The 144,179-nt window shown below is 43.7% G+C and overlaps 1 protein-coding gene across 1 annotated transcript; it reads left to right on the forward strand.

The window, feature by feature from the left end:
- The first annotated feature begins 33,728 nt into the window (after positions 1-33,728).
- LOC126241361 (proline-rich protein 2-like) lies at positions 33,729-119,619 on the forward strand. Its single transcript, XM_049948000.1, has 3 exons — positions 33,729-33,858; positions 36,920-37,440; positions 119,458-119,619. The coding sequence occupies exons 1-3, from the start codon at positions 33,729-33,731 to the stop codon at positions 119,617-119,619; spliced, it is 813 nt and encodes a 270-aa protein (XP_049803957.1).
- Positions 119,620-144,179: the final 24,560 nt, after the last annotated feature.

A 144,179-nucleotide genomic window follows, 5' to 3' on the forward strand; every position in this document is an offset into this window, starting at 1 on the left:
CCGACTGCTTCGCACGACGTCTCGGCGACGAAAGCGGCGGCGCTGCGCGCGTAAACGCGTCGCGGCGGAAAGGAATCCGGCCCTAACAGCCCCCGCTCCCTCGCCTCCGCAAACTTTAGGATGGCTTGCGACATTCCTCTTACCTCGCGGCGGAGCTTTAGCCTGCAAAAAGCGGCAACTGCTGCCGGGCTGGCAAGAGCAGCATAGTCTACATTCGAATGGCGATGCGTTAACTCACGCCGTAAGCGTTGCAACATGTAGTTCAGAGAGCTGCACGTCGACTCGATAAATCCTGTATCCGAGGTTCTCGGGTGTCCAGCCGGATCCGATCGTCGAAGTTCCATGATATTTCGGCGAATAACCGTTCCGCCATCATCAGGTGGTGCTGACGGAATGATCTGTCTGCTTTATAATAGGATGGGGCCTCTCCACGCCCACACCAACGTGGTGACCAAACCAAAAGTTCTACTGTCACCTCCGTATAACATGTTAGTTTTTGAATCAGGAGTCACAGGATGCGGGCTGTGATGTTATCCATGCGTCTGGGTAAGATTACTCATTAACATGGTCCATCAGGAGATAGAGAGTGGACGAAAGTGATCGAAGGGTAGCGGTTGTAAGGGCAGAGGAAAAAAAGTGCCAAGGCAAGAGCCAAGGGAAAAAAACCTCTGCGACAGTAGGACGGGCAGTAAGGGCAGTAGCGGCTTGCTATCTGCGACAGTGCATGCAAGGTGTGGTTGTGTTAGTTCGAGGTATCGTGCATCGTTACCTTTGTCGTTGTTGGAGCTTGTTGCGGCGCTTGCTGCAGTTGCTGCGTCCCTGCAACAGTTCAAGGTCGTTGTGGATTAGTGGGCGATCGGTCATAGATCGGCTCACAGACGGTGTAGGGGGTGTGTGTGGCTGGTTTGCGTGCTGTGTACTGTACGGTTTCCCTGCGGTTGCCTGTTTTTCGGCTGGTCGAACATCTGGGGTTTCCAGTAATAACTGTGTTGCAGGGGCTCGCCAGTACTGTCGTGTTGGCGTTCTATGGACCATAGATGTTTAGTTCCTAGCCAGTAATGTCTTTGGTCTGTTATGCTTCCATCTATGGTTGTGGTCGTAGTTACCCAGAGAAAGGATAAACGGGTTGCGCGAGTGTCTCGTGTTATTGTACAGACGTGTGGAGAGTTTTTGGAATACCTGCAAGATTGTATCTAGCCGGTATTCCCGGTGAAGGTCCGCGATGCGTGTGTAGCGCGGAGCGTTGCTTATGACTTTAAGTACTTTGTTCTGTATGAGCTGCAGACGGCGCAGGCGAGTTGGCGCAGCGTATCCCCAGACAGGGGCTGCGTACGTCATCAGGGGTCGAATAAGTGTCATGTACATGGACCTAGACACCCTCCTGTTCAGTGTGCTACGCCTGTTAAGCATAGGGTGGAGTTGTTTGAGCCTCGCGTTAGCTTTGTTGGTCACGTGTTGAATGTGGTCCCCCCAGAGTAGTTTCCTGTCCAGCCAGACACCGAGGCATTTGACCTGCTCGCGGAAACGTATTGGGCGTGTGTGTAGTGTTATTGGGTTGCAGTGCTGATGTTTGCGCAGTTGCTTCGGTCTGCTAGTGAACAGAACGGCCTCGCACTTGTCGACGTTTACTCTAACACGCCATTTCACCAGCCAAGGCTCCGCCGTTCTGAGTGCAGTCTGTAGTCGTGAGTTAATGTTAGACGGCTTCCAATCTTGCGCAAGGATGGCGGTGTCATCCGCGTAGATTGCTGCCGTCGTCTTGTGTGTAGCTGGGAGGTAATTAATGTAGAGGTTAAACAGTAAGGGCCCTAGGATATTTCCTTGGGGTACTCCTGCCTGTATACCATGTCGTGTCGACTGTTTGCCCTGCACGTCGGTGTTGAAACTCCTGTCCGTGAGATATGAGTGTATGAGACGTACGAGCCCGTCGGGGAACCCTGCGTCGCTAAGTTTGCGTATTAGGCCGTTGTGCCAAAAGCCTTTTCGATGTCCAGGAACACCGCCCCAGTTGCTTTCTTTGTGTTGTATCCGTGTGTTACGTATTCACCGACGCAGAGGAGTTCTTGTGTTGTTGAGTGGTGATTCCTGAAACCGAATTGCTCCGGTCTCAGGGTCTGCGCTGTGTCCGTGGTATTTATATCCGCGGGGTCCCGAGTCGTATCCCGACGCTGACGGCGGAGCGCCGCGTGGTGGGAGTGGTGCGGAGGTGCGGAAGGGGGGGGGGGTAGCTGCAGCCACGCCCCGTGGTAGGCACAGTTCATCTCCGTCCGCTGTGGCGGAAGGATCTCGCATCAGCTCGCGCCGTTGCTCTTTGATAGTGTTTAATAATGGTTTCCTGGCCTTGCTAAGTATAAACCCAGTGTCCCTGTTGATGAGGTTATCTGTTACCCGAATTTCTACGGCCTCCTTGTAGATACTGTCCCATTAGGCACTTGTGGCCGTCAGGATTTTTGTCTCTTCGAATTTCGCTGTGTGTCCAGTTTCAGTGCAGTGTTCTGCTAGGGCCGAATGGCTGGGTTGGCGTAAGCGGGTGTGACGTTCGTGTTCCTTGCATCGGTCCTCGACCGTGAGAACTGTTTGGCCGATGTAGGATTTGCCACAGCCGCACGGGATTTTGTATACGCCCGCTTTCATAAGGCCTACGTCATCTTTTGCCGTTCCTAGTAGGTCACGAATATTTGCTGGTCGTCGGAGGACTGTGTCAATCTTGTGTCGCCTTAACAGTCTCCCTATTTTTGATGACATGTTGCCAGCAAACGGCAGAAAGGCCAGAGTCTGCTACTCTTCTTCGCGTTGTCTTCATCTCGGTTCTTGCTGCACTTCTGTTGTCAGAAGGCCCTTTGGATTTGCCGGATGCCATACCCATTCTAGCGGAACACGATTTCCAGGTGTTTGAGTTTCGTTGGCAAGATCTGTTCATCAGAGATCGAGTGTGCTCTATGTACCAAGGTGTTGAGCATTCCATTAAGCTGCACCGGATGGTGGCAACTGGAGGGATGTAGGTACAGGTCAGTGTGTGTAGGCTTGCGGTACACACTGTGACCCAGTGACCCATCAGAACTACGTTCCACTAGGACATCAAGAAAGCGTAGTTTTCCATCTTTCTCGGCTGGACACCCGAGAACCTTGGATACAGCACATTCGCCGGTAAAGCCTCAGATCACATATGGATAAAACCTTCCTCTAGATTTGTAATTTTAATACAGTCTTCGGCTGTACATGACTATGACTTCTATTCTCACCAACCCACTATCTCACGCAGTCGCCTCACCCTTTCCTCGCCCCTTGGTGTACAGCAGAGAAATTTTGTTCGATCTGCCACCCATCACGTGGTTACATGTGCTGCCAATCTCCAGTTCAGCTTGAGTGCGGTCAAACAACCCCCACCCTCTGGCCTGTTTTCTGATCCACCTGTTTGTTCACACATCGCAATGGGCGTTCGCAAAGATTTGTCCAGAAGGCTGGGGCAATGCTCGAAAAGTTCCATTTTTGGAACAAGGGTAGTTCAAAAAGTAATGCCCCCATATATTTTTTCTCAGACATATTTATTGTTAAGAGTCAGAATTTGGTGACAATATACATCAACATGTCTTGTCCATGTCCTATTTTTCTACGTAGTCTCCATCACGTTCAACTACCACACGCCAACGTTGTGTTACCCTACTGGTAAAAGTTGGTTGGTTGGTTGGTTTGGGGAAGGAGACCAGACAGCGTGGTCATCGGTCTCATCGGATTAGGGAAGGATGGGGAAGGAAGTCGGCCGTGCCCTTTCAGAGGAACCATCCCGTCATTTACCTGGAGTGATTTAGGGAAATCACGGAAAACCTAAATCTGGATGGCCGGACGCGGGATTGAACCTACTGGTAAAAGCTCTTGTTCTGTAGGTGTAGCCAGGTTTTCACTGCATGACTTGTAATGTGACAACGTGCCATTTAGTGAAGGCCAGGCACAGTCAAGGCGCAACAGTAGAGAAAGTGGCCGCTTATGCCATCTGTGGGCCAGAATCGAAGGCAAAGTGGAAGTGCTTCAGCCTGGTGGCGGCTAAATTAAAGAACACTATGTGGGAGCCAGTGTATAGCTTGTGCTGCACTCTGACAGTGAAATAACAAAAGAATTAAACTAAATAATATTGTTATGTGTAGTAAAAATATAAATGTAATATTACTTTAATATATGAAAAAGACTGTAATTGAATATTGTAATGCTATGGTATGTTTAATTGTAAATAGAGAACTTGGCATAATGTAAAATAATGTTTAGGTGTGGGGGGAATCCCCGAGAATGAGAACAGTGTACAGGTTGGCGTGTAATATTGGCAGTAGAAGTAAGTTGGCGTAGCTCTGAGGCAGAACAAGTGTTAAGTGGCGTAAAAGTGACTGCCGGTGTGTGCTACAGTAACGCTACTAACAGACCATTTAGAAGTGATATGAAAACAGACATGGACTTCGTTTATCGTATGGCTACAAGCTGAATGCACACTATGGCTTGTAAGACGCGGTATTTCGACGGAGATGGACTGTGAGCAGGAAATTAGTACGGTTTCCCGCTCTGGGATACATGGCACTGCATGGTGCAATGCTGCATTAATTGCGACGAGTTGCTTGTGCCAACGGCGAGGTGTGAAGGGACCAGTAGCCGCATCCAACGGCGTATTGGGATCTCAACAACACATGAGCTCACTTCAGTAGCAACGAACTAGAAGTTATCTTACAAGAGTATTATTATGAACAGTGGCGGTTATACCGACGCCATTACCAGTACATTTATATTCTGTGAATCGGTTTGGGTAATAGTCAAACCAAGTTCTCTACAGTGTGTAAAGTTTGGATGCAATAATAATTTTGTGGTTGAAATTGCATTCCACGTGTGTAATCAATTATATAAAGGTAATAGCTCATTATTACCCCATATCCAGTGATTTGTTTGTGCTGCAACATCAGTGAAAAGTTATGGTGCCTGAGTATCGGCGTAGCTATATTGCAAGAGAAAATAGTCGGAATTAACGCCGAAATTGCCAGCAGACGCCGCTTCATGCAACGGATGGAAGATGCCAGGTACTGTGCCACCTTAATTACTGTCCAGCTCGATGTGGTGGCTCTTCAGTACATTGCCATGGTTAAAAACTACTCGGTTGCGTCCGAGCAATGTAATTCTCAATTAGTGTTTTCAGTAACTATATTGACAAGCAGATCTATATTTTTATTTAATTAAACGTTCAAGGAAATTGCTGACACCACATTTCACATTGCTCAATAACATTAATTTCAGTAAGTACAATTTGTGTAGTTTACATTAACCTAAAACAAGTTAAAGTGTTTATCATGTGTGTTTATGTATTGTGACGTGATTTCAAGCTGTGATATTGTTTTAAATGAATGATGTCCTCCTGCTAGGCGATATCAAACATACAGAATTACGTGCTCCCTGTTCAGTCACTTCAAAGAGATTATCAGTGCTACTAATAATCAAATATACACGTAAAAATAAGGTGGTTACGCGCCATTATTATTATTTATACCAAAAATTCTGTGTAGTAGATGGATCACCATAGGGTGTCTGTTCAAACCTATTACACGCGAGAGCCGCTTTCTGGAAGTCCGATGCCGCATGGTCTAATAATAATACGGTAAATTCGGGTAGTGGCATCGCAGACTGACACTCTCGTCATCTTCAAAATGTGTTTCCCATAGAGAATCTGTAAGCGGCCCAAAGAGATGGAAATCCGAGGGTGCCAGGTCTGGACTGTAGGGCGGATAAGCCAACCCAATTTGGCGATGTGTTCCCGGGTTCTCAGACGTGTGTGTGGGCGTGCATTATCGTGTTGGAGCAAGATTTCTACTGGATTCGTGTCCGATCGAACATGTCGGAAACCGTTCTTGAGTTTATTCAGAGTCTTCACGTATGCCTCTGAAATGATGGTTGACCCACTTGGCATCACATCTGCGAGAATGACGCCATCACATTCCCAGAAGACTGTCACCGTGACTTTTCCGGCAGAGGGGGTTGTCTTGAATTTCTTCTTTCGTGGTGAATGAGGATGATGCCATCCATGGTCTGCCTTTTTGTTTCTGGCGCAAATGGTGCACCCAGCTTTCGTCTCCCATAACGACCCATGACAGAAAGGCCTCTCCGTCAGTCACGAAACGCACCAAAAATTCAGATGAAGTAGCCTTTCTTTGAATCTTGTGGTCCACTGTGAGCATTCTTAGAACTCATCGTGAGCACCTATTTGAACGTCCGGGAGTCTCGATCAATGCTGGCGCACCTCCAATGCTGACCGACAAGTGCAGAGCCAATTGTCGAGTTGTGATGCTCCGGTCGGCACGAATAATGGCATCTGCATGTCTCAGCATGTCTGGAGTAGTGGCTGCGACAGGATGTCACGAGCGTGACTGATCTTGGAGCTCTGCTTCTGCATTTCCTCAGGCTGTAACTTTCTTTACCCATCGCCCAGCTTTACTCCTATCAACTGAACCATCGCCATACATTGCACACAAACTTTTGTGGATGTTCACCACGGTTTCTTTTTCTGCACACAATAATTCAATAACCGCACACTGCTTCTAACGTGAGTAGTATGTAGACGCCGCTTTGACGCTGTACTACGGCTCTGCCGTTTGCCAGAACGGTTCGAAACTTCACGGGGGCGCAGAATAAACTTCAAATGTGAATCACCAACAAGGACGTTAGCCTATGTATGTTAATACCTTTTTTTAAAAAATCTCGGACATTAATTATCGAACGACCCTCTTAGTTGAGAGCGTTTCATGCCCCAATAAATAAATTTGGCAAGAAGTATGAGGGCTATTCAGAAAGTAAGGTCCGATCGGGCGCGAACGGAAATCACAGTGAAAAACTGATGAAGCTTTGCGCCGATGTGTTGGACACTGTCTCTAATACTCCCACCGATCGCGTCACGTCGCTCCTTTCAGTTCTTAGCGCACAGTGAGCGCGTAAAGATGACTAGAAAATAGTGTCTACCGCCAAGTATCAGGGCTTGTTTCTATGCAGCCCACATAACACGACTGTCATGCGTTTCCTTCTTCGTGACAATTCTCGCCATGCTTTTCAGCGGCAATAGAGATGCTCCTGCAGCGTTTTCGATAGCAAGTGTTTGGTCAGCCGCAACAGAGTCTGCAACTGGCTCCCCCTGATTTTTATCTCAATCCAGATGAACCTCCGGCTTCGAAGACAACATTTTGACACAGACAACAAGCTGTACACCAGCGTAGAGAATTGGTGGAAAGCACAGGCAGCTGCCTTGTATGGCGAAGGTATTGAAAAGTTGGTATAACGCCACAACAAATGTCTTAGTCGGCGTGGTGATTATGTAGAGAAGTAGCTACAAATAATACTCTGTTGATTTTTACAGTTGTTTCTATTTTCCCACCGATCGGACCATATTTTCCGAATCTCCTTCGTACACAAGTTTGTTGTATCTTAAACGTTTGATAGTTATTCAGTAAATATCTTTTTACAGTAGATTAGTGCTATATCTTAAGGGTAAGCATATTTCATTAGTCTGTTTAACGGAAATAATAAAATATTACAGCGCCATCTATCACAAAGCGAAAAAAGTGGTCCAACTAAAACATTCATATTTCTTTTCGTACTACACGAATGTGTAATAAAAAATGGGGGTTCCTATTTTTAAAAATCGCAGTTGATATCTGTTCGACCTATGGCAGCGCCATCTAGCGGGCCATCCATCTTGTTTCCCCCTTCAAGCTAGACAAGCTTCGTTCTATGTAGTTTTTTCGTTTGACGATTATTTCGTGAGATATTTGGCCTGGTCACGATCAATGCACCAACCTGTATAGCTTCCGATCAGCCTTAAGGCCATAGGGGGGATTGTCTTATATTAGTCATTCACTCAGAGGCATCTGGCGACCCTTGTATTGATTCAAGCAATGGCATACATAATCCCCACATAGTAACAGACCACTTTCAACATTATGTCAATCTCACAGTGACTCATTTTCAAACTTAATTTGAAATTCGCTCTATTGTGTGGTTATATTTACTGTTCAGTTCTATCTGATCTAGAAGCAGTCAGTACAGAGATATTAGCAAAAAGAAGCCGTTTCATTTATTTTCCATTAATAGCCATTCCTTTGTTTCTCCTGATTGAAGATCTGAAAACAGCCTGCGGTTCAACTGAGAACAGTGGTGGTGATATGGAATTTCATTGTTTGACGCCTCTTTCACGCCTGAATTTACCACTATCCTGATGAAGTGTAATGGAAGCTGTAGCATTTACCTACATTTTCTTCAGGCCGCTAACATGATTAAAACAGTATCGTGTTCCCTAAGTGGTGCCAACATCCATTTCGTTCCATATTATTTTGTATTTTGAAACTGAATCAAAACCTTACTCTAATTCTTTGAACCGTCGATTAAGTTGTAATTCACGCAGATTGTACCATTGTATAATTTCGCTCACGAATTCCAAATGGTCGCCGAGCTATACCACCCTCCAAAGCCAACTCGTTCCTAAGCGGTTGGTAATAACTTTAGTATCTTGAGACTGATTGCTCATTGGGTTCTTGCTTTTCAAAGAGAATAATTATAGCGATGTTCCACATTGTAGGAATTTATTCTATTATCTAAAAATTCCGTTAAATGGTATAAAATTCACTTTTATAAGACTTTTTCCAGCTTTGATCATTTTTGCTGAAACTATGCCATCTTTAGGCACCCTCCTTTCTTTTGTACCTCCTCTAGCATTAGTTTTACATTCTTTTTGTCTCTGATTCGTCTGTACAAAGATCTGAAGAAATCTCGGAAGGCTTGAACAGTTTCCTCTCTCTTTTTAGCTGCTGTGCAAGGCTGTAGCCAAAGGGGGACCCCGTTGTCACATAAATTACTCACTACCTAGCTGTCATAGTGAAACCGAAAGATATAGGGAGCGGTCAAAAGTTTCCATTTGAGGACGTTGTTGCAGCGTGCATGCAACGCACCATGAATCCGATGCACGTATGGAAGTACAGATATGAAGGTAAGGGATCAGTGTTGCGGGCATACGGTGAATGTGTGCGACGTTATTTCCAAATGTTTCCAAACAGAATCAACGTGCTGTTCTTCGTTTCGTGGCTGCCTCTAGGCGTCAGCAAAGGAATGATTCCTGTCGCACGAGAATGTGCAACAGACAATTATAGACCTCTTCACGCAGCAGGACACATTGTTTTCCCAAACTGGTATCTTCAGTCTTTGCGTCGGTGAGGTAATTGCTTCAATGGCCATGGCGATTTTGATGGTATACCAGTTCTGTACAGTACGAACTTCGAAAGGAGACTTTTCTGATCGCCCCTTACATTCGGTTTTCAGTCATAGGACGAAACAGTGATACGGACTATTGATATACCAGGCTGTCGATAGACTATACTATAGGTATATAGATAGCACTACGGACTATCGCCTATGCCTAATATCTACTGAAGCCAAGACCAACTATAGTACACTGTTGGCCTTACTTGTTTTGCTAATCATTTCAGTTCTTACTTGCAGTAGAATTTAACGTAAGAGCTGCCGGTTATTGTTGTTGTTGTGTGTGTTGTTCTGATAGTTTCTGATTTTGGATACATTTGTAACAATAAAGAATTAGGAAAACTATTTTGATTCATCCATTAGCGTTATGATAGATTAAAAATATGCACCCACTATTGTAACATCCTAATTATCTATCTATAGCTGTTTAATGTTAGCACTGGAGTCGTTATTTGGAGACTGGTAGAACTTTGATGTTACAATATTTCAGTATTTCACAAGGCAGGGGTACGGCAAAGATCATTTTAAACAACAAAACTATCGCCCACTGACGATGGTTCCATTTCTTTAAAAAAATTTCTCAAAATTCTTTGATTATTTGCTCAAACGGCAAAATTTCGCCCAATCTGGTCACATCGGCACCTCCGGCTGCTTGAATTTTCCCCTCAACTTCTCCGCCACCACCCGCCCACTTCCCATCTTCGTACAAGATCTATTTACGCTCTTGTAATACTATATTCGGGTTCAAATCCCACCGCTGCTTAAATTTTGATTAATAAGCAGCATTGGCGGGTGAAGACTTCAGGCACAAGAAGTCACCCTCATTCTGCCAACGGCCTTGTCAAAGAGGGCGGAGGAGCGGACAGAGGTTCAGGGCACTCTCTTTTCCTAGGGGTGGGAAACTGCCCCTAAAGGCGGAATATCAGCAATGATCAACGGCATGAGGATGCAGAAGGGAATGGAAACCACTGCATTAAAGATACGTAACGTGTATCCACAGGATATGTGACCTGTTACTGAATAAGTGTCATGCTGATCTCTCCATTGGCAAAAGATTACGGAATAGTCCCCCATTCGGGTCTCCAGGAGGGGACTGCCTTGGGAGAGGCTACCATGATAAATAGATTGAATAATCAACTGAAGCATAAAGTTCTACGAGTCGGGGCATAGAATGTCAGAAGCTTTAACGTGGTAGGGAAACTAGAAAATCTGAAAAGGGAAATGCAAAGGCTCAATCTACATAAAGTAGGGGTCAGTGAAATGAAGTGGAAAGAAGACAAGGATTGCTGGCCAGATGAGTATAGGGTAATATCAACAGCAGCAGATAATAGTGTAACTGGAATAGGATTCGTTATTAATAGGAAGGTAGGGCAGAGAGTGTGTTTTTGTGAACAGTTTAGTGACAGGGTCGGTTTTATCAGAATCAACAACAAATCAACACCGACAACAATAGTTCAGGTATACATGCGACGTAGCAAGCTGAAGAGGAAGAGATAGAGAAAGTGTAGGAGAATATTGAAAGGTTAATACAGTATGTAAAGGGGGATGAAAATCTAATAGTTGTAAGGGAAGGAGTAGAAGGACAGGTTACAGGAGAATATGTGCTTGGGACAAGGAATGAGAGAGGAGAAAGACTAATTGAGTTCTGTAACAAGTTTCAACTATTAATAGCGAATACCCTGTTCAAGAATCACAAGATGAGGAGGTATACTTGAAGAAGGCCGGGTGATTCCGGAAGATTTCAGTTAGATTACATCATGGTCAGACGGAGATTCCGAAATCAGATACTGGATTGTAAGGCATACCCAGGAGCAGATACAGACTCAGATGATAATATAGTAGTGATGAAGTGCAGGCAGAAGACATTAGTCAGGAATAATCAATACACAAAGAAGTGGGATACGGAAGTACTAAGGAACGAAAGGCCACGCTTGAAGTTCGCTAAGGCTACAGATACAGCAATAAGGAACAGCTCAGTAGGCGGTACAGTTGAAGAGGAATGGACATCTCTAAAAAGGACACTCACACAAGTTGGGAAGGAAAGCATAGGTAGAAGAAGGTAACTGCGAAGAAACCATGGTTAATACAGTAGAAGAAATACTTCAGTTGATTGATGAAAGGAGGAAGTACAAAACCGTTCCAGGAAACTCAGGAATACAAGTCGCTGAGGAATGAAATAAATAGGAAGCACAGGAAGCTAAAACGAAATGGCTCCAAGAAACTGTGAAGTAGTTCAAAAAAGAAATGACTGTCGGAAGGACGGACTCAGCATACAGGAAAGTCAAAACGACCTTCGCTGACATTAAAATGCCGGCCGCGGTGGTCTAGCGGTTCTAGGCGCGCAGTCCGGAACCGCGCGACTGCTACGGTCGCAGGTTCGAATCCTGCCTCGGGCATGGATGTGTGTGATGTCCTTAGGTTAGTTAGGTTTAAGTAGTTCTAAGTTCTAGGGGACTAATGACCACAGATGTTAAGTTCCATAGTGCTCAGAGCCATTGTTTGACATTAAAAGTAAGGGTGTTAACATTAAGTGTGCAACGGGAATTCCACTGTTAAACGCAGAGGAGAGAGCGGATAGGTGGAAAGAGTGCATTGAAAGCCTCTATGATGGGGAAGATTTGTCTAATATGATAGAAGAAGAAACATAAGTAGATTTAGAAGACAGGGGATCCAGTATTAGAATCAGAATTTAAAAGAGTTTTGAAGGTCTGAAGGTCAAATAAGGAAGAAGTGATAGACAATATTCCATCAGAATTTCTAAAATCCTTCGTGGATGTGGCAACAAAACGATTATTCACGTTGCTGTGTAGAATCTATGAGTGTGGAAATATACGATTTGATTTTTGGAAAAGCATCATCCACACAATTCCGAAGACAGCAAGAGGTGACAAGTGCGAGAATTATCGCACAATCAGCTTAACAGCTCATGCATCGAAGCTGCTTACAAGAATAATATACAGAAGAATGGAAAAGAAAATTGAGGTTGCCCTAGGTGACGATCAGTTTGGCTTTATGTAAAGTAAAGGCAAGAAAGAGGCAAGTCTGACGTTGCTATTAATAATAGAAGCAAGACTAAAGAAAAATCAAGACACGTTCATAGGATTTGTCGAACTGGAAAAAGCGTTGCAAAGTGTAAAATGGTGTAAGATGTTCGAGATTCTGAAAAAAGTAGGGGTAAGCTGTAGGGAGAGACGGGTCATATACTACATGTGCAACAGCCAAGAGGGACCAATAACAGTGGATGACTAAGAACGAAGTGCTCGCATTAAAAAGAGTGTAAGACAAGGATGTAGCCTTTCACCCCTGCTGTTCAATTTGTACACCGAGGAAGCAATGATGGAAATAAAAGATAGGTTAAAGAGTGGAATTAAAATACAATGTATTCAAGGATATCAATGAAACGATTCTCTGATGACATTGCTATCCTGAGTGAAAGTGAAGAAGAATTACATGACCTGCTGAACGGAATGAACAATCTAATTAGTGCACAATATGGATTCAGAGTAAATCGAAGAAAGACGAAGGTAATGAGAAGTAGTAGAAATGGGAGCAGTGAGAGACGTAACATCAAGATTGGTGGTTACGAAGTAGATGAAGTTAAGGAATTCTGCTACCTAGTCAGCAAAATAACCAATGGCGGACGTAGCAAGGTGGACATGAAAAGCAGACGAGCAATGGCATAAAGGGCATTCCTAGCCGAGAGAAGTCTACTAATATCAAATACCGGCCTTAATTTGAGGAAGAAATCTCTGAGGATGTACGTCTGGAGTACAGCATTGTATGGTAGTGAAACATGGACTGTGGGAAAACCGGAACAGAAGAGAATCGAAGCATTTGAGATGTGGTGCTATAGACGAATGTTGAAAATTATCTGGACTGATGACGTAAGGAATGAGGAGGTTCTATGCAGAATCGGAGAGGAAAGGAATATGTGGAAAACACTGATAAGGAGAAGGAACAAGATGATAGGACATCTGTTAAGACTTCATGGAATGTCTTCCATGGTACTGGAGGGAGCTGTAGAGGGCAAAATCTGTAGAGGAAGACAGTGACTGGAATATCTCCAGTAAATAATTGAGGACGTAAGTTCCAAGTGCTACTCTGAGAAGAAGAGGTTAGCACAGGGAAGGAATTCGTGGCGGGCCGCATCAAGCCAGTCAGACGACTGATGACCAAAAAAAGTTTCAAACGTATGTTCTACTCCCATTATGAAAAAGCAAGTAAGATTTATTGGGCTTTCAGTTAGGTATAACTGAAGGTCACCGGCGAATGTAAATGATATTTGGAATGGGAGATAATAGTCAATATATCATGAACATAAAATTAAAAAATTAATGGATCCAATACTGATCCTTGTGGGGTCCCTGACACTACATTCTTCCAGTGTGACCTCTTTGTTCCGATCATTACACACTGTTGGAGGTGTGTAACGTATGAGTGGAGCCATTGCACAGTACTTGAAGGAAAGTCCTGACCTTTAATTTTAGCAAGTAGAATAACAAAGTAAATAGTGTCGAAAGCTTTGCTGAAAATCAAAAAGCACATAATAATCGCCTCTTGTTTGTCCATAACGTTTTTCAGTTCATCAGTCACACCTACAAGAGCAGACGTCGTGATGTGGCTTTTCAGGAAGCCAGACTGGTATTCATCCATAAGGTTATTTGGGATGAAGTAATTGGGAAACTGATCGTGGACTATGTATGCTAAAACCTTGGATAATGGTGGTACAATGCAAATGAGTCTGTAGCCAGAAAATTCTTTGGCAGATTCCATTTTGGGTAGAAGTTCCATAATTGCCTTTCTCCAGGCCATTGGAAAGATACTGGAGGTCAGATGATGGTTAAAAATATACGTTATTATCAGCAGTAATGGACAAGGAATAAACCGATCATTTGTATCGTACTATTGTCGTGTTCTGCAACTGCAGAACGAATTCATGCAGTTGACTTCCTGGCTGTGTAAATGCATGCCAGCTGCAGACAAAATTTTTCGTTCGTCCCGGTCGCAGATACTTCAAGTGATTCGATGGTTTTTGTCCTTGTGCGTTGACGAAATACTCGTTTACATCCTCAACAGGGACGAGAGGTTTAGCTGCAGATTAGGCTTACCTATTCCTAGCCCTCGTCGATTTTTCCACTAGACGGAAATCCTGTGAAAATCTTCAGTTACCTACGTTTTTGCATTTCTCACTCACTGACTAACTCGGCTGCGTAGTCGCTTGTAGGGGAGATGATTCTCAGAGGTCTGGGGCCGTTTGTATTTCATTTATGCTGCGCCTCTGATTCTGAAAAGGTGTTTGAGTTGATCGGTAAGCCGTGGTGCTGATTTTCTCTTGACTCTTACAATTTTTAAATTAGATACTTCATAATTTATGTCCAATTTATATTCTGTCATTCCCTGCCAAGAGATATAATAGGGAGCAGCTGTAAGCTCAGATATATTCAAGCGCTTAGAATCTCTAAACGTGGCTCCTTGCAGTTTGTCCTCTGGTCGTGGCAATGGGCAACGAATAATTCATGATTATTATCTCATGATCAGGTAAGCCCTGTGCGAAAATTTGATCAGTGCTAATTACAGAATTGCTTGCGAAAATATCGGTAGGACTGTAGGATGATGAATTACCCCAAGTGAAAGCAGTGTAAGATTTGAGCAGAGAAGTATACGCTCGAATTTTGTAATAGTAGGACTGCTGCTTATGGAATTTAGGTACACATCTCCGGGTACAATTACATGTTCATATAATGATTCAAGACCTGAGAGTGTGGATTCAAAGTTAGAGAGCTATCCAGCTTTGGGTGGATTGCGTATTAAGATACTTCCTTTTGAGAGATTTGACTTCAATATATATTCAAGTTATCTGTCCTCGTTTTCATACTAGAGCACGACACATAGTTGTCGCTAACTACGGAGCAATAGCGACAGTTAATGACGAGTGTCTGCAAAGTACTTTCATTTCATACGACTACACAGAGCTATTCACAAAAACTTTAAAAGTTTGGAATGATATGGAAATTTATTGAGATGACTTAGGGTCAGTAGGTGTGTCATTTTGTAGCAATCAACCTGAAGTGTCACGTAAAAGTGTCAAGTGTCGTTTTGGTTCGACATGAATACCATTTGTGATGCGGTATACACCACCTGTTCGACATAATCAACACGCGGGTGACCTGCTGCTTTACCATGTCACAGTGAACAACCCGTCTCAACAAAGTTATCATGCCACGATAAATTGTAGGATACTTGGAGGTTCTTTTGCGTATTCGGTGCGAAATTTACGCCGAATTGTTGTTGCAGAGTTCGTTTCGTGCAACGAAAATAAACAGCGAGCACGGTCCACATCAATGAAAGCAGCCATTTTAACAGTGCACTATGCTGGCGTCCTGGTGGCGGAATGGGGTATTGGTGCCTCACGTGAATCAGACTTGAGGTTTTTTTGCTACGAAATTACACACAAGTCCTTTTTGATTCACGTGTATTATAAATGCCAAGAGACATCAAAGTTATTTAGATCCCACTGTATTAGGTGCATGATATCAGGTGTTAAGCATCAAGGCATGTCAGTGTTAAGTACGTTTATTGTAAATGAATGATATTTATCTTTTTAAGGTTCCATATCTCAAATGGGAAAAATGTTACCCTTATGGGAGCGCATTTTGTTCCTCCTTCCGTCCGTCTGTCTATCTGACTTTTTAACACCTCTTTTCCTAGGAACGTGTAGATGTACCAAGTTGCAGTTTATGTCAATTTATGTCTATGGTCCCTTGAAGGTGCAAATAATTTGAGATTCCGAATCGATGCAATGAACAGATACGCCCACAAATGTCACAATTTTGATATTCTCAGACTCACTTATCAAAACCTACAGAAGGCCTATCAGTATACATGTTGGCACTGACGGTCTACCTCGGCAGGGTAGATCAGCATGTTCGATCAGAGAGACCTCTGTAACAAAAAAAGACCTCAGTGAAGCACTCAATGATGCACTTGAAGGGATATCCTTTGATGTCCGTCCATATCAAATAACGACAGCAACGACGAACGAAATGGAAAAAAGAAGGTATAGTACGTGCACGGAAACCAAGAGGTCGCTAGATCAGGTGTAGGTCACTCTCCTGACTTTTCAGCCTTGAATTTAACCTGGTCTTCACCACTCAGCCATGTGAGGAATCGCAAGGAACGACACGTGGTTCAGTTTCCGCGTTAAACTGCGTGTAACTGTAGTAGGTTAGGGACACGCATGTCACTGAAGTGGCACCCAATAGAAACACATTCACCAGGCCATCGAGCAATACGAAATAATAATAATAATTATTATTGTTATTATTATTGTCTGATACATAGTTCAATTTCTGTGTAACCCTCCGAACGCGACTCCTATTGGCATTTGTCTCTTTTTTTTTTAATTCTGTTGTCATTTTTAAATTCTAATGCCGTCCTGTCACAGAAGTGTATGTTTAGATATGTCACCTTGTAGAGAACAATAATAGATATTTAATTCTCTTCTACTGTGAATGTTTGCACTGAATTGATAGTAATACTCAATTACATTATCCCAACAGAAACTAACTCTTGATCCTATGAACATTTCCTATGTTACGCCTTATAGGCAAAACAAATGCTATGAGCATACTGGGCTCCATCTGTACTTAAGAAAACTTTTCTGTAAGGGCACTGATAGCACTGAATTTCCGTAGGACACTGCATGGAACATGTCTTAACAAGTGCTAATCCTAAGTTCTCGACGCAAAATTACTCTCTGTGTACCTGAAAGAAATCTACTAGAATGTTGTAAGCATCGTCACACTGTCGAAAAGTTTGTATGACATAAAAAGTAGTTCTTATGGAAGTAATAACTGTGCTGAGGGCACAAGGTCACAGTCAGTGTTATCTACTAAACGATATATAAGTGAGCAGCCTCATCTTTCCTCAAAGATAATGTTTTTGTATATAATTTGATAAGGGGATTACGCGTAAGTAAATAAATAAAAAAGATTCTGTATCACTTTATAATTATTGAAATCAGATACAGTATATTTACATGATTATCATGATTGAAGTTACGAGAGCAACTTGGAGCGTACATCACGGTAGGACAAAGACTGCGTTTATAACGTATTGATGAAACCAACAAGAAAGACAGGAAATATTGGGTCAATAGAGAACGAATTAACTCACCTCTTTATCAGATATACCGTACAGAACACTGATTCCTAACCAAGTCATATGCTGAACACCAGTGGACCACAAGAGCTAAATTGTGGTATGGGCAAGATTTAAAATATCAGACTTTTATTCTTTCAAATTACTAGTCCCTTGTTACGCGGACAGTGCAGTTCGGAGCACCCCTTGATATCGGGAGCGCCGGTGGCTGGGAGAAGAGCAAGTGATTGACAATGAGAAAACAGTGCAGCATCGTTTTAGATATCTAAATTGATAGCGCAATAAAAAAAACACTTGTGAAAGCTTATTTTATCCAAGCTGTCGAAGAAATTTTAATCAGAAGACACAAAAATGGTAGAAAACACAAAGAAATCGTAGAGGGGCATCAGGCCTTCCCTGGTCTGCTTCTCCTCATTTTTTCTTCTTTCTGATACGAAAATCCAATTAATAATTCGCTAAATCACATTCAAATCTACCGAATGTTTCTCCGATTTAATAGCAGACTAATATCAGTGATGTTAGCGTCAGATTGTAACCTCCCCCTCTCTTATCGACCTTAATGACAGTGAAAAATGAAACCGCGTGTACCTAATGGAAATTTGGGAAAAGCAATCGTCACCGAAGTTAATCTCTCGGTAAAGAGGGAGGAAGGGTTACATCTAAATGAAAGGAAAAATTCAAATGAAATTGGTGAAAATTAAATTTTGAAAAAGGGTAAAGTTAATAAAGAAAGTAAATGTGAGGTCGCACCGTAACAATTAACTAGCGTCAATTAGATATTTGAGATTTGAGGAAAATTACGGTCGCCAGTCCTATGGACAACTACTATAATAACTTAAAAAGAAAGGTTAATGCACATATAATTAGCACTAGAAGCGTGGCAACTGAAGACTGACACGTGTTGTGTGAAAAGTGAATGTTTGTCAGAAGTAAAAAATTTCTCTACACTGTGACTTAATTTAGCAAAAGAATTACTAAAACCGGAAAATTGAAAGTTAATTTAGGGACTGAAATTAATAGTGAACTTTGTTTCTGAAGCACTACGAAATTCAATGAAATAAGATTAGTCTTGGGCTACCTCAACAATCATTTCAAAAGCTACTTCAATCTACGCAATTTAGAAATAACAAAACTCGCACTCTTAATTTGTGCTTGTGTAATCTAAATATAGTTCTGTTTGTTTATTGTAGCCAGCTATGGACTAAAAACTGAACTTTGAAATTAAAGCAGTGAAATGGAATGATATTACTTTAATGCTGGCGTTTGAATTTCAACGACACTCGGGTTCATTCCGTAAAAGGAAGGGACCCTGCTTGGTAATGCAATTGGGACAATGAGCAACAAAGATTCATGCTAAGTTGCTGTATTTTAGTGACGCAAATGGAACAGTTTGAAAAGTTGAGGTCTGTCATACAGTTCTAAAACTTTACGTGATTTCAGTCTTCCTTGTTGGTTGATTGAAGGTTTGAAGTCGTCGATGGAGGAGGTGGTGACAATCACTTATTGCCGACCGTCGCTGTTGCAGAAGCTGGATGTTGGCGCGCCTTCTTCTCGACACAGCCACCAGGCGAAACGGGGTCTTGACGTGCGCCAACTAATGCTTCCCGTCCGTGACACCGTACCAGAAACTACCATAGCCAGTCGAGCGCAATTACATGCTGCCAAACCCCGAAAGCGCGGCAAATTGCGGGAGCATCACACAACACACCTGCTCCATCGCCCTACTCCAGCCAGACTCTGCTCTGCCCGCGCTCCACGCCGGCAGAGTTAAAACTACCAAAGATCCTAAACACTTTGGTTCTCCACACGACCTATCGATGGAATCGTTCGATAGCATAGTTTTCCCTAGGCAAAACCCAGCGTAAAAATACAAATAATATTTACATAACAAACCAATTATACATCGACACACACACATTGTAAAACAATTACAATATATAAAGACACAGAAAATTGATAGTACAATAACAAACTGCCTATTGGCTCCTGTCTCGGGTTCTTCGGCCGACGTTCATCTAATGATTTTTCTGACGTTTCGCCAGCACGAGTGGCTGGCATTGTCAAAGCTTCACCCTCCATTGCCGGTGGTGAACTGGAGCCGAGCTCGCGGGCGCAGGCTATATGTACCTGGCGCGCCAACGTCCGAGGGCTTCTCCGCGGTCAACGTCAGAAAAATCATTAGATGAACGTCGGCCGAAGAACCCGAGACAGGAGCCAATAGGCAGTTTGTCAACAAGTGGCCACGAAAGCCTCAATAATTTTGTGATAGTACAATAGATGGAAATAGGAGGATATGCATTTCCGGCGTTAGAAGATCTTCCTCTTCTTCCCTAATTAACAATATGGCCTTACGCAGGTATTTGATTTTATTTTTAAAACAGTTCTTTTGGGACTGTGAGAGCAGAGCGCGGGTAGCTACCCGCCCGACCCCTGTTACGTGGAAGACGGAGGGCTGGCGCGCAGTTTAAGGCACAGCTGGTACGAACTGCAGCTACATTGAAGTGAAGCGTCACTGCGCGCCGAAGGCCAGTTATCGCCAGCTAAGGCACCGCAGCGATACTTCCCAGCAAAGGAGCCATCAACTTTTATTGCTTGGCTCTCGGCTCTTTGGCGAAAACACGGCCTGTTTTGTAAGTTCCGTTAGATACCCAGCGAAATTCGCATAACATGGGAGGGGGGAGGCCCATTTATACACATTTCCCATCTTCTCTTGCGTTTCGTTTTCTACCAGCAGTTGCCGTGGCGACAGGAGGACGTTACGACTGTAGGGTGGGAGGAATTTGCCACCCACGGGCAGAAGGAAGCCTCTGAAAACTTTTAGTACGTCTTTCGAGCATAATTACTTCAGATTCTTTACTACTCCACTGCAGACTTAATTTTGCACGTCGTTTTACGTCCAGGAAGTGCAAACACTCTTGTACATAGAGATGTGTATTGATGCTTCTTTTTGTAGTTCCTATGTAAACCCTGCCACAACTACACGGAATTTAATATGCCCCTGGGGTGGCTAGGGGGTGACGAGCATCTTTTGTTGATCTTAGACATTCACTAATTTTCTTAGTAGGTCTGAAAATAGTCTTCACCTGAAACTTGGCTAGTACTTTCCCAATGCGATCCGTGATGTTATGGATGAACGGAAGAAATACTTTTCCAGCTGATGGTTGTTGCTGTCTCCTATTTTTAGGCATTTTTCTACTTGGGTGAAGTGCTCGGTTAATCTCGTTTGACGGAGCACAAAAGAAACTGTCGCTTGGGACATATCGACAAATCGGCAGTAGCGGAACATGTTTTTAAGGATGGAGATCACGAAATAAAATTTGATGGGACAAGCGTGCTAGCGATGACGTCGCATTATTATACACGTATGTATAGAGAGGCAATTGAAATCCACAAACATCAATACAATTGTAATCGTAAAGAAGAAGGATTAAAACTGGGCAAGATATGGCGGTCGACGTTGCATCAATCACGTGACAATCGATTGCCTGCAATCGAGAGAACAGACGATAGCCAGAGATAGCTACACATCGACGCCACGTGACGTGCGGTGGCGCCCTCTACAATATCCATATAAGCGGCGGCCCCAGCTCCTAGCAGCCAGTCGTCGACTCACCTCGGAAGATGCTCTCCGTAGTTGAGAACGAAACGTCAGGGAGAAGAAGTTCTACAGATCGACCACGGCAATTTAGCGCGGAAGTGTTTACTGATGACGACGCCGGCCGTGAAAGCCTACATGGGACGAGTTCACTAGGTCTCTGTATCAGGACATCACAAGACTTTTTTTCGCCCAGCAGCTCTGGCAGCTCATCTCTTTGCAACAGTAAAGATAAAAAAATGTTTTTTCCCATGAATGCGACGCCACGATTCTGTTTCATAAAAGTCTGATACGCGCAGGTAATTTTTGCCCCTAATTTCCCACCGATTTCAATAAGCCTGAATCTCTAGCCCCAACAGAGTTGTTGGTGTTCAAATCATTCATTGCTATATCTAAAGCTGGCTGTATTACGCTTTCATTTAACATCTGTGCAATTCACATACTCACTAATGATTCACGTAATTCCATGTCCCGAAATGCAATTTCGAAGCTTTTCTTTGAAGTGCGTGTGAAGCAGATGTTTAAGAGATTAATTTTTTGTCATTACAATTCCTAGTAATCAATTTCTATCGGCCACTAAATAATGAAATATACCGAGTGCGTACGGATTAGTCGAAATCAGTGTTACATCAACGATTCGTCCAGGAGAGCTACAAAATATGTTGATAATGAACACGTGTGTGTTTGTGTGTGTGTGTGTGTGTATGTGTGGGTGGGTGGGTGGGTGGGTGACGGTTCCTTTTTATCGCAGCGAACGTTATTCTTTGGCACCTATGTAACTTCTTCGCAAGTGATCTTATTATGATTGCATGATCAGGAGACGAACCAAATTAGCTGCCTGCAAGGAACAGGAGCAGAGATAACATACGATGTTTCTACATTCAAACTGCGACTTTCGTGGCTAGATATACCCTCGTTTTAGTTTAAGAAACTTCCGTCCGAAAAATAACGTTTTGTCTTCCTAACTTGCTGGAGATTGCAACAGCCATTTTGTACGCAAACAAGCAGTACGTCTACACTTACTCCTAGCAGTAGCAGTAATAGCAGTAGTAGTAGCTTTAATCATCTGTAGATCTCCTTTTACAAGGATATAGGACATGTCAAAGTATTTACAAGTTTAGGCCAATTTAAAATAAGCTAATTCGTATACACATACATTTACAGACTTCTAGTTAGAGACAACCATTAGATTTACTTTGGTATACGATACGTTTTTTTTAGAAATATCTTATGAAATAATTTAATGCCACATTGTTCACTCATATCTCACTATCAGTCACTGCACACACTAGACACACCTTGTTTCATAACACTTCACTCACTACACACACACACACACACACACACACACACACACACACACACACACACACACACACACTGGTGATCTCTGGGCTATTTTCTGTACCGAACCTTCCCATTTTCTATCCTGAAAAACTGAGTCAGCATCCCTCTATAATGAGTGTGATGTTGAGTTCAGAAAGAGGAAGAGGTCTTAGTGTTCTGCTATGCATAGCTTAGGGGTAAGTTTTTCTAGAAAAGGAAAAAAGAAGGAAAGAACATAGTTTGAAGGTGTTATGTGGAATGTTCGATGTTTTATAATCATTATTATTATTTATTTGTATAACTTTTTTTTACCAAACCCCCATTCTGTTTTTATCTAAGTTATCCTTCAATATATTCTAAACGCTTCAGTCTGGAACCGCGTGACCGCTACGGTCGCAGGTTCGAATCCTGCCTCTGGCATGGATGTGTGTGATGTCCTTAGGTTAGTTAGGTTTAAGTAGTTGTAAGTTCTAGGGGACTGATGACCACAGATGTTAAGTTCCATAGTGCTCAGAGCCATCTATCCTATAATATATAAAATGTACTGCATAACAGGTACTTTTTAGCTGCCTTTTAAATAAGTGTATTTTTCCAATATCTTTAATTTCTTTTGGTAATTTTTTGTACAGCGGACGCCTTCTCCGAAAGCCTCTTCATGTTGTGAGGTGGTAGGTACTCCGGCTACACATCATTTACCACCTTTCTTGTGCCATTAGCTAAACGGAGCGTGTTGACTGCGACTGTCAGTGCAGCGCAACCTGAAACGTCTCTGATTTTTTCGTCTTGCTCTGTGGGAGGACAAAATAGTCTCACCTAGTATGATTGCTATACGAATACCCCGAGAGTTAAAAAAAACAAAGTAATAATCCCAGAAGCAAAACAGAAAGTTGCCTTACAGGTGTGAATATTACCGAACCATCACTTTAATAAGTCTTCCTCACGAAATTATTATACAAATTATTTATGGGAGAATGGAAATATTGTTAAAAGGCGATGTGGTTGAAGATCGGTTTGGGTTCAGGAAAAATTTAGGAACATGTAAGGCAACATTGGCCCTGTGACTTAGCAGAAAAACCTACATTTGTAACTTTTGTAGAATCATAAAAAGCTTTTGGCAATGTTGACTGGACTACACTCTTTGAAATTCTGAAGATAGCAGGGGAGCGAAGGGCTATACTCATACTGCCGTGGAGCCACAGACACAAGGCGCCGACGGCACAACGCACAGTTTAGTCGTAGTGCGGGTTGCAGCCAGCTCAGGCCGTACAGTTCAGACGACATGGGACTTCGCAACCCAAAAAATCAGCGACCAACCCAGCACAGGCTTCAACAGCCCTCCTACCAGACCACAAGACAGCGTACACGACGATGAAGGAGGTCGTTGACAAACTGCACCTCTTCAACATCCGTCGTCGCACTTGCCAAAAATAGGCCTACAAGTATCCATCCGCGAGGAGGACATTTACCCAGACTACGACCTCTAGACATCCGTTTTGTCGCAGCCAGCAACCTGAAGATCTCCACTGAACAGTGCCAAGGACTGGGCAATCGACCTCTAGACAGCACGCCGCCTTCTCAGGTGGGACTTGAAGTAACCAGCGACGTGCCAGTTGAAACTTAGTGTAATTGTTTTGTTGTTCTTCTAGCTGACAAGATAGTGTCAGACTGGATGTTTCTACATCTACATACGTACTCCGCAATCCACCATACGGTGCGTGGTGGAGGGTACCTCGTACCATAACTACCATCTTCTCTCCATGTTCCACTCCCAAACAGAACGAGGGAAAAATGACTGCCTATATGCCTCTATACGAGCCCTAATCTCTCTTGTCTTATCTTTGTGGTCTTTCCGCGAAATATAAGTTGGCGGCAGTAAAATTGTACTGCAGTCAGCCTCAAATGCTGGTTCTCTAAATTTCCTCAGTAACTATTCACGAAAAGAACGCCTCCTTTCCTCCAGAGACTCCCAACCGAGTTCCTGAAGCATTTCCGTACCTCTCGCGTGATGATCAAACCTACCAGTAACAAATCTAGCAGCCCGCCTCTGAATTGCTTCTATGTCCTCCCTCAATCCGACCTGATAGGTAGCCCAAACGCTCGAGCAGATGAACCACAGATGAACCACATCGTCCTAAAATTCTACCAATGAACCGAAGACGACTATCCGCCTTCCCCACAACTGCCATTACATGCTTGTCACACTTCATATGGCTCTGCAATGTTACGCCGAAATATTTAATCGACGTGACTGTCTCAAGCGCTACACTACTAATGGAGTATTCAGACATTACAGGATTCTTTTTCCTATTCATCTGCATTAATTTACATTTATCTATATTTAGAGTTAGCTGCCATTCTTTACACCATTCACAAATCCTGTCCAAGTCATCTTGTATCCTCCTACAGTCACTCAAAGACGACACCTTCCCGTACACCACAGCATCATCAGCAAACAGCCGCACATTGTTATCCACCCTATCCAAAAGATCATTTATATAGATGGAAAACAACAGCGGACCTAACACACTTCCCTGGGGCACTCCAGATGATATCCTCACCTCCGATGAACACTCACCATCGAGGACAACGTACTGGGTTCTATTACTAAAGAAGTCTTCGATTCACTCACATACTTGGGAACCAATGTTTCTATTCTTGGCGGAATTAAAAGGGAACGGTCCAATCCGACATATCGAAACCTACCCTGATATTTTTCACGCAGCTACAATACACAGAACGAAATACACTCAAGGTTTGGCTGATGAGGCGCTACGAGTACGTTTTTAAAAAATGTTATAGTTACTCATTTTTGCTGCAGGAAGTACCGCTTATGACAGTGTATTGTACAGCCTTCCTGCCTAGCGCCGAGTCGGCGAATAAGGAGACATAGCCATGACATAGGATGCAGTGTCGCATAGCGTGAAGTCCATAACGCACACATGTGAATTTAAAGCACTCAAAACGTACCAAAAAGTCTCACTTCATTAATTTTTTAGATAACTTGCAGTTCATATCGACAGCTAAACTGCTGGAGACGTAATTGTTACATACGTGACTAGCAGAGGAAAGAAAATCACGGCAGTGTATGATGCTATATTACACATAGCTTCCATCAATCAGAACTTTAATTTATTGACATTAAATGTTTTATAACAATTTCTGTAGCACAGTTCTTATGATGAGTTTTGAATAATGTATACAGTGTTTTACTTTTGCTAACAATGAAATAGATACTAGCTTATTCCCTGCATTCGTCGCAAAAATATGAAGTGTCTGTACTTCAGACACACATGATAAAAGAAAAATTAGTGCATTCTGGCACTTCACAGTAATTACAAGTGTTTCATTTAGATATAACTGTAATGAATTAAGAAATAAAAGAAAGTTTCAGGAGTGGAATTAAAATTCAAGGTGAAAAGATATCAGTGATACGATTCGCTGATGGCATTCCTATCCTGAGTGAAAGTGAAGAAGAATTACAGAATCTGCTGAATGGGATGAACATAATGAATATTGGATATCGACTGAGAATAAATCGAAGAAAGACGAAAGTAATGAGAAGTAGCAGAAATGAGAACTGCGAAAAACTTAACATCAGAACTATGGTCACAAAGTAGTTGACGTTAAAGAATTCCGCTACCTAGGCAGTAAAATAACCAATGATGGCAGGGTAAGTAGGACATCAAAAGCAGAACAGCAATGGCAAAAAAGGGCATTGCTGGCCAAGAGAAGTCTACTAAAAACAAATATATATTCCTTAATTTGAGGAAGAAGTTTCTGAGATTGTACGTCTGAAGTATAGCATTTTATGGTAGTGAAACAGGGATTGTCGTAAAACTGGAACAGAAGAGAATCGAAGCGTTTGAGATGTGGTATTGCAGACAAATGTTGAAAATTAGGTGGACTTATAACGTAAGGAATGAGGCTCTGGGCAGAGTCGGAGAGGAAAGGAATACGTGGAAAACGCTGGGGATGAAATGATGAGGATTAGGACAACACAACACCCAGTCCCCGAGCGGAGAAAATCTCGGACCCAGCCGAGAATCGAACCCGGGCCCTTAGGATTGACATTCCGACGCACTGACCACTCAGCTACCGGGGGCGTACTGTATAATGTGAAGATGCAAACTGACAAGGCAGAAATGACTGAAGTTTAACTATACTGTTCATTTGATGAAACTGAAATGACAAAGAGCTATCAGAAATTATATTGCCCGACAGTTATCTGAAAAATGATGCACACAGTTGAAAATTGTTTTAATCGGGATACTGAATCGCACTATTAGTTCCGGGTGGAATCTGAATTTTCGTCGTCCTCCTAAAGACAGAAATGTCGTCATGTCCAGGCCAAAGTCCAACAAAAGAAATGAATTATTCTCCACAAATGGTAGGAAGACCTTTCGGATGTAACAATGAAAATGACTCTTTCTCATTAGATTGCCTACATGACTCTTGCAAGACACAGTCCTTTTCTTAATTTGTGGTCATGATTTACCTTTTTGTTCCTGAAGACAGAACTAAAGCTTCGGAAACAGTAATCCTCTCATACCTATCATTGCTGTTGTTGTATAAGAATGTTCGACAACATTCTTCGACTGCAGAAACCGCCTCTGTCATTTTTCCGTTCGAAATAAAAAAGTGTGATTTTCATGAAACCTGAGTGATTGGCTTCATCTGAAGCTTTTAGGGGATAACAAGAATCTTCGCCTTCATGTCATCTCCGAATTTCTCTTTAGTATTACCCATTTATTATGTCTGCTAGACTCACTTACTTCAGGTAATATTCGTAATTTTTCGACCCTCTTTCTCCATACACTTCCTTTAAACTATTCAACCAGGTTTCAGAAGCCTGGATATATGTAACGTTCACCTCATTCACAATTCAGAGCAGCCAGCCTCGTAGATCTCTGTTGGCAATGGTGCACTGACTCTCACGAGCAGTTCTAAGCCTTTCGAATAGTTTTTCATTCACATTTGTGCGAGTTTCATTTTTGGCACATATTTCATATTTCGTCTAAATCTTTCTTCTATTTACACAATTCATGTTCAGATTTTACAAAACGAAACCGGCTTTGCACACTGCTTAGGTTTAAGTATTTTCTCCACGTTCATTTAACCAAAACATTTACAGCCTTTTCTTTGTCATTGAAAACTACACTCCTGGAAATGGAAAAAAGAACACATTGACACCGGTGTGTCAGGCCCACCATACTTGCTCCGGACACTGCGAGAGGGCTGTACAAGCAATGATCACACGCACGGCACAGCGGACACACCAGGAACCGCGGTGTTGGCCGTCGAATGGCGCTAGCTGCGCAGCATTTGTGCACCGCCGCCGTCAGTGTCAGCCAGTTTGCCGTGGCATACGGAGCTCCATCGCAGTCTTTAACACTGGTAGCATGCCGCGACAGCGTGGACGTGAACCGTATGTGCAGTTGACGGACTTTGAGCGAGGGCGTATAGTGGGCATGCGGGAGGCCGGGTGGACGTACCGCCGAATTGCTCAACACGTGGGGCGTGAGGTCTCCACAGTACATCGATGTTGTCGCCAGTGGTCGGCGGAAGGTGCACGTGCCCGTCGACCTGGGACCGGACCGCAGCGACGCACGGATGCACGCCAAGACCGTAGGATCCTACGCAGTGCCGTAGGGGACCGCACCGCCACTTCCCAGCAAATTAGGGACACTGTTGCTCCTGGGGTATCGGCGAGGACCATTCGCAACCGTCTCCATGAAGCTGGGCTACGGTCCCGCACACCGTTAGGCCGTCTTCCGCTCACGCCCCAACATCGTGCAGCCCGCCTCCAGTGGTGTCGCGACAGGCGTGAATGGAGGGACGAATGGAGACGTGTCGTCTTCAGCGATGAGAGTCGCTTCTGCCTTGGTGCCAATGATGGTCGTATGCGTGTTTGGCGCCGTGCAGGTGAGCGCCAAAATCAGGACTGCATACGACCGAGGCACACAGGGCCAACACCCGGCGTCATGGTGTGGGGAGCGATCTCCTACACTGGCCGTACACCACTGGTGATCGTCGAGGGGACACTGAATAGTGCACGGTACATCCAAACCGTCATCGAACCCATCGTTCTACCATTCCTAGACCGGCAAGGGAACTTGCTGTTCCAATAGGACAATGCACGTCCGCATGTATCCCGTGCCACCCAACGTGCTCTATAAGGTGTAAGTCAACTACCCTGGCCAGCAAGATCTCCGGATCTGTCCCCCATTGAGCATGTTTGGGACTGGATGAAGCGTCGTCTCACGCGGTCTGCACGTCCAGCACGAACGCTGGTCCAACTGAGGCGCCAGGTGGAAATGGCATGGCAAGCCGTTCCACAGGACTACATCCAGCATCTCTACGATCGTCTCCATGGGAGAATAGCAGCCTGCATTGCTGCGAAAGGTGGATATACACTGTACTAGTGCCGACGTTGTGCATGCTCTGTTGCCTGTGTCTATGTGCCTGTGGTTCTGTCAGTGTGATCATGTGATGTATCTGACCCCAGGAATGTGTCAATAAAGTTTCCTCTTCCTGGGACAATGAATTCACGGTGTTCTTATTTCAATTTCCAGGAGTGTATTATCGTAAGTGTTGTCTTTGGACTTGGAACGTATTCCAATCTTGTTGTTGACTTAAATTATCACAACACTCATCGTTCGAACCACAGTTTATGAAACGGGTTGAGTTATTGCCTGTTTCTTGTTATGTTTCCACAATTTGTAAAGAAATGTCGACATCATTGGAAATTAATGTTCAAGAAATAAAACAATTAACTAATAAACACCATAATTGTATGCAGTTTCTTAAAAGTAGGTGGTTTTGATCGCATACCACATTCTCGGAGGCCAAAAGCAATGAACATGATCTTGTCCACGTCTTCCAGTCCAACGTTGTGAGACGGTGTTGTTAACGTCGAACTTCAAGGTGAACGTGAGGCAGGGCGCCGTCATGTATAAAAATGATCTAACTGCGATCTTCGAGAAGTTGAGGAAACAACTAACTTTGCAGCATGTCCGGGTATGACATTCGTGTCATAGTTTCCTCGGTAAGAAAATAAAGGTATGTAATTTTTTTGAGCAGAAACAGCACGGGAGACATTCGGTTTCAGTGAGTCTCTGTCATGTTCGACGACGACTCCAAGATACTGTGGCCTTTAAATTCTCACAGCACGGCGGTTTACTTCACCTGACAGATGAAACGTCGATTCGTCTGAAAAGGTGAGAGGTTTGGAAAAAAAGTGTCCTCTGCCATATCCCGGAGAACTGAAATGCAAAATAATTATCTTCTGTTATTGCCCCGGGAAGTAATTTCTGAAGTACCTGCAACTTGTAAGGTTTCATATGCAGGTGTCATTTCAGAACAAGGTACGTCGTTGCTTAAGAAAGCTGATGTCTCTGACCTGCCCGTTTTGTGGACTTCCGAGGTCTCCGTGTGAACGTTTCTCGGATACGCTCGAACCGTAGAAAATTAATGTGAAAGTGATTCGATGAACTCTCTGCCAGGCACTTAAACGTGGATTGTGGAATAGTTATGTAGATGAAGATGTAGGCTTGACTACAATAAGCAAGTTCAGATGGATGAAGGTTGCAATACTTATGCAAAGACTAAAATGGTTCACTGGATGAATTTACATAGAGAGCTGTTTCAATAGCCTTCGGTCTAAAGACCAGGACAAGAACAACACGCTGAGAGCAACCTGCAAATAAAACCAAAGATAAACTAGGAAAATGAATTAAATTTCAGGAACAATACGTAAACGCATTAAATTTTGCCAGTGACACTGTACTTTTTTCAGAAACAGCAAAAGGCTCGGGGGATCAGCTGGACAGAAAGGGTAGAGTTTTGAAAAGAGGTTATAAAGTAAACTTCAACAAAATAAAAACAATGACAATAGAATGTAGTCCGATGAAATCAGGTGATGCCGAGGGTACTAAATTAGGAAATAAGACACCAGAAGTAGTAGAATTTTGCTGTTTATGCAACTAAATTACTGAATACTTACACTAGCAAGATTCTTTTTATTTAAAAGTGCAATATGTTAAGTGTCAGGAAGTGTTGTTGACAATATTTGCAATGTAGGCTCATACGAAACTGAAATGTGGACTATAAACAGTTCATAGAAGAGGGTATTATTATCTCTGGAAATGTGGTGCTTCAGAAGTGTGCTGAGTATTGAGTATGTAGATCGAATACATTATGAAGAGTTACTGGCGTGGAGAGCTGGATCAAACCAGTCTTCTGACTGAAATCCGCAACATTAACAATAACTACTGCTGTTGCTGCTATTACTACCGCTACTGCTACAGTGTAAGAGGAAGTAATATGCTGCCTGGCTCTTGTCAGAATGTCAGCAGTAAACCTCTCCGCAATGCACAACGCCTCTCTTGCTGTGTCTGCCATTGGAGTTTGATGAACATCTCTGCAGCACTGCAGATAACAACAGTATCTGTTGAGCCACGGTGAATGTGTGAAGTGGCGTCATTCGAATCACATGTTAGTGCGCTTAATCGACGGAACTGAATAATCGGTCACCAAGAAATGGGTCTGTCGTTCTGTGGCACTACGGCTCGTTCAAGCCTAGTGCTACTACTGTGATACAAGTATACGTGGTACCTCTTTAGTGATACAATTTTGTGCTGTGCTATTAAGGAATGACCGCCTCTGAAGGTGACTGGACGCTTCGTTCAAATCATTGGACTGACGTGAGACATATTCGGTGATTGTAGGGTGTTTAACCCTCAATGACCGAGAAGAAGAAATTTAAAAAAAGCGGCAAAGTGCGTGTCTGGAAGCCGAAAAGTATTGGTTAGCGTTGCTGCGTGAGGTGTGCAAGAATCAGGCTTCGGTTTTCGGTATATTCTCAGATATCTTCTGAGGTAGGTTGCTCTGCTACGGGGGCCACACGCCCGTTGTGAGGCGAAATGAGTAGATGCTTAGATAAAGAAACGGCGGCATCGTCGGAACCCATTGACTGGCTGGAGGGACTGAGGACATGCTGGAAACCGTAGGTAGAAAATGAAACACGCCTGAGGTCTAATCTGTAAGTTCTTTATTTGTTTACCGTTGAAGAATTGGACGTCTGCACCATAGGACGTAAAGTATGATAAATGTCATACTGATGTTAATGACTTTTTCGTGCTAATAATTGTCTTAAGTGAAACTGCAAAGTGTTTCTTCCTGTATTACTTTTTGCATGAACTTGTGGAGGTCGGGCGAGAGCACTTGCCAGCGAAAGGCAAAGGTCCCGAGTTCGAGTCTCGTTCCGGCACACAGTTTTAATGTGCCAGGAAGTTTCATTCACCTATACAGTCCACGGTTGTCATCGCAAGAGGATTTCGAAGTTGCGCAAAATCTCCTACGACGATTATTTGTACAATGAAAAAAGTTTTTGAAGTGCACTGATTGTTGTTAATGTTGTATCAGTTCTTGTGCCTGTTCTGGCCACGAAAAAGTTAACACTGACGTTATTACTTAAAGTCTTTAATACATGGCATTGGCAACATGACTTACAGCAGTCGTGTTGTACATATTTCTCTAACTGTAAATGAAGAAGTTTATTTTCAAAGTTTGTGTTTACGGAAATTGAATTAATTGAATATATAAATTGAAAAAAAATTAATTAATGAACTGTAGGGAAAGCAAGAAGTAACATCTCTCCTTGTGAAATATTTTGTCGACGTATATTTCAAAAACAGTAACTGGTGTTTTTTAAAGGCGGAGTGAGACTTTAATTGAATGTGAATGAAAGTTATTGACCGAAAATAATCACAAGGTACATATATCAAATGTAAAATACTTTATTTCATATTTGAGTGTTAACGCACGAATAAGAGATTTGATGTATATTATGTGTTATATCCTAGCCAGTAATGCCACCCGAGCCCGCTGCCAAAAGGTTGGCAGCATCAAAGTCCGGACGCCGTCCGCATAAGCAGCGCCAGCGAGACAGGAAATCGCCGCAAGTCTGCGCGCGCCACCGCTGGCTTCTGGCTTCTTAAGCGCTGGAGTCGCGAGCACTAGGACAGTTCTGGATTCGCCGCTCAGTTGTATACTCGCCACCGAATTGTGTACCTGCTAGTCACTTGTGTGTTCATCGCAGCAGAGTTGTTGTTTGTCGTCAGCCTACGCTGACCAAGCCGCTCCGACTCGAACTAAACAGATTTCTGTAGACCATGTTCACCACTGTGTTCTGTATCGTCGTTAATAAAGATAAGTACCGACTTTCATTTAATCCGAGTGTTTGGGTTTTCATCCTTCTGTTCACTGTTCCAGCGGACCGGTCGGCCCGCTATTAAAAGTGTGGCGGTGACTTCGTAGGCCGTTTCTACAGCAAAGTGTTGTCGCTACGAAGGCCGCCACAAAACTGGCGACGAGGACTTCCGAACTCGTGTGCAGGGCTGTTTCAACTTGTTTCTTGAGATAGAATTTTGGGGGCTGGTTTAATTTGTGTTCACTATGTCTGCCGAATTACAACAGTTGATCTTGTTACAGAGTCAGCAAATACAAAGTCTGGTGGACGCAATCGCCAAACAAGCGGCTAATCCACCACCACACAAGGAACAAGCACAGGCAGCACCGCCTTTTCGTGCTTTTGAGGCATCACGAGAAGAATGGCGAGAATATTTCGCGCAGTTGCAGGCGCACATGTCAGTCTACAAAATCACAGGTAATGAGCGGCAGCTTTATTTACTTTCCACTGCAGGCGTGGAAGTCTATAGACTACTTTGTAAGTTGTTCCCGGAATCCAAGCCAGAAGCTTTAGACTATGACGTTGTTGTTACCAAGCTTGCTGAGTATTTTGAGTCGCGAGTTCATGTGGCAGCGGCCAGATTCAAGTTCTTCAGATTAAAGAAACTGCCACATCAATCTAATAAACAGTGGTTAACAGATTTACGAGGCCTCACCCGTCAGTGCCGATTTAATTGTGTGTGTGGAGCTTCCTACAGTGATGTCATGTTACGCGACGCTATTACTCAAAACATTGCAGATTCTCGTATTCGTGCTGCTATCTTAAAGTTGCCTGACCCGTCCTTAGAGACTGTGATGAACATTATTGAAGCCCAAGATACTTTTGACTATGCTGAGTGTGAGTTAGATCAGCCATGTGTTTCTCAAATTGCCTGTGCTAAGCAAGTTATGTCACGCCCCCGGCCCCACCGGCAGTCAGACTGTAAACACTAGCCGGCCGCGTCATGTTAAACACATTCGTCAGCCGCGTGTGCAAAATGATAGACTTAAGTCTTGCCCTAAGTGTGTTCTTGCTCATCCTCGTGAACGTTGCCCGTTACGAAACGCGGTTTGTCACTTTTGTCAAAGGAAAGGACACATCCAGACTGTTTGTTTGCGTAAACGCAAGAACAATTCTAGTGCTGCCCAGCCCATGGATATTCATGTTCTTCAAAGCCAGCCCGCCCAGGAGGTCGGGTTTAAAGATTCTTCCACGGTTCGTGTGGGTAATAAACTTGTTCGCAATAAGCCACCCACCCAGCCCTCTGCTATGCGACCCAAGCGTAATTCAAACGCTGTAAAAAGTAATGTACAGACTGCAAGTGAAGCGGGAGTTGTTGTTCCACCCGCCAACCCACGAGTTATCGTAAGCAGCGAACACGCGCTAAACGCGCTGATTTTGTGTCTTCCGCCTCCGCTGCACCGATCCAGAGACAGTGTAATAAACTATTTGTGAAGCTACGCATCCAGGATAAGACCTTCAATTTTCAATTAGACACTGGTGCGTCTGTGACTCTCATAAATAGTGCTACGTATGCGGCTATCGGCCGCCCTAAACTTTCAGCGGCAAAACATTCTTTGGCTACTTATAGTGGAGAACAAATTCCTGTGTTAGGTGTATGTAGCGTGCCAGCCACATTCCATGGCAATACAAAAACAGTTTCATTCACAGTGCTCCGCGCTACAGACAGTGTAAACATTTTCGGATTAGACTGTTTTGACTTGTTTGGCCTGTCTATCCAAGACAATGTGTTGCAACTTACTTCTGTTGTTGTTCCTCAGGACAGCATAACCGATTTGTGTAACCGGTACAGTGACATATTTAAAGACGAACTCGGTTGTGCTGCGAACTTTGCCGCTCATATTACGTTAAAAGATAATGCTCAGCCTCGATTTTTTCGTGCTCGTCCAGTGCCTCACGCCCTCCGGGCACCTGTAGAAGATGAACTTCGTCGTTGGCAAAACAACGGTGTTATTCAACCCGTTTCAGCGAGCCAGTGGGCTTCTCCCTTGGTTATTATAAAGAAACCGTCTGGCAAGTTACGTTTGTGTGCTGATTTTAAGTCGACAGTTAATCCTCAGACTGTCATTGATTCTTTTCCTTTGCCTAGACCGGACGAGCTGATGGATAAGTTAGGGGAAGCTCGTTTCTTTTCCAAACTTGATCTCCGTGAAGCATATTTGCAATTGCCCCTCGACGAGCAATCACAACAGTATTTGTCATAAACACGTCGTTGGGGTTGTTCCGTTTTCTGCGTTTGCCTTTTGGTTGTGCGTCAGCTCCGGCTGTTTTTCAGCGTTTTTTGTCCCAACTTTTGGCTAATGTGCCATCGTGTTGCAACTATTTAGACGATATTGTTGTGTCCGGTCGGACGCCTGCTGAACATTTCCGTAATTTGGAGTGTTTGTTTACAGTGTTGTCTCAGGCAGGCCTACGTTGCAACATCGATAAATGTTCATTTTTCCTTACGGAGTTGGAGTATTTGGGACATGTTATTAATGCTCAAGGCATTCATCCCTCCCAGTCACATTTAGCAGCTATTCGTGATTTGCCCGCCCCTCGCAATCTGCATGAATTGCAAGCAGTTCTTGGCAAATTGACATATTATATTAGGTTTATGCCTAATGCATCACAGATTGCTGCACCGTTGCATCGTCTCCGCCGTAAGAATGTTCCGTATGTGTGGTCAGCTGATTGCCAATCAGCCTTTCAGCAGCTTAAAGAGGCTTTATTGAATGATCGTTGTCTGGTCCATTACGACCCTAACAAGCCTCTGGTGTTAGCTTGTGATTCCTCTTCTTTCGGCCTCGGTGCTGTGTTGTCTCACCGAGTCGGTAACACCGAACGTCCTATTGCGTTCGCATCTAAATTGCTAAACAAAGCTCAGTGTAATTATAGCCAATTGGACAAGGAAGCGTTGGCTATTGTGTTCGGTGTCACAAAATTCCATCACTACCTCTATGGTAGACCATTCTATTTAGTAACAGATCACAAGCCCCTGACATCACTGTTTCATCCGTCTAAACCAGTTCCTCAGCGGACAGCTCAGAGACTACAACGTTGGGCTCTTTTGTTATCACAATACCAGTATGAGATACTGTATCGCCCTACAGCTCAGCATGCAAACGCTGACGCGCTTTCTAGATTGCCGATTGCTGCGGATGATGTCTTCGATTCCTCTGACGACTCTTGCCATCAGATTGACGCCGATGAGCATCAATCCCTCCGGGATTTTCCGATTGATTATCGTCAGGTGGCACGTGAGACAGCTACGGATCCTCATCTGAGTTTACTATTACGTTTTGTTCAACGTGGTTGGCCGCCCAAGGCAAAGGACATATCGGATCCTGTGGTTCGTCGCTATTATCCGCAACGTCATCTGTTGTCTGTTTCGCACGGAGTTTTGCTGTTACGCACCGAGAATGACCAGCTTCGTGTAGTGGTTCCCCAAGTGCTCCAATCCAAGGTCCTCGACTTGTTGCATCAAGGTCATTGGGGAGTGGTCCGCACCAAGCAGCTTGCCCGCCGTCATTGTACATGGATCGGCATTGATAAGCAGATTACGCAGATGTCTACAGATTGTTCGACGTGTGCCGAACACCAAGCTGCTCCGCCTCAACGCCATTTTGAGTGGGCACGCCCTGCCGGTCCCTGGCAGCGAGTACATATTGATTTCGCTGGTCCATATTGGCATTCTCGTTGGCTCATCGTGATAGATGCATTTAGTAATTTTCCGTTTGTTGTGCCCATGCAGTCTACAACGTCTGCACAAACTATACAGGCGTTGACTTCAATTTTTTGTATTGAGGGTCTTCCAGAAGTTTTAGTGTCTGACAATGGTCCACAATTTACCTCTGCTGAATTTGAAAGTTTTTGTTCTGCCAATGGCATTCGCCATGTTCTTACTCCGCCGTTCCACCCTCAATCGAATGGTGCGGCGGAACGTTTTGTACGCACATTCAAGGATCATATGGACCGCCTTCGTGCTACGCACTCTCGTCAGCAGGCCCTCATCACGTTCCTGTCGTCGTACCGGACCACGCCACGCGACGGCCCTTCGCCTGCGGAGCTTCTCCACGGCCGTCGTCATCGCACCCTACTACGGTTGTTGCACCCCCCGGATCGACCCGCCGCTTCTGAGCATCGCACGCGTTTTCAGCGCAACGACGCCGTTTTTTTCAGAGTTTATCACGGTCGCCGTCGTTGGGAACGTGGTACCGTGATAAGTGTCCAGGGTCGCGGTTTTTATACTGTTCAAGGTGCTACTGGGGTGCACAGGAGGCATCAGAACCAGTTGCGCCGCGCTGGCCGCCCGGATTCTGCCGCTCGTTCTTTGTCCACAGATTTGGTCCGCGGCGGGTTCCAGCCGCGCCTTCCGACTTCGCTGCCGCCCCCAGGGCAGCAGCAGCAGCAGCCGTCGCCGCTACCACGCCGACAGCCCGTCCCGTTGATGCCTCCCGCGCAGCTTCATACGGGAGCGCCCCGGGTGGTCGCTCCGGCGCCTGCGGTCCCTCTTCAGTCGCCACCGCCTTCGGAGCTGATGGACGTCGACCCCTTAGCCGGGCCGCCTTCCCAAGCGGTGGCTGTGCAGCCTGTCCTGCAGCCGCTTTCCTTGGGCACCCCCAAGGAGTCTGACACCGCAGCGCCTTGTCCGGCGCCCACTCAGCAGCCGTCGACGCAGCGTCAGGAGACGCTGCCTCTCTTCGTGGGTCCCGAAGCCCCGTCGCGTCCAGTACCAGAAGCTGCGCCCGTGGTCACAGGCGTGCACCCTGACCTCGGTTTTCAGTCGGTGTTTTCCGAGGCCCCGCGCAGCCAATGCTGGGGTGCGGACCGGGGACTGCCACCGACAACAGTCTCCGCCCCGGTCTCTTCTGCTACGCCTGCGGCCAGACCCCTCCCCCGCCGTCGACGCTCGCCACGTCATTATTCAACGACGGTGCGGCGATTTGGGGGGGAGGAGTGTTATATCCTAGCCAGTAATGCCACCCGAGCCCGCTGCCAAAAGGTTGGCAGCATCAAAGTCCGGACGCCGTCCGCATAAGCAGCGCCAGCGAGACAGGAAATCGCCGCAAGTCTGCGCGCGCCACCGCTGGCTTCTGGCTTCTTAAGCGCTGGAGTCGCGAGCACTAGGACAGTTCTGGATTCGCCGCTCAGTTGTATACTCGCCACCGAATTGTGCACCTGCTAGTCACTTGTGTGTTCATCGCAGCAGAGTTGTTGTTTGTCGTCAGCCGACGCTGACCAAGCCGCTCCGACTCGAACTAAACAGATTTCTGTAGACCATGTTCACCACTGTGTTCTGTATCGTCGTTAATAAAGATAAGTACCGACTTTCATTTAATCCGAGTGTTTGGGTTTTCATCCTTCTGTTCACTGTTCCAGCGGACCGGTCGGCCCGCTATTAAAAGTGTGGCGGTGACTTCGTAGGCCGTTTCTACAGCAAAGTGTTGTCGCTACGAAGGCCGCCACAAAATTATGTAATAGCGTTGGTTGTGTAAGAAACGCAGACGATCAACAATTAAATTACGAAGCGGTAAATCCAGGTGTGAGACCCGGGCCGCCACAAGTTTCCAACTTTCCTCACTGATTTATTTCAATATTCGGTAGCAGCTATTGTCCGTCTGCCCCTTGATTTGTATAGTATAAAGACTTCAGACAAGTATTTAAACCACAAATATAACTTTTTACGCCCTGTCCTAGCTCAAGAGAGACGAACCTGCAACCATTAAACATCTAAAGGAGTAGTACGGTGCACGTATGGCGACACGGTCAAAGTAAAATTCCAATATATTAATAATGACACGTGATAACCGCACTCAAGTGCAAACCCGAAAGCAGTGTCGACCCGCTGTTCACAAGTTCTCAGTGTGGCAGACTACAGCATCCTGGTCTCGATCTTGTCAGTGATAGCAGTGCCGGAGAATCTTTATAATGATGAGCGTCGGAGGCAGCGCCTCCCGTCGAAACTTCGTGGTCGTCGAGCAGATCTTTAGTTTCCCCGAACGAAAAGCTCCCATCGTCTACCTGCACCTCAGGACTGCAGCAGGGCATCACATGGAGGACACGGACGACGTCTCTGCGTCTCTGTGTTCTTCACGGCGGGTCACAGTACTCGATTTCATATTTGATATCTGACAAGCGAAGGAGGATACGATACGGCCCGAAGTAGCGCTTTAGAAACTTTTCCGGTATTCCCGCTTTCCACCTGCGCTTAAAAATGAAATGTTTCACCAACTCGTCCTGGGTACCGTCTGGTTGAAACAGGAACAGTGTACCCATTGTCGTCTCGACGTCGAGACTGTGAAGCATAAAGAGCCGTCTGACGTCTGTACTCTCTTGTTTCGTAATCAATGCGAATATCACGAGTGGCAGAGTTATATCCTAGTCTCTCAGTTTGACTCCAACGTACATCGAAAATGTACCTGCTAACGTCTTGTTAAGGGGCTCCGGAAAGGCTCAAAATCATGAAAAGTTCAATTTTTACTTTTTTGCGTTTTCTGAATCTGCAGACTATTACCTTTTAATAGATATATAATTTATTCAATTTCGAAGACTACAACTAGTTTTAATTTTTTTTAAAAATGTGTTCTACATGGGCGTGACCCACTGTGGCGCTGTTAAACTGCTGTCAAATGGTGTTATTATTAACGTCCGTGTTCATCAGGTACATTTTAGTGATGTGAGATAAAGTATGTGTTGTGGCTAACCTGTGATGGTTCAATATATATCGCTGGTGTGATTGTCGATTGTTTCATGTTCATTTACTCTGTCGTTATCTCGAAAATATTCGTAATTAATTCTGTTTCTTGAGTCTCTGTTTTGTTGAAGTATAGTAATGAGTAAAAGTAAAGTTATTAGAAATCCTCTGAAGGCTTTTAAGAAAAGGAGAAATGTTGGAAAGCCAAAGGTATGTGTTATTACCGTAAATAATAAAGACGATGAAAATCCCCAACATTGCTTGTGTCCCAAAGAAGAAGACAGTTGGTGTAAATATAACAAAGGTTTGCTAACTGGTGAAGTGTACACTCATAAGCATAGTCTGCCTCATGCAATAATGGAGGTGATAAAACCTATTTTCAGAGACTTAGCAGCACCTGAACTGTTGAAAAAGTGTATTCACGGAAAAACTCAAAACCCCAATGAAAGTGTAAATAGTGTTATATGGTCGAGAATCCCCAAGACTGTATTTGTTGGAATAGAAAAACTTCACTTTGGTGTGTATGATGCTGTTGCGACTTTCAATGATGGCAACACTGTAAGGTGCAAGGTATTTAGAAATATGGGAATGAAGATAGGTTCTAACATGGTATGAGCGATGCTTGCTTTAGACAAGGAACGCCTTCGGGCTGCAGACAGGGCTGTAAAGAGTCTAGAAATACAAGCAAGAGTAAACAGGAGGAGGAACAAGAGGAAGCTGGAGGAGGAGTTTGCAGAGGATGAAGATAATCCATCCTATGGACCTGGAATGCACTAAAAAGTTAATCCAATCTTTGTCGCTCGATTCCCAAAACTTTTATTTTCTCATACTAATTACATGTTTTCTAAGGATCTTCCAAACATATTTGTTTCAAACTTTCAGTAAATGTTACACAGTACCTTCTGCATAATTTAACACAGCCTTTTTCCAAAAATAACTGTATATTTTTGAATATATAAATAAAAAATTGCAAAAAAATGTTGTGAATTTTCATTACTATTGAAAAAAAATCATCTTTAATAACTGAACTAAAATTTTGTAAAATCCCTGTGTTAAGTTGTAGCCCATATTCCAATAAATAATCTGTAAAAAGTTGAACTTCCTACCTCAAATAGGAAAGATGTAATTTATAAGCGTTATTTTAACATTGCAAGTATAGGGCGTTCCGGAGCCCCTTAAAGAGTTCTGCGAGGCCATTCGTCTGTGGGTGGTAGGCAGTTGTCATCCCGTAGGCTATGTGGGAACGTGAAATTACCTCTGATACTAGTCGTGACAATATAATACAGATGTGCTACCTAAAAGTTTTTGCCATTATGTTTACTATACATACACTGACGGAAAAAAAGGTCGCTGCAGCAAGAACGACTTGTGCGACATGAACGAAACTTGGTAGGCATGTTTCTACACCTGAAAGACGATGTCCATTCCAATTTCGCGTCAGTCACATAAGAGTGGCACTAGCAACACCACTATGAGGATGCAAATCAGGTTTGTTTTAAACTACACTACAAAGTTCGTGACCGTTAGTTACCTTTGAGACTGAGCTGATGTTAGTGGACACGAAAATGTATGATCGCAAGAGGTCTAGGCTTCACACGGCCACGTCGCAATACCGAGTGGGAAGGCCACCTAGTTTCGCGTAAGGTTTCGTCGCATCGTAATCCATCCGCAGCAACAACCTGAGCTGTAGTTGGCACCGCAGTGACACAACGAACTGTCACAAATCGGTTACTTCAACGACAGCTCTGAGCCGGAAGCCCTTTAGTGTGCATTCCGCTGTACCCAAACTACCACCATTTGCAAATTCAGTGGTATCAATCGGGAGCTCATTCGAGAATAGAGTGGAGGTCTGTTGTGTTTTCTGATGAAAGTTGGTTCTGTTTAGATGTCAGTGATAGCCGTGTGTTGATCAAAAGGAGGCCGGTTGAGGCCCTGCAACCAATCTGTCCTCGTGCTATACACGCCAGATCTACACCTGGAGTTATTGTAGCACTCTCGTACGGCCTTGCCGCAGTGGATACACCGGTTCCCGTGAGATCACCGAAGTTAAGCGCTGTCGGGCGGGGCCGGCACTTGGATGGGTGACCATCCAGGCCGCCATGCGCTGTTGCCACTCAGGGTGCACTCAGGCTCGTCATGCCAATTGAGGAGCTACTCGACCGAATAGTAGCGGCTCAGTCAGTGAAAACCATCATAGCGACCGGGAGAGCGGTGTGCTGACCACATGAACTTCCTATCCCCAACCTCAACTGAGGATGACACGGCGGTCGGATGGTCCATATGGGCCACTTGTGGCCTGAAGATGGAGTGCTTAGGCGCACTCTCGTGGTAGTCCTAAGCATCTTGACTCGAAAATTTGTACCTCAGTCTGGTGATTCGACCTGTTGTGCTGCCTTTTGTGTATAGCACTCCAGAGGGTGTTTTCTAACATGTTAACGTCGCCCACATACCGCTGTTGTGACCCAACATGCTCTACAGAGTGTCGACCCGTTACCTTGCCCTGTTTGATCAGCAGATTTGCATGCAACCGAGCGCTGACGGCGAACGACAACAACAGCGTCATCCAGAATCAACACTATCCGTTCCTGTATTGACCGACCAAGTGCAACAGGCATGCAACTCCATCCCACAAACTGACATCCAACACCTGTGCATCAGAATACATGCACGTTTGCATGCTTGAATTCCATATTCTGGCGGTTAAGTCGGTTTTTAATGTACAATAATTTTACATTTTCAATGATGTACAGTAATCTCTGATCTTGCATTGTTAATCACATAAATAAGTTACCTAGACAAAGGTATTCCCTTCCCGAAACTTCATTACTCTAAAAAATGGTTCAAATGGCTCTGAGCACTATGGGACTTAACATCTATGGTCATCAGTCCCCTAGAACGTAGAACTACTTAAACCTAACTAAGCTAAGGACAGCACACAACACCCAGTCATCACGAGGCAGAGAAAATCCCTGACCCCGCCGGGAATCGAACCCGGGAACCCGGGCGTGGGAAGCGAGAACGCTACCGCACGACCACGAGCTGCGGACTTCATTACTCTGTATTAATTATTGTTTGATGTGGTTTTTTCCGTCGTGTGTAATGTACTTGTTTAAATCTGTAAACATTTAGATATTATGGGTTAATTAGAAATGAAATATGTATTTATTTGTATAAATTATTCTGTATTATGATGTAATTATTCTGAGTTAATACCTTCAGAGAAAGTAAGGAAAAACAATATCGCTGACAGAGCAAAAATTCGTATAGGAGCATTGTCTCTGGACCAGAGTGTAACGTCACAAAAGAGCGCGAATTAGAGTTACTTGGTTGCAAGACGTGAGAGTGAACACATGCAAATGGCGTGTACCGTAAAAAGACGAGCCTATGTGACACGGAATTGTTACAAGCGAGGCATCAAGACCATGAATAATGTAGGAAAATTAAGAGACTGCAATAAAATGAAGATCCTACTACGAGAACTGGTCGTTTCAAGATGTGTCCCCAACATTAAATAGAGCTAATAGGTGCATTATCGACGACCAACGAACACGACGACTTAACATCTGCATCGAACTGGTATGATCGTTTCGTTTTCGATCAAGTTTGAAACTTTGTGTATAATTATTCAGTGGCCTAATCTGAGTGACCTTAACTGAATAGCAAGTAACGTCAGTAAAAACTGTTGGTAACTGATCTTACCATTAACCTTAGTCATTGTCACCGACTTAGGGTCCCATTTCTTTCCAGCTATTGAATACCCAAGTGTCGTTGCTTAAATCTAAAAGAAGACGTTAATAACTGCCATTGACAGTTTGTTTCCTTGCTGAAAAGATAATCGTAAGTAATTAACAATGAAATCTCAATTAATAACGTTGCTCAATAACGTTCAGATTCAAAGTTATACTTGTTAATTAAATGAAGACAAAGTAAAGTAATTTAAAGTAACTCTGGCAATCTCGTATGTAAGAAATGAATAAATTAAGCTTATATACTTCACCTCTGAGTCTATTTAACAATCGTGTTGTGTGCTGGTTTGGTTAGTATTTTGACTTTACCAGTTCGTTGAAATATAACATTTACTTATTCAATACAAAAAATTTTCATAGTAATTACAGCCATTCAAGGTACGTAGCTTGCAACATCCAGGAATCTAGTGAATGTAAGTAAACGTTAATCTGAGGTTAGGTAAATTTTTGTCACAGCAAAAGAACTACCTTCAGTCAATCATTTACTTTTTAATAACGAGCTTGAGTATCTTTTACAAATTAAAATATGTGAGTAGTAAGTAAATAAGACAATTGTTTTCTTTATTCACAATTATTTCATAATGTGTCGTGTTGTAACAAACATTCGTCAACTTTCTGTTACTACACTTGCAGTCAAACAGTTACGTATTCATTCCTCTCAGCAATATCGCTTCGATATTGAGCAGGAGTGCGCAGTTAGGTCAGCGACTGTGTTCGTCAACTTCTCTGTTACTTAAATGGAATTTCCTGAGGTCACTTTGAGTCACTTGGTACCCCTGTAGGATGACACTGTTTTTAGTACCGAACGAAATCCAAGTACGTTGGTAGTGCAGGATAGAACAGGCTGTTCATTAGAGTAACTTGTTGTTCTCTTCTCTCCACTCAACCGGTCAAAGACTCTTCGGAGTCGATAGCCTTGTCCAAAATCAAATTCATTAGGCATACACGATGACGCTTATATTGTAGCATTAATCTACTAATAAGGCCAGAGGGTACATACTCTAAATTAGAAACCTTTTGCACGAGCAGAGATCATTACACGGGGTACTCCGTGCCTTGAAATGATGTCTTCTGGAAGAAACTTTGTAATTTCCGGAGTTTCGCCAATATGCACGAGTTTGGAGACAGCGTTGTGGACCGGGCAGTCAGTCCAGACTATCCATCGATTCCCGTTTGCTGACTTCGGGAACCTCCCCAAGAAGTCCATTCCAGTTCGATGGAATGGCGCTGTTGCAGGCGGTATTGGTTCCAGATGCCCCGGAGGTAATTGCGGCACGTGCTTCCGTTGCTGGAATTCCTTACAGTGGCTCACGGATCGATACAGACATAGCCAGTGAAACCTGACGTCTCCAACAGACAATAACACGTTGTAAGCACGCTCAAGTTCAAATCTGAATGCAACGTCGTCAATAAAGTACAATTAACACGGAAAGCATATCAACGTAATCAATGTACAACCGAAACATAACTAAACTGGATGAAGAGTGCTGCTGTTTACGCAAACATCGAATATTTCAAAAGATGCAAACATTACAAACATAAGAAATTTCTAGAATCTTCCAGAAACGTTGAATATTAAATAACTACCCCTGGTGGGGCTAGAGCTGTCGACTCATAGCCCACCAGCCAACGAACTTTCCCCTAGTCCAAACTACACGCAACACAGCTCATGGCAATATTAAATGACGTCGTAACATGCATTTTTCGCTAAATGTATAACACTATGCATTTCTCCTCGATTGTGAAGTCCAACCGCTTGAAACACACTGGTTTCTTGGATATTAATTCATTAACTAATAGCCATAATCGCAACTAAATAAATGTTTATTTCGTAAAGAAGCCAATAAACTTCGAACCTTCAGCGAAAGCTGACATGGTTAACATGATGACAACCACTAAATACTAAGATAGTCACCTCACAGACGGTGATAACAGACAGACGTCCGGTACATAAATAAATAATAAAGCATCGCCAGTTGACATTTTTCTGATCTTCCCAAGGCGTCTGAGTGTGTACGTCATGTTACACTCTACGAAAAACCTACGTTTAAACGAATTGATAGCTATATACAAAACAGGTTTGAATCACACTTAAGAAAAAGAATGTAAAAAGTTGTGCTTGATAATTCAGACAAAGCTTAGAAAGGTAGAAATTTTTAGTAGTTGAGGTGAAATCAAAAAGGACTCCACTGCTGTTCCTTTTATATGCGAATTACGTTCCACTTATCATTCAACAAGCAGAAGTGGTACTTTTAGGAGAAGATAGTAGTGTAATAATAAATCCTATTAGATAGAAAGCAACAGAACAGACTGTTAATAATGCTCACCATAGAATATGATTTCAGGTTGGTGGTTTCCTGAAGACAGGCTTCCCTTACAGGAAAAATACTATATATAGTTCTCTAGAAGAAACAGAGTCACACCAACAATTGATGTAACACTGAAACAGGAGTCAGAGAATAGGGTAGTTTGTTCCAAATTTTTGATGGAAGTTGAACTTCCTGCTACTAATAAGGCGAGTACACCGTTCGCTTGTTACATATTTTGACGAGCTTCAAACTGGAGCGACCAATTTTCAGTTATCTTGATGATGATGATGATGTGTAGTTGCTAGTTTGTTTATGTAAGTTTTTGTGTGCTAGAGTGCTTACTAGGCACAGCCTTTTGTTTCAATACGAGTGTAGTGTACAGTACCACCGTTGCTATCGACCCTCATATCGTACAAGCTTCTGTTTATTTGGTTAGAACAGCTGAGTGTTGGTTAGACCGTCAGTGAGACAGCACTTCAGTTTCCCGCTGTTAATAAGGCGAGTACACCGTTCGTTTGTTGCATACTTTTACGAGCTTCAAACAGGAGCGACTGCAATAATGAACCGGAACTGTGATTGTTGCGTACAGATTCGAGCTGAGTTGGTGACCCTTCGCTCACAGCTCCAGGCTGCGTAGGTGTTCGTCACACAGCTTGAGGCTGCTGTTAAGAGGCGTCACTCTAGGGGATTGAACGCGGCGATGCTGGGGACGTTGAGCACGTCCAATGCTGTGACCTCCGATCGGTCCACTGCTGTGACCTCCCCGGGTACTGCCTGCACTGAGGTTGACCCCTCACCCGTGGTCGAGTGGGAGATCATTCCAATGTCTGTCAGGCAGCGAAAAACTTTCCGAGGGGCCGATCGTAGTGCTTCCCCAGTTCGTTTGACGAACAGGTTTCGGGCGTTATCTGTGGCTGACGACGTCTCTGAGCCGGATGCAGTCGTCCACCCTGTTCCAGAGGAAGCTTCTCGGCCAGCAAGGTCTCAGATTTCGCAGAGGCTGAGTTTTCTGGTAGCTGTGAGCTCCAACATTAGGCGCGTAATGGGACCCCTTAAGAACATGGCAGCCAAGCAGGGGAAGGAAGCCAGTGTGCACTCCGTGTGCATTCCAGGGGGAGTCATTCCGGATGTGGAAAGGGTGCTTCCGGAAGCCATGAAGAGTACAGGGTGCAGCCAACTGCAAGTGGTGGCTCATGTCGGTACCAATGACGTGTGTCGCTTTGGATCGGAGGAGATTCCGTCTGGTTTCGGTCGGCTAGCAGAAATGGTAAAGACTGCCAGTCTTGCTTCCGAGATGAAGGCGGAGCTCACCATCTGCAGCTTCGTCGATACAACCTACTGTGCTCCTTTGGTGCAGAGCCGAGTGGAGGGTCTGAATTAGAGGCTCAGGCGGTTCTGTGACCGTGTAGGCTGCAGATTCCTTGACTTGCGCCAGCGGGCGGTGGGTTTCCGGGTTTCGCTTAATAGGTCAGGAGTCCACTACACGCAGGAATCGGCTACACTGGTATTGGGGGCAGTGTGGAAGGGACTGGGCGGTTTTTTAAGTTAGATTGTCTCAGGGAACCACAGAAGGGGCGTCCGTCTAAAAGTGGAAATTTTCGTAGCTGTGTTGGGAAAGAACCAGAGCTCCAAGCCCTAATAGAAAGCACTCTAGCTCCAATAGTTATAAGTACAGGAAGCTGGCTAAAATTGGGAATAAGTGAAACAGAAATTTTTTCAAATGATATAACAGTGTTCAGAAAGGATAGATTAAATACATTTGGTGGTGGAGTATTTATTGCTGTCAGAGGTAGCTTGCCTTGTAGCGAAATTGAAGTAGATAGTTCGTGTGAAATAGTATGGGTAGAGGCTATACCTGACAATCGGACTAAACTCTTAATTGGATCGTTCTACCGACCCCCCGGCTCAGAAGATATAGTTTCCGAACAGTTCAAAGAAAACTCGAGTCTCATGTCAAATAAGAACCCCGCTCATAAAATTATAGTCGGTGGTAACTTCAATCTATCCTCGATATGCTGGAAAAATTATACGTTTAAAGCCAGCGGCAGGCATAAAGCGTCATCCGAAATTGTACTGAATGCTTTCTCAGAAAATTATTTTGATGAATTAGTTGATGAGCCCACTCGAAGTGCAAATGGTTGCGAAAGCATACTTGACATTTTAGCAACAAATAATCCTGGACAAATAATGAGTACTGAGACGAATACAGGGTTTAGTGACCACAAGGCAGTTGCTGCTAGGCTGAATACCGTATCACCTACAACCATCAAAAAGAAACGCAAAGTATATCTATTTCAAATAGCTGATATAAAAATGCTCTTAACGCCTTTTTAAGAGACAGTCTTCACTCCTTCCGATCTGGTCATGTAAGTTTAGAAAAGTTGTGGAATTTTTTCAAAGAGATAGCATCGACAGCAATTGAGAGATATATACCACTTAAATTAATAAGTGATGGTTCTGATTCACCATGGTACACAAAACGGGTCAGATCGTTGTTGCTGAAGCAACGAAAAAAGCATGCCAAATTTAAAAGAACGCAAAATCCCCAAGATTGGCAAAGTCTTACAGAAGTTCGGCCGGCCGCGGTGGTCTCGCGGTTCTAGGCGCGCAGTCAGGAACCGTGCGACTGCTACGGCCGCAGGTTCGAATCCTGCCTCGGGCATGGATGTGTGTGATGTCCTTAGGTTAGTTAGGTTTAAATAGTTCTAAGTTCTAGGGGACTGATGACCACAGCAGTTGAGTCCCATAGTGCTCAGAGCCATTTGAACAGAAGTTCGAAATCTAGCGCGTACTGCAATGCGAGATGCTTTTAAGAATTTCCACAACGAAATTCTGTCTAGAAATCTGGCAGAAAACCCAAATACATTCTGGTGAAGTCACTGATGACAGTGCCACTAAAGCTGAGTTATTAAACGCGGTTTTCCGAAACTCCTTCACCAAAGAAGACGAAATAAATATTTCCGAATTCCAATAAAGAACAACTGCCAAGATGAGCAACATAGAAGTAGATATCCTCAGTGTAACAAAGCAGCATAAATCACTTACTAAAGGCAAGGCCTCCGGTCCAGATTGTATACCAATCATGTTCCTCTCAGAGTATGCTAATAAAATAGATTCATATTTAGCAGTTATATACAACCGATCGCTCATAGAAAGATCCGTACCTAAAGACTGGAATATTGCTCAAGTCACACCAATACCCAAAACAGGAAGTAGGAGTAATCCGCTGAATTATAGGCCTATATCACTAACATCGATATGCAGTATGGTTTTGGAACATATACTGTTTTCGAACATTATGAAATACATCGAAGAAAATGATTTATTGACATATAGTCAGCACGGATTCAGAAAATATCGTTCTTGTAAAACACAACTAGCTCTTTATACTCATGAAATAATAAGTGCTACCGATAGGGGATGTAAAATTAATTCCATATTTTTAGATTACCAGAAGGCTTTCGACACCGTTCCTCACACGCGTCTTCTACCAAACTGCGTGCGTACGGAGTATCACCTGACTTGGGTGACTGGATTCGTGATTTCCTGTCAGGAAGGTCACAGTTCGTAGTAACAGACGGAAAGTCATCGAGTAAAACAGAAGTAATATCCAGCGTTCCCCAAAGAAGTTTTATAGACCCTCTGTTGTTCCTGATCTATATTAACGACATGGGAGACAATCTGAGTAGCTGTATTAAATTGTTTACGGATGATGCTGTCATTTATCGTCTTGTAAAGTCATCAGATGATCGAAATAACTTGCAAAATGATTTAGATGTTGTTGTTGTGGTCTTCAGTCCTGAGACTGGTTTGATGCAGCTCTCCATGCTACTCTATCCCGTGCAAGCTTCTTCATCTCCCAGTACCTACTGCAGCCTACATCCTTCTAAATCTGCTTAGTGTATTCATCTCTTGGTCTCCCTATACGATATTTACCATTCACGCTGCCCTCCAATACTAAATTGGTGATCCCTTGATGCCTCAGAACATGTCCTACCAACCGATCCCTTCTTTTAGTCAAGTTGTGCTACAAACTTCTCTACTCCCCAACCCTATTCAATACTTCCTCATTAGTTATGTGATCTACCCATCTAATCTTCAGCATTCTTCTGTAGCACCACATTTCAAAAGCTTCTATTTTCTTATTGTCCAAACTACTTATCGTCCAAGTTTCACTTCCATACATGGCTACACTCCATACAAATACTTTCACAAATGACTTCCTGACACTTAAATCTTTACCCGATGTTAACAAATTTCTCTTCTTCAGAAACGGTTTCCTTGCCATTGCCAGTCTACATTTTATATCCTCTCTACTTCGACCATCATCAGTTATTTTGCTCCCCAAATAGCAAAACTCCTTTACTACTTTAAGTGTCTCATTACCTAATCTAATTCCCTCAGCATCACCCGGCTTAATTCAATTACATTCCATTATCCTCGTTTCGCTTTTGTTGATGTTCATCTTATATCCTCCTTTCAAGACACTGTCCATTCCGTTCAACTGCTCTTCCAAGTCCACTACCGTCTCTGACAGAATTACAATATCATCGACGAACCTCAAAGTTTTTATTTCTTCTCCATGGATTTTAATACCTACTCCGAATTTTTCTTTTGTTTCCTTTACTGCTTGCTCAATATACAGATTGCATAACTTCGGGGAGAGACTACAATCCTGTCTCACTCCCTCCCCAACCACTGCTTCCCTTTCATGTCCTTCGACTCTTATAACTGCCATCTGGTTTCTGTAGAAATTGTAAATAGCCTTTCGCTCCCTGTATTTTACCCCTGCCCCTTTCAGAATTTGAAAGAGAGTATTGCAGTCAACGTTGTCAAAAGCTTTCTCTAAGTCTACAAATGCTAGATACGTAGGTTTGCCCTTCCTTAATCTAGCTTCTAAGATAAGTCGTAGGGTCGGTATTGCCTCACGTGTTCCAATATTTCTACGGAATCCAAACTGATCTTCCCCGAGGTCGGCTTCTACCAGTTTTTCCATTTGTCTGTAAGGAATTCGCGTTAGTATTTTGCAGCTGTGACTTATTAAACTGATAGTTCGGTAATTTTCACATCTGTCGACAACTGCTTTCTTTGGGATTGGAATTATTATATTCTTCTTGAAGTCTGAGGGTATTTCGCCTGTTTCATACATCTTGCTCGTCAGATGGTAGGGTTTTGTCAGGACTGGCTCTCCGAAGGCCGTCAGTAGTTCTAATGGAATGTTGTCTACTCCGGGGGCCTTGTTTCGACTCAGGTCTTTCAGTGCTCTGTCAAACTCTTCACGCTCTATCGTATCTCCCATTTCATCTTCATCTACATCCTCTTCCATTTCCATACTATTGTCCTCAAGTACATCGCCCTTGTATTGACCCTCTATATACTCCTTCCACCTTTCTGCTTTCCATTCTTTGCTTAGAACTGGGTTTCCATCTGAGCTCTCGATATTCATACAAGTAGTTCTCTTTTCTCCAAAGGTCTCTTTAATTTTCTTGTAGGCAGTATCTATCTTAGCCCTAGTGATACTCGCTTCTACATCCTTACACTTGTCATCTAGCCATCCCTGCTTATCAATTTTGCACTTCCTGTCGATCTCATTTTTGAGACGTTTGTATTCCTTTTTGCCTGCTTCATTTACTGCATTTTTATATTTTCTCCTTTCATCAATTAAATTCAATATATCTTCTGTTACCCAAGGATTTCTACTAGCCCTCGTCTTTTTAGCTACTTGATCCTCTGATGCCTTCACTACTTCATCCCTCAGAGCTACCCATTCTTCTTCTACTGTATTTCTTTCCCCAATTCCTGTCAATTGTTCCCTTATGCTCTCCCTGAAACTCTGTACAACGTCTGGTTTTGTCAGTTTATCCAGGTCCCATCTCCTTAAATTCCCACCTTTTTGCATTTTCTTCAGTTTTAATCTACAGATCATAACCAATAGATTGCGGTCAGAGTCCACCTCTCTCCTAGAAATGTCTTACAATTTAAAACCTGGTTCCTAAATCTCTGTCTTACCATTATATAATCTATCTGATACCTTTTAGTATCTCCAGGATTCTTCCATGTATACAACTTTCTTTCATGATTCTTGAACCAAGTGTTAGCTATGATTAAGTTATGCTCTGTGCAAAATTCTACCAGATGGCTTCCTCTTTCATTCCTTCCCCCCAATCCATATTCACCAACTACATTTCCTTCTCTCCCTTTTCCTACCACCGAATTCCAGTCACCTATGACTATTAAATTTTCGACACCCTTCACTGTCTGAATAATTTCTTTTATTTGATCATACATTTCCTCAATTTCTTCGTCATATGCAGAGCTAGTTGGCATATAAACTTGTACTACTGTAGTAGGCGTGGGCTTCGTATCTATCTTTGCCGCAATAATGCGTTCACTATGCTCTTTGTAGTAGCTTACCCGCATCCCTATTTTCCTATTCATTATTAAACCTACTCCTGCATTACCCCTATTTGATTTTGTGTTTATAACCCTGTAGTCACCTGACCAGAAGTCTTGTTCCTCATGCCACCGAACTTCACTAATTCCCACTATATTTAACTTCAACCTATCCATTTCCCTTTTTAAATTTTCTAAACTACCTGCCCGATTAAGGGATCTGGCATTCCACGCTCCCATCCGTAGAAAGCCGGTTTTCTTTCTCCTGATAACGACATCCTCTTCGTAGTCCCCGCCCGGAGATCCGAATGGGGGACTATTATGAGATTATTATGGGAGGAGGGACTTTGAAAATTCTAGAAATAATGCTCCAAATAGAGGAGATAGGACATATGAAAATGATTTCAGAAACAATACACATGAGGGAGGATGGAGGAGAGATAACAGGAATGATAGAATTAGGTATTGGGGAAGAGAACGAGATAGAAGGGGGTTTGTTGAAACTAGTGAACAAAACGACAACTACTAACGGACAGACCGAGGGAACCAGCCGGGAAACGGTGGACAGCCCCACTAGATGTCCGTAGTTTTGGGGGTAGACAATATTATGACAGGACAACACATAACCGAAACTGGAAAAGAAGAGGATACAATGTAAAGAGTAAGTACCATGAAAATACTGATGTTCTTAGAATGAATAAATTAGAATTTAATAAGAGGTTTTGGGATACTATGAGTAAAAGTGATACAGTTAATAAAAACAGTGTTCAAGCACAGGTAGTTAGTGAAAGTGCAGAAGTGGAAGGTATTGCTCAGTTCCATAGTTGGGCTGAAAAATATACTGGTGTTAATAACAAGTCAGACACATCACAAATAGAATCTATTTTGGGGGGTTTATTTGATAAGAAGGGGGATGCTGAAGTATTTAATGGAGCCAAAGACTCAATTGCTGAGATTCAGATACATTAAGGGGAAACCGAGGATGGGGTTGTTGTGGAGAAGGAGGAAGAAGTAATAGAGGGACATTTAAATAATGATCCTAAGTCAAGTGATGTTATTGATGAGAGTGTGGAGGAAGAAATAAAGGTATTTATAGAATTGAAAAGTGATGATGAAGTAAAGGTAAGTAATGTGACAAATATGGGTAATAATGGGGTTAATTTAAGTGAAATGCAGGCTAGGGAATGTGTATCTGATGACAAGCTATTGCCTACTGGGAACTATGAAACACTAATTTATGAGAATGGTAGTAATAATAATAATATTAAAGAAAATATAAAGGGATGGAATGTAAATGTGTGTATTCAAGAAAAAAGGGAAAAGTTTTTAGAAGTTTTGTGGAACAATTATGGAAACTGTATAAACAAATATGCCTTTTGGGAAGAATTAGCAAAGGTAAGGGCAACCTTGTATCCTATATGGTGGATAAGAATCCGTAGTGGACTTTATTATAAATTGGGGTGAAAACAGTAATTTGTTAAGTGGCAACACAGTGTTAAGAGGAACAGATAGAACAGAGGTATGTGTTTAAATGTCAATGCTTTGCAAACAGAGAGGAATGTGTCTAAGTGTAGGAAAGAGACATTATACTTAGGAACTAAAGAAATTGAAAATGATCTATTGTTTGAAAATACAGAAATCGACAAAGATGTTGAGCTAGGTTGTCCATATGTTAAAGTAAACATTGACAAGTGGGTAGGAAGAGTGTTAGTAGACACAGGAAGTCCTGTTTCTGCCATCACTTCTAGACTTAGAGATAAGCTCAGAAATTCTCAACATTTTCCTGAGATGCCAGTTGTTGGACTAAAAGTGAAAGGAAAAGCTACACAGTTCAAACCAGGGGACCCTGTACTCGTCAAGACACAAGAGAAATCAAAATTATTGTCAGCCGAACTTAAGATTTTTGATATTTACATTGGTCCATTTGAAATAAAAGAAAGCCTACATCCTAATGCGTATAGACTTATCTTTCCCAGATCAAGAAGGTTATTCGGATTAAGAAACATCACTGAATTGAAACCATATAAACATGATTAAACACATTTCCCTTTTTGAATACAGTTACTTATCCACTTTCCATAAAGGATTTTACCAGCAAAGATTGTTACTGGGTGTGCCAAATAGCAACCTATAGACCCTGGAAAAGTTCCAGATCTCTGAGAGAATGTTTTAATATTTTCATTGTCACTATTGAATATTAAATTTTGAGACATCTTCTTTACTTGCAATGGTCAAGTTTAACCATGCACCCAAAGAGGTGACAAACATTTATTACTTTTTTGCATTGTTGAATATGTGACATACTTGCACCAAATATAAAAGACAATGTAAAAATTGTTGTGCAAGACCCATCATTTTGTTACTATTCGTTTTTTAGGCATAAGATATGTGTAAAATTTTCTACACCTAATCAGATGTTCACTAAGTTTGATGTTTGTGTTATATTGTGACCAATTTCAGTGTGCAATTTTGGTATTAATATGTTCTTGTACTATCTTGACTATTTGTCTCAATGGGAGACAATATTTAAAAAACTTTTTTTCAAATGCATATTATATTCATACATGTGACTTGTATAGTGTTTGTGTATATATATATCATGTCCATACTTATAATTGTGTTCTTTGTTTTCATTTCCATTATGTGGCTCAAAAAGATCAGACAGTTGCAATACTTTCTTATGGACGTATGACCTGTCCATCTTTGCTTCTATTAACTTGACTATTCTGTGAGTCAATGAGAGCTAACTTTGAAGTAATTTACATATATTTTTTATATATCTTAACAGCAAATGTGATATATTTGTGTCCGTGTTTGATCCTTTTCCATGTGGCTCACTGGGAACAAAGATTATACAATTTTTTTTACTTTCATATATTACTAAATATTTTTATTATGCTGTCGTACTGAGAGTCATAAAACAAAGTACGTTTGAAACAACAACTAAATTATTTGCAGGAAAAAGTCATTTTCAAACGGTGTAACGGTCATTGTATACATACACATTATGCCTAGTAAAACAAAAAATTTATTAAAGTAGAACTTTTCCAAATGTTAGCCATTTGACACATTGGTCCTAATTGGCTAATATCATTAACATTCTGTAAATGATATTACGCGAGGGGGGAATTGTAATTGAACCTATTAACGGCTTTACTTTACCGAAGTATGCGATACCCTCCAAATTCAACCAGTTTAACGAGTATTTATGATTATAGAAAAGTTATTGTGTCTGTTAACAATAATTGCATAACATGTCTCCATAAACAGTCAACCCATTAAATTATACAGAATAACTGACCCACACAAAAGTTAATATCACTTGATCACTGATACAGCAAATGTCATCATGTAAAAACACTAAGTTCATCTTAAATAATTAATATGAAGTACGAAAACTAGTGGCCAACTTACATATTTTGGATCTCCTTAAATAAAAATCACCCAGTGAAATCTATTTGTTCACTAGGACCGTTTTCACTCAGTATTCACGTAAACTCTCCTATTTTAGACGAAAACCAATGTAATTCTTAATAATTCATGTTATTTACTTATTTATGCAAATTAGAGAATTCAATTGCCAAACTTTTAAAAAACGGCCTTTTTGTACCAAAGAATTATTCTGTCAAGTCAACAAATCTGTCTGTCATTTTAATAACATGTTAAAATATGTCACTCGATATAAATTAATAACTTTTCTGCAGAAATTATGATAACAGATGTACATGTGACTTATAAGCGATATCTCTTTTTAGTAGTTCTTTGACAAGCTTATAAATACAAGCAGCAAGAAGGGTCGAGAGCGCAGTCGGAATGTCACTTTGCTAAAGTGTGTATGTGTGTTATTGTTCGAGGTGGATAAACAATGCAAAGAATATGTAAAAGAAGTACTACTTTGTGTTGTGTCATTGTCTTTGGTGGACAGTGGAATTAATATGGCCACCAGAGTAATAAATATTTGAAGTTTAAATATTTGTTGGTTTCGCTCGTTATTTATCATCAAAAGCACATCAAAAACACGGGACCTCATCTTTTTACCCCTAGACAACCAGATTTAGAGCCAGCATCAGTATCGAGACACAGCAGCCATACAGCAAGCAGCAGCGATTACCACAATGCATTTTAATGGCGCCAACCTAACATGAAGTGCTAACAAGCTCCGTAAATGGGAGTGAAATAGTACGATTATAGCAATATCTACGACTAGGCGACCATTGTAACCTCCAACGTCCTCACATGAGGAAAGTTTCCAATCGATTTCTCATACACAAACAGCAGTTGACCGGGGTTGCCTGGTGAAACGTTGTTGTGATGCCTCGTGTAAAGAGGAGAAATGCGTACCATCACACTTCCGACTTTGATAAAGGTCGGATTGTAGCCTATCGCGATTGCGGTGTATCGTATCGCGACATTGCTGCTCGCGTTGGTCGAGATCCAATGACTGTTAGCAGAATATGGAATCGGTGGGTTCAGGATGGTAATACGGAACGCCGTGCTGGATCCCAACTGCCTCGTATCACTAGCAGTCGAGATGACAGGCATCTTATCCGCATGGCTGTAACGGATCGTGCAGCCACGTCTCGATCCCTGAGTCTACAGACGGGGACGTTTGCAAGACAACAACCATCTGCACAAACAGTTCGACGACGTTTGCAGCAGCATGGACTATCAGCTCGGAGACCATGGCTGCGGTTACCCTTGACGCTGCATAACAGACAGGAGGACCTGCGGTTGTGTACTCAACGATGAACCTGGGTACGGGAATGGCAAAACGTCATTTTTTCGGATGAACCCAGGTTCTGTTTACAGCATCATGTTGGTCGCATCCGTGTTTGGCGACACCGCGGTGGACGCACATTGGAAGAGTGTATTCGTCATCTCCATACTGGCGTATCACCCGGCGTGATGGTAAGTGGTACCATTGGTTACACGTCTCGGTCACCTCTTGTTCGCATTAACGTCACTTTGAAGAGTGGACGTTACATTTCAGATGTGTTACGACCCGTGGCTCTACCCTTCATTGGCCGGCCGGTGTGGCCGTGCGGTTAAAGGCGCTTCAATCTGGAACTGCGTGACCACTACGGTCGCAGGTTCGAATCCTGCCTCGGGCATGGATGTGTGTGACGTCCTTAGGTTAGTTAGGTTTAAGTAGTTCTAAGTTCTCGGGGACTGATGACCACAGATGTTAAGTCCCATAGTGCTCAGAGCCATTTGAACCATTTTGAATCTACCCTTCATTGGATCCCTGCGAAACCCTCCATTTCAGCAGGATAATGCTCGACCGCATGTTGCAGGTCTTGTATGGGCCTTTCTGGATACAGAAAATGTGCGACTGCTGCCCGGGCCAGCACATTCTCCAGATCTCTCACCAATTGAAAACGTCTGGTCAATGGTGGCCGAGCAACTGGCTCGTCACAATACGCCAGTCACTACTCTTGATGAACTGTGGTATCGTGTTGAAGCTGCATAGCCATCTGTACCTGTACACGCCATCCAAGCTCTGTTTGACTCAATGCCCAGGACTTTCAAGGTCGTTATTACGGCCAGAGCTGGTTGTTCTGGGTACTGATTTCTCAGGTTCTATGCACCCAAATTTCGTGAAAATGTAATCACGTGTCAGTTCTAGTATAATATATTTGTACAATGAATACCCGTTTATCATCTGCTTTTCTTCTTGGTGTAGCAATTTTAATGGCCAGTAGTGTAAGTTGTAAATCTAACGTAAAAATATTCCTCCTGGATATCTGCTCCTATTCCACGGACGAATTTCTATTTGAGAACTGGCAAGCTATAAAACAAAATAAAATAAACTACTTTTCAATTGTAGTGGGATGAAGAGGAATAATTAACATTAATACAATCGTGTACAATGTATACCAGCAAACTGACTCATTTCACATCAATTCGATAAAAGAATCGTTCAAATGATCTACGCAATCTGTAACCAAGTATCTAACATCATCAACTTCTGCTTGAGGCGGTTCTGTTTAATGAACACCACTGCGCACGTGATCATTTATGAGTCAAAATGTTTATTGAATGACATTCTTGTTTACTAAGGGTCAGAGAATCAGATATATTGCAGCTATAAATCACGTGCTTCAGTGAACTGCAATTCTTTTCGTAGAGAATGTCCCTTTATAATGATCTTTGTCATGATTTACAATGGTCTTATAACAATCTTTATAATGCTTTATAATTGTCTTACTCAGCTGTGTCTGCAAGAAGATGACAACGTAGGTAAATTTAAAAAATAATTAGTTTTCGCTTGTTGATATGTGCCTTCAATTTTGTATGAAATGGCTGTTTCATGTCTTTAAATGTCACTGCATTGCGTATCGAGCTCGATATTATTGTACTTGGCCTCCTTGGCCAATATCTGATACGTGCTGTGATGCTACAGTAAACATATTAATTCATTATTAACTAAAATATTTCATTTACTTGGACACATTCTGTGTCTAATGCAACTGCAAATCAATGTGATATGTGGAGTAATCAACATGATGCAAAACTACGTAATCAGAAGTACTTGGATCACTACAATGCGGCTGCCCACTTACAGCCGAGTATGTCACTACGAAGTCTGTCCGTCCCTTCCTTCCAATAAAAGTTAGCATGTGATGTAAGAACTCGGAGTCATGCACACAAATAAATGTATCCTATCTGTCTGATACAAAATAATACAGAAAAATGCAAGGAAAATTAAGGTATTTTTCGGAACTATTTAATGTGTAACTGAAATTCCATTGAATTATTATGTACATCCAGATTAAGAAGCAAATTCACCCGCTTCTTCATGTCTTATTAGTTATCGATGATTTATATGCGTCAACTCTCTGTCCATGAAAGTCAAGAGATAATTTGAGATACAGGTCAAACACAAAGATATGAGGCACTAAGAACCATAAGGGTTCAGAGCCAAGAAATAAAGTTTTCAGAAAAATAGATGTTTTTGAAAATCAAGCCTCATAGGTGCGACTTGGTTTTTAATCAAGGCTCAACATCCTACACTTCCTACAAAAGAATCATGTACCCATTTTATATTACCAAATTCTAGGATTAGTATTTAGGATTGATATTATTAATGTTAACCCACAAAATTTTCACATATAGGCTATTGGCAATAGTGTTTTTTTTTTACTGTTATGTAATTTTTAATTAATATAAAAGTAGAATGGGAATATAAATAACAGACAGTAATTGCACCAATCACGCAAATACCACCCATCCTGACACTGCGTGATCCTCGCTCTCGCCATTCCGTTTTCATGAATCTTATTGTCTGGGCTGAGGTTCGCATAACACTGTCTGTTTAATTTAGGCATGAAATCTAGTAGTTTTGTTGATACTGCCGGCCCCGTTGGCCGAGCGGTTCTAGGCGCTTCAGTCCGGAACCGCGCGACTGCTACGGTCGCAGGTTCGAATCCTGCCTCGGGCATGGATGTGTGTGATGTCCTTAGGTTAGTTAGGTTTAAGTAGGTCTAAGCTCTAGGGGACTGATGACCTCAAATGTTGAGTCCCATAGTGGTCAGAGCCATTAGAACCATTTTTTCGTTGATACTACGTGTTTTAATGTTTTAAGTTTTATCTAGTCGTTTTGTTAAGTCTTTGTGTCTCTAGGTTGATATTTGTCTTTTGCAAGGCATCTACAAATTGTGGAGAAATGACAAATTTGGTTTCAATCGGAATGTCTTGAAGAAAACAGTGGCCTTCCATGACCCCAATGAAGAGCATGTCACTTTAAATAAAAGATCAAGGCAATCTGTTAAAAAACTTCGTAAAATTTTTGAAATGTACATCATTGCCACGAACACTTTTTTTTTTGCTAGTGAGATCGGAAACTGTCTTAAACGTTATGGTGGTGCATTCCTTCAAGAGCTTCCAGATTTTATGGAAGGCCTCAGTACAGCCAGCGAGCGTTCCTACATCAATGAAAATTTGTACTTTGGGGCCTTATGGAAGAGCTCTCCGCAGATATTCATATATAGAGCGTAGGGGTACAGCATGAATGAAGCTGGTTCACCATAAGGTCAAAAGATGTCAGAAGCATGCATACATGCAGCAATCTCAAAATTGACGACAGTGTGCAGGCGCTTGTGGTTCTCAGCGATTCTTATCGGAAAATATTTCCTCAGCAACGCTTACAGTCTCATATTTTGTGTCGTCGCAGAACAGCAACCAAATTACGGAACTTTTTGACCGCTCTGTATTGGAGGGATACCCCTGAGATGAAGATTTTGACAGTGACGGAAATAGTGGCGAAACTTGAGAAACCAGTAATAACGCAGACGAGTCCAGCAGAAAAGGGTGAGTCTATCTCAATAGAAATTGGCAGAACGGTGCAAAGCAGGCGAAAATCTGCTGCAATCCGGTATAGAGCTAGAAGAGTAGGAAAGAGACGGGTACAGAAGTAAGGTGCGCGAGGTGCAGAGAGTTGCTCGTTGTGGTTATTGACACGTGTGCTGTGTGTGTGTGTGTGTGTGTGTGTGTTGTGGAGAGACAGGAGTGGGACAGGACGGCCGCTATCGCCGGACGAGTGCCGCTCTGCGCGCCTGCAGCTGTTGCGCCGTGCTGTCTGCTGTCTGCTGCCCGCCGCGTCGTGTCGCGTCGCTGAGCGCTGCTGGTTTTTGCGCCCGCCCTCCACAAGGCGGGCCTTTGTGCCTGTATCGGTATCGGCCGCGTTATTAGCGGCTTATCTGGCAGTGCGCTCTCCTCTGAGTATCGACCCACGCTGCTCTCCCCCCCCCCCTCCCTCACCGCCAGTAGTACGGCGTGCCTGTCCCGTTCTCTGGTCCCTGCCGGAACATCGGCTCTTCCGCTGTCCGCTTTGAGTTACGCGGACCCCCTGCTTCATGCTGCTCCATCCCATCTCTGGCACTCTCGCCCGAAAAAGATCCCCCCTTCTGCAGACTCTGTTGCCCGCGAGACCGACAACTGTCCCCAGCTAGCATGTTACCTCGCTTCCGCACTATTAAATAACGATATTACTTACCTTATGCATTCTGGACGCTGAACACTGCGACTGCGGTTAAAGCCTCGTGAGTTACGGCGACGTTTGTGAGATTCTTCTATTTTACCTTTACACAGTTTTACTTTACGTTAAATGCTGTATTATCATTTCACAAATGACACCATATTTCATTTCATTTAATTTATCCGGTACAGGTTATAATGGTCGCCCAATCGTTGATATTCCTATATTCGCACTGTATCACTCCAATATACGAAGCTTGTTAGCACTTGAGCTATAGAATTGGGTTGCCGCCATTAAATTGTATTGTAGTAGTTGCTGCTGCTGCTGGCTGGTTCAATGCTGTTAATGTTGGCTCTATATGTATTCGTCTAGGGGTAAAAAGATGATGTCCCGTGTTGTTGATCTGCTTCTTGATAAATAATGAACGTCAGCATAAGCGAACTTCAACTATTTATTGGCATGGTAGCCATCTTAACAGCACTGACCACCCAAAGACGTTGTCACAGTACAGAGTAACACTTCTTTTACAACATCTTTGCATTGATTTTTCCAGATAAGACAATAACACACACACGTTACAAAAGTTCTATCAAGACTGAGCTGACGTGGCTTCTTGCTGCTTGTATTCATAACCTCGTCGAAGAACAACTAAGAAGATATGTGGTTTATAAGTCAGGCATCCATCTGTTATCGTAATTTGTGCAAAAAAGTTATTAATTTACATTGAGTGACATAATTTAACAGGTCATTAAAATGACAGACAGATCTGTCAACTTGTCAGAACAATTCTTTGCTGCAAAAAGGCCGTTTTTCAGAGGTACATCTATTGACTTCTCTCATTTGCATAAATAAGTAAACAACATGAATTATTAAAAATTACAGTGGTTCTCGTTTAAAATAGATGAGTTTACGTAAATAGTGAGTGAAAACAGTCCTAGTGAATAAATAGGTTTCACTGGGTAATTTTTATTTAAGGAGATCCAAAATAGGGTAATTTTTGTTTAAGGAGATCCAAGAAACGTAAGTTGACCAATATTATTCGTATTTCATATTAATTATCTCAGTTGAATATACTGTTTTTACGTAATGACATCTGCTGTGTCAGTGTTCAAGTGATGTTAACTTTTTTGTGGGTCAGTTATTAATTATATTTTGATGGGTTGACTGTTTATGTAGATATGTTATGCAATCATTGCTAACATACACAATTACTTTTCTATTATCATAATTGCTAGTTAAACTGGTTGAATTAGCAGGGTATCGCATACTTCGTTATAATAAAGCCTTTAATAGGTTCCGTTGCAAGGTGCAAATGGTAAATTTAATGATGAGTGATAAACTCAGTTCTTCCATGCAAAGAATATCTTATAAATAATTTCTCTTTTCTGAACCGATCAGCTCTAGTACAGACATACAGAATCTCTGTGATTTCCGCTACTCAAAAGAAAAATCACTATGGATCTTATACCTCATACAGTACACCATCTTTTTTTTTTCTTTTTAGCTGTACACACCTGTCAACAACCACTTCGCAAATTTACTGCCAGTTGTTGATAGATGCGTGCAACGGTAAGACGTAAAATAAACTTCGCAGTGGCCCAAGGTAGTGTTATAGCGCCGCTGCTTGTAATGATTAGGATTGTGAAACTACGGGAGGCAACTGTAAACTACCACAAGTAAGCGTAAACTACGGTAGTTTTTCTAGTAGCCTTCGTCAGCTAAGATCGTACCTGCGTTACCTACACGTTAGACGTGTTGCATTCCTATCGGGCGTTACCCCACAACGATCGCTTTATTTACGTACGCGATCAGTGTCCTACCAGTTCCCCTAGAAACAGGAAGCGGTGAACCGTCTAAAAACTGAATATATATATGGTCGTCTAACGTATGAAAAATTTTCGTTCTACCCTGTTATTCTCCTTTATGTTACTTAAAATAGAAAGTACATACGGAAAAATTGAAACTATCAATGTTTAATTCAGATTTTAATTGAAAATTGTTGATGTGTGATGCAGATCTATCATATAGTGCCAGAAAACCCAATCCCTAGAAAAAAGAGAGCCCTCTGACTAAATCAAAAGTACTTGCTCTGGTTAAATAAAAGCGGAGAAGTTACGCAATGAACTAATTTTTATCACTTAATCTAAAATACACAATAGAATAAAACTGAATCAACTGCGGTCCTAATTATGTGCAAAATGAACAATCAGACTAACAAAAAGACAAAGAAAAGTAGTCGTCTCCATGTTCCTCTCCTACGCATCATTCATGTTTCTTTCCCTACCAATACTACCTGCAATCCGACCATTTACTGTGTCACTCAAGTACTGTACCAAAACTACCGAAAGGTAGCACACAACATACGGTAATGAAGAAACGTCCATAAGGCTGGTCGCTGAAAATGTTGTTGCCTGCATCTCCTTTACATCTGTAGCGTGAATTACCTAGAACTTACACCACAAATATGCGCAGATGGAAAGTGCTATTGATGTGCGGTTTTCACAGAATGGATTGGTAGTCAGGGACTCGTATTGTTAGCCAATCAACAGATTTTAACAGTACTTAGAAAGTGTATTCTTGAGTAAACACACATTTTTTTAAAAACAACGAACTATGTAATTGACATTAACAGACGAAAAATAGGGTAAATTTCAATGTCATTGAGGTTTGTTACAAGATTCCAGTGGGAATCATTTACGAGACACCGTAATTTGAAAAGTTCCCACACCGACACCTGTGCAATAACGGTGTTAGCGCACACTAAAGATCAATGTAAGTGCATACACTGGTTATGTGGATTCAGACCACTAACGAGATATCCGACCATCACAGGTGGCGTTCCAAATGACCACCGGCAGCGGCAAAACATGCTTCCTGTCTGGTATGGAACGACAGCTGCATACGTGCTAGCATTTCAGCGGAGATGCCCGATTCGGCTGTAATAATACGAAAAGTAGTTTTTTTTTGTTTTGGTTTTGGGGCGGAAAACTTCTATGGTCATTAGCGCCCGGTCCGTGACTTAGGAAACAGTAAAAAACCGAAATTTAAAACTAGCAGCAATGAGAACGAAAGTCATAAAATTGGAGAAACTAAAAGCAGAAGGAAGGCTTAAAAATCCACTGCAGAAAGGGGTTGGTTGTCCCCAAAAAAAGCTTCAAATGACTGACGTCATTTCACTGGCACTAATAAACTCGAGAACGCGGTCGGCGGAGCGCGTGTCATCTGCTAAAATCGACGATATATCAGGCGATAGCTGTAGACGGGAGCGTAACGGATTAAAATAGGGGCACTCAATTAAAAGGTGTCTTACCGTCCACAGCTGAGAGCAGTGGGGGCAGAGTGGGGGAGGATCGCCGCTTAAAAGATGTCGATGGCTAAAAAGACAGTGCCCTATCCGGAGTCTAGTTAAAATTACCTCCTCCCGACGACGTGGTCGGGAGGAAGAGGTCCAAGCACAAGGAAGAGCTTTCATGTCCTGCAATTTATTATGGGTAAGTGTCGACCAATGCGTGTGCCATAAATGGACAACACGTCGACATAGAACGCTCCGTAGATCGGCGATGGGAAGCGATTGAATAGCTGGCCGAGGAAGTGAGACTGCAGCCTTGGCTGCAATATCGGCCGCCTCATTTCCACAGATACCAACGTGTCCCGGGAGCCACAGGAACGCCACCGAGACGCCCCCCAGGTGGAGCAAGCGCAGACAGTCCTGAATCCGGTGGACCAGAGGGTGCACAGGATAAAGAGCGTGGAGACTGAGGAGAGAGCTGAGAGAATCTGAGCAGATAACGTACTGTATCCGCTGATGGCGGCGGATGTAGTGGACAGCCTGGAGAACAGCGTAAAGCTCCGCAGTATAAACCGAACACTGGTCGGGAAGCCGAAAGTGATTTGGGGTGTCGGCAACAATATAGGCACTCCCTACACCTAACGATGTTTTCGAGCCGTCGGTGTAAATAAATGTGGCGTCCGTCATTTGTGCACATAGAGCAGCAAATGCCCGACGATAAACAAGTGAAGGGGTACCATCCTTGGGAAATCGACAAAGGTCACGGAGCAGGCAGATCCGGGGACGGAGCCAAGGCGGTGCTGTACCCCAAGTTGTCAAGAAGGTTTTAGGAAAGCGGAAGGAAAGAGAATGGAGTAGTTGACGGAAGCGGACTCCCGGTGGTAGTAGGGAGGAGGGGCGGCCTGCATACCCTACATCAAAGGAGGCGTCGAAAAAAAGGTCATGGGCTGGATTAGCAGGCATGGAAGACAGATGGCTAGCATAACGACTCAGAAGGATTGCTCGCCGATTGGACAGCGGAGGTTTAGCAGTCTCAGCATAAAGGCTTTCCACAGGGCTGGTGTAAAAAGCTCCAGACACTAAACGTAATCCACGGTGGTGGATAGAGTCGAGACGCCGAAAAAAAAAAGAAATTGTAGTTAGTATGTCCTTGTAGAAAGCGTCTTTCTGCTTTCCCCGCAGTAAAAAGTCTACGAATGTCGAATCCGTGGAGCGGGCTGGCCAACATACAGACCCTCTGCGTCCAGTCCAACGCTCCAGAAAACAATTCGTGAAGACGTGCTGTAGTGCTCGTGCACTACGTGCCGGAAAGCCATCATGTTTGTACCAGACGTCCCTACCAGTTTGCAGAGGAACGTCTTATAGCATCTATGGACGTTTGTTGGGAGGCTGTGATACTTGTGTGCTGTCAGCCTTCTGTCTATGAAAAACGGGCCTATCAGCTGATGGTTCACCATCTCACACCACACGTTCACTCTCTATGGACGCTGACGTTCCACCCGACGAAGCCAATGGGGCGACAAACCAATAGTGCATGTTTCGGCTGTTTACTTGGCCACGACTGGTAAATGTGGCTTCAACAGTAAAAAAGATACACGATACATCCGGAGTATCCTATCTTAATGCCCATGTACAGAACTTATGATTCGCATAATCGTTTCCACGTGTTGATGGAGAGAAATGTGATAAGGATGGAATTATGTCGGTGGAGAATGCCACTTCCTCGTGCGACTGCGCGGGAACTGGCTTGCGAATCAACTGCAACAGTAGCAATAACTCTAATTTCCTCATTTTCTGTCGGCAGTTGTCTCCTTCTTTTACTTTGTCTAGGTGTTACACTATCACTTTCATATAAATAGCTGAAGAGGTTGATAAATAACTGCCGAGATGGTTGAAGTGCGATATCTTGCCGCATGCAGCGTACAAGAACGACCTGCATTCTTCCTACACTCCATACACGCCATAAGCATGTCGGCTTTTTCTGCATAGGTAAATCGATCATCCACTCACGACCTACAGCTTGAACTTTAACGCAACTGACTAGCAAGTCGCAATGATCTCAAGGAACACACAAGCACGTTATAACTAAATCTAAAATCTTGCCTAGCTACTACGCAGGTTGAATGGCACGAACAAGTGTACGGTATCTCGCAAACAGCTCGCACTAGATTCCTGCGACAAAGCAACAAACACCACCGACATTCTAAATTACCCTATATTTAGTTCCATTAAAGAAAAGGATGTGCTTGCCCAAAAATGCACTTCCTGAGTATCATTACAATCTGTTTATTGGCAAACGACACGAACCCCTGACCACAAATCCATTCTGTGAAATCCACACATCAACAGCAATTCCCATTTCATCAATATTTGCAGTGCAAGTTTTAAGTGACTCTGCCTGCACACATCACAAACCGCGTTACGATGTGTGAAGGAGGTTGCCTTCGACGCCACTAGATATTATTTCCCACCTTCCTTGTTCCATTCGCGACTGGTGCGTGGGAAGAACGACTTTATGCAAACCTCCGTAAGTGCTCAAATTTCTCTGCTTTTAAAGGTGCAATCATTTCGCGAGACAGTATGTGGGAGGAAGTAATATGTCGCCCGACTCTTCTTCGAAAGTAGGCTCTCGGAATTTCAACAGTAACACTCCTTGTGATACAAAACGTCTCCCTTGTAGCGTAAGCCCCTGTAACGCTCTCACCACGACTACGCCATACCCCTTCTGTTAATTTTGTTTGGTAAAGGTCTCACAGTAATGAAAACTCTACACTAGTGTCCAAAATTAAAGCAACGAACAGAAATTTTCCAATCTTGCGTTTATTTTGCCACAAAACGGTATAAACAAGTGATAATAAAGAGGAAACACTATAAAGAACACACAACGTAAACAACTGCAAGATGTACAACGGTAAACAAAAATGTTATTCGTTTTTTCCTGACTTAACGGACTAGGACGCACATTGCGACTACTGGCTAATGTGCTCAGTATGGGGTTGACCATTTCTGGTAGCAATGCATGCCCGGAAACGACAGGGCATGTTGTGAATGATGTCATCAATCTCATGCTGAGGGAATGACGCCCATTCTTCCTGCAGAGCTGCTCGAAAGTCTCGGAGAGTGGTTGGTGGATGCCGACGTGATGAAAGCCGTCTCCCTAGTGCGTCCCAGACATGCTGTACGGGATTCAAATCCGGAGAGTGACCAGGCCACGTCGTACGTGCAGTATATTCCGTTTCCAAGAAATCGTCAACAATCCGTACTATATGAGGTCGAGCATTGTTGTCCATCAATACGAAGTCTGGGCCAACAGTACCTGGCAACAACCGCAGATGGGGTCGCAAGACCTCCTCACGATACCTGTCAACAGTTAAACCTTGCCGATTCACCCGTACAGTTCCCTGTCTACATCATTAGAGATTCTCCTCGATATCGATCTCTTTCCACAATGTTTTGGTCCCGGAATCGTGTTCCACGTTCGCTTCAGATGCGAATCCGTCGAGAATCACTCTCCAGACTAAGACGGACTGATCTGTGAAAACGACATAGGTAACGTTCGACCGCCCACGTGGCACGTTGATGACTCCACTCTAGACGTCCCCTTCTGTGAAGACGCGTCAGAAATACACAGACAGCAGGTCTCCGACAGTAAGAGCCACTCTGCCGAAGCCTTCTGCAGACCGTTTGCCTCGTTACAGCACAACAAGGCGATACGTCGTACCCTTACAGCTAAATAATGGTCCTCTCTTGTGAAGTCACAGGTGGTCGGCCCTGCCCTGCTCTTATCGATACAGTTTCGGTCTCTACAAACTGTCGCCACATCCGAGAAACAACAGAGCGATTCACTTCAAGCCATCGGGCCAAATCAGTCTGCGACTGTCCTACTTCCTTTCTTTCTGTGGCCCTCCACGGCAGAGGATCTGGTAGGCATCTTTTCTGTACCATACTGCACCGCCTGTGACTGTGTCCAGAGCAGATGTGAATGTGGGGCTATCCAGCAAACGCTACCTTGTTTCATAGGTGCTCTGACGTCAGCATGGTTGTCCGTTTACCGGAATGCCATCTTCCGTTCAGAACACGATCGTGTGGACGTCTGGTTGATAGTTTGTTTGATTATATCGTGAATTAGACACAGGACGGGGAAACAGCGGTTTGTTGCTTTAATTTTGGACACCAGTGTATATTATACTAATTGTAAGTGACTATCCGGGGGTAAGGTGGTGGTGGTGGTGGTTAGTGTTTAACGTCCCGTCGATAACGAGGTCATTAGAGACGGAGCGCAAGCTCGGGTTAGGGAACGATGGGGAAGGAAATCGGCTGTGCCCTTTCAAAGGAACCATCCCGGCATTTGCCTGAAACGATTTAGGGAAATCACGGAAAACCAAAATCAAGACGGCTGGAGACGGGATTGAACCGTCGTCCTCCCGAATACGAGTACAGTGTGCTAACCACTGCGCCACCTCGCTCGGTCCGAGGGTAAGAAAGCGAACCCAGTTGCATGTTGGCTATCTAACAGCTTCGAAGGACAACGTACATTTGTTTTTCATTATCTCATACAAACCGTGACCCAGTTTAAAGAATCAAAATGCTGACATTATCTAGAGATACACACTGACGTGAGGAAAGTAACGAGATGGTAATATGAACATGAACAGATGGCGTTACTGTCGCATACACAAGATATAAAAGGCCGTGCATTTGCAGGGTTGTCGTTTGTACTCAGGCGATTCGTGTGAAAAAGTTTCCGACGTGATTATAGCTGCAGGGCGGGAATTAATAGACTTTGGACGCGGAATGCTAAACGGTAGTTGCAGCTAGAGGCTTGGGACATTCAGTTTCGGAAATCGTTAGGTAATTCAGTATTCCGAGATCCACAGTGTCACGAGTGTACCGAGGATACCAAATTTCAGGCACCACCTCTCACCACGGACAACGCTGTAGCCAACAGCCTTCACTTAACGACCGAGAGCAGCGGCGTTTGCGTAGTGTTTTCAGCTCTAACAGACAAGCAACAGTGCGTAATATAGTGGTATAAATCAGTGTGGGACGTACAAAGAACGTATCGATTAGGACAGTGCAGCGAAATGTGGCGACAATGGGCTATAGCAGCAGACCACCGACGCGAGAGTGATTGCTAACATCACGAATTCGCCTGCAGCGCCCATCTAGGGCTTCTGATCATATCGGTTGTACCCTAGACGATTGGAAAACCGTGGTCTGGTCAGATGAGGCCCGATATCAGTTGATAAGAGCTTTTGTTAGGATTCGAATGTGTCGCAGACAGCACGAAGCCATTTGCACTAAGTTGTCAATAAGGCATGTGTAAGCTGGTGATTGCTCCATAATGTAATCGACTGGGTCGTCCGGTCCCAATTAACCGATCATTGGATGGCAGTGGTTACGATCCGCTACCTGGGGAACATTTGTTCCCACACAACGATAGCATTTATATGGATGAAAATGTGCCATGTAATCAGGCCACAATTTTTCTTGGCTGGTTTGAAGCACATTCTGGTCAATTCGAGCGAATGATTTCGCCTTCCAGACTATCCGACATGAATCCCTTCGAACACTTATGGAACATAGTCGACAGGCCAGTTCGTGCACAAAATCCTGCAACGGGAATACCTCTGCAATTATGGACGGCTGTGGAGGCAGCATGCCACGTCCAGTTGCTACATTACGTTGGGAAAAAGGAGGTCCGACAAGATGTTAGAAGGTATCCGTTAACTTTTGTCAGCTTAGTGTAATCTTATGTGAACGTTTTAATATAATAAGACAAGTATTGCAGTTATACACTGCGTATGTACTGTATTTTGAGACAGCCCAATTCACCGCGTGCAAATACCCAGACTACATTAACCTATTACTGAAGAATGAGGGCACATAATGGCTTGCAACAGACTTTACGTATAATTTCAAACGTTTGCGAAACAGGCCCTACAAGATGATGAGAAGAACAAGTACACTACCGCCTCAGGCATAAAGTTAGTAATAACCGTATTCCGAACGCATTTTTCAGTCAGTGCCCACACAGACCAATGAATGAATCTGCAAAATTATATCACTATACTGCCCATACTTTAGAAGATATGACGCTATAAACGTTGAGATGTGTGAAAAATCCCTTTTACTTAAAACGGAGCGAAAATTACGCGGAATTTACCCATCCTGTTTTCTATAACAAGAGCGCTTGGCGATTTCCAACAAACTCTAAACACAATTTCAAAACTCTGTTTGTTTCTTTTCGTCGCTTACATGCTTAACTTCAGATATTTAACACCTTAACTCATTTGCCGGCCGGTGTGGCCGAGCGGTTCTAGGCGCTATAGTCTGGAACCGCGTGACTGCTACGGTCGCAGGTTCTAATCCTGCCTCGGGCATGGATGTGTGTGATGTCCTTAGCTTAGTTAGGTTTAAGTAGTTCTAAGTTCTAGCGGACTGATGACCTCAGATGTTAAGTCCCATAGTGCTCAGAGCCATTTGAACCTTAACTCATTTGTAACGTAATCAGGAGTTTGGAGCAATTTCATACAATGTAAATTCGATTCTTTAAGGAATTGGTGGTTTACTGGTACTCAAGAATCATCACTATAACAATTGTTTTGTAAGCCACTTCTTTCGTGGATAAATTGCATTTCTTTACCATTCTTTCAAAAAATTTCATCTTGGCACCTGATTTTCTACAGTTAACAGTGGTCATTGCACTTTAGGTAACTCTGCACGATTACTCGAAAGCATTTTAACGACATTATAATGTGTTTTCACCAGCAGCGTAATCAAACAGTAATGGATTTCCTCGCTTATTTATGCACAGTATGTTACATTTTCTTGAAGCGCATGGACAACATCTAGTCTATGTACCAATTATTGATCCTCCGCAGGTCTTGCTGCATTTTTCTGGCTTTACCACCTTTCTATAGAGAACAGCGTCCTCTTCAAAAGCCTCGTGGAGCTTCCGATATTATCGGCTAGATAGTTATATATACTGTAAACAGCAGTATCCTTATAAGACTCCCTTGGGGTACTCCAGATATAATTGTTACATCTACCCTGCAAGATAAAAAAAATGACGCATCACGAAAGAATTAGCCGAATGTAACGGAAATCGATAGATGGGATGCACATGTACAGAGACAAAAATAATGACAATTTCAGAAAAATTGCTTGATTTATCCAAGAGGAAGCGCTTCACAAATTGAGCAATAGCGTGTTGGTCCACCTCTTGCCTTTATGCAACAAAATTATTCGGCTTGTCACTGATCGACAGAGTTGCTGGATGTCCTCATGATGAAGGATGCCGTGCCATATTCTGTCCAACTGATGCGTTAGATTGTGAAAATACCGTGCCGGTTGGACAGCCCTGCTCATAATGCTAAAAACTTGGTTAGCTGGTCAGAGATCCAGCTACCTTGCTGGCCTAGACATGGTTTGGGAAGCACCAAGACAAGCAGTAGAAACTCTCACCATGTGTGGACGGGCATCATCTTACTGCATTGTAAGCCCGGGACGACCTGTCATGGAGGGGAACAAAGTGGGGTGTAGAATAGCGTCGACGTATCATTGTGTTGGAAGGATGCCACGGTTGACAAAGAAAGGGGGCCAAGTATGAAATGAATAGCTTCCCAGACCATCATTCCTGGTTGTCACGCCGTATGGTGGGCGACAATGAGGTCGGTATCCCACCGCTGTCTGGGGCGTTCTCGGACACGTGTCCGCTGGTCAATGGTTCTCAGTTCCATGTGGGATTCTTCAATAAAGAGCAAACCATCGTGGGCTTACATTTCAGCAAGATAACACCCGCCTGCACACGGCGAGAGTTTCTACCGCTTGTCTTCGCGCCTGTCAGACCATACCTTGGCCAGCGAGATAGCCGGTAGCCGCCCCCCCCCCCCCCCCCCCAGTTGAGAAAGTCTGGAGGATTGTGGTTTGGGCCCCAACCAGCTCGGGATTTTGACGATCTAACGAACCTGTTGGACGGAATCTGGCACGATATCCCCAGGAGGACATCCAAAAACTCTATCAATCAAGTCAAGCCGAATAAATGCTTGCATATAGGCCAGAGGTGAATCAAAACAGCAGCACGGTCTACGGCGCCTTGTCACAGTTCGCGCAGTTCCTCCCATCGCAGGTTCGAGTCCTCCCTCGGGCATGGTTGTCTGTCTGTTGTCTTTAGCGTAAGTTAGTTTAAGTTAGATTAAGTAGTGTGTAAGGTTAGGGACTGATGACCTCAGCAGTAGAACTTACCACAGGTTTGCAAGTTTGAACCAAAACATTACAGACTTGCTCAAATTGTGAAGCTAGTTCTCTTGTAGAAATTATCCAGTTTGGCAGTACAGGTATATCACATCATCAACAAATCTCCGTCCCATTCAGATAAGTGGTAAGAACGTATTTTGCTCGCGAAAAGACTGTGAAGAACTGTATCGAATGCTTTTGGGAAGTCAAGCAACACGGATCAAACCTGACGAAAAGAGCTATCTGCGTTCTCAAATATCTCTGTTTACGCCAGAAGTTGTAGCTCAACGACAGTCGTCCTACTGGCGCTCTCTTCAACAAGAAAGCACCCAGTCTTCAGGCCACAAGTGGCCCATCGGGACCGTCCGACCGCCGTGTCATCCTCAGCTGAAGATGGGGATAGGAGGGGCGTGTGGTCAGCACACCGCTCTCCCGGTCGTTATGATGGTTTTCTGTGACCGGTCTCTTCATCAAAGGAAGAGGAAAATCAGGACATTATGGTGGCATCCAAAGTAACCAGTGCCAAAAACTGCAAAGTAGCTTTAGAAGTACAGAACTACATTCTGGTTCACTTTTAGGTTCATTTGGCTGCGTACAGCTATTCGTGTACAATAACGTGAATTTAATATACTGTGAAAAACCTTAGCCCTTCATATGACACGTAAACACTTCACTTTCTGTTTCTACCAGTATGCGACAAGCTAAACAACAATGCGGTCAATTTTGATTTTGAGGAGGGATAAGATACTACTTTGCGCCATAATATACCCTGATGTCTCCATCAACCAGGCTTCTAGCTCCGCGCCAAGATTTGCACTGTCGTTGTGTCGCATTGCTAATTCAGATATGTTGCAGGAGGCGTATGAAACGGGAAAATGGTATTCAAGGAATCGTCTTCAGCTTGTGGGCTGTTTTGCTGCTATCATTCTTTCACCAGACTTACAATAGCCACATACCGGTTGCCAATGGCACTGAAAAGATAAACTATCGGACGTATCACACCGAAATTCTATTCTCAACAGAGACATCCTCGTGCTTCGACTTCTACCTTTCATAGTGTATACAGAAATAATCTACAACGAAAACGAAAGCCACTGCTGTGGTTGACAAAAACTTCGTGACGTTACTGTTCCTGTTTTTTTCGATTTTTTATATCATACCAAACAGTTCTCCTACACAGAATAGTCACGAACTTAAGCTGAAGCCCACAGCCCGTCTTCGAAAAAAAAGTCACAATAACAACTGATTTAGCAGCCAAATACTATTTCGGTTACGGCTCAGAACAGGTTAGATTCAAATGGAGCACAGTAACCTTTGTAAGTAGGCTGTTTAGGTTTCTTTTATTGGTAACGGCACCTCTGTATGAAAATTACAGACTGCACACAGCACAGCCAGTGATTTTCATACAGAGGTGGCGTTACCAATAAAAAAACCTAAACAGCCTACTTACACCTTCCTTTCGAAATATTTCAGCTTGTGGGATGTGAAGGTCGATAGCAGCATGCCATGACCTCACACAAATGCAGGATGCTTTTAGATCGGTAGCCCTGCGATATTCAGTGTGATGATAGAGGCTAGCACGACTGGGGTGGTTGTAGGAATCTGGAACATTCTATAATAATTAGTACTGGAATGCTTTAGTAAATAACTTTTACTTAACTTTGTCCTACTACTGCACTCCAGGAACATAACTAACAACAACTACCTTTCTTGAATACAAAAAACTCATCAACAACCATTAACTGGATTATACAACAAGAAATATAACACAATTTAGCTATCACGTGCGTAATACATGCGCGAACTATAGGCTGCGAATCTAGCGAGCTGAAGGCTATTCTAATCTGACTTGGCTCACGACCTGTAGCTGACTCGGCCGGTGCGATCTGCCAGTCTCTGTCCGTGCCGTACGGCGGCGCTGCAGGCGCCAGCGAGTCCAGAGAGGTTGCAAGTGCTGGGCCGCTATCGATTGCTGCAACCTCCAGCGTGGTGTCTAACTTTGACACCACATTGTGACTATCAGTCACGGATACTGGTTGGTTAACAGAGAGAACATCCTTCGTTCCTAAGAGAATTTAATCGTGATTCCCAATACGAGAACGTGGCTCTTTACTTTAAGAATATCAATGTTCGTGAATTTTAAGTGAGAAAATGTTGTTTTGAAAGGATAACGCCACAAGTCATTTTACTTCGTTTATAGGCTTTTTGCACGTAACACACTTCCTAACAACGTCTAGACGCAACCACGCCCATATTAACAGTTACAAATGGTTCAAATGGCTCTGAGCACTATGGGACTCAACATCTTAGGTCATAAGTCCCCTAGAACGTAGAACTACTTAAACCTAACTAACCTAAGGACATCACACACACCCATGCCCGAGGCAGGATTCGAACCTGCGACCGTAGCAGTCCCGCGGTTCCGGACTGCAGCGCCAGAACCGCTAGACCACCGCGGCCGGCTAACAGTTACATGTATTCCACTTTCACACTAACGTTTTCCGTTGTTGTACTGCTTTTCCGAATTAATCCTTCGGGTTATAATCGTCCACGGTAGCCTTGTTTATAACTGCCCAAAGAGCAATTGTTCCGCCAGCAGAAACTACCGACTAACATCGACGGTGCTATTTAGTCCACCGGTGTCGTATACAATTACGCTCAATTTACGTGAATAAAAAACATCGTCGCTCACTATTACCATACCTATTGACGAAATACTTTCAAATTCATAATTCATCACTTTAGAAAACTATGCATATAAGGGTGTATCTTGCTGAAGTAATAAAGTAAAAACCCATAGAAGATGGCATAGCTGTGGTGATATGTTTCAGGAAAAAAATAAATAGTTTTCTTGGGGTAAGGTGGACGATTTTAATTCATTATTCTTAGAGACTGTCGGGATCATTCAGAGAGGGTGTCACAGACAGAAGGAACCTGCAGAAACCGTCCCATATCCACTGTCTGTAGCATAGCGACAACATGACGCAGCAACTCGGCTGATAACCCTGATTTACAACAACGACATACACTGTAGAGCTAAAGAAACTGGGACACTTGCCTATTATCGAGTAGCCCACCCCCCGAACACGCAAAAGTGCCGCAGCGCAAAGTGGCATGGAGTCGACTAATGTCTGGAGTAGTAATGGAGGGAACTGACACCATAAATCCTTCAGGACTGTCCATACATCCGTCAGAGCACGAGGGGGTGATCTCTTCTGAACAGCATGTTGCAAGGCATCACAGACAGGCTCAATAACAGTCATGTCTGGGGAGCTTGGTGGTCATCGGAAGCGTTTAAACTCAGAAGAGTGTTCCTGGAGCCACTCTGTAACACTTCTGGACGTGTGGGATGTCCCATTGTCCTGCTGGAATTGCCCAAGTCCATCGTCATTCATAATAGACACGCATGGCTGCAGGTGGTCAGACCGGATGCCTGCGTACGTGTCACCTGTCAGAGTCGTATATATACCTAGCAGGGGCCTCATATCACTCCAATTACACACGCCCAATACCATTACAGAGTCTCCACCACATTGAACAGCACCCTGCTGACACGCAGTGTCCATGGACTCACGAGATTTTCTCCATATCCGCACACGTCCATCCGCTCGATACAATTTGAAACGAGACTCGTCCGACCAGGCAACATGTTTCCTGTCATCAACAGTCCAATGTCGGTGAAGACGGGCCCAGGCGAGGCGTAAGGCTTTCTGTTCTGCACTCATCAAGGATACACGACTCGGCCTTCAGCTTCCAAAGCCCACATCAATGATATTTTGTTTAATGGTTCGCAAGCTGACTGTTGTCGATGGACCAGCACTGAAGTCTGCAGCAGTTTGTGGAAGGGTTGCCACGTCTGTCACGTTGGACGATTCTTTTCAGTCGTCGTTGATTCCGTCCTTGCAGGATCTCTTTACGGCTGCAATGTCGGAGATTTGATGTTTTACTGGATTCCTGATATTAACGGTACACTCGTGAAGTGGTCGGGAAAACCCCTACTTAATCGCTACCTCGAAGAGGCTGTGCACCGACTGTAACACCACGTTCAACTCACTTAAATCTTGAATGAGATTTTCACTCTGTAGCGGAGTGTGCGCTGATATGAAACTTCCTGCCAGATTAAAACTGTGTGCCGGACCGAGACTCGAACTCGGGAACTTTGCCTTTCGCGAGAGGAGTCCCGGTCCGGCACAAAGTTTTAATCTGCCAGGAAGTTCACTTAAATCTTGATTACCTGCTACTGTAGCAGCAGTAACCGATCTAACAACTGCGCCAGACTCTTGTCGTCTTACACTCCTGGAAATGGAAAAAAGAACACATTGACACCGGTGTGTCAGACCCACCATACTTGCTCCGGACACTGCGAGAGGGCTGTACAAGCAATGATCACACGCACGGCACAGCGGACACACCAGGAACCGCGGTGTTGGCCGTCGAATGGCGCTAGCTGCGCAGCATTTGTGCACCGCCGCCGTCAGTGTCAGCCAGTTTGCCGTGGCATACGGAGCTCCATCGCAGTCTTTAACACTGGTAGCATGCCGCGACAGCGTGGACGTGAACCGTATGTGCAGTTGACGGACTTTGAGCGAGGGCGTATAGTGGGCATGCGGGAGGCCGGGTGGACGTACCACCGAATTGCTCAACACGTGGGGCGTGAGGTCTCCACAGTACATCGATGTTGTCGGCGGAAGGTGCACGTGCCCGTCGACCTGGGACCGGACCGCAGCGACGCACGGATGCACGCCAAGACCGTAGGATCCTACGCAGTGCCGTAGGGGACCGCACCGCCACTTCCCAGCAAATTAGGGACACTGTTGCTCCTGGGGTATCGGCGAGGACCATTCGCAACCGTCTCCATGAAGCTGGGCTACGGTCCCGCACACCGTTAGGCCGTCTTCCGCTCACTCCCCAACATCGTGCAGCCCGCCTCCAGTGGTGTCGCGACAGGCGTGAATGGAGGGACGAATGGAGACGTGTCGTCTTCAGCGATGAGAGTCGCTTCTGCCTTGGTGCCAATGACGGTCGTATGCGTGTTTGGCGCCGTGCAGGTGAGCGCCACAATCAGGACTACATACGACCGAGGCACACAGGGCCAACACCCGGCATCATGGTGTGGGGAGCGATCTCCTACACTGGCCGTACACCACTGGTGATCGTCGAGGGGATACTGAATAGTGCACGGTACATCCAAACCGTCATCGAACCCATCGTTCTACCATTCCTAGACCGGCAAGGGAACTTGCTCTTCCAACAGGACAATGCACGTCCGCATGTATCCCTTGCCACCCAACGTGCTCTAGAAGGTGTAAGTCAACTACCCTGGCCAGCAAGATCTCCGGATCTGTCCCCCATTGAGCATGTTTGGGACTGGATGAAGCGTCGTCTCACGTGGTCTGCACGTCCAGCACGAACGCTGGTCCAACTGAGGCGCCAGGTGGAAATGGCATGGCAAGCCGTTCCACAGGACTACATCCAGCATCTCTACGATCGTCTCCATGGGAGAATAGCAGCCTGCATTGCTGCGAAAGGTGGATATACACTGTACTAGTGCCGACATTGTGCATGCTCTGTTGCCTGTGTCTATGTGCCTGTGGTTCTGTCAGTGTGATCATGTGATGTATCTGACCCCAGGAATGTGTCAATAAAGTTTCCCCTTCCTGGGACAATGAGTTCACGGTGTTCTTATTTCAATTTCCAGGAGTGTATATAGGTGTTGTCGACCGCAGCGCCGTATTCTGCCTGCTTACGTATCTCAGTATTTGAATAGCATGCCTGTACCACTTTCTTTGGCGCTTCAGTGTATCTGGAAGAAAAAAGAAACTAGACACAGTACATTAACAATATTACATAATTTGTAATGTACAATACAGATGTAGGTATTACGTATGTAGCTTTATGCATGTTAAGAAAGTTCTGGCATAAGAACAGATATTAGCGGCAACCACTGTGGCGCATTCTACGGAGGCGTGACGACTAAAAACTTGCCAGTCCACATGAGTGCCCACCGCCAATCTCTCCAAGAGGCAGCTGCACAACCCACTTCCCACTTGCTCAACACCCCCCCCCCCCCCCCCCCCCCAGCACGATGCGCTTCACTTTAATGACACCTTTGCAACCCGTGCCATCCGGTTTCTTCATATCAGTATATGTGAAATCCACAGGAGGAAACTCCTCTGTAAAATATTATTCGTTCCCGCTACAGCCCCCCCCCCCTCCCGTCCCACGCACTGGCATCTTCCCAAGACACACACACCCTGCTATCCCTCTTCATTATCCTTACCTTCAACCCCAGTAAGTTACTGCTCATGGCAGATGCAATTGCAATCAGGTGTAAGTGCATGGAGACAGTAGCCACGTGTGAGTTGTTGTTGTGTGTATTCGTGAGAGTTCTATTTCTGAGGAAGGACTCTATCTGGAAGCTTAAATATACATAACGTAGTTAAAGGGTCATATTTTCGTAATCCCGCGATTGTCTCTCATTTCGACGTAAAAGTCTAAAATTTAGTTCAGGGGTGTCTACAGATATTCTCTGCAATTTGCAAAAGCGTGGAGACGCGCGATGTGACCCAAGTGTTCGCGATGATTCAGACAGCGAGGTGTTGACACGTGCGAAAAAAAGCTAGAGGTCAGAACATCATGTAAGGTGTAAGATGGATTAATGATGTCACATTGGCAGTACATTTCACTACAGCTCTGCCCAATGGTACCGTGGGCGTGTCAAATGATGGGAAGGTCATCACATCCTTTCTCAAACACTTTTCCTCTCTACAACGGAGATACGCGACATACAGCGTTGAAATCATGCGGTTTTCTTATGGATGACCGTGGAAACATTTCAGACACATCAGCGCATTCTATCGACACGAAAATGCCTCAGGGGTTGGTATAACTGGCGGAAATTAAGCAACCCCTTCCCAAGGGCGTTGATTCCACACATTTCAAGGCCGAAAACGACAGTTTACTGTGCTATGAGGAACAGGACCACAGTCTTGACTACCTTTGACACAGCTGACAGCCCTCCTTCCCCCTCCCCCGCCCCCCCCCCCACCGCCCCTCAACCCGGCGATTCATCTCTTCTCCAAAGAAATCGTGGGCCATCGATCATTTTGAACGTTATCAACGCTTTGGAGCGTCGACGCTGTCGCCGAGCGGTTCTAGGCACTTCTGTCCGGAACCGCGCTGCTGCTGTGGTCGCAGGTTCGAATCCTGCCTCGGGCATGCCTGTGTGTGATGTCCTAGGTCAGTTAGGTTTAAGTAGTTCTAAGTCTAGGGGACTGATGTCCTCAGATGTCAAGTCCCATAGTGCTCGGAGCCATTCGAACCATTGAACTACGGAACGCTAAAAACTATGTCAGCGTGATCCGAAGCAGCAAAGGATTTTTATGCTTTTCAGCCCTCCGTTTCATGCCCTCCCGTCACATGATCACAGGGAGTGCGACGTTGACATGTTCGTGAATAAAATGGCAAAGGGTCCCTCTAAGAACCTCCAGGTGGGAAACATCGTTGTTGCGACCGCACATCTTTTTTCGGCACTTTAGAAATGTTGCTGTACAGACAGCCAGTCATCGCTTCCCAGGCGCAGGCGTCACAGGCATCCTCTTGGATGCCTCTTTGAATTCCCATGCAGCCAGCAGGCACTACTGCAGAGACGGAGCTCCAGTCGGCTCATTGGTGTCGAAATGGATAATAGCTGCTGGCAAGAATAACATACATGAGGATGGAAAATAAAACTGAGGCTTTGATTTTATCTTTAGTATAACAGGCACAAGATATGCAGTCCTGACGTTGCGCTTGTTAACAAAAGCAAGACTGAACAAAAGCCAAGACACGCACACTGCATTTGTCGACATGAAAAAAATCCTTCGACAATGTAAAATGGTGCAAGATGCTCGAAATTCTGAGAAAAATACCAGTAAGCTATAAGGAACGACGGGTAATAAATTAAGTGTACAAGAAGCAAGAGGGGACAATAAAATTGGAAGACGATAGGTTTACAATAGCGCTACAGTTTGTAACGGAACCTATTAAAGGCTTTACTTTACCGAAGTATGCGAGTCCCTCCAAATTCACCCAGTTTAACGAGTATTTATGATTATAGAAAAGTTATTGTGTATGTTAACAATGATTGCATAACATGTCTCCATAAACAGTCAACCCATTAAATTATACTGAATAACTGACCCACATGAAAGTTAATATCACTTGATCACTGATACAGCAAATGTCATCATGTAAAAACACTAAGTTCATCTTAAATAATTAATATGAAGTACGAAAAATAGTGGCCAACTTACGTATTTTGGATCTCATTAAATTAAAATCACCCAGTGAAACCTATTTGTTCACTAGGACCGTTTTCACTCAGTATTCACGTAAGCACTCCTATTTTAGACGAAAACCAATGTAATTCTCAATAATTCATGTTATTTACTTATTTATGCAAATTAGAGAAGTTAATTGACAAACTTTTAAAAAACGGCCTTTTTGTACCAAAGAATTATTCTGTCAAGTCAACAAATCTGTCATTTTAGTAACATGTTCAATTATGTCACTCGATATAGATTAATAACTTTCCTGCCCAAATTATGATAACAGTTATTCTGTCAAGTCAACAAATCTGTCATTTTAGTAACATGTTCAATTATGTCACTCGATATAGATTAATAACTTTTCTGCCCAAATTATGATAACAGATGTACATGTGACTTATAAACGATATCTCTTTTTAATAGTTCTTTGACAAGCTTATAAATACAATCAGCAAGAAGGGTCGAGAGCGCAGTCGGAATGTCACTTTGCTAAAGTGTGTATGTGTGTTATTGTTCGAGGTGGATAAACAATGCAAAGAATATGTAAAAGAAGTACTACTTTGTGTTGTGTCATTGTCTTTGGTGGACAGTGGAATTAAGATAGCCACCAGAGTAATAAATATTTGAAGTTTAAATATTTGTTGGTTTCGCTCGTTATTTATCATCAAAAGCACATCAAAAACACGGGACCTCATCTTTTTACGCCTAGACAACCAGATTTAGAGCCAGCATCAGTATCGAGACACAGCAGCCATACAGCAAGCAGCAGCGATTACTACAATACAATGCATTTTAATGGCGCCAACATAACATCAAGTGCTAACAAGCTCCGTAAATGGGAGTGAAATAGTGCGATTATAGCAATATCTACGACTAGGCGACCATTATAAGTTGTAACGTTCTTTTATTTAGAACACGACCGGTTTCGGGCCCTTATACACCCATCTTCATGTGTCGTAACTTTGTGATGTGATTCCCAGCGCCGGGGTGGACGAGTACAAGGTACGGTGTGCTACCAGCGAGGGCAGAGCATGTAGTCAAAACTGGAAGACCAACAGAGGAGTTCTCTGATTAAAAATGGATGTAAGACAGGGATGAAATCTTTCACCCCTACTTTTGAATGCTTAAAAAGAAGAAGCAACGACGGAAATAAAAGAAAGGTTCCAAATTGTGATTAAAATTCGAGGTTGAAGATTACCATTGATAAGATTCTCTGAAGTCATTGTTGTCCTCACTGAAGAAGAAAACTACAGGATCTGTTGGATGGTAGGATAGTAGGATGGAGAAAAACAGAAAACAAATTGAGAGTAAATTGAACAAAGACGGAAGTAACGGGTAGTAGGAAATGAGAACAGCGAGGAGCTTAATGTGAAAACTGGTGATCGCGAACTAGAAGAAGTTAAGGAATTCTATTTTGGAAGAAAACCAACCCATGATGGACGAAGCAAGAAGGACATAAAAACGGACTGTCGGAGGCAAAGAGGGCTTTCCTGCCCGACGGAAGTCTGCACGTGTCAAATATAGGCCTTAAATTGAGGAAGAAATTTCTGTGAATGTACGTTAGCAGTTGTGGTGAATCATGGATTGTGGTAAAACAGGTACAGAAGAGACTGTGGTAAAACCGGAACAGAAGACAATCGTAGCATTTGAGATGTGGTGCTAGAGAAGAATGTCGAAAATTAGGTGGACTAATAAGGCGAGGAGTGAAGAGGTTCTCCGTACAATCGACAAAGTAAGGAACATATGGAAAACACTTACAAGAGGAAGGGACAGGGTGGTTGGGCAGTTGTTACGGCATCAGGGAACAACCTCGAGGGAACTAGAGAAAGCCGTAGGGGATGAAAGCAGTAGAGGAAGTTGGATGTAGATTGGACTACATCCAAGAAATAATTGAGAAATTTGGGTGGAAGAGCTACTTATGGATGAATAGGTTCCCACGTGAGAGAAATTCGTGCCGGACATATCAAACCAGTCAAAAGATTGAGAATCAAAAAAATTAAAAAATATATTGTGGCATGGGTATACATGATCTTTAAATCTGGTTCTGAAATATCAGAAAAAGATTCAAATGGCTCTGAGCACTAAGGGACAACATCTGAGGTCATCAGTCCCTTAGAACTCAGAACTACTTAAACCTAACTAACCTAAGGACATCACACACATCCATGCCCTAGGCAGGATTCGAACCTGCGACCGTAGCGGTTGCAGATTCCGGAATGAAGGACCTAGAACCGCTCCGCCATACCGTGAAATCTCAGACTGAGGAAGATATGGTACTAGGACACTCTTCATGCTTAACATTGCAGTCGTCAATTTTTGACTTAGCTAATTGTATTACACATGGTGTTGTAAAATTAGTGTCTGATTAAATGATGATGGCGTCCTCTTGGGTAAAATATTCCGGAGGTAAAATAGTCCCCCATTCGGATCTCCGGGCGGGGACTACTCAAGAGGACGTCGTTATCAGGAGAAAGAAAACTGACGTTCTACGGATCGGAGCGTGGAATGTCAGATCCCTTAATCGGGCAGGTAGGTTAGAAAATTTAAAAAGGGAAATGGATAGGTTAAAGTTAGATATAGTGGGAATTAGTGAAGTTCGGTGGCAGGAGGAACAAGACTTTTGGTCTGGTGATTACGGGGTTATAAATACAAAATCAAATAGGGGTAATGCAGGAGTAGGTTTAATAATGAATAAAAAAATAGGAGTGCGGGTTAGCTACTACAAACAGCATAGTGAACGCATTATTGTGGCCAAGATAGACACAAAGCCCATGCCTACTACAGTAGTACAAGTTTATATGCCAACTAGCTCTGCAGATGATGAAGAAATTGATGAAATGTATGACGAGATAAAAGAAATTATTCAGGTAGTGAAGGGAGACGAAAATTTAATAGTCATGGGTGACTGGAATTCGTCAGTAGGAAAAGGGAGAGAAGGAAACATAGTAGGTGAATATGAATTGGGGGGAAGAAATGAAAGAGGAAGCCGCCTTGTAGAATTTTGCACAGAGCATAACTTAATCATAGCTAACACTTGGTTCAAGAATCACAAAAGAAGGTTGTATACCTGGAAGAATCCTGGAGATACCAATAGGTATCAGATAGATTATATAATGGTAAGACAGAGATTTAGGAACCAGGTTTTAAATTGTAAGACATTTCCAGGGGCAGATGTGGATTCTGACCACAATCTATTGGTTATGAACTGCAGATTGAAACTGAAGAAACTGCAAAAAGGTGGGAATTTAACGAGATGGGACCTGGATAAACTGAAAGACCCAGAGGTTGTAGAGAGTTTCAGGGAGAGCATAAGGGAACAATTGACAGGAATGGGGGAAAGAAATACAGTAGAAGAAGAATGGGTAGCTCTGAGGGATGAAGTAATGAAGGCAGCAGAGGATCAAGTAGGTAAAAAGACGAGGGCTAATAGAAATCCTTGGGTAACAGAAGATATATTGAATTTAATTGATGAAAGGAGAAAATATAAAAATGCAGTAAATGAAGCTGGCAAAAGGGAATACAAACGTCTCAAAAATGAGATCGACAGAAAGTGCAAAATGGCTAAGCAGGGATGGCTAGAGGACAAATGTAAGGACGTAGAGGCTTGTCTCACTAGGGGTAAGATAGATACTGCCTACAGGAAAATTAAAGAGACCTTTGGAGAGAAGAGAACCACTTGTATGAATATCAAGAGCTCAGATGGCAACCCAGTTCTAAGCAAAGAAGGGAAGGCAGAAAGGTGGAAGGAGTATATAGAGGGTTTATACAAGGGCGATGTACTTGAGGACAATATTATGGAAATGGAAGAGGATGTAGATGAAGATGAAACGGGAGATAAGATACTGCGTGAAGAGTTTGACAGAGCACTGAAAGACCTAAGTCGAAACAAGGCCCCGGGAGTAGACAACATTCCATTAGAACTACTGATGGCCTTGGGAGAGCCAGTCATGACAAAACTCTACCATCTGGTGAGCAAGATGTATGAGACAGGCGAAATACCCACAGACTTCAAGAAGAATATAATAATTCCAATACCAAAGAAAGCAGGTGTTGACAGATGTGAAAATTACCGAACTATCAGTTTAATAAGTCACAGCTGCAAAATACTAACGCGAATTCTTTACAGACGAATGGAAAAACTGGTATAAGCGGACCTCGGGGAAGATCAGTTTGGATTCCGTAGAAATGTTGGAACACGTGAGGCAATACTAAACTTACGACTTATCTTAGAAGAAAGATTAAGAAAAGGCAAACCTACGTTTCTAGCATTTGTAGACTTAGAGAAAGCTTTTGACAACGTTAACTGGAATACTCTCTTTCAAATTCTGAAGGTGACAGGGGTAAAATACAGTGAGAGAAAGGCTATTTACAATTTGTACAGAAACCAGATGGCAGTTATAAGAGTCGAGGGGCATGAAAGGGAAGCAGTGGTTGGGAAAGGAGTGAGACAGGGTTGTAGCCTCTCCCCGATGTTATTCAATCTGTATATTGAGCAAGCAGTAAAGGAAACAAAAGAAAAATTCGGAGTAGGTATTAAAATTCATGGAGAAGAAGTAAAAACTTTGAGGTTCGCCGATGACATTGTAATTCTGTCAGAGACAGCAAAGGACTTGGAAGAGCAGTTGAACGGAATGGACAGTGTCTTGAAAGGAGGATATAAGATGAACATCAACAAAAGCAAAACGAGGATAATGGAATGTAGTCAAATTAAATCGGGTGCTGCTGAGGGGATTAGATTAGGAAATGAGACACTTAAAGTAGTAAAGGAGTTTTGCTATTTAGGGAGTAAAATAACTGATGATGGTCGAAGTAGAGAGGATATAAAATGTAGACTGGCAATGGCAAGGAAAGCGTTTCTGAAGAAGAGAAATTTGTTAACATCGAGTATAGATTTAAGTGTCAGGAAGTCGTTTCTGAAAGTATTTGTATGGAGTGTAGCCATGTATGGAAGTGAAACATGGACGATAACCAGTTTGGACAAGAAGAGAATAGAAGCTTTCGAAATGTGGTGCTACAGAAGAATGCTGAAGAAAAGGAGGGTAGATCACGTAACTAATGAGGAGGTATTGAATAGGATTGGGGAGAAGAGAAGTTTGTGGCACAACTTGACTAGAAGAAGGGATCGGTTGGTAGGACATGTTTTGAGGCATCAAGGGATCACAAATTTAGCATTGGAGGGCAGCGTGGAGGGTAAAAATCGTAGAGGGAGACCAAGAGATCAATACACTAAGCAGATTCAGAAGGATGTAGGTTGCAGTAGGTACTGGGAGATGAAGAAGCTTGCACAGGATAGAGTAGCATGGAGAGCTGCATCAAACCAGTCTCAGGACTGAAGACCACAACAACAACAACATTCTTACAGGAGATAGTGGCCTTACTTGTGAAAATTAGAAAACAGTGATGTATCAACATTTTCAGGAAGAAATATTTGATACTATTTGATCGAGTCCTATACTAACAATATCGCTGAACTTGTCTTAGAAACTTCTTTCAAATGCCGCAAAAAAGTATAGAGATGCATCAGGGAAAAGAAGTTGATGTCGTAATTGGAGGGCTTTAAAAGATAAAAATTACTTGTAAACGTCTGGAATTTCGCTATGTTGTCCACTATAACTCAGCGAAAACCGCACCCCGATAAATTTATTCATTCTGGATATACCGTACGTGGTGTGGTCTAGCTCAACTCTCTCACCCTGTATATAAAAGAAACCAACAAATTTACGATTAGTTAAAAAATATCTCCACACACTTCTGCAATTCTACCTCCAGCTTTGTAAATCGCAGTTGTTGTTGTTGTTGTGGTCTTCAGTCCTGAGACTGGTTTGATGCAGCTCTCCATGCAACTCTATCCTGTGCAAGCTTCTTCATCTCCCAGCACCTACTGCAGCCTTCTCATCTGGTTAGTGTATTCATCTCTTGGTCTCCCTCTACGATTTTTACCCTCCACGCTGCCCTCCAATACTAAATTGGTGATCCCTTGATGCCTCAGAACATGTCCTACCAACCGATCCCTTCTTCTAATCAAGTTGTGCTACAAACTTCTCTTCTTCCAAATACTATTCAATATTTCCTCATTAGTTATGTGATCTACCCATCTAATCTTCAGCATTCTTCTGTAGCACCACATTTCGAAAGCTTCTATTCTCTTCTTGTCCAAACTATTTATCGTCCATGTTTCACTTCTATACATGGCTACACTCCATACAAAAACTATGCGAAACGACTTCCTGACACTTAAATCAGTACTCGAAGTTAACAAATTTCTCTTCTTCAGAAACGCTTTCCTTGTCATTGCCAGTCTACATTTTATATTCTCTCTACCATCATCAGTTATTTATTTTGCTCCCCGAATAGCAAAACTCCTTTACTACTTTAAGTGTCTCATTTCCTAATCTAATTCCCTCAGCATCACCCGACTTAATTCGACTACATCCCATTATCCTCGTTTTGCTTCTGTTGCTGTTCATCTTATATCCTCCCTTCAGGACACTATCCATTCCGTTCAACTGCTCTTCCAAGTCCACTGCTGTCTCTGACAGAATTACAATGTCATCGGCGAACCTCAAAGTTTTTATTTCTTCTCCGTGGATTTTAATTCCTACTCCGAGTTTTTCTTTTGTTTCCTTTACTGCTTGCTCAATATACAGTTTGAATAGCATCGGGGAGAGGCTACAACCCTGTCTCACTCCCTTCCCAACCACTGCTTCCCTTTCATGTCCTTCAACTCTTACAACTGCCATCTGGTTTCTGTACAATTTGTAAATAGCCTTTCTCTCACTGTATTTTACCCCTGCCACCTTCAGAATTTGAAAGAGAGTGTTCCAGTCAACATCGTCAAAAGCTTTCTCTAAGTCTACAAATGCTAGAAACGTAGGTTTGCCTTTCCTTAATCCATCTTCTAAGATAAGTAGTAGGATCAGTAATGCCTCACCTGTTCCAATATTTCTATGGAATCCAAACTGATCTTCCCCAAGGTTGGCTTCTACTATTTCTTCCATTCGTCTGTACAGAATTCGCGTTAGTATTTTCAGCCGTGACTTATTAAACTCATAGTTCGGTAATTTTTCTTTGGGATTGGAATTATTATATTCATCTTGAAGTCTGAGGGTATTTCGTCTGTCTCATACATCTTGCTCCCCAGATGGTAGAGTTTTGTCAGTACTGTCTCTCCCAAGGCCATCAGTAGTTCAAATGGAATGTTGTCTACTCCCGGGGACTTGTTTCGACTTAGGTCTTTCAGTGCTCTGTCAGACTCTTCACGCAGTATCATATCTCCCATTTCATCTTCATCTACATCCTCTTCCATTTCCATAATATTGTTCTCAAGAACATCGCCCCTGTATAGACCCTCTATATACTCCTTCCACCTCTCTGCTTTCCCTTCTTTGCTTAGAACTGGGTTTGCATCTGAGCTCTTGATATTCTTGCAAGTGGTTCTCTTTTCTCCAAAGGTCTCTCTAATTTTCCTGTAGGCAGTATCTATCTTACCCCTCGTGAGATAAGCCTCTACATCCTTACATTTGTCCTCTAGCCATCCCTGCTTAGCCATTTTGCACTTCCTGTCAATCTCATTTTTGAGATGTTTGTATTCCTTTTTGCCTACATCACTTACTGCATTTTTGTATTTTGTCCTTTCATCAATTAAATTCAGTATCTCTTCTGTTACCCAAGGATTTCTACTTGCCCTCGTCTTTTTACCTACTTGATCCTCTGCTGCCTTCACTATTTCATTCCTTAAAGCTACTTACTCGTCTTCTACTGTATTTCTTTCCCCCATTCCTGTCAATTGTTCGCTTCTGCTCTCCCTGAAACTCTGTACAACCTCTGGTTCTTTCAGTTTATCCAGGTCCCATCTCCTTAAATTCCCACCTTCTTGCAGTTTCTTCAGTTTTAATCTACAGTTCATAACCAATAGATTGTGGTCAGAGTCCACATCTGCCCCTGGAAATGTCTAACAATTTAAAACCTGGTTCCTAAATCTCTATCTTACCATTATGTAATCTATCTGAAACCTTCTAGTATCTCCAGGGTTCTTCCATGTATACAACCTTCTTTTATGATTCTTGAACCAAGTGTTAGATATGATTAAATTATGCTCTGTGCAAAATTCTACCAGGCGGCTTCCTCTTTCATTTCTTACCGCAATCCATGTCAGTTAAAAACCTTAATATAACTCTTACTGATACTCTTTACCGGCATGTCAACAACGCAATGAAGCCTTGAAAACGAAGCTACGCTTTGAATTGTACAGTGAAGTAAAAACTCCATTGTAAGGACAACAGACACATTGTTTACAATATTTTCTAGTAACGAGCAGAGTGTATGAAACGTTGTTAAATAGTCTGAATCTTTTTGTATGACAAGCAGCCGCACGATCCCAAAAATACACCCAATTGTTTCGGTAGTAGGTTTATTTCTCTGTGTGACGTGGCAGAAGCGTCACTCGGCTACCCTGCTCGCAGTGGTGGAGTGAACCGCCTCTCGCCTGAACCTCCACCTCCGCATTGCCTGCGACTGTACCGTGCTGCGCTGCGCCGTACAACTGCAGCTCGGTTGCAGCAGGACCGAGCCGGCCGCGCATGCGCACGACCGACCACCTCTCTCTGGGGGTGGGGTAGGGGGTTCCGAGCTGTGCTTCCTCTCAGTGCGTCGTTAGACGGCAAGCGGGCTGGACGTGTCGACGACTCCGGGCTGCTCACAGTCCCCCCACTGGACGCTCCTTCTCGGCGGATAAGCTGTCGAGTCCCGCGCGTGCCCTTCGATCCTGGAACTGGAAGGGAAGCCGTCTGCAGCCGGGCTTCCCGCGGCGACGCTTTAAAGGGGGCGGCCGCGACCGAGTGCCATGTTTACGGACGCCCAGCCGGAAACTCGCTAATCCGGCCGTTTCTCGCCGCCAACTCGGATGGCCGTACGTGGAGGGCTCCTCTACTGAGGTGAGGCCGGCAACTGCATGGTTACTCTGCGGTTTTACGTTCAAGTGCTTGGCGAGCGGTGCAGGACACACTCGAATGACGAATGCAAAAAAATGAACACTTAAATATATCTCCAATTTTAGCACGATTGTCATTCCTCCTACTGCACGTGGGGAGTAATAAAACATGACATTCGGAGCAGAAAGTTGCTGTTTGAAATTTGCAGAAAATATTTCGCCGCAAAACGCCTTTGTATTAATTATTGTCATCGAAATTGGCTTTTGAATACCGTGACACCTTCTAACTTACTGTGATAACACAAAACAAGCTGTCCTTTTTCTACGTCTTCTGTCAGACATGTTTGATAAACATCCCATATCGGTCAACCAATTTCTTAGGGGATTCATTGGGCCTTGTAACTGTTCTGCGAACGAACCACAGTATCTATTTCGCCTTCTGTTCTGCGTTTTGTATAAGAACCTTGCAATGTAAGGTATTCATAACTTTAGTCACCTGATATTTACGTGAAAGGACAACCTCCAAATTTGTCATTTATCATGTAATAAATTCAGCTGCATTCTCCTAGTATTCGTGTGGTGGGCATTTCGCTTTTTATTTCTTTCTACGGGTTAATTGCTCTCTTTGACCTTTGAGAAATCTTGTCTGTCATTCTGTAACTCATTTTTATATCTTGCTGACTTCATTCTACATTAAACGACGTCACCATTCTCGAACAATCTAAGAGCTTTAATCATTCAGTCTCGTAATTTATTTAACAGCTCAAGGAAAGCAAAGGGCCTGTCGCATTTCATTCGAAAAAATAATATACAATTTCGGCTTCACTGGATGATTTCCTGTCAGTTACTATGCACTGTGAAAGGAGATCACGAATCTAGTTTCACGCCTGAGACAACAGCGACTTTGTTAGAAGCCGCTAGTAAGGAACGGTGTCGAAAGCGTTCTGGAACTATAAAAATATGGTCAACTTGACATCCTTTCTCGTTAACGCTCATTATTTCGTGTGAATACATAGCCAGCTGTGTTTCACAATAACGATATTTTCTGGACCTGCGCTGTTTTTGCGTCAGTAGACTGTTTGTTGGATGTACCTCTTAATCTTTGCACACAATGTATCACGTAAACTCCTACAAATAGATGTTAATGTATAATTTTGCAGACTGTTTCTGTTTGGTTTTTTTGTGTTGTAGTTGGCTGTAAAAGTCTCTTAGTGAAAGATTGGATACTATTATTAAAAATGGAGCTAGCCTGTCACACATTCTGAAATGAAAATACTTGTTATACAGTCTGCATCAGAAGAGTTTCCCTTATTAATACTTAGATTTCTTTGCTGTATTAAAGGAATTTACTGTTAAATTACCCTGGTTCGTAGTTAGTTTAAATTATGGAATATTTACTGCATCTTCTACGATAGAATTTAGGAAATACATGTTCAATAACTTTTCCATAGTGTTGCCGCGGTCTGTAACTCTATTATTGCTATCACACAGCGAAAGGGATTATTTTCTCTTGTCAGTCATATACCTGCCACACGACCATAAGCGCTTTGTTTGCGTTTAAAAGAGTCTGTGTCTTGAGAATTATTTCCCTGAATCACATTGTCAAAGGAAGACGGCTGAGTTCCTGTATTAGGCACACGACCAGTCGTTAAGATGCTGTTTGTCAACACGAACGCAACAGCATCTGTGTGACGTTGTGCTACAGGGGTACAGCTAGCTTTATACGTCACAAGCCACTTTTTAGTGTTTAGCGGAGAGTTCATTGTGTTACAGGACATCATCTGTTATCCTCTAGCCACGGTCTGTCGGAAGGCACATACGCATTTATACTCTGCAAGCCACGTTGTCGTGAGTGGCAGAGGCTCCACCGCGTACTACCAACATACGGTGCCCTGCTCCCTGAATGGTGCCCGGATGGGCAACAGTTAATAGTCTTCTGTATGAGCTCCAACTTCACCGATTCTACTCCGTCATCAGTTCGCCAAGTACACGGTGTGTTTCAAAAAGAATGACCTGATTTCAAAACTCTATATTTAATGGTAAAAACATTACAAGCATGGGATTTGTGGTGTCACCGCCAGACACCACACTTGCTAGGTGGTAGCTTTAAATCGGCCGCGGTCCATTAGTACATGTCGGACCCGCGTGTCGCCACTGTCAGTGATCGCAGACCGAGCGCCACCACACGGCAGGTCTCGAGAGACGGACTAGCACTCGCCCCAGTTGTACGGACGACGTAGCTAGCGATGCACTCTGACGAAGCCTCGCTCATTTGCAGAGCAGATCGTTAGAATAGCCTTCAGCTAAGTCAATGGCTACGACCTAGTAAGGCGCCATTAGCATTACATAGCTTGTATCTAAAGAGTCTCACTTGTATCGTCAAGAGCGATGTACCACAAGGATGGATTAAAGTTAAGTATTCCAGGAGCTACGTACTTTTCTTTATAGCATTCATTACGTATCCTGTTTCAGACCTATCTACTAGCCTGCGTGAGTTAACGCGTGCCTTTCGGCTACTTTCGAGTGGCGTGGCTGTCTTGTTACGCAACAACAGGATTAATTGCAAAATACAAAATCTTGAAGTTTCATCTGTGCTATTACAAATCCTCTGTGTCCACCAGCAGCATGAACAACGTCTATTCGTCATAAACTTTACACAATGTACCTGCTTTTACAGAAGTTACGGCGGCTGTTATTCTGTTCTTCATTTCTTCTAAGTCACGAGGTAGAGGAGAGATGAACACACTTTCCCGAACATACCCCAACAAGAACAAATCCCATGGAGTCATGTCTAGCGATGCTGGGAGCCAAGTCTTCAGGGCGGTGTCTCGGGGCCCCGTGCGACCTATCCATTGTTGAGGCATAGTGTCATTGAGAAACTGATGTACATTGTTGTGCCAGTGTGGTGGAGCTCCATCCTGTTGGAGAATGAAGTCGTCGGAGTTGTCCTTAAGTTGTGGAAAAAGCCTGTTCTGTAGCATTTGAAGATAGCTCATTCCAGTCAATGTGCTTTCCTCAAAGACAGAAGGAACCGTGCACTTGTTCACGAGAAACGGCACGAGAAACCGAATGCGATATTTTGTTGTGGGGTTTGTAAAGGAAAGTATGTTCGTCTCCCCTTTACCTCGTGACCTAGTAGTAGTGAAGTCGCCATAACTTCTGTAAGAGCATACAAATTCTGTGAAGTTTATGGCGAATTTAACTACGGTCTAGATGTTGTTCGTGCTGCTGCAGCACTAGTAAAAAACTAAAAGCTTTATGTGAGTATTTTCCAATTCGTTCCAAGTTTGTAACACGTTTTTATCAATAAATATGGAGTTTTGATTGAGGTCATTCTTTTTGAAACACCCCGTAGATGATACGTAACGTGCAAGCACCATTTTTCACATTTCCTGATCCATTCGTGGGTGGTGCGTTCGAAGGAAAACTGTAGCGGAAGGAAGGGAGGAATATTTTTTTTCCTTTTTCTCAAACCTTGTAAAATGAACTCTCAAAATTTCAACACTATGGACTTATAATTTTGTCCAACACTTTCTTCACAATGGACACAGCACTCTCACAAGATTAATCACTATTTAAAAAAAGATATCTCCGGTATGCATGTACCTGATAGATGACATATTTCCTGTAACGGCTTCACATTAGAGACTACGTCTTTAGCGTTGGTATGGCGCTGTGGCGTTTTAAATAACCACATGACTACATCCGTGTCACGGCGTGCTGAATAGTAATGCTCCGAAATTGTTATGTGAAATGATTTGAAGTCTTTTAAATAAAACAAACATTACCCCTATCGAAGTGAAGTTCTTGAAGATGTTCTATAAGTATTGGAAACATGTGAAAACGGTGGGACCAAATAGGGACCGTGTGGAGAATGATCTAAGACAGCGAACCCAAGGGGTCTGCTGGTTGCAGATGTCGCAGCGCTCGTACGTGGTCTGCCATTGTCATGCTGAAGCAGGCGCTGCTCCATCTGTGCACGAACTCTTCTGCGGTTGGTTTCTCACGCACTGACATACACTAAAGGAAAGAAATCGCAACACTAAGAAGTTGTGCGAAGTAAACGAAAGTTGGTAGGCGTGTTTCTACATCTTAAAGATGATGTACGAGGGCAGTTCAATAAGTAATGCAACACATTTTTTTTTCTCGGCCAATTTTGGTTGAAAAAACCGGAAATTTCTTGTGGAATATTTTCAAACATTCCCGCTTCGTCTCGTATAGTTTCATTGACTTCCGACAGGTGGCAGCGCTGTACGGAGCTGTTAAAATGGCGTCTGTAACGGATGTGCGTTGCAAACAACGGGCAGTGATCGAGTTTCTTTCGGCGGAAAACCAGGGCATCTCAGATACTCATAGGCGCTTGCAGAATGTCTACGGTGATCTGGCAGTGGACAAAAGCACGGTGAGTCGTTGGGCAAAGCGTGTGTCATCATCGCCGCAAGGTCAAGCAAAACTGTCTGATCTCCCGCGTGCGGGCCGGCCGTGCACAGCTGTGACTCCTGCAATGGCGGAGCGTGCGAACACACTCGTTCGAGATGATCGACGGATCACCATCAAACAACTCAGTGCTCAACTTGACATCTCTGTTGGTAGTGCTGTCACAATTGTTCACCAGTTGGGATATTCAAAGGTTTGTTCCCGCTGGGTACCTCGTTGTCTAACCGAACACCATAAAGAGCAAAGGAGAACCATCTGTGCGGAATTGCTTGCTCGTCATGTGGCTGAGGGTGACAATTTCTTGTCAAAGCTTGTTACAGGCGATGAAACATGGGTTCATCATTTCGAACCTGAAACAAAACGGCAATCAATGGAGTGGCGCCACACCCACTCCCCTACCAAGAAAATGTTTAAAGCCATACCCTCAGCCGGTAAAGTCATGGTTACAGTCTTCTGGGACGCTGAAGGGGTTATTCTGTTCGATGTCCTTCCCCATGGTCAAACGATCAACTCTGAAGTGTATTGTGCTACTCTTCAGAAATTGAAGAAACGACTTCAGCGTGTTCGTAGGCACAAAAATCAGAACGAACTTCTCCTTCTTCATGACAACGCAAGACCTCACACAAGTCTTCGCACCCGAGAGGAGCTCACAAAACTTCAGTGGACTGTTCTTCCTCATGCACCCTACAGCCCCGATCTCGCACCGTCGGATTTCCATATGTTTGGCCCAATGAAGGACGCAATCCGTGGGACGCACTACGCGGATGATGAAGAAGTTATTGATGCACTACGACGTTGGCTCCGACATCGACCAGTGGAATGGTACCGTGCACGCATACAGGCCCTCATTTCAAGGTGGCGTAAGGCCGTAGCATTGAATGGAGATTACGTTGAAAAATAGTGTTGTGTAGCTAAAAGATTGGGGAATAACCTGGTGTATTTCAATGCTGAATAAAACAACCCCTGTTTCAGAAAAAAAAGTGTTGCATTACTTATTGAACTGCCCTCGTATATTCAAATTCTGCGCTAGTCGCATAAGAACTGGTAGTGACACTATGAGAATGCAAATCAGGTTTGCTTCAAACACACGCTGTAACGACCATGAGCGTTGGTTACCTTTGAGATTGGACGTGGTGAGTTCATGTCGGTCAAGAACGCCTTTAAGGCGACAAAGACACCGTTATCAATACCTCGCTGAGTTTGAACGATATCGAGTAACAGGGCTATGAAAAACCGGACGTTCCTTCTGCGATGTTGCAGAAAGATTTGGCACGAATGTGGCCGCTGTAGATGATTGCTGGCAGCGGTAGTCACGAGGTAGTCGCAAGGAGACCGGGCTCCAGACGGGCAGGTTCGAATCCTGCCTCAGGCATCGATGTGTGTGATGTCCTTAGGTTAGTTAGGGTTAAGTGGTTCTAAGTTCTAGGGGACTGATGACCTCAGATGTTAAGTCCCACAGTGCTCAGAGCCATTTGAACCATCCAGACGGGCACGTGGCACTACCGACAGTAAGACCATCGTGTTCGGCGTCTGGTTCTGGCGCATCGTACTGAATCTGAAAGAGCAATGTAGTCACGTTACACACCGCTATGTTATACGCTACAATTCGGAGACTTCTTGCGGCAGACGGTTGCTACTTGCTTCAACGAAGCGAAAAGGTCGACCGAGTAATATGCGAGACATGTAATACCTGAAGAGATATTGAGAACAGAATTGAAAATTCTGGGATGTTACCTTTCAGGACGCCCTCGTATTTTCTCTGTTTATTATCCCGCAATGACGAACTGTACTCAACTGGCCAGAGTTGCGTTTCGCGGGTAACTTCTTCCGTGGATGACTTATTGTACTTCGTTGGTGAACAGGTCCAAATCGATGTAGGTTGCAGTAGTTGTGCAGAGATGGCGCGTCACTGACGACATTAACTTTCTCACTGAAGACCACAAAAGGTTTCTAAAAATGAATCTGAGTTTACATAATTCCAACGTTGTGTCGGCATCAAGATCAGCAACTAAATATATTTGTAATTTATTAATAATTAAATAGTTTAATCAATTTCGAATCTTAGTTTGACAATTGCGCTCCCTACAGGCATATTTATGTTTTACCTTAGATCACTCCAGATGGATAGCCATAAATATTTTCTGGTTGTTATTGTTTGCTGTAACAGACGATTAAGGAATGACACTGTATCCTATCTCCCTCCTGTTGGTCTGACGTTGCTTTCTCTCGTGGCGATGTCTCCTGAGAAAAGCGTGGCGAGTCGTTCGTGACAGCAGGATTCACGAATAGTCGCACACCTAACGTAATATGGAACCGAATGGATAAAAATATGAAACCGAGGCTTAAAACCTAACGCTCGTCAACGTTTTGGGAAAAATTTCCTGCGTTAGAGATATCAGAACTTTAAGTCGCACGGTATTGCTATAGAATTTCAAACCTCGAGAGTTTCTGCTCGTGTATAGATTTTTCCTGCGTTCCGTATTCTCTTCAGATATTACATGAATCGTCATGAGAACCGCTCCATTCTAGTGCGTTGCAAACAAAAAGGGATTATTGATAATAACTGAGACAAAACGGGAAGATCGAATCAGCCGATGTACACTGCCGTCTTTAATTTGTTTCCTCACTTCTAAGTATTACGTTAACACGGAAATGCTACTTCATGAATGCCAAAATTATTGCGTAAGCAAAAGTGCCAGTGTCACTTATCTGAGACCGCATCAAAATTGGCATTACATTTGTTTAGTGGTTATAACTATGTGAAACGAGAGATGTATACATCAAAAGGGATAAAACGCTACACTAGTAATAACTCCCACGCGTTATTGGGTATTAATGAGACCAGCTATTTTTGTATTAGAGAATTAAGTTACTCACTTAAGATAGCACAGAAACTACTGAAGCGCTTCAAAAAATAGTAAAAAACTATCACTAAGGCGTGTTGAGGTCCGGTAGGGTAGCCGAGGGCTCTAATACCCTCCTTCCTGGACTCGGGTAGGCGCGCCGGCCCCGGATCGAGTCCGCCCGGCGGATTAACGACGAGGGCCGCTGCGCTGGCCAGCCTGGATATGGTTTTTAGGCGGTTTTCCACATCCCACTAGGTGAATACGGGCCTGGTCCTCACGTCCCGCCTCAGTTACACTACTCGCTGACATTTGAAACACATTCGCACTATTTCACGAGTTACACTAGACGATTCTGTCCCAGGGGGTACGGGGTGGCGGCAGGAAGGGCATTCGGTCCGCCCATCCCATTAAGCTTGCCACATCCGAGTGCCGACCCTGCAAAAACTGCGGGACAAAGGCGCAAGCGAATGATGAAATGATGACTAAGGCGTGTTGTGACTGCTGGATCAGCCATAATTTATGGCATGAGATTTTCTTCTAAGCTGCGTTTAGAAAGTTCTTCAAATGGTTAGATTGAAAGAGGAAGATAATTTTTTTTTAAAATTTCCTAATATACATCTACATCTACATAACTACTCTGTGACTCACATCTAAGTCCTTGGTAAAGGGTTCATCCAGAACTACGTTCAGACTATTTTTTTTCTCCATTCCACTCTCGTTCAGTGCATGAGAAAAATGAACACCTAAAACTTTATTTGCGAGCTCTTCCTGTTATTTTATGAAGATGATCATTTGTCCGTACTCGGAGAAGAAAGCTGATGTTTGCAATTTCGCAGAACGATCTCGCCGCAACAAAAAGCTCACTACTCCTTGTCATCCCAAACAGCGTATTATACTGTGACACACGCTCAGCTCCCTCCTTTGAGTTTTTTCTATTTGCTCCGTCAGTCCTATCTGGTAGGATCCCATAGCGCTCAGCAGTGCTCCAGAAGAAAAGGGACAAGCATAGTACTGAGCGAGGTGGCACAGTGTTAGGGCATTGGACTCGCATTCGGGAGGACGACGGTTCAAACCAGCGTCCGGCTATCTTGATTTAGGTTTTCCGTGTATTCCCTAAATCGCCATAGTCAAATGCCGGTATGGTTTCCTTGAAGGGGCACGGCCGACTTCCTTCTCCATCCTTCCCTAACCCGATGACACCGATGACCTCGCTGTTTGGTCCCCTCTCCCGGATCAACCAACCAACAAGCACAGTGTAGGTTCAAATGGTTCAAATGGCTCTGAGCACTATGGGACTCAACTGCTGTGGTCATAAGTCCCCTAGAACTTAGAACTACTTAAACCTAACTAACCTAAGGACAGCACACAACACCCAGCCATCACGAGGCAGAGAAAATCCCTGACCCCGCCGGGAATGGAACCCGGGAACCCGGGCGTGGGAAGCGAGAACGCTACCGCACGACCACGAGATGCGGGCCACAGTGTAGGTAATGTCTTTAGTAGACCTGTTGATCCTTCTCTTCTGTTAAAGAAACGCAATCTTTGGTTCGCGTTCCCCACAACATTTTCTAAGTGATCGTTCCGATTTCAGTTCTTAGTAACTGTAGATGCAGATAGTGTCAGAGAGTGCATCTCCCGTTATATTACTCTAACTTTGACGGTGAAGTATTTACTTTATTTTTAATTTTACACTTCTAGTTCCGTCGGACCAGACTGAGAAGCAAATCTCCGTGGTCATGGAACGTGTAGGCACAGGAAAACACAACAGAATAGTAGTAATACATTAAATAAAATTTTTATGAATCCTAAAAAGACCACAAGTTATAAGTTTATACAAAAGCAATGAATAGTGTGAGACAGGTATCAGCTTAATTTTTCAAGGAATTCCTCGACAGAATAGGAGGAGCGACCCATGAGGAAACTCTTCAGCTTGGATTTGAAACCATGTGAATTGCTGCTAAGATTTTCGGGTTGCTGTGGTAGCTTATTTGAAAATGGATGCAGCAGAATTCGGCACGCCTTTCTGCGCAAAGGAGGTGCGATGCAAATGCAGACTGGATTTCTGCCTAGTATTAAGCGAGTGAAAGCTGCTAATTCTTGAGAATAAGCTGGTATTGGTAACACGAAACGACATTAAAGAATATATATATATATATATATATATATATATATATATATATATATATATATATATATATATATATATATATATATATATTGAGAGGATAATGTCAGAATACGAGACTAACGATCAGAGGTCGACAAGAGATTCACGAACGTACACCACTTATTGCCCAAATCGCCCGTTTCTGACCCAAAAATACCCTTTGAGAATGGGAAGAGTTGCCCCAACATATAATACCATACGTCATAAGCGAATGAAAATAAGCAAAGTAGACTACTTGTCATGTCGAACCATCGCTTACATCACATATTGTTTTAATACTAAAAATATCAGCATTAAGTCTTTGAACAAGATCCTGAACATGTGCGTTCCATGACAGTTTACAACTTACCTGAACACCTAGAAACTTGAATTGTTCAGTTTCACTAGTTATATGCCCTTTCTGTGTAATTGGAACTGTAGGTTTTGTGAACTGTATGGTAGGACTGAACAAATTGAGTCTTAGTGCGGTTTAGCTTTATTTTATTTTCTACAAGCCATGAACTTATGTCTTGAAATGACTATTTGAAACAGTGTCAATGTTGCACACAACATCCATCCACTATTAAGCTGGTGTCATTAGCTAACATAAATATTTTAGAATATCAACGAACAAGCACGAGGTGAACCTAAATACGCATCTGTCGCCTACAAATTCATACTTTATGATTGCTGCACTGGCAATCATTCTACTGAGATGAATTGAAATGCGAGCAATGTGCCTATAACAGTGATCATTACAGTGTAACATCTCAGCAACCCTGCTCTACGATTCGTAAGCTGTACCTATGACGACACCATTCGACGCTGAAATGCAAATAAAGCACAAGGGGTGCACAAAACTATGGAAACACCAAGAACACCATACAGTACCGCGCCTGACACGGTGTAGGAAAATCGTTGGCATTCTAAACAGCTTCGAGTCGTCCTGTAATGCTTTCACGGAAATCTTATAACACTCTTCCTACGGCATGGTGGCTAACTCAGGTAACGACGATTCGCGTGGCTAGCGACCACGTGTCCTTCTGTCCAAAGTACACCACAGAGGCTCAGTAACATTGCGATCTGGTGAGTGTGTTGCCCAGGGCAGATGCGACAGACAGTTCAAACTTGTGCTCAGAAATCTTGAACGATGCCACCTGTCTGAATAGCGGTCCTGACCTCTTGGAAAACAACATTGCCACTGAGGAACAAATACCGTAGCACGGCGGTATTGGCCGCTATCCGGTCGGCCGCACTTTCAAACACGCGCGCCGCAAGTTACGCCGCCGCGTTTCCTTCAGTCGCCACTTCAGCACGAGGGCGCTGCCTGTCACGAACGACTTCGCCGCTGCCAATGAGATGCAAACATCCCCCTCTCCGGAGCTTCAGTGGCTAGTGTACTTAAGTTCGTACATTCAGACACTGACAACGTTTTGTGTCTTTGCCAGTTGAATAACATTTACAGGCCTTCATAGTGGTCAGGGCTGATGATATACCGAATAGTTATTGTTCGGAAGACTGACTGGTTTGTAAATCTGCTGTATCCATATGCGTTTCAACATTCGAAGCTACTGTCAGCAACTGACGCTGCAACTACAGCAGTAAAGTTACTTATCATTTTCATTATTTGATATTAGATGTAGAATAAATTAATGTCTGAATTCTCCGTTCACGAACAGCATCTGTTTCTTGGTCCTGTACCCACCGAAGACCGACAAAGTGTGCAAGGAAGTTGTAACAGAATGGAATAGACCTTATCAGCAACATTTTCACATGACGCTCGACAGTACTGCGATCGCCGGCCGTAGTGGCCGAGCAGTTCTAGGCGCTTCAGTCCGGAACCGCGCGACTGCTACGGTCGCAGGTTCGAATGCTGCCTCGGGCATGAATGTATGTGATGTCCTTAAGTTAGTTACGTTTAAGTAGTTCTAAGTTCCAGGGGACTGATGACCTCAGATATTAAGTCCCATAGCGCTCCGAACCATTTGATCCATTTTTGAGTAATGCGATCTTGCAGAGTCGCCATGGGGCCTACAGAATACCACAATATAGCTGCTCAGATCATCACCGAACGCCGGTATGTTTCACTCTTGGGACGTAAACTCTGCGAGAAGTTGGTAACATTGAAACAAAACTCATCAGACCAAATAACTTTCTGCGATCGCTCCATAGTCCAGGGTGTAATGCTTCGGCACGCCGTTTTCTCTTTACAGGAATATGCGACATCTAGTGCGACATCTAGTGCAACCGCCGTATTCTTATTTTCCGTCATAATCGTCCTCAGTGACCGTCCTTCAAGATCAATCAACGCAGACTTTCGTCCGCGTTGTGAGTTAGCCGATATTGCTTTTCCGCTTTCCCTGTATGCGGGTAAATCACTGTCTTTGTGCCTCGGCTGTCTTGATTACAGAAGCACTCACCGTAGGAGCATCAACAATTTGCCCAATATCGATACCACTTGCCTCCGACGTAACGCTCTCATAACTAAGAACATTTGTTATGATCTCGACTTGCAGTTGCAACGTGTTGAGGACAATTAACAGGTGCCGTTCGTGGTCAAATACAACTGCGCGCAACCTGCAAAGTCGGCTAGTATCTGCATTTATATTCAAACATAAATTTGTCTCGTTGTTTCTGTATTTTTCTCCAAGCATGGTATGTACATATTTAAAATAGATTCGCCATAACGTAGTAACAGGGTGCGGAAATTACGAACTTGGGAAAGCGCAGGATAAGTGGGGAGAATTTCAATTGAGTCACAAAAATCTATCACCAATGGGTTTTGGTTAATTCCAACATACAGGGTGAGTCACGAAGCAAGGTGCGTGTATTGAGAGGGGATAGCATTAGTGATTCTGAATAAAAAAACTTCATGTGGACATATGCCCTATTCCGAATGATTTCCGGGATAGAACACTTTTAATGTACATTTCTATTTATTTTCTGTATTGTTCATTGTGACTGTTTACAACGTACCACAGTAGTATAGAGGAAGTTGAGACGAACATTTTGATACAGCACGCTTGTGGTCTACCAAGTCAAACTGGCCTACGAAAAGTACCTAACATACACCGCACGCGCGTCGCGCGAGTTTTCCAATATTCTCGTGACCTCTTCCTAGACAAAAAATAAATATGACGTTTTTTGTTGCAAATTTGATTTACTGTAATTGTGTACTGAGACACGTTTTCGTTGGAGTATGAACCATGGACTTGCCGTTGGTGGGGAGGCTTGCGTGCCTCAGCGATACAGATGGCCGTACCGTAGGTGCAACTACAACGGAGGCCAGACAAACATGTGGTTCCTGAAGAGGGGCAGCAGCCTTTTCAGTAGTTGCACAAGATTTTGGCACATGATAGCACCCAAAGAAGCGCGTTTTTTGCCATGTGCCTAACATGCAGAACTTTCATATCTACAGCACTACAGAACCTATAGTGTTTATTTTATTATTTCTTTTTCTCTGTGCACTGCTGTAAATTTTTAAATATTGCGTATAAATTTTAACAGTCACTAAAATTCTTTTGGGTTTGAGAGCGCGTTGTTATCTGTAAAATTCTGACGTTTCGGCGACTGTTGCAAGGCGCCTTCCTCAGGGTATAATGAGTTAGCAATACACCCTGAGGAAGGCGAACTTGGAACAGTCGCCGAAACGTCGGAATTTTACAGATGACAACGCGGCCTCAAACCCAGAAGAATTTTATTGACCGTGGCAACGGCCGCGGGAGCCTACGTTTACATATAAATTTAAAGTTATTTCCTGTGCTTGCAGAAAAATAGGAAAATAATGATGAACTGAAGAGGGTCCACTTTTTTTGGAAGTTGACAGTAACCGTTTTTCTGTAATAGCCAGACATTGCTCCACCACAATTATGGCATCCTACATGAAATTTTTTTCTATTGTTCCTGAAATAGGCCTATATACATACAGATTTACGTAGGGTGGGACATACGTTACATCTGTTTTTGTTGTTCCTTAAATTACATAAGATCTTTACCTTTTTGAGGCTGTGTGTGCCCTGTGGCTGCCAAAAGAAATTAGTCACAGGTCTAAATTAGTACACCATATCATGTGCAAAAAAAACGAATACCTGAATTGAATTTTCGTTTAGAATACAAGCTTTAAATACATCCAGTTAAAATCGTGGCATATGCCTCTTTTAGGCTTATCATTGCTGTATTTGCCTTGTCCTGAGCTGCGGATGATTTTTATGTTGCCTGAAAAACGAGTTTTTCTTGTTGCTTGTGTATTTACAATGATCTGTGGGCATCAGTAGAAATTTGTGGGGCTTTTGTATGGAGCACTGTTTGGTGTGGTTTGTTATTTATATACTGCGCATTTTAACAGCATTTAATTACGATTTCTCTTGCTCATTTATGAATTATGAGTTATGTTGCTGTTGTGTGGGAAACGTTTCACTGCACAATTTACGTATTTTATGCGGTTTTGTCAGTTATTTGTTTCACTGATTTTGTTTGACGGCCGCAATATTTGAATTTGTTCTGATGTGTGTGTGTGTGTGTGTGTGTGTGTGTGTGTGTGTGTGTGTGAAGCTATGCCATTTCTGGAAGCGATATGTTTCATATCATTGATTGACTGATAACACATCGCTTCCAGAAATGTCTATAGCTCTGAGCACCACTTCAGTACGCTGACCAACAGCAATCAGTCAATATTTGTAAAGCCTGGTGCAAAATTCCGGATATTGGTAACATTTCAGATAACTTTGCAAAAAAGTTAAAACCTCGCAACAACAGACCTGCATTCTACACTCCTGGAAATTGAAATAAGAACACCGTGAATTCATTGTCCCAGGAAGGGGAAACTTTATTGACACATTCCTGGGGTCAGATACATCACATGATCACACTGACAGAACCACAGGCACATAGACACAGGCAACAGAGCATGCACAATGCCGGCACTAGTACAGTGTATATCCACCTTTCGCAGCAATGCAGGCTGATATTCTCCCATGGAGACGATCGTAGAGATGCTGGATGTAGTCCTGTGGAACGGCTTGCCATGCCATTTCCACCTGGCGCCTCAGTTGGACCAGCGTTCGTGCTGGACGTGCAGACCGCGTGAGACGACGCTTCATCCAGTCCCAAACATGCTCAATGGGGGACAGATCCGGAGATCTTGCTGGCCAGGGTAGTTGACTTACACCTTCTAGAGCACGTTGGGTGGCACGGGATACATGCGGACGTGCATTGTCCTGTTGGAACAGCAAGTTCCCTTGCCGGTCTAGGAATGGTAGAACGATGGGTTCGATGACGGTTTGGATGTACCGTGCACTATTCAGTGTCCCCTCGACGATCACCAGTGGTGTACGGCCAGTGTAGGAGATCGCTCCCCACACCATGATGCCGGGTGTTGGCCCTGCGTGCCTCGGTCGTATGCAGTCCTGATTGTGGCGCTCACCTGCACGGCGCCAAACACGCATACGACCATCATTGGCACCAAGGCAGAAGCGACTCTCATCGCTGAAGACGACACGTCTCCATTCGTCCCTCCATTCACGCCTGTCGCGACACCACTGGAGGCGGGCTGCACAATGTTGGGGCGTGAGCGGAAGACGGCCTAACGGTGTGCGGGACCGTAGCCCAGCTTCATGGAGACGGTTGCGAATGGTCCTCGCCGATACCCCAGGAGCAACAGTGTCCCGAATTTGCTGGGAAGTGGCGGTGCGGTCCCCTACGGCACTGCGTAGGATCCTACGGTCTTGGCGTGCATCCGTGCGCCGCTGCGGTCCGGTCCCAGGTCGACGGGCACGTGCACCTTCCGCCGACCACTGGCGACAACATCGATGTACTGTGGAGACCTCACGCCCCACGTGTTGAGCAATTCGGCGGTACGTCCACCCGGCCTCCCGCATGCCCACTATACGCCCTCGCTCAAAGTCCGTCAACTGCACATACGGTTCACGTCCACGCTGTCGCGGCATGCTACCAGTGTTAAAGACTGCGATGGAGCTCCGTATGCCACGGCAAACTGGCTGACACTGACGGCGGCGGTGCACAAATGCTGCGCAGCTAGCGCCATTCGACGGCCAACACCGCGGTTCCTGGTGTGTCCGCTGTGCCGTGCGTGTGATCATTGCTTGTACAGCCCTCTCGCAGTGTCCGGAGCAAGTATGGTGGGTCTGACACACCGGTGTCAATGTGTTCTTTTTTCCATTTCCAGGAGTGTATAACGCGAACAGCATACCAACATTTTTATTCAACATTAAAGGCAAACTGCAACCATTGGCACAGAGTGGTGTGTATAATATAAAAATCATATGCAAGCAGTGGAAAACTTATATATTGGTCGGTTAGACTGAGCTGTGGCAATTACGTCACCTGAGCGTGACAGAAGCTGGACGTTAAGGAAGAAAGATTCAAACTTTGTTGATCATCTTTTAATAGAAAACTATTCAAATGATTTAGAATGTGAAGTTTTACATTCTGTTACAAAAAGCAGAATGATGACCCTACAGGAAACATTGAAAATAGACAAACACATGACACACAATGCCAGAATGCTTAGTATTAGATGATCAGATTCAATTTCCTTTTTTAACTTTGTTAAATTAACTTCTCGTCACAATACTGAATTCAAGTTGTAAATTCATGTTACTTCTTATGAGTTATTGAATATATATACACATAAAAATTTCATTTCGCTCTTATTTTTAATGAATGTGATTATTTCTGTGTGACAACAAGATTAATTTTTTCTTTGTAAACGCTGTACGCTATTTTTGTATGTTCTGTACAATAAATACTTGATAAGTCGCACAGATCTTTTTTCTGTATTTGTGACTTTCAGTTGTCGCCTGATGGTGATTTAAAAAGCAGAAATCCATTCCGTGATCAAGTAATTACGATTTTCCAGAATATTAGGAGTTGCTTTCCCGTTTAATATTATTATATGTTCTGCTAAGCACCGACGGAAAATTCGGTTAATGTTAAGAAACGTGCTTTTCACAATCTATGCTACACGCTGCACAGCCTCAGTGGAGTTCTGAGATGGCTAAATTAGTGTCATGTTGCTTGGATTCTGCTTCATCGATGTGTCAAAATTTGGACTGGTGCGATTTTTTAAAGGGAGAAGTGTGTGTTGTGTCCTAATATCGAGAGAGATGGCTGAATCCGAACTAACATTGTCCTTTTTTAATGTGCAGAGGGGCAATCATTAATAGCGTTGACTTCAATGTAATTATTGTCTCTGAATAAAAGTGTCCTTTCTTTTCGCCTCATTGTGTATTTCTTTCAGTTACTTTCTGTAGTATAGTTTAGCAGTTTATTATATGTATGGTCCAGGTTTCATCGAGCTATGTTGCATGGCAGTGTCTCATCTGCGAAATTTACTTTTGTCCTTATGTTTCGCATACCGGTGTATATATTCTAGAGAGCCAAAGCGTTATGACCACCTGACGGCGTGTTGGTCCGCCTTTGTAACGCAATACAGCAGCGATTCTACTTGACATGGATTCTAAAAGTCCTTGTCATGTTCCCGGAGTTACTTGGCAAGCACAGGTCACCCATTTCATGTAGATCACGGCTAGATGTTTCTCGGGCGCGGTGATGGCACCCCATAGCGTCGCAAGTGTGTTAAATCGGATACAGAACAGGAAAACTTGGCGACCAATTGCTCACCATCATTGTAGCTCGATTCCTGCCGCGGGACACGGACATTTATCCGGTTACAAGGTGCCATGGTCGTCGGAAAGGTTACGACGCTTGTAATGATGCACGTTGCCCACAGTAATGTTTATTTAGGTTACTACCACAGATACTGTGGAGAGATAGGTGTCTCCTACAGGATACCACTGCCACCCACTGCCCTGGCACGGTGCATGCTTCGAGCAGCTGTTCGCCAGAATGGTGGCGTGTGCCGACTCTACCTTCGACCTCATCAACCTTGAAACGTGATTCGACCGACCAGGCGAAACGTTTCTATCAATCGTTTGCTCAATATGGGAATACGTTGTGGTCATCTCCTGCAAGTCCTGTGTTCAACAATATTGCACTGAACTGTGTGCTCCGAAACGATGGTCCCTGCACTGTGCTCTGCCGTCAGATCTGCAACAGGTCGCCACTAACCTGGCCTGGTTTACAGAGCGGGTAAAGCTCCGATTCCTGCGTTTTGTGGCGAGGCGTGGACGTCCGACAGCTCGTCGCCTACTTGTGGTTTCACCATCCTTGAACCACTTTTCATGGCTGTTCATGACAGTAGCCTGCGGTCAGCCAACCAGCTTCGGTTTTTCAGAGATAATCGTTCTCGGGTGCCGAGACCTACAATGCTGCCTTTTGTCATAGCTGCTTATGCCAGTGGATTTTCCCACAGACAGTCCGCATCATACGAGATGGAGAGGGCGAGGGAGAGGGGGAGGCAGGGTGGAGAGGAGGGGGGAGGAGGGGGGAGAGAGTGAGAGAGAGAGCATATACGACAATTTCGAACCTTTGAGGAAAACGTGTTTAAATTTGTTTGCTGGACAGTCCTGAATCAAAACTGGTCGAATATTCTCTAACGTTTTATAACATTAGGTAGGAAGCAGTGCAAACCGGCATCGAATTTCTTGCTCAAATCAAGTAACATGATATAAACCTAGCAAGTTCATCTACTGCGCTCTGTATTTCATGGACGAACAGAGCATTTTGAAGATGACATGATCTGGTCGACGGGATTCGTATTCGTATCTGTTGCGGAGATTTTCGTGCCACAAGGACACAGTACACTGGCGTAAAACAAATTTCACACTTCTATGGCAAACCGGCTTCAGTGATATTGGGCTATAGTTAGGTGCATCTGTCTGGTGACTCTTCTTGAGAACGGGCAGGACAGAAGTCTTTTTGATTTCCTTCAGAGAACACTGTTGCTTCAACGACCTATGATACAAGGGGTATCCATAAAGGTTTATTTATTGACGATGGTGTAAGTCCTCTACATACACCCGAAAAAGGACGCACCTCGAAGTAATTATCTGTATGGGATACTAGTCAATATATACGATTTACCTGTACAAAGTAACAAATGATATGTTTCGGAAAAATTGGACGATTTATTCAAGAGAAAGAGCTTCAGAAGCTGAGAAAGTTAATAACGCTTTGGTCCACCTCTGACACGCAAGCAAGCAGTGTTGATTGATATGGTTGCTGGATTTTCTCCTGAGGGATATCGTGCCAAACACTGTCCAACTGGCGCATTATGTTGTCAAGAATCCAAGATGGCTGGAAGGCCCTGCCCATTATGCTCGAAACTTTCTGTCCGCAGCTCGTGGTCTCGCGGTCGCGTTCTCGCTTCCCGAGCACGGGGTCCTGGGTTCGATTCCCGGCGGGGTCAGGGATTTTCACCTGTCTCGAGATAACTGGGTGTTTGTGTTGCCCTCCTCATTTCATCCTCATTCATGAAAGTGGCGACATTGGACTGAGCTACGGTTGGGAATTTGTACGGGCGCTGATACCAGCGCAGTTGAGCGCCCCACAAACCAAACATCATAATCATCATCATCATCGTCGAAACGTTGTCATTTGGGCTAAGGTACGGTTTCATAAGCACGAACGCAGGCACAGAAACTCTCACCGTGCGCAGGCGGGAATTACACTACTGGCCATTAAAATTGGTACACCACGCGCTACAGACGCGAAATTTAACCGACACGGAGAAGATGCCGTGATATGCAAATGATCAGCTTTTCAGATCATTCACACAAGGTTGGTGCCTTTGGCGACACCTACAATGTGCTGACATGAGGAGAGTTTCCAACCGATTTCTCATCCACAAACAGCAGTTGACTGGCGTTGCCTGGAGAAACGTTGTTGTGATGCCTCGTGTAAGGAGGAGAAATGCGTACCATCACGTTTATGACTTTGATAAAGGTCGGATTGTAGCCTATTGTGATTGCGGTTTATTGTATTGCGACATTGCTGCTCGCGTTGGTCGAGATCCAATGACTGTTAGCAGAATATGGAATCGGTGGGTTCAGGAGGGGAATACGGAACGCCGTGCTGGATCCCAACGGCCTCGTATCACTAGCAGTCGAGATGACAGGCATCTTATCCGCATGGCTGTAACGGATCGTGCAACCACGTCTCGATCCCTGAGTCAACAGATGAGGACGTTTGCAAGACAAGAACCAACTGCACGAACAGTTCGACGACGTTTGCAACTGCACGGACTATCAGCTCGGAGACCATGGCTGCGGTTTCCCTCGACGCTGCATCACAGAGAGGAGCGCCTGCGATAGAGTACTCAACGACGGACCTGGGTGTACGAATGGCAAAACGTTATTTTTTCGGATGAGTCCAGGTTCTGTTTACACCATCATGATGGTCGCATCCGTGTTTGGCGACATCGCAGAGAACGCACATTGGCAGCGTGTATTCGTCATCGCCATACTGACGTATCACCCGGCGTGATGGTATGGGGTGCCATTGGTTACACGTCTCGGTCACCTCTTGTTCTCATTGGCGGCACTTTGAACAGTGGACGTTACATTTCAGATGTGGTACGACCCGTGGCTCTACCCTTCATTGGATCCCTGCGAAACCGTACATTTCAGCAGGATAATGCACGACCGCATGTTGCAGGTCCTGTACGGGCCTTTCTTGATGCAGAAAATGTTCGACTGCTGCGCTGGCCAGCACATTCTCCAGATCTCTCACCAACTGAAAACGTCTGGTCAATGGTGGCCGAGCAACTGGCTCGTCACAATACGCCAGTCACTACTCTTGATGAACTGTGGTACCTGTACTCGCCATCCAAGCTCTGTTTGACTCAATGCCCAGGCGTATAAAGGCCGTTATTAGGGCCAGAGGTGGTTGTTCTGGGTACTGATTTGTCAGGATCTATGCATCCAAATTGGGTGAAAATGTAATCTCATGTCAGTTCTAGTATAATATATTTGTCGAATGAATACCCGTTTATCATCTGCGTTTCTTCTTGGTGTAGCAATTTTAATGGCCAGTAGTGTACCTTGCTGATAAGTAACCCCAGGGTTGCTTCTCATGAAGGGCAACAAAACGGTGCGCAGAATGTCTTCGACGTTCCACTGTGTTGTAAGAGTGCCGCGCATGACAACCAAAGGGGTCTGGTATGAAAATAAACGGCTTGCCAGACCGTGGTTGGTTGTCGGGCAGTATGGCGGGTTACCGTCAGGTGGGTGTACCACAGCTGTGAGGGGCGCCTCCAGAGACGTCTCCGGCCTCCAGTCTCGATTACTTGAGTAGAATTGTCTACAGTGACGAGTGGCGCTTCGAACTGAGACCAGGTGACCAGCAAAGACTTGTCTGGAGGCATCCCAAACAGCAGTGGGAGACCTTCCTGTCACCTGACAAGCAGGAGTCACGGTTTTGGGTACCATTTCTTTTCATAAAAGGACCCCTTTGGTTGTCATCTGCGGCTTCTTTACAGTACAGAAGTACGTCGACGATATTCTACGCCCTGTTTCGTTGCCCTCCATGGGGGACCATCTTGGGCTTAAATTTCAGCTAGATAATACACGCTCGCAGAAGGCGAGACTTTCTAATGTTTTGTCTTCAGCTCCGTGCTTGCCAAATCCTCACTTGGTCAGCAAGATCGCCGGATCTCTCTCACCGTTTGAGAAGGTTTGGAGCATTGTGGGCAGGACGCTACAAACAGCTCATGATTTTGACAACATAAGGTACCAGGTGGATGGATCACTGTGCCCAGCAGCCGGCCGGGGTGGCCGAGCGGTTCTAGGCGTTTCAGTCTGGAACCGCGCGACCGGTACGGTCGCAGGTTCGAATCCTGTCTCGGGCATGTATGTGTGTGATGTCCTTCGGTTAGTTAGGTTTAAGTAGTTCTAAGTTCTAGGGGACTGATGACCTCAGAAGTTAAGTCCCATAGTGCTCAGAGCCATTTGAACCATTTTTGTCAGCTTCCTGGGGTGGAACTCTCCCCATCGAGTGACTGCACTTGGGCCCAGGCGGCCACACTAGGCTTCATTCCACTACCATCCAGGGCAGAAGTCTGGCAGCCGCTTGGCTGGGCCACGAGGTTGCCCACGAGTGGAGAAGATCAAAGTACAAGGAGGAGGACTCGTGACTACCAGAAGGTGCGGTGGTGGACGCCCGAACTTGATGCGTCGCATACAGTCGCAGGTCACTCGGTGGCCCGCAGTGACCTCCTCGTCCCTGTAGCTGCTGGTGGACTGCTATACCTGTGCTCAAATTAATGACAATTTATACCAGTTCGCGACCCTCTTCTTATGCCAATGCGCTGTTTACAGACGCACTCAGTACAACAAATCCGTGGCTGGGAGTGTGGTAACGGCTTGCCTTGTTCTGCAAGAGCTGTGGTTTCCCGCTGTACTTGCAGCACTGCGGTGACTGGCTTTGTCCACATCGTGATGCATAAAGAGCTGCATAAGTCCTGCATTCGGCGTACCTGCATGTTTGCTCCGTCGGCTGCCTTCCACTATTGTTTCCGAGCTGCTAATTTCTGAGGGACCGCCAACAAAATTGGTGGCGCCGTCAGAAAATTCAACCGTCAATGCGATACCTTGTTCCCAGTGGAAGACGTTGTTTCCTAGAGACTTCATTTTAGCTGTTGAGGAGACATTCCAGTCATAAAAGCCACAGCGCCATTTCCTCAGCTGTAGAATGAGGAAGTAATCGCCGGGTGCCATGTCAGGGTGGTGAGACAAACAATCAGCAAACACCCTCTTGAATTGCTTCCCATGACATTTCATTTTGATAGCCTCCACTAACCTCAGCTGGTGGATACGGTAGCATGCTTCTGTGACGGTATGCTGCCTTGCAAGGATAATCTACATAACCGTTTGTGGAAATTGCAATACCAAGAGGGAAAGGCATGAATTGGTTCAAAAATGGTACAAATGGCTCTGAGCACTATGGGACTTCACATCTGAGGTCATCAGTCCCCTAGAACTTACAATTACTTAAACCTAACTAACCTAAGGAGATCACATACGTCCATGCCCGAGGCAGGTTTCGAACCTGCGGCCGTAGCGGTCGCGCGGTTCCAGACTGAAGCGCCTAGAACCGCTCGGCCACTCCAAAGGCATGAATTCAATTAATTTATTACCACAGGTTAGGTTCATAACAAGTAACAAATAATTACCTTTTCAAATCTGTACATGTCCTTTGAGCCCTACTATTTAGTATGTCGTGTGGCCACCGTGCGCTGCAATTAGAGCTGCTATACGCCGTCGCATTGAATCAATAATGTTCTGAATACGTTCCTGAGGGATTTCCATCCACGCAGTTTGTATCCGAGCCCACAAATCCGTGACACCAGTTACTGGAGGACCGTGGCGCACCAGGTGCCAGAAATGTTCGATGCGCGACATATCTGGCGAACGTCCAGGCCAGGGAACCAATGGTAGCCGTCGCTCTTCGAAGAAGGCCTGTACATTCCTCGCAATATGTGGCCGGGCATTGTCCTGTTGAAATGTAGCCTGTGGGGATGCCTGAAGCAGGCTCCACAACCTCCGTTAGGTTCCGGTTGCTGTTCAAAGTGCCCGCAATACGTACGAGGCCAGATCGGTTGTTGCAACCAATTGCACCCCGAACCGTCACACCTGCTGTTTGTCCGCTATGCCGCCCCACAACGCAGCCCTCCATGTTGCGCTCACCACGGTACCGCGGAACACGTATGCGGCCATCACTGTACGACACGTTGAAGCGCGACTCTTCCGAAAAGATTACATGTTGCCCCTTAGCAACCCAGTGACCGTGTTCACGTCCCATGGCAGTCGGAGAAGCTTGCGGTTTCTGGACATTGGCAGGCGACATAATGGCACACGTGCAACCAGTCCAACCTGCCGCAGACGGCGACGAACCGTCGATGCAGACAAGTTCGCACCTGTTGCAGTGCTGCAGCGACGAGCCAACACTGTGGACGAAGCTGTACGGTCCGTAATGGCACGCGGACAAGATGGCGGTCAGCCCGTGCTGTGGTCACGTTCCGTGGTCCAGTCCCCACTCGTCGCTGCGTACGACCTCCCTCTATACACTGCTTCCACATACGCATCACTATCGTGGCAGCGTGCCCTGTGCGAGAAGAAATGTCACGGTATGACAACCTCCTTTCCCGGAGATCGATCATTCTGCCCCGTTAAAACTCGCTCACATGCCGATATGGCTCCCTTTGACGTCGACGAGGCATACTGGCATTCACTGTATTGTTTCCACCTTGTGCGACAGCTCTGCACCCACTACATTAGGCGCAACACTGACCCTGTCGGACCGACACTAGTGGGCTTTGCTCGGCCTACGTGTACCCCATCTCGCTGCAAAATGTAGCACGTATTGCTTGCACACCCGACGCCACTTCCACCAACGGTGGCGCTATTCGGGCAATTCCTTCTCGGTGTAGCACTTTTCACAAACGGCAGTGTATTAACATTAAACCGGTGCAGTCCCTAAAAACACAAACCCAGTGATGGTTGGGTCTTCGCCTTTTTCTGTGGTGGCGACTCCACACGTTTCCAGTGCTTCCATTTTTATTTGTTTTGGAGTCATAGCGATACAGCCAGCACTTGCTATGGAGATTAGGGGGCTAAAAGTATTTGAATCCATTTGACACAGATGCAACATTTCCGCTATCGTGTTGTTTCGATGGGATTTGTCGATGAGTGTAAGCAGTCGATGAGCCTAGAGAGTGGAGATGATCGTCATGTTCAAACTGTCATGCAAGATGTTTGCGTTGGTAGAGGGCGTGGTGGTGTTGGAGTCGAGGAGTGTGCATAACGACATTCCACAAATAACCAATTATCATTAAACAACACAAATACCCACACGTTAAAGTGAATCCCGAGTCAAGGGGTAAGCTACAAAATTACAGTTTTATCACGACCATAAACCGTCCCCCTTCTCTAAATCTACCTTCTTTCACATCAACATCAAATGACTTCCTTTCGAAATTTTATATATAACGACCCCTAAAATACACAAAATAGTTAATTTGTTCATACAGAGTAAGAAGGAGCGATCTGTAAATATTCAGCTTGTAACAAGACAAATTCTCAGCGAAGACTGCATTTGTAAAACCTTCATTTATGATGACCAGTTTCGGTAAGACAGTTACCATCATTTGATCTGTGAAATGTGAATAGTGTACAAAGTGAAAAATATTAAATTATGAAAAGTGAATTATTATTAAACATACCTCGGTATAGGTTAATGGAGGTTCTCAAGTACCCAAAGCAACCCTTTCAAAATGTATCAAGAAAAAGAAAGACAAGAACCAAACGAAAGAAATAGCCTAACGTCCACATTGCATTAAAACAACAACAGTACATAACGATCTCAGACAGTTTAAAGATCAAGTTAGCAAAGGCACAGGTAAACGTCAAATCGTCCCCATGTCAAAAGTGACAGAACCTTGTTTGAATAGAAGGGCCTACCAAAATATACAGCAATAAACAAGAATATTAGAAAAAAGTGATGGTGGTGAATATTCTTAAACTAATGCACAGTCACGGCCATCCATTAGACCACACGAGATAACACGAGTCTCTTAGCGTCAAACAATGATGAATGGCCACGGCTTGTAATGCACACATCTGCCTCGAGTGATTAAACGCCAGCGTTAGTCGCAGAGTGGCGCTTGCCACTGCGCAACTTCCCAGTAAGCCAAACATTACATATGCACAAAAGAAACAGAAAAAATCGTTCAAATGGCTCTAAGCATTATGGGACTTAACATCTGAGGTCATCAGTCCCCTAGACTTCCGCTCTGCCACAGTGGTCGGTAAAAGAAACAGAGCAGGCTAATGTTCCAACGTCATATACTGGCTCTAGGACCCGGTAATGATTCCCAGTTTGCGGTACATACAGCAAGACGTCCTGTGTTAACTAGAACTGTTGATATTTTTAAAAGTATCGGCAATCCGAGAGATTGAAACTTATAGTAATATCGTTACTGGCTGTCGGTATATCCAAAAGATATCGATACATAGAACTATCGACGGAGAAAATAACGACGTATTCGCATATGAAAATATCGGCTCTACAATTAAAATTCATGGAGAAGAAGTAAAAACTTTGAGGTTCGCCGATGACATTGTAATTCTGTCAGAGGGGGCAAAGGACTTGGAAGAGCAGTTGAACGGAATGGACAGTGTCTTGAAAGGAGGATATAAGATAAACATCAACAAAAGCAAAAGGAGGACAATGGAATGTAGTCGAATGAAATCGGGTGATGCTGAGGGGATTAGATTAGGAAATGAGACACTTATAGTAGTAAAGGAGTTTTGCTATTTAGGGAGTAAAATAACTGATGATGGTCGAAGTAGAGAGGATATAAAATGTAGACTGGCAATGGCGAGGAAATCGTTTCTGAAGAAGAGAAATTTGTTAACATCGAGGATAGATTTAAGTGTCAGGAAGTCGTTTCTGAAAGTATTTGTATGGAGTGTAGCCATGTATGGAAGTAAACATGGACGATAACCAGTTTGGACAAGAAGAGAATAGAAGCTTTCGAAATGTGGTGCTACAGAAGAATGCTGAAGATAAGGTGGGTAGATCACGTAACTAATGAGGAGGTATTGAATAGGATTGGGGAGAAGAGAAGTTTGTGGCACAACTTGACTAGAAGAAGGGATCGGTTGATAGGACATGTTCTGAGGCATCAAGGGATCACAAATTTAGCATTTGAGGGCAGCGTGGAGGGTAAAAATCGTAGAGGGAGACCAAGAGATGAATACACTAAGCAGATTCAGAAAGATGTAGGTTGCAGTAGGTACTGGGACACGAAGAAGCTTGCACAGGATAAAGTAGCATGGAGAGGTGCATCAAACCAGTCTCAGGACTGAAGACCACGACAACATTATAAATATACCGCTAGTTTTAGAGCTGTATATTTAAGTGTTGATTTATTATTAGATATTCTGTAAATCAACAAAGTAGCAGCCTGTCTATCCCTCCCTAGACCAAGAATTGAAATTAAAATGATGCATGCTGAAGCTTGGCGATAACCACTGTGCCTACAATGGTAACTTCACGTAAGTGGCACAACAAAAGGTGTCTGATGGATCCATCGTTCAGTTTTGTCACGTATAGGGTTTGCCCGGAACTCTTCATTTTGTTTTCCCTGTTTTCTCTTTTTCATTTCTGCAAACGCCAGCGACCTAGCAGGTGTGGTGTCAGAATGACATGGTGAAGCTAAACGTTGCAGTTTCTGTTGGCAGTGTAGATTACGTCAGCATTTTCCCTGACACGTTTCAGCCCACCGCAACGACTACTCTTGTCGTTCAGATTTTTGTTCACCATTTTCAGCAAGGGTTTGTGATGAAACAGAACGCTAGGTGCGTTAAAAATGGTGCTGTTACCTCACACTGGAAATCTTGTTGTTCCATTCACACCGCCGCCGCCCCCCCCCCCCCCCTCACGCCACCTAGGCCCATCGGATTCCTTTTTTGCCACACACAATTGCTTCACACTGTCGATCAGAAGGATTGGACGTGATGAAGGCTCTAAAAGTAGTAAGACTCCTTCGCACAGTGAGAGTAAAATTGGATCCCACATTACAATTTAAAAAGGAAAACTGCGAATATTTTCCGAAAATTTTGAAAAAGATGTAGTATAAAATAAAAATATCGGCACTCGATATTGCGTTTTTGACATCGATACATCGATTTGTCGGGGGAAAATATCTCCAGAGTCCATTTGCACTTTCTGGAAAAAGTACGATATATCGATGGTTTATCAACAACCGTAGTGTTAACTTGGTGGCTACCACACAGGACCTGAGAGAGCTCGACAAGGCAACCGCGCCGAAGCGGTCGCGGCGGATCGCCCTCTCCACAGGTGCGGCCGACGTGCACGCTTCCGTCGCGGCGAAGTCGTGGGGCGTTCCGATCTGCTCGTAACCGTGACGGACGAGAACCGTCACAGCGCTGGTGAGTGGGTTCCACTTTACCCCAACACCTCGACTGTGCTACGCCGATCTTTGAGGATCACGGCCTCCTCAGGCGATTCCCTGTTTGCCATAGAGAGATTGTGTGTCAGTTTGTTCTTCGCCTTTGAGATTTTTCACCACACTGGCAGTATCTGTGCCGCATGATCACCGTAATAAGACATTGCATTGCTGCAGCAGGTTTCTACCACATTATTATATATTGCTGCACTGTTGTGTCTGTTAAAATGAAGGAAACGAATTACCATTCGGTACTCCATTTTGGAGTGTAGAATATATCAAACTGGCCACATAAACATTCGGAAAAACTTCATCCACACAATTCTGAAGATAAAAACCGACAAGTGCGAGAATTGTCGCACAGTCGGCGCAATGCTTCATCCATCCATGTTCAAAAAATGGTTCAAATGGCTCTGAGCACTATGGGACTCAACTGCTGAGGTCATTAGTCCCCTAGAACTTAGAACTAGTTAAACCTAACTAACCTAAGGACATCACAAACATCCATGCCCGAGGCAGGATTCGAACCTGCGACCGTAGCGGTCTTGCGGTTCCAGACTGCAGCGCCTTTAACCGCACGGCCACTTCGGCCGGCCATCCATCCAAGTTCGTAACAAGAATAAGATACAGAAGGGTAGAAAAGAAATTGGAGGGTCTCTTACATGACGACCAGTTTGGCTTTAAGAAAGGTAAAGGCACAAAAAAAGCAGTTATGCCGTTGCGGCTGATTATGGAAGCAAGGTTGAAGAGAAATCAGAACACGTTTAGAAGATTTATCGACCTGGGAAAAGAGTTCTACAACATCAGATGTACAATATGTTCAAAATTCTGAGGAAAATAAAGGTAAGCTATAGGAAGAGATGGATTGATACAACATGTGCAGGAGCCAAGAGGGAGTAATAAGAGTTAGAGGCCAAGAACGAAGAGCTGGGTTTAAAAATGGTGTAAGGTAGGGTTGTAGTTTTCCGCCTCTACTGTTAAATCTGTACAATGAAAAAGCAGTGATGCAAATCAAAGATTCAAAGGTGGGATTAAAATTCAGTATGAAATGATATCAACGACAAGACTCGCTGATGACACTTCTGTCCTCAGTGCAAGTGAAGAAGAATTACGGGATCTGCTGGGTGGAATCAACAGTTTAATGAGTACCTAAATTTGGATTAAGAATAAAACAGAACAAGACAAAAGTAATGAGAAGTAGAAGAAATGAGTACAGCGAGAAACTTAACACCAGTACTGTTGATCACGAAGCAGACGAAGTTGAGGCTTTCTGCTACCTTGGAAGCAAAAACAACTCATGACGGCGAAGTAAAGATATAAAAAGCAGACTAGCGCTGGCAGACAGGGTATTTCTGACCGAGAGAAGTCTCCTGGTGTCAGACATAGCCTTAATTTGAGATAGAATTTTCTGAGAATGTACTTTTAGAGCACAGCATTCTGTGGTACTGAAGCACGAGCTGTGGGAAAACCTGAAGAGAAGAGAATCGAATCGTTCGTGATGTGGTGCTACAGAAGAATGTTGAAAATTAGGTGTGCTGATAAACTAAGGTATGAAAGAGTTGTCCGCATAATCGTTGAGCAAAGGAAACTATAGAAAATATTAGAACAAATAAGCCCTCGGTCACAAATATTAAGTCAAAATTGATCAGGTTTCGACGCTACTATGAGCGTCGTCTTCAGAATTAAACTAACTGTTCTAAAACATAATAGCTATATAAGACATTAATAAATTAAAGTGTGTACTGACTGGAAAGATATTCAGTACTTACAAGCCACATTTTAAAAAATCTAAGCCGGAAAGGCGACGTCACGAATAGAGTTTTGTTGCACCCCTTCTTCACTCAGGTACGAGCAGCCCTTAGCGGCTCGCCATCTTAACTTATTTACAATTATTCATGACGTCGATTTTCCGGCTTAGATTTTTTAAAATGTGACTAGTAAGTACTGCATCTCTTTCCAGTCAGTACACACTTTAATTGATTAATGTCTTATACACCTATTATGTTTTAGAACAGTTAGTGTAATTCTGAGCCGGCCGCGGTGGTCTCGCGGTTCTAGGCGCGCAGTCCGGAACCGTGCGACTGCTACGGTCGCAGGTTCGAATCCTGCCTCGGGGATGGATGTGTGTGATGTCCTTAGGTTAGTTAGGTTTAAGTAGTTCTAAGTTCTAGGGGACTAATGACCACAGCAGTTGAGTCCCATAGTGCTCAGAGCCATTTGAACCATTTTTTAAATTCTGATGACGATGCTCATAGTAGCATCGAGGGCTTATTTGTTCTAATATAATTCTGACACGGTCACTGAACCTTAGCAACTATGTTCAAAGTTTTAACTATAGAAAATATTGAGCTACAGGTAAATAGAACATCTTTTAAGACATCGGGAAAAAACTTCACTCGTACTAGAAGGGACTCTGGAGGGTTAAAACAGCTTTGGAATACATCCAGCACATAACTGAGGACATAGATTGCAACTGCTACTCTGAGACCAAAATTTTTGGCACAGGAAAGAAATTCGTGGCAGGCCACATCCAACCAGTCAGATGATGACTCAAACAAAAAGACCTCATTTTGTCAGTGACCCACAGAACTTCCATTTGGCTCCTCTAGAGGTATGTCGCTGCGCTGTGGCGAAGGGCTCTATTTGTCTCGGACTGGAGACATTTACATGCAAAGGAACAAACAAAATTGGTTAGAGGAGGTGAGATTCCACTGGTGCTGCTACGAGAGTACGCTGGGGTCTGGCAGCTGGAGGCGCTGCTGGAACGAGCACAGTGCCCGGAGCGCCGGCCACTTGTTAGGCGGAAGGCGGCCCAGGCCCCTAGGTCGCAGCAGTAAGCGCCGTAAAGCCCGCTAATGTACGCTGAGGGCCCCCGCGTCACGGATAAGCGTCGTGGCTTGGCGCGCTCAGCGCTCGCCAGGAAATTACGCCGTGCGCTAATATCCCGGCGCTTAAAGAGCGCCGCGCAGCGGTGGATCAACCCTCCTCCCCTCACCCCTGTCCCCCTCCTCCGGAGGTGTGTGAGCCACGCATGCCGCTCGCTCCCTCGTCCAAAACCGACGCCGGCACCTCTAGCAAACACAACTCGTCTCGATATTAATTGAACATACGCTCACGGCACGAAAAAAAAAAGGGGATCTCAGAGACAACCCTTGAAATTTCCTGACCACAATAATACACAGGGTGATTCAACAAGAAGCAATACACTACCGCTCATTAATTTCAATACACCCAATAAATGACATCTAGTTCTCTGTAGATAATGTCTAATACCGTGGCTACGCTTGAGGAAGCAAAGCAATAGTACAACAGTTGTGTACATGTCATGATTTTTGTTTGTGGTCGTCGAAATACAATAGTGTCCGACAAACAATATTGTGTATATAAACGTTATGTACCTATCCGATATGTCTGTTTACCTATTTGCCGATGGACACCGCATCCGGTGCACCTGTGTTGTTCTCTGTAATGATGTCATGTCCACAGCGAACGGCAAGCTTTGCTACGATACATAATATGTGTCCACATCGCTAGTATGGCTCCACGAGTAGAGATATCTATGTAAAAACGTGCTGCAACCGTAGCACTTAGCCAAGTAGGTTTATCTATTCGCCAAATTGCGAAACAGTGTAGTGTGACTATAGGTGGAGTGCAATACAGTCTTCACCGCCAGAAGACAACAAACAGCAGTAAGGACAAACCATGACCAGGACGACCTCGTAAAACAACTAAAAGTGATGATAAATAATATCAGAATTACCAGTAAGAGAAATAGATTCAAAACAGCGCCCCAAGTTAGTGCAGAATTGGTAGAAATGAAGACGACGACAATATCTGTTGAAACAGTAGAAAAGAGACTGACTGTAGCCGGCTGGAAAGGATGTGTCACAGCAAGACACCCCTCTTCTAAGGCCCATAAATAAACAGAAGATACTTGAATGGGCTAGGAAACATCGTAACTGGACATCGAAAGAGTCGACGAAGGTGTTATTCGCCGATGAATCAAAGTGCGAGATTTTTGGAACCAGAAGGAGAATATTTGTTCGCCGATTTGCAAGAGAAAGGGTAGGTCAGCAGTGTGTTCTACCTACAGTGAAACACTGTGGAGGTTCTGTTATGGTTTGGGGATGTTTTGCCGGCATTGTGAAAAAAGAAGGATCAGAAGCAATACCACCGCATACTTCAGCATCATGCAATACGAAGTGGATTGCGCTTAATAGGGAAAGGGTTCACCTTACACCAGGGTTATGATCCAAAACATCGGTCGGCATACTGTACGAACTACATTCCATCAAAGGAAAAAACAGAAAGTACTCAATGATATGGTATGGCCGTCACAAAGCCCCGATTGTAATCCCATTGAAATGGTCTGGGATGAAGCGGACAGACGTATCAGGGAAGCTAATATATCAATCAAGGAATATCTCTGGAATATTGTTAAGGATGTGTGGGTTCATATAGATTCACGATACCTACAAAAACTGATTGACCGCATGCCTCGAATTTGTAAGGCAGTCATTAAATCCAAACGAGGATACTTTGATAAAAGTAAAAGACAACGAGTGTGATTGTACTATATATGTGGAAGTTAATATAATTATATTTTGTGAGAAATAAAGTTTGATTTGTGTTGTAAATCTGAAATACCACGGTGTTTTGAAATTAATGAGTGGTAGTATATATTCCAAGTGTTTATTACAGAGACAGAAAAAAAATTTCGCATGTCGGTAGATAGAGTAAGTTTCCAAGTTTTATGTTCGCATAGACACTGTACCCTACGCTAAACCTGAGAACCATGCATTGCTCGAGAAACATCGAAACGCTTGTCCCTTTCATTCCACACACGAAGTTTATTCCGAGTTTATTCAATCAACAACTTCAACAATTCGATTTCTCATCTCTTGATGACTAGCTGCAGTAGGTGGGACAAAGACCTTATCTCTTACGCAATACCACAGAAAAAAATGGCGGTTTATGGGGTCTGGCAACCTGGGAGGCCAAAAAAATGTACAATATATTCTTGTCCACGTCTTCCAATCCACCTTTGTGGCATGATGTTGTTAAGATAATGCCGCACCTCAAGGTGAAAGTGAGACGATGCGTCGTTATGTATAAAAATGAGAACATCGGAACCTTTGTGAATTTGTCATTCCAAATTATGACGGTTTAGATTAACCGATAGATGTAACATCGATTCGTCCGAGAATATGAATTGTTCGGAAAAAGTTTCCTGTGTTACATCCTGGAGAAATTAAGTGCAAAATTCGTACCTTCTGTTATGACTGCCTGGACGCAGTTGATGCAGTCACTGCACCTAGTAAGGCTTCATACGCTGGAATCGTTTCAGAAGACGCCACACCGTTGTTCGTGCAAGTTGAAGTTCCTGGCCTGTTAGTATTGTGAACTTCCGACGGCTCCGTAGGAACTCAAATCGGATACGCTCGACATTTTCATCAGACGTCCTTGGCCTCCTAATGCTCTCCCCTTTGCTTATGCAAGCAACTTACAAGAATTCTGCACGCCGGTCATAAATCTGATTGTGGAGAGGCGGCTTCTTGCTGAATCGACGGCGGAATGCACGTTGCATTTGAACAACGGATTCACTTCACGCAAATTCCAGCACACGAAATGATTGCTCTTGTGGTGTAGCCGCGCGGGGTAGCCGAGCGGTCTCAGGCGCCTAGTCACGGTCCGCGCCATTCCCCCCGTCGGAGGTTCTAGTCCTCCCTTGGGCATGGGTGTGTGTGTGTGTTGTCCTGAGGGTATGTTAGTTTAAGTTACATTAAGTTGTGTGTAAGCTTAGGGACCGATGACCTCAGCAATTTGGGCACATAAGACCTTACCACAAATTTCTTGTGGCGTAGGCTCGATGTTGCTACAAACAAACAACAACGTAATTGTGCCAGAACGTTGAAGCTTAATCTATCCACTGACATGCTCAATGTCCTTCTATCTTTCATAGCTTGTAATAAACAACTAAAACCTATTCTTTCTTTTTGACTCACACGCTACGGAAGATTAGAAAGAGAAGCAGATGTAATACGAGAGTGAAGTCGAATTAAATCAGGCGATTTTGAGGGAATTAGATTTAGCAACGACATACTAAAAGAAGTAGAAGAATATAGCTATTTGGGTAACAAAATAACTGACGACACCCGAAGTGTAGAGAATATAAAATGCATATTTACAGTAATAAGATCGTCATTTACGAGAGTGGGGGAATTTTTCAACATCGAATATAGAGAGTTAGGAAATCTCTTCTGCAGGTGTTTGTCTTGAGCGTAGCCTTGTACGGAAGTGAAAAGCGGAAGATAAGTGGTCCAGACAAGAAGAGAACAGAAGTTTTTGAAATGCGGTGTCGCAGATGAATTATGGTGATTACAAGGGTACATCAAGTTGTTAATTACTGAAGTGGTAATGAATCGAACTGGGGAGAAAAGATATTTATGCTGTAACTTGAGTAAAGAAGGGAGGTATCAAGGTATCGGGAATTTGGTAATGGAAGTAAGTGTATGTATATGTTGGGGGTGGGGAGTGGAATGGGGTGGGAAGGAGGAATGTAAGACTTGCAGAGAGAAATCAACGCTTGAATACAATAATAAGATATTACAGAGATTATGGGATGCACTAGGAATGCTTAGATAAAAGGCCTGAAGTGGACAGACTAGCATCGAGAGCTGCAGCAAACCAGAATCGAGACTGAAGACTGGAACACTAGCGACAACGACAAGACTGTGAAAAAATGAAGAATGAATGGAAGAGGAACAGTTTGGATCTGTGAAGGGAAAAGGTAGAAGAACAACAATTCTACATCTACTACATTCTACATTTATACTCCGCAAGCCACCCAACGGTGTGTGGCGGAGGGCACTTTACGTGCCTCTGTCATTACCTCCCTTTCCTGTTCCAGTCGCGTATGGTTCGCGGGAAGAACGACTGTCTGAAAGCCTCCGTGCGCGCTCTAATCTCTCTAATTTTACATTCGTGGTCCCCTCGGGAGGTATAAGTAGGGGGAAGCAATATATTCGATACCTCATCCAGAAACGCACCCTCTCGAAACCTGGCGAGTAAGCTACACCGCGATGCAGAGCGCCTCTCTTGCAGAGTCTGCCACTTGAGTTTATAAAACATCTCCGTAACCCTATCACGGTTACCAAATAACCCTGTGATGAAACTCGCCGTTCTTCTTTGGATCTTCTCTATCTCCTCCGTCAACCCGATCTGGCACGGATCCCACACTGATGAGCAATACTCAAGTATAGGTCGAACGGGTGTTTTGTAAGCCACCTCCTTTGTTGATGGACTACATTTTCTAAGCACTCTCCCAATGAATCTCAACCTGGTACCCGCCTTACCAACAATTAATTTTATATGATCATTCCACTTCAAATCGTTCCGCACGCATACTCCCAGATATTTTACAGAAGTAACTGCTACCAGTGTTTGTTCCGCTATCATATAATCATACAATAAAGGATCCTTCTTTCTATGTATTCGCAATACATTACATTTGTCTATGTTAAGGGACAGTTGCCACTCCCTGCACCAAGTGCCTATCCGCTGCAGATCTTCCTGCATTTCGCTACAATTTTCTAATGCTGCAACTTCTCTGTATACTACAGCATCATCCGCGAAAAGCCGCATGGAACTTCCGACACTACCTACTAGGTCATTTATATATATTGTGCTACGATCCGTAGTGAAATGTGGATTGAAGTAAAAAGTCGGGTACCTTCATGGCATTTGTGGACCTGAATAGCTATTAGTATAGCATGAAATAAGGTATCCCCAATAAACCTGTACTGCTCAAGTTACGGCGCTGTAGCTGGCGCAGGTTAGGCTTTGTAGTGCACTGTGTGGAGGACGGTCACAAACATCTCTACAAGTCGGCACAAATTCTCTAATTTTACAGTCATTTTCATTAAGCAGAGTTTATTTTGGATAAACTAGTAGCATGGTTTCGTAACGCCTGTTCTCTGAATTTGACGAGAAAACTCCCTACGATGCACTTCTCCATTCTTTTGACGTCTCGCACTGTAGTTCGGTGAGTATCGCTGTGACAGAGATAAAGGACCCAGATTGAAAAAAAAATGTTAAGGATTTCGGTATGTAGTATTATTTCTGTATATAATATTATAAATTTTAATGAGCATGATTCTCAGTGAAATTCAGTTACAAGTAGATATCATCCGAAAGCGGATGTCTAGCAATCCCTTTCAGTTAATATGAATATCCCATAATAATACTTAAAATATATCTTTAATAAAAGTACACTGCTGGAAATTGAAATAAGAACACCGTGAATTCATTGTCCCAGGAAGGGGAAACTTTATTGACACATTCCTGGGGTCAGATACATCACATGATCACACTGACAGAACCACAGGCACATAGACACAGGCAACAGAGCATGCACAATGTCGGCACTAGTACAGTGTATATCCACCTTTCGCAGCAATGCAGGCTGCTATTCTCCCATCGAGACGATCGTAGAGATGCTGGATGTAGTCCTGTGGAACGGCTTGCCATGCCATTTCCACCTGGCGCCTCAGTTGGACCAGCTTTCGTGCTGGACGTGCAGACCGCGTGAGACGACGCTTCATCCAGTCCCAAACATGCTCAATGGGGGACAGATCCGGAGATCTTGCTGGCCAGGGTAGTTGACTTACACCTTCTAGAGCACGTTGGGTGGCACGGGATACATGCGGACGTGCATTGTCCTGTTGGAACAGCAAGTTCCCTTGCCGGTGTAGGAATGGTAGAACGATGGGTTCGATGACGGTTTGGATGTACCGTGCACTATTCAGTGTCCCCTCGACGATCACCAGTGGTGTACGGCCAGTGTAGGAGATCGCTCCCCACACCATGATGCCGGGTGTTGGCCCTGTGTGCCTCGGTCGTATGCAGTCCTGATTGTGGCGCTCACCTGCACGGCGGCAAACACGCATACGACCATCATTTGCACCAAGGCAGAAGCGACTCTCATCGCTGAAGACGACACGTCTCCATTCGTCCCTCCATTCACGCCTGTCGCGACACCACTGGAGGCGGGCTGCACGATGTTGGGGCGTGAGCGGAAGACGGCCTAACGGTGTGCGGGACCGTAGCCCAGCTTCATGGAGACGGTTGCGAATGGTCCTCGCCGATACCCCAGGAGCAACAGTGTCCCTAATTTGCTGGGAAGTGGCGGTGCGGTCCCCTACGGCACTGCCTAGGATCCTACGGTCTTGGCGTGCATCCGTGCGTCGCTGCGGTCCGGTCCCATGTCGACGGGCACGTGCACCTTCCGCCGACCACTGGCGACAACATCGATGTACTGTGGAGACCTCACGCCCCACGTGTTGAGCAATTCGGCGGTACGTCCACCCGGCCTCCCGCATGCCCACTATACGCCCTCGCTCAAAGTCCGTCAACTGCACATACGGTTCACGTCCACGCTGTCGCGGCATGCTACCAGTGTTAAAGACTGCGATGGAGCTCCGTATGCCACGGCAAACTGGCTGACACTGACGGCGGCGGTGCACAAATGCTGCGCAGCTATCGCCATTCGACGGCCAACACCGCGGGTCCTGGTGTGTCCGCTGTGCCGTGCGTGTGATCATTGCTTGTACAGCCGTCTCGCAGTGTCCGGAGCAAGTATGGTGGGTCTGACACACCGGTGTCAATGTGTTCTTTTTTCCATTTCCAGGAGTGTATATAAACGATTTTGGAGACAATCTGAGCAGCCGTTTTCAGTTGTTTGCAGATGACGCTGTCGTTTATCGACTAATAAAGTCATCAGAAGATCAAAACAAACTGCAAAACGATCTAGGAAAGATATCTGAATGGCGCGAAAAGAGGCAGTTGTCCCTAAATAACGAAAAGTGTGAGGTCATCCACATGAGTGCTAAAAGTAACGCGTTAAATTTCGGTTACACTATAAATCAGTCTAATCTAAAAGCCGTAAATTCAACTAAATACCTACGTACTACAATTACGAACAAGTTAAATTGGAAGGAACACACAGAAAATGTTGTGGGGAAGGCTAACCAAAGACTGCGTTTTATTGGCAGGACACTTGGAAAATGTAACAGACCTACTAAGGAGACTGCCTACACTACGCTTGTCCGTCCTCGTTTAGAATACTGCTGCGCCGTGTGGGATCCTTACCAGATAGGACTTACGGAATACATCGAAAAAGTTCAAAGAAAGGCAGCACGTATTGTATTATCGCGAAATATTGGAGAGTGTTACTGTAATGATACAGGATTTGGGCTGGAAATCATTAAAAGAAAGACGTTTTTCGTTGCGACGGAATCTTCTCACGAAATTTCAATCACCAACTTTCTCCTTCGAATGCGAAAATATTTAGTTGAAAGCGACCTACATAGGTAGGAACGATCGCCACGATAAAGAAGGGAAATCAGAGCTCGTACGAAAGATATAGGTGTTCATTCTTTGAGCGCAATATACGAGATTGGAATAATAGACAATTGTGAAGGTGGTTCGATAAACCCTCTGCCAGGCACTTGAACGTGATTTGCAGAATATCCAAGTAGATGTAGATTGTGTAAACTGTACACCATCAGTTATGCTGCCTCCAGACATACACACACTTTCTAACTGTAATACTCGATTTACTGTGTTAAAACATAACATAAGGCTTCATACGTTAATGAGTACTTTATGACAGGATTCTAAATTTTTAAATTTCATCAACAACTACTGCACAGTATGAAGTTCTGAACATTAAATTTTTGTAGCCCCTAGAAGCCGCTAGATAGGCAGCTCCTACCTGGAATGTCTGGAATGTGCCTTGGGTGAGCCATATAGGAATACGCACTGCTGTGTAAAACTTCAGGATGAAAGTAACTCTCTCTCATAACGTGTCAGAGCCAAATAACATAGCTCGATGAAACTTGGACGTGCTCCGTTCCGCCCTACATAGCGAGCTCCGAATATTCCGCGCATGCGTCAAAATTCAAGTTGAGAGACGGGCCACAATTCCCGGCGACACTCAGCTGTTCTCTGTGTTACCGCCCGCCGCAACCGTTCGTGCACTCTGTCGCCTTCTATTAGAACAAATCGTGGAAATGATGGGGGTCCAAGCTCTGTCCAGCTGGTAGCGACTATCATGGTTCATCAGATATTGCGCCAGGCATATTTCCACGGATTCTTTAACAGTGGAGTCAGAATCACAGTTCTATCATACTGTGACTCTGAGCAGAGCAACATGTATACTGCTAGACACAGTCGTAATTATTTTGTGTTTCAAAAATACCAAGTTATACCAAAGGGATGACCTCCACTTTTACCTAAAACAAAATATCATTCTAGGATCCATCCTACAAATTATTAATGATACTAGAGAACCCTAATGATTGAGACACCATTGCAGCGTTTTTATTAAAGAAGTAATAGTAATTAAATTCCATGATGCTACTACGGGTGGGTGTAAAATGTAGGTGCGCAACGGAAAATAATATACGCTAAAATAAGATTTCGCCCTGTACGACTATCCCCTGAAGCAGATCTTAGGACCTCTGCAGTGTGCAAAAAAGCATCAGCATCCCTTCATGTCCTACAAAAATATAAAAAACTCTTCCCTTTAGATCTGAAAAAGAAATTAGTACAAACGCTTATACTCCCAATCATTGACTACAGCGATATTATCCTACAAGGCCTCTCTCAGGAAAATTCCCGACGTCTAGAACTGGTCATGAATGCCTGCGTCCGATATATCTGTGACGTTCGACTTTTTGATCACATTTCACCAGCATATGCAAAATTGTCCTGGCTGCGTGCAGACAAACGCAGAGATTTCCATACACTCTGTCTCATCTACTGCCTTATAAATGTACACTGTCCCTCATATCTCTCCTCGTCCCTAACGCTCATGTCGGAACAACATGACAGAAACATACGTTCCCATTATAATAAAATCCTCTCTGTTCCACTGCATCGCTCAGTCACCTTCTCCAAGTCCTTTACAGTAGCAGGAACCCGACTCTGGAAAAACCTCCCTCGTTATGTTAGAGAACTTAAAAACATGTCCGGCTTCAAAAAACCATTAATGACGTATCTACTTAAGCAACAGTAATGCCTTCCTCTTTACATGAATGCACTTCACCTCATTACTTCCCTCTTTCCCCCTCCTTAAATCTCCCCTCCCCAAAACTCGCTATACTAGTAAACATCTACTTTACACACCAAGATATTATGTACATCTGCACAAACCTTCATTACTATTGCCAATCCTTCTCATGTTTGTCATTATTATTTGATTTTTTTTACTGTTATTATTATTGCTTTTATCATAATCTGTATGTATAGCACCTGTTGTAAAAATGCTTCCGCATTTACTTTATTAGGTCTTAGTCACTACTCTTTATTCATATTGTCACTAGAGTAAGCTAATTTTCTCATTTAAACTATGGTCATGATGTAACTCTGATGTGTGAAATGCTGCATGTGTGGAACACTGGTCCGATGTAAGAGAGGTCCTGATGGCCCTAATCTGACCAGGTTAAATAAATAAATAAATAAATAAATAAATAATTCTATAAATTACAATCTAAACATAAATGAATGATGAAGGCAACTAATCCTACTAAATAATAAACGTTGTTCCTGCTTATATATTTATTGTAGATTAAAAAAACCTTTATATTACAAATTTTACATTTCCTAAGTAAAGTGACTGATCAATTGCCCCACTATGCCCCTTATTATGACTGCGCGGTCTAATATCAATAACGCGGAATGATTGACATCTATGTACCAAACACTAGAACACACTACTTTCAAAGATGATCTACGGTGGTGTGTAGCCTCAGTGGAAATAAACTAATGTGATCACAGCTGTTCAGCTTTTATAGCCCTAATAAGCCGAAGCAATTTGCGACATCACCGTATGTACTGCGTCTGGTGCGTCGGAGTGGTGGTTCTCGTACCGGTCTGGTCGATGGAAGAGCTCCAGCCACAAATAAACTCTTTCAAACACTAGGAAGGCAGAAGGCGGTCCTCTGACCAATATATTCTAATTCTGTCTTCTCCTCTCTGTGTTCTACAGACGAGAAACGCGAACTCCCACCCACAAGGACGGAGTTCAGATAACGTCTCAACGTGTAAGTATAGACAAAGGAAGTGCTCTCAGTTACTGAACCCTGAGTTCTGAACGACGACTTCAAACCCGGAGGTGAAGTCCAGAATCGTGTAGGTTCGCGACAGTACAGTGCCTGACTGTTCTAACTATAAACTCTCCTGAGAGCAAAGACAGCAAGTCCGTCTGTACCAACAAAGCTGATATCGAGCGACCGTCACACGCGGGCGCTCACAACGGAAGACCCCGTCTCTCCACCGCTGGCCTCCCAGCAAGGTTCGGCTCCCCACCCTCGTAATTCCAAAAACGAATCACATTCTCGAAACCACGGAATATCCTCCCTCTCTACAGATTCTTCCGAACGCCGAGCAACCATATTTTAGTCTTTTGTCGTCTAGCGCGGAAAGTTAGGAATACCCTATACTCGTACAATGGTACTCTTCTGAGTCAAAAACCTTGGAAATAACCCAGCATGTGTGGTTTCCGAGGTGTCGCTTCTTCGTTCCTCTCACCTGCGTCCAAGGTTTCCGTAGTTTCCGAAGTATAATCCTTCCGCTTCTGCTGCAAATAGGTCGGCCGCGACTCTATTGCGCTCCAGCGCTTCGATGCTACGACGTCCGTCTTGCTATTCCACGTGTTTAAGCAGGACCAACACACCTCTGTGGGCCTTCCACCCAGGGCTTCAGTTCCGCCAGCCGTCTCATTTCCACTGGCGTTCCAACCCCTACTAGTACAGGAAGTAATTCATTGCGCCGTTTTTATAATAAACTCACTCCGTCACCTTTCATGCAATAAGGGTTAACAATTGTTTACAAGACGTACGTGACAATGTCAGTGTCCTTTATATATTCATATATACGATGAACAACCTGTCACATGATACCTAATTGTGTTTGTAGATCACGGCAAAGTATGTGGATGAGTGCTCGTAAGGTGCGAAATTATAGCCACCTTACAAAATTTCAATAATTTTCAAAATAATCACTAACGTAATTACTACAGTCTAGTAAGCAGTAATTTGAAATATAGTGCTTAACAAAGTGAAAGCCAATGAAAGATAATTTTGTTGTCCTTTTTCATGGATTAATAATGTTTATGAAATTGGAATCAGTCAGAAATGTGTGTTAACGTCTTGGGCGAATAACAACAGTAAACGCACGAAGTGATTAGTAGGAACTGTTAATGATTAACAATAAAAGTTTAAATTATAAGAAACCAATGAGTCAGTAAAATCGTATCACGAACTTGGCCATTCTTTTACAATCGTAATTTTGACTTTGCAAATTACTTAACTGTAACTCACAGGAAAGTGATTACTAAACGAAGCTATATCATTACAGTAAATCGAAGGTAAATGACGGCGTTCAGTAATGAATAAACGCAAATAACTATTTGAGTAAAATTAGAGACAGTGAGCATTATAGTGGGTGACGTCACTAATTTTTGTGGAATCCTGCCTCGGGCATGGATGTGTATGATGTGCTTAGGTTAGTTAGGTTTAAGTAGTTCTAAGTTCTAGGGGACTCATGACCACAGCAGTTAAGTCTCATAGTGCTCAGAGCCATTTTTTTTTTGAACCATTATTTACCAGAATTCTTCCGCAAGTTTTTCACCAACAGCAGACAGTGCGTATAATGACAGTAATTTTCCTCACGTAGTGATTGGTGACCGTTGATTTTCTTTAATTCATTAACTACAATTACAAAATTTTCTAAATTTAACTACTGTGTTTCCATCCAGCGAAATTTTATGTTCATATGATTTTTAGTTCTTTTAATCATTGCTGCAAGTACGGAGTATTGGCGATTTGGCTATAATTGAACCTACATTTCTCGGATTTCGTTTATTCTTCGGAGAGATGCCTTTCCCGCGCAACGGGCAACCGTAGGTACACGATCCTTTTAAAATTTTAATTATCCGGAAGTGGAGCGGAGGGCTATAAGCATTCCTGGTAAAAATGAGTATACAGCAGACGAGCCGCACAAAGTGTGCCTCACGCCGACGCGTCTTCCTTATTTCTGTTCCCTACCTGCGCCTTATTCTACACACCTTCTTTCGGCGAAGACTTCGGCGGCTGCAGCGGCGGAGACGAAGGTCGTCGGTACAGTAGTGCTGGCGTGGGGCAAGCTACCCTTAAAGAGCTTAGGCAGAAAACGCGTACAGAAAATCGGGGCTGGGATGGCTTTATATGTGTAGAGAAGTGAAACCGCTCTCGGGGAGGAAAAGCGAACGGCAAATCCTGCCGGCTCGGAGGCAGTGAGGTGGCAGCCCCATTAGTGGTCTAGCCCTGTGCAGCGCGCGTTTTGCGGGTAGGGGACACTGAATCACTGGCAGTTTTCAAACAAAAACAAACTCGAACAGATTCCAGAGGAGCAGAACAAGGTGCGACTAGGATAAGAATTTTGGACTAAAAGAATGTCTTAAGCCAGCAGCTTTGAATGTAATGGGTTTGGGTTCGTCGGAGGTAGAACTGTTCAAGGAGTTACAGGATGGAAAAGTGCGAATTGGCATGTTAAGTGAAACCGAGAAGGAGCAAAAGGGTACAAGAGAGGATGTATAGCAGTTTTGAAATGAATAGACGAGCTTGTTGAGCAGTGGCAATGGCGACAGTGGAGGTCATGATAAGAATTTCAGCAAACCAAAATCCTTCTCTGTAGGAATCAACATGGTATGGCAAGCAACGATCGTGTGAAACACAGCGCACTCTGTCCCTCCACGAGACCCAGAAAGCGGTACGTACAGGCGCAAATTCAGATGCTGTGTTCTTTGACTTCCGGTAGGCATTTGATACAGTTCTGCGTTGCCGCCTAGCGAAAAAAAAAGCACGAGCGTACGCAGTATCATAGCAGCTGTGAGACCAAATTGAAGTGTTTCCAGAAAATAGAATACGGCATGTGATATGGAACGGAGTGAAGACTTCAGATGTGAAATTAACTTCGGGCGTGCCCCCAGGGTAGTATTACAGGACCATTACTTTTCACAACATACATGGAAAATTTGGAAATTTGTGGTACGGTCTTATGGGACCAAGCTGCGGAGGTCATCGGCCCCTAAGCTTACACACTATTTCATCTAACTTAAACTAACTTACGCTAAGGAGACACACACACCCATGCCTGAGGGAGGACTCGAACCTCTGACGGGGGGAGCCGCGCGGACCGTGACAAGGCGCCTCAGACCACGCGCAACATACATATAAATGATCTAATAGGTAACGTCGGCAGTTGCATGAGGCTTCTAGCAGGTGATGCTGTCGTGTACAGAGAAATCACAACGCTAGAAAAATGTAGAAATGCAGGAGGACCTGGAGAGAATTTTGGTGCAGGTACTGGAAACAGTCTCTTGACATAAACAAATGTCTGAATATTAGAGGACAGAACTGAGGAGAAAATTTACGTCTGTTAGGAAGCCCAGAATCCGTGGAAATCACGAAGTAGGAGTGAACCGAATCAAAACATGATAAATAATGGAAACAGTAAGGAAAAGAAGGCTGTCGTTTATTTGAGATTTATACAGAATAACTGACAGTGAAACAGATTTTTAAGTAAATCAGAGACAATAAGTAAACTAGACGCTAAATAAGAGGATTTTAAAAAAGTAAAGAAATTTAAGAATATGCACGACATTAATGAAGAATAGGAAGGAAGCAGAACAAAATGTTTAAAGTAGGAGAGGACAAACGTGAAACGGGGTGAAGGAAGAGACTTAGTGAGAAGGTAAGAGAATATTGGAAGAAAAGAAAGCGAATGAATTGAAATTTTATTGTTACCCAACGTGCACATAACAATAACAAGAATACTACTACTAATAATAATAATAATAATAACAATAATAATAATATTAATAAAACTACTGGCAGCAACAAATCAACAACTCAACCAATTACTAAAGATAACAGAAGTATTCAGCAATGATATAAATATGGCTTTTGGAACAGACAAATGTAAGAAAAATAGCATAGTCAAGGGAAAACACACTAAGCAAGAAGATTACATAGTGGATAACCACAGCGACTGCATAGAAGCGATGGAAAAATCAGATACCTATAAATATCTAGGATACAGACAAAAAATAGGAATAGATAATACAAATATTAAAGAAGAACTAAAAGAAAATATAGACAAAGACTAACAAAAATATTGAAAACAGAATTGACAGCAAGAAACAAGACAAAAGCTATAAATACTTATGCTATACCAATATTGACCTACTCATTTGGAGTAGTCAAATGGAGTAACACAGACCTAGAAGCACTCAATACACTTACACGATCACAATGCCACAAATATAGAATACATCACATACATTCACCAACAGAAAGATTCACATTAAGCAGAAAGGAAGGAGGAAGGGGATTTATCGATATAAAAAACCTACATTATGGACATGTAGACAATTTAAGAAAATTCTTTCTAGAACGAGCAGAAACTAGCATTATACACAAAGCAATCACTCATATAAATACATCGGCTACACCACTGCAATTTCATAACCATTTCTACAACCTTTTAGATCACATAACATCAACAGATACGAAGAAAGTAAATTGGAAAAAGAAAACGCTACATGGCAAGCACCTGTATCATCGAACACAGCCACACATCGATCAAGACGCATCCAACACATGGCTAACAAAAGGCAATACATACAGTGAGACGGAAGGATTCATGATTGCAATACAGGATCAAACAGTAAACACCAGATATTACAGCAAGCATATTATTAAAGATCCCAATACCACAACAGATAAATGCAGACTTTGCAAACAACAAATAGAAACAGTAGATCACATCACAAGCGGATGTAAAATACTAGCAAATGCAGAATACCCCAGAAGACATGACAATGTAGCAAAAATAATACATCAACAGCTTGCCTTACAACATAAACTTATAAAACAACACGTTCCCACATACAAGTATGCTCCACAAAATGTACTGGAGAATGACTAATACAAATTGTACTGGAACAGAACCGTTGTAACAGATAAAACACCACCACATAACAAACCTGACATCATACTCACCAATAAAAAGAAGAAATTAACACAACTAATCGAAATATCCATACCCGATACAACAAATATACAAAAGAAAACAGGAGAACAAATTGAAAAATACATCCAACTGGCTGAGGAAGTCAAGGATATGTGGCATCAGGATAAAGTTGACATTATACCAATTATACTATCAACTACAGGAGTCATACCACACAATATCCACCAGTACATCAATGGAATACAGCTACATCCAAACTTATATATATAACTACAGAAATCCATAATTTTTGATACATGTTCAATTACCCGAAAGTTCCTAAATGCAATGTAACGTATACCGTACAGTTAAAAGGAAGTCACGCTTGATCAAGTTCCGCGTCACTTTCCATTTTTGACCAGACATAACGTCTGAGAAAGGAAAGAAAAATAATAATAATAATAAATAATAACAATAAAAAAGACTAATCTACAGTCATGTGCAACACCATAACTGTCATAAAGTACGCTGTGTGGCCTTGGTATACGCATCAAGACTTGTGAGCTCTGCGAGCATGAAAAAACTATATTAGTAGTGACGGTCCTGATAAATACCTAATAACAAGAAGCACACCACCAACGAATAAAAGCCTTACTTAGAACAGAGAAGTAGCATTGTTTTTTCTCTTACTAACTAAAAGTTTACTTTATGTTAACGTATCTATCTCTCTCTCTCTCTCTCTCTCTCTCTCTCTCTCTCTGTCTGTGTCTGTGTGTGTGTGTGTGTGTGTGTGTGTGTGTGTGTGTGTGTGTGTGTGTGTGTGTGTGCGTGTTGCGCGCGCAACATAGCTGTGGAACGTCTAGAGTAATTTCAACCAAACATGCTATAATGTATTACTATCAGGAGACAGCGCAGGGGTAAGGCACTATTAGACCATTTCACTGTACGGGTGGGACTGGAAAAGGAGCTACTCTTTGAAAATCCTGAAATAATTTCAACGTAAATTAGTACACATTTTCATGTACATCTGTAGAAAAAGTACCATGGGATGATATGAATCACTCACACAGGAATAAGCGTGTGTGTAGGAGAGGAAAGAGAGTAAGCGTAACTCTGGACAACATGGAGAAATTTTGACAATGATAAGTAGATAGATGATTCATTATTTAAGGGGAAAATACTGGGAGGCACACCCAGTACCCCTGTGTTTGGAGCTTGAGGACGGAAAAGATTTGGCGCGTAAGCGTAACAGTAGAACGCAAGGAGACATTTAAATCAAGGAGAATTTTCAACCAAAAAAATGGCTCAAATGGCTCTGAGCACTATGGGACTTAACTTCTGAGTTCATCAGTCCCCTAGAACTTAGAACTACTTAAACCTAGCTAACCTAAGGACATCACACACATCCATGCCCGAGGAAGGATTCGAACCTGCGACTGTAGCGGTCGCGCGGTTCAAGACTGTAGCGCCTAGAACCGCTCGGCCACCTCGGCCGGCCAAATTTCAACCAAACTCCGTAAACAAATGAATTACTGTTTGCATGGGGACACGTGAGCGTAACTGTGAAACGCATGGAGATATTTCGGCCACAATTTATTTACCATCTAGGACGAAATACAATAACGGGAAAAAATCGCAACACCAAAAAAATAATTAATGTTCTGTAGAATAATGAAATTTCGGGAATACATTTGTCCGGGTGACATATTTATGTGATGAACACTACAATATGAGATGTTAAGGTAAGGGTGAGATGAACCATTCCAAATGTGAAATGCTGGTACATTAACAGCCGGTGTAACCACCAAAATGTTGAATACAAACATGCAAACGTGCGTGTATTGTGTTTTACAGGTGCACGATGTCAGTTTGTGGGATGGGGGCACATGCCTGTTGCACTTGATCAGTCACTATAGGGACGGTTAATGCTGTTTATGGATGACACTTGAAGTTGTCGCCCATTGATGTCACATACGTGCTCAGTTGGGAACAGATCTGATGATCGAGCAGGAAAAGGCAACATGTTGACATCCTGTAGAGGACGTTTGGTTACAGCAGTGGTATGTGAACGAGCGTTATCCTGTTGGAATGCCGTTCATGAATGGCAGCATAACAGATCAAATCACAAGACTGTGCAGACAGGGTGCGTGGGACAACCACGAGAGCGCTCCTGCTGCCATACGAAATCGCACTCCAGGCCATAACTCCAGCCGTAGCTCCAGTGCGTCTTGTGCGCAGGCAGGTTAGTTGCAGGCCCTCAGCTGGGGTCGCTGTTACGAACACAAGGGCATCACTGGCACCGAGGCAGAACCAGCTTTCACCAGAAAACACAACAGACCTCCACCTAACCCACCAGTGAGCTATCGCCTGACACCACAGAAGTCGCTAACACCGGTGGTTTGGCGTCAGCGGCGTCCACTGTACAGAGCGCCTGCTTCGGCACTGTTCTTGATGTAATCGTTTTGTAACAGTACGTCGTGTCACTGTGGTGCCAAGTGCTGCTCAAATTTCTGCTGCAGGTGCAGTACGGTGCGCCAGACTCATACGCCGAACACAGTGGTCTTCCCTGTCGACAGTGCCACATGGCCGTCCGGAACACGATTTTCTTGCGACCGCACATTCTCGTTACGACCGCTGCCAGCACTCACGTACACTGGCTACACTTCTACCAGGTCTTTCCGCAATATCGAAGAAGGAACATAGAGCTCTTTGTGGCCCTGTTACATGACATCGTTTAAACTGAGTGAGGTGTTGGTAAAAGCGCCTTTGCCGCCTTAAAGGCATTCTTGACTACAACTCACCACGTCTAATATCAAAGGTAACTCAGGACCGTTTCAACGTGTATTTAAAGCAAACGTCATTTGCATTCTCATGGTGCACGCTGCTAGAGCCCCTCTTATGTGACTGAAGTGAAATCTGAATAGACGTCATCTTTCGGATATACGGGGGTTGGAGCTTTAATAGTGGCAACTATTTAGTTACAGCTCGTACAAAATGGATATGTATTTCAAAGGTTTACTGACCTTCAAAGTAGTCTCCAGCATTGCGTATAACCCGCTGCCAGCGATGCGGAAGTCGTAGGATACTCTTAGCACTGTCAATTGTGTTGATAGTTCGAGCGGCGCGGTCTGTTGCCCGACGAATTTGTAGCAGTTCTGAAGCGAATGCCGTGAAGTGTTTCCTTCGGTTTAGAAATCTAGTGCTTAAGTCAGGGAATTTCAGTAGCTAGTATAGCACTTAGCAACCCCACCAGTCAAACAAATCACGAACAGCTTGCACTGTACGTGCTTAAGCTTCGTCCTACTGATGGTCAGGTCCTGTAGAAAGTGTCATCACTTCTGTCTCTGTGCTGTTCAGTTTTGGAACACAACCTACGACCAGGTTAGAGACAGAAGTGATGGCACTTTCTGCAGGATCTGACCATCTTTTTGCAGGGCAGTGCTCAAGCACGTACAGTGCAAGCTGTTACTCATTTGTTTGAATGATGGAGTTGCTAAGTGCTATACCATTTACCGCACTCCCCTGACTTAAGCCCTCATGAGTTCAGCTCGATTTCTAAACTGAAGGAAACACTTCACGGCATTCGCTTCAGAACTGCTACAAATTCGTCGGGCAACAGACCGCGCCGCTCGAACTATCAACACAACTGGCACTGCTAAGAGTATCCTACGACTTCCGCATCGCTGGCAACGGGTTATACGCAATGCTGGAGACTACTTTGAAGGTCAGTAAAACTTTGAAACACGTATCTATTTTGTACGAGCTGTAACTACATAGTTTCCACTATTAAAGCTCTAACCCCTCGTTATAAACACGCTTACCAAGTTCCGTTTATGTCGTAGAGCCCCTTGTGAAGCTGCGATTTTTTTTCAATATAATTGTATTGTGTGTATTGTATTGTATTGTATTGCATGTTAACCGGGGACCTAGAAACGACGGAGAGGCTCCGTTCCCACTGCAGCCGCAGTGTTCCACAACCCCACGACGACCACCGCAGTCCACTTCACCCCTCCGCCGCCCCACACCGAACCCAGGTTTATTGTGCGGTTCGGCCCCCGGTGGACCCCCCAGGGAACGTCTCACTCCAGACGAGTGTAAACCCTGTTTGCGTGGTAGAGTAATGGTGGTGTACGCGTACGTGGAGGACTTGTCTGTGCAGCAATCTCCGACATAGTGTAACTGAGGCGGAATAAGGGGAACCAGCTCGCATTCGCCGAGGCGGATGGAAAACCGCCTAAAAACCATCCAAACACTGGCCGTTTCACCGGACCTCGACACAAATCCGCCGGGCGGATCCGTGCCGGGGACCAGGCGCTCCTTCCCGCCCGGAAAGCCATGTGTTAGACCCCACGGCCAATGGGGCGGGCCAATGTATTACAGTAGCGAGAGATTCCTATTCGTGCGGGTGAATATGGCTAAGAGGTGATGTGTAAGCGTAACCCAAGAACGCAACGAGCAAACTGATTCGAAATTATTGCGATTTTAACTTACTGTCTGGAAAAATATTCTGTTTCGATGTAGATCATCGTTATCTTGTATAGGAATGTGGTGCGGGTTGAAAGGGGAGGACAGTTAATCGGAAACGAGCGATGTTGGTGTCATTTCCATAGTTTCCACTACGCTTGTGCTGCTCTATGACCGTTAGTATTCACAGTACTAACGATACTTCTGTATATGTGACTGAGGAAAATGAGCTGAGTGACGGCCAGCAGTGAGTTGATCTTAAGATCTCAACTAAAGTGAGTATGGTTAACATGCAACAGTATTAAAGTAGAGATCCCTTGAAACTGACTGATGGCACAGTGTTACGAAATATTGCAGTAGCAGTCACAGTGAAACCTTCCCGTCTCCTCTATACCTCTTTTGTTGTTACGCAATAACCGTCTCCTCTATATCTCTTTCGTTACACAACCTTCCCTTTTCCAATAAACTATGAAACATTCCCTTAGGATTTCTATCTCTTGCTTAATAATAACAAATGAAATCTTCCCTTTGAAATTTATTCTCTTTCTCAATCTTCGCATATAAATTTTAATTGCTGCTTTTTAAAAGTGATTTTCGGTTTATTTCGACAAAACATAGAATGTGTCGTCGTCGTGTGGCCCTCAGTCTTTACCTGCAATAACCCAAAACTGTTCCTTACTTTTTTTTTACTGTTACTAGATCGCCATCTGACTGCTACATCGGACTGCGACATGAATATACTTACTCTGTTTTAATATACTCTACTAGCTGCTGGTGGGCTTTCATAATAAGTGGCTGTATTTATTACCAAAGCTGACGTTATTCTTTAATTAATTTGACTGAAGTTACGTAATTCATAGTTAAACTTTTTCTTGACAACAATAAAATTTTGCAAAGTTTTACGTTGATGGTTTTTGGGGTGGATTATAATTAAAAATGCAATATTGCTGGCAGAAGATAATTATATTCTGAAAACGCTTCAAATATTTACTGTTGGTAATGAAATGATTTTACAAACGTTCAAATGGGACTTACTTTTTACAATAATCTTACAAGTAGCATTGCGCAAACATACCTTCAGTAGTTTTGAGTTTCTCAAAAATATTAATTCAATAATATTAGTTTCTCTTATGATAATAGTTAACTGATGTCTCTGTACATCCGTTTATAATCTCTTGTAAATCATAGCTAGTGGCTGGCAGGCACACCGCTCCTCTCAACCTCTCGCTTCAGACCTGCTACCGACTCGCTTCACTTCTCGCTTACTACTGACTTCCTACGAACGCTAAAGTGCGGTCTCTCCTGCCAACAATGCTTTCTGGTGCAGACAATCCCTGCTACCATTACAAAATGTATCAATGCGCGGTCTTTCCCGCTCTTTTCTTAAAATGTATCCATACGCGGTCTCTCCCGCCCTTTTTTAAAATTATATCCAATTATTCCCAACATGACAAATATTAATTATTCCTACTCAATCCTATCAATAAAATATAAACATCTTTCATAAATGGTGGTTTGACAATAGACAGTAGAAATATACACGTCTTACAACAGGATTCGTAAATATCCAACCAATTTTTGAAATCGACATAGTTACTCAGTACTTCGCAGCGTAATGAAGTAATGGGTTACCCTATTGTACCTCCTGACGCCCTCGAAACACCGGAGGCATTCGCAAGTAGCATTAATCTACCACACAGCTGTGCTTCGGGTCGGGCAGGGGTGTGTTGGCTCTGACACGGCAGTAATTAGCACCGGCGCAAAACCGTGCAACATGACGGCGGCAGCAATTTAACCCGCGGCCGTAATGGGAAAGCGATTGGCTGCAGCTCGGCGGCCGGGCCGTGCGTATCTGGGCGGGGCGGGGAGGGGAGGTATCCCTCACAGCAGGGGAGGCTCAACCCCCCCCCCCCCTCCATCACCGTCCCTATCACCACCGTTGCTACTGTTCGGACGCAACCAGGCGATACAGAAGTGAAGCAGGATATAAAGTCTTGCGTGTCTGATAACAATACTAACTCTTTTTCTGATTTTACTGGCGACTCACTGCGAATACACCTCAGTTGACCAAGTCCTTCCGTCAGTATATCTACTTCTACGTACATACGTACATACAGGGTGTTTCAAAAATGACCGGTATATTTGAAACGGCAATAAAAACTAAACGAGCAGCGATAGAAATACACCGTTTGTTGCAATATGCTTGGGACAACAGTACATTTTCAGACAGACAAACTTTCGAAATTACAGTAGTTACAATTTTCAACAACAGATGGCGCTGCGGTCTGGGAAACTCTATAGTACGATATTTTCCACATATCCACCATGCGTAGCAATAATATGGCGTAGTCTCTGAATGAAATTACCCGAAACCTTTGACAACGTGTCTGGCGGAATGGCTTCACATGCAGATGAGATGTACTGCTTCAGCTGTTCAATTGTTTCTGGATTCTGGCGGTATACCTGGTCTTTCAAGTGTCCCCACAGAAAGAAGTCACAGGGGTTCATGTCTGGCGAATAGGGAGGCCAATCCACGCCGCCTCCTGTATGTTTCGGATAGCCCAAAGTAATCACACGATCATCGAAATATTCATTCAGGAAATTAAAGACGTCGGCCGTGCGATGTGGCCGGGCACCATCTTGCATAAACCACGAGGTGTTCGCAGTGTCGTCTAAGGCAGTTTGTACCGCCACAAATTCACGAAGAATATCCAGATAGCGTGATGCAGTAATCGTTTCGGATCTGAAAAATGGGCCAATGATTTCTTTGGAAGAAATGGCGGCCCAGACCAGTACTTTTTGAGGATCCAGGGACGATGGGACTGCAACATGGGGCTTTTCGGTTCCCCATATGCGCCAGTTCTGTTTATTGACGAAGCTGTCCAGGTAAAAATAAGCTTCGTCAGTAAACCAAATGCTGCCCCCATGCATATCGCCGTCATCAATCCTGTGCACTATATCGTTAGCGAATGTCTCTCGTGCAGCAATGGTAGCGGCGCTGAGGGGTTGCCGCGTTTGAATTTTGTATGGATAGAGGTGTAAACTCTGGCGCATGAGACGATACGTGGACGTTGGCGTCATTTGGACCGCAGCTGCAACACGGCGAACGGAAACCCGAGGCCGCTGTTGGATCACCTGCTGCACTAGCTGCGCGTTGCCCTCTGTGGTTGCCGTACGCGGTCGCCCTACCTTTCCAGCACGTTCATCCGTCACGTTCCCAGTCCGTTGAAATTTTTCAAACAGATCCTTTATTGTATCGCTTTTCGGTCCTTTGGTTACATTAAACCTCCGTTGAAAACTTCGTCTTGTTGCAACAACACTGTGTTCTAGGCGGTGGAATTCCAACACCAGAAAAATCCTCTGTTCTAAGGAATAAACCATGTTGTCTACAGCACACGTGCACGTTGTGAACAGCACACGCTTACAGCAGAAAGACGACGTACAGAATGGCGCACCCACAGACTGCGTTGTCTTCTATATCTTTCACATCACTTGCAGCGCCATCTGTTGTTGAAAATTGTAACTACTGTAATTTCGAAAGTTTGTCCGCCTGCAAATGTACTGTTGTCCCAAGCATATTGCAACAAACGGTGTATTTCTATCGCTGCTCGTTTAGGTTTTATTGCCGTTTCAAATATACCGGTCATTTTTGAAACACCCTGTAAATACTCCGCAAGCCACCATGCAGTGCGTGGTGGCGGGAACTTGTGCTATTGCCAGTCATTCCCTTTCCTGTTCCACTCTTAAATGGAGCGAGGGAAAAACGACGGTCTCTATGCTTCCTTACTATCTCTGATTTATTTTGCCTTTTCTTCACGGTCCTTGCATGAGATGTATCATGGTGGAGGTAGGATGGCTCCAGAGTGCATCACAAATGCCGTTTTTCTAAACTTCCTCAAAAGTGTTTCGGGAAAAGAACGTCTGCTTGCCTCTGGGAATTCGCATTTTTCACGTACCATTTCCGTAATACTCGTGAGCTGACCGAACCTACCGGTAACAAACGTAGCAGCAGCCCTCTCAGTTGCTTCGATGTCTTCCCTTAATCCGACCTCATGGGGATCCCAAACACTCAAACAGTAATGAAGAAGGGATCGCACTACCTTTTCCTAAAATTCTCTTAATAAACCGAAACCTCCCGTACAGTCCAAAAATTTTTGAAAATTTGATCATGGAAATAATAGTGGTCGAAAAGCACTATTAAAAATTTTTAGTTAGAAAACAGTGTTTACCGATGAAATAATTTATTTTTGTTTTAGAAGGTGACCAGTTTCGTTTTGTGTGAGATCATGTTCGGAACAACTTCTCTGTGAAAGGAGTAACATTGAAATTTTAGAGGAGACGTAAAAATATGCACAACACTAAAATAATGTAACGGAAATAAATAAAATATCTAAGATCATTGTTTATATTTGAAAGATTTTCCAATTAACAATATTACGTTAATTATAAATTACAGTTATTTGTTTCGAGTCAAAACTTTAATAACTGTACACTAATTTTACTTCTTTGACTGGTGGTCGGAGCGCTTCGTTGTAAATACCCATCACATAATTACTAGTGGCGTCCTTCACGAGCTCTTTGTGCTCCGCACGCGTCGCGTTTAAGTTCCTATAGAAGGCAGTCTATTATCATTGATGAAATGACTATTACTCCAATTGTGTCTATTATATCTGAAATATCTACCGTATGTGCTAATATTACCACGCATATTCGTTCCGAGTGAAAGTTGTAATAACAGCCGTTATTTCTTTATTTTTGACTTTTAAACATAACATACTGATGTTTACACAGTTTACAGTAGTTACTGAAGGGGCCTCTGCGAGCCATCTTCTGCCTACGTGTTTTGCGCAAGTCTCCTTCAGAGGGCACTTTGTGT

This window comes from Schistocerca nitens, chromosome 1, assembly GCF_023898315.1.
Source record: "Schistocerca nitens isolate TAMUIC-IGC-003100 chromosome 1, iqSchNite1.1, whole genome shotgun sequence".
In the NCBI taxonomy this organism is placed as follows: domain Eukaryota; kingdom Metazoa; phylum Arthropoda; class Insecta; order Orthoptera; family Acrididae; genus Schistocerca; species Schistocerca nitens.

What these genes read in the sequence shown, in the direction of transcription:
- LOC126241361 (XM_049948000.1), top strand. Translation starts at nt 33,729, where the DNA reads ATGGATATTCATGTTCTTCAAAGCCAGCCCGCCCAGGAGGTCGGGTTT. An exon ending in CTCTGCTATGCGACCCAAGC is followed by an intron (nt 33,859 to 36,919) that starts GTAATTCAAACG and finishes CTTTGTCCACAG; the next exon opens with ATTTGGTCCGCGGCGGGTTC. An exon ending in CGACAACAGTCTCCGCCCCG is followed by an intron (nt 37,441 to 119,457) that starts GTCTCTTCTGCT and finishes TTACATGCAAAG; the next exon opens with GAACAAACAAAATTGGTTAG.